The sequence below is a fragment of the Phalacrocorax aristotelis genome, chromosome 7 (genome assembly GCF_949628215.1).
Source record: "Phalacrocorax aristotelis chromosome 7, bGulAri2.1, whole genome shotgun sequence".
In the NCBI taxonomy this organism is placed as follows: Eukaryota; Metazoa; Chordata; class Aves; order Suliformes; family Phalacrocoracidae; genus Phalacrocorax; species Phalacrocorax aristotelis.
In genome coordinates this window covers 21,234,254-21,377,600 of record NC_134282.1, presented here as the reverse complement: position 1 = coordinate 21,377,600, position 143,347 = coordinate 21,234,254, and the positions used below count along the sequence as shown (strand labels likewise).

The 143,347-nt window shown below is 43.1% G+C and overlaps 4 protein-coding genes across 5 annotated transcripts in view; 2 read left to right on the top strand and 2 right to left on the bottom strand.

Moving 5' to 3' along the window:
* Window positions 1-1,016, bottom strand: part of RNF228 (ring finger protein 228) — a 1,071-nt gene extending 55 nt beyond the window's left edge. Inside the window, exon 1 of the mRNA XM_075098328.1 lies at window positions 1-1,016. This exon is cut by the window's left edge and continues 55 nt beyond it. Within this exon, the coding sequence (XP_074954429.1) occupies window positions 25-873 (849 nt within the window). The 5' untranslated portion in view covers window positions 874-1,016 and the 3' untranslated portion in view covers window positions 1-24.
* A 20,794-nt stretch (window positions 1,017-21,810) lies between these two features.
* SGPP2 (sphingosine-1-phosphate phosphatase 2) lies at window positions 21,811-60,969 on the top strand. Of its 2 annotated transcripts, none has more exons than XM_075099235.1 (5): window positions 21,811-22,138; window positions 36,377-36,535; window positions 48,784-48,963; window positions 51,497-51,586; window positions 58,140-60,969. In XM_075099235.1, exons 1-5 carry the CDS (start codon window positions 21,917-21,919, stop codon window positions 58,683-58,685), a joined length of 1,197 nt encoding a protein of 398 aa, XP_074955336.1. In that variant the 5' UTR covers window positions 21,811-21,916; the 3' UTR covers window positions 58,686-60,969. The 2 variants fall into 2 exon arrangements, with proteins under 2 accessions (XP_074955336.1, XP_074955337.1); XM_075099236.1 differs by lacking the exon at window positions 21,811-22,138 and adding an exon at window positions 25,321-25,389.
* Window positions 60,970-65,895: 4,926 nt separating this feature from the next.
* FARSB (phenylalanyl-tRNA synthetase subunit beta) lies at window positions 65,896-105,278 on the bottom strand. Its single transcript, XM_075099232.1, has 17 exons — window positions 105,166-105,278; window positions 103,836-103,891; window positions 102,499-102,653; window positions 101,903-101,975; window positions 101,298-101,413; window positions 100,699-100,849; window positions 99,322-99,430; window positions 97,871-97,941; window positions 96,485-96,546; window positions 96,347-96,398; window positions 94,763-94,824; window positions 94,131-94,338; window positions 93,624-93,704; window positions 90,597-90,689; window positions 88,445-88,562; window positions 81,254-81,406; window positions 65,896-66,169 (listed from the first exon to the last, which is right to left on the bottom strand). The coding sequence occupies exons 1-17, from the start codon at window positions 105,221-105,223 to the stop codon at window positions 66,018-66,020; spliced, it is 1,770 nt and encodes a 589-aa protein (XP_074955333.1). The 5' UTR covers window positions 105,224-105,278; the 3' UTR covers window positions 65,896-66,017.
* Window positions 105,279-106,302: 1,024 nt separating this feature from the next.
* On the top strand, window positions 106,303-128,845 carry MOGAT1 (monoacylglycerol O-acyltransferase 1). Its single transcript, XM_075099233.1, has 6 exons — window positions 106,303-106,540; window positions 116,851-117,029; window positions 117,457-117,658; window positions 120,391-120,565; window positions 124,095-124,294; window positions 127,360-128,845. The coding sequence occupies exons 1-6, from the start codon at window positions 106,447-106,449 to the stop codon at window positions 127,512-127,514; spliced, it is 1,005 nt and encodes a 334-aa protein (XP_074955334.1). The 5' UTR covers window positions 106,303-106,446; the 3' UTR covers window positions 127,515-128,845.
* Window positions 128,846-143,347: the final 14,502 nt, after the last annotated feature.

The window sequence follows — 143,347 nt, the reverse complement described above, 5'->3', positions numbered from 1 at the left end:
CGGCCCCGCTCCCCTCCGCCGGCGCTACGTGTCGCTCCTGCGGGCGGCCGCCGCCCGGCCACGCGGGGTGCCGTTGCCGCTCGCCGCCGCCTCGGGCCGGTACTTGAGCCAGCAGATGAGCCATGTGACGACGACGGAGAAGAGGGCGAGGATGCTGGCCACCGACAGGCAGATGGGCCCCACCGGCGACGGCGAGGCCGAGGCGCCGGACCCGGCGTCGCCGCCGTATTGGTTGACGAAGATGAGGCCGGTGAAGAGCAGCACCACCATGGAGAGGAAGGAGACGACGACGCACACGCAGCCGGCGCTCAGCGCCGCCCGCTTGCAGCTCTGGCAGCTCTCGTAGCCGCCGCCCGAGGAGCGCGGCCCGGCCCGGCCGGCGGGGGCGTGGGGCGGTGGCGGCGGGGCGAGGGCGGCCGCCGCCTCCCGAGCGCGGGGCGGGCGGCGCGGCGGCAGCGGCGGCAGGCTGTCCTGGGGCAGCGGGTCGCGGGCCCGCAGTTGCGGCGGGCAGGCGGCGGCCAGCTTGGTGTTAACGGGGAGGCCGTGGACGCGGTGGTCGGGCAGCGCCGTGCGGTGGCGGCAGAGCGGACAGGCCAGGGAGCCGCCGGCCGCCCGCCCCGGCCCCGGCCCCGGCCCCGGCTCGGCGGCGGCGAGCTGCTGGGCGGCCCGCAGGTGCAGCTGGCTCAGGCACTCCTGGCAGAAGGTGTGCAGGCACTCCAGCAGCTTGGGCGCCCGCCGCTCCAGGTCGAAGTAATTGTAGCAGATCTTGCACTCGTAGTCCTCGTAGCTGGGGGCGGCGGCCACCGCCGCCGCGTCCTCATCCTCCCGCCGCCCGCTCTGCCCTACGCCGCCCTTCTGCGCCGGCTCGGCCATAACATCTCGCCGGAGGGGAGATGGAGCGCCGCGGAAAGGCGGAGAGCCCCGGGCCGCGCCGCGCCGCGCCTGGCAGGCGGGCGGGAAGCCGGGGAGCCGCAGCCCCGCAGCCTCCTGGCCGCGCCCGCGGGCTGCGGCGCGGCCCGGCGGGGAGGGAGGGAGGGAGGGAGGCGGGGAGGGAAGGGGGGACGGCCGCCCGCCTGCGCCGGCGGCTAGCGGCGGCTGCCGCGGGCGGGGGGCGGGATCGGCGCCGCCCGCCCCTTGGAGCGGCGGCGGGGAGCGCGGCGGGGCCCGTCTCCCAGCCCGCCTCACCTCCCCTGCGGCGCTTGCCCTGCCCGGCCCCCGCGCCCCGGGGCCGCCGGAGCGGTGTGCGGTCCCGCGGTCGGTGCCGCATCCGCGGGGCCCGGCGACGTGCCCGCCTCGGTAACGGCAGGACTGCCGCCGGGGCCGGGCTCCCCCAGCAGCCCTGCCGGGGGGATGCGCTGGCTCTGGGGAACACTCTGGGTGGAAAGTGCCGGTGTCTTTCTAGCCCGGAATTGCATTTTTTTAAAATCGTTCCATTGATTTTAACAGTTTATGAGGCTTCCCCAATGCGATTGTGCATTGGGACCAGCAGCTGTGATTACAAAACCTTCGTTAGGCAATGAACACTGCTAATCCAGGGTTGATACGGGAAGGCCGGAATGGTGGCAGGTTAACATCTCCTCAATGCGTTGCAGCTTACAGGCTAACAAGTGTTTCGTCTTTGGGAAGAACCTTTGCAGCACTGTGATTGCCTTTCATTATGCACAGTGAAAATAAAAGCTATTTTGTTCTGGAAACCAGAGGCGGAAGGAACTACTAGTGTTTTTGTTTACATCCTGACCTTGTGTTTTTAAGATCGAGAGCTTTTGCCCAGTTTAATTAAAAGCAATCCAAACAATAAAGCATTCATAGCCTCCGATGTCACACTGATAAACAATCCCATAGGTTTCACTAAATTAAATTCATCTCTGTCACATCAGGGAAATCTGGAGTAACTCCATATTCCTCAGGTCTAGCCCAGGCCATAAAATAATTACTTCTCTTTGTAGTTCTGAAAACGCATTTACAGACGGGGGTAGCTCTAGGCAGGTAAGGCTGGTGTTTCAGGCACACCGCCTTGCCCTGCCATGTTGCTAAAGCTGCATCTTGGGATCGTCAGCTCTGAACTGAGAGCTGCCTCGGCTCAGATATCTTCCCCTCTCCTCTGCTGTGTGACATGCTGTATCAGGCATGCTTCACTGCAAGTGCTAGGGGAAGCTCCCTGTCCTCCTCTGCATTGGATCTCCTCTTTTAGCTGTCTGTGCTAGGACTTACATTGTTCTTTAGTCCTGAGCATTCCTGAAGAACCAAAGAAAATGCTAGTTGTTTAGAAAGAATGGCTTTTTGGAAAGATGAAAAAGCACATACTGCTAAATTGTGGTGGCAGGTCTGAAGATTGTTCGCGAGTCCTTGAACAATGAGCAAAAGAGGAAACTTACTTAAAATTTTTCAGCTTAGCATAAACTGAAATAATGGGATAAAGTCAAACAGAGAAAAATAGGAATATTTTCTGTACAGGGAGCTGGATCCTTTTTGTAATTTATCCTAGGAGATGTTTTAAAGTCTGTTAAAAATCTAGGCTTAGTCTCTTGAAAAGAAGAAAGGAAATGACTTTTGCTGTCACTGTCCATAGTGCACAGCTACTTTGGCATATGGAGTCAAAAATCAACCTTTTTAAACGCCCACGCTGGTTTGCAACCTCAGAGCTCATCTGCCCCTGTCCCCTGGAGGACTTTTTCAGTGTTACTGTTTTCCTGGTGCTGCGTATCACCCTGGATGGATTTGGACTGTTTTAATCTAACTCTGGTATCTTCTGGTTTTCACACTAAGTCTCATCTTACTTACTTAGGTATTCCTTGAATTAATGTTTCTGGTGGTTTGTTTTGTTTTGCCCTTTTTATTTTTGCTTGCTACCGTTTCCTGGTTTAGCGTTGTCTTCCCATTTAATTAGTTCATTTTTAAAAGACGTATGTCAAATTATCCCAGGCACCGCCCTTCCACTTAATATTATTGCCACTTTCATAACCTTACAACTTTCAATTCATTTTCAAAACACGTGAAAGTCCTTAAGATCCAAGCAGATCTGAATTAATTTTTCAAGTAAAATTTTCTGAGGCACTGTATCAAATGCTCTAATAAGGTCCAGATACATCGGCTGCATTTCTGGTTCAAACTGCTTTGCTTTTGTCTTTTGTGTTCTGAGTTTTCTTATCTGATGTGTATCTGCCTTGAGGTCAAGTGAAACTCCACCTAATAAGTATATGAAAGTCAGCATTGGAAAAGCTTCCTGTAATTCTGGCATGAAAACTACACAGAATAGATGGCAAAGCTGAGCACAACTGAAAAATAAAAATGCTAAATATGAAATTAGGATGAAATTTGCATTTTTTGATAAAACTAAGAATGAGGAAAACTGGTGTGGGGTCACAGAAACTTCTTTGCTCATAATTACCCCTGTAAACACAATGACGGATAACTAGATCCTGCACAAGCGAGGTTATCTTGTGCCGTGACGTCCCTGGAGAACATTGTTTAACAGAACATGTAAGCTGCGTGGTCCCCACGCCTGCTGAGATGCTGCTTTTCACTATGGAAGGGTGCAGCTCCTATTTACCTCTTTGAGTATCTAGAGGCACTCACAGGCTCTCACCCTTTCGCTAGCACAGGAACTCGCGTGGTGACACAGCAAGTCAGTTCGCGGAGATGACCCAGCTGAACACTGTTAACTTTTTAATTAGTTTTTCTGCTGGAACAACTCAGCGAAGCAGGTTGCTGCCTGGGTGCATGAGGTCCGCAGCCAGTGCAAGGAAAAATGCTGGTGGCTGTGTGGTCAGGAGAGGAAATGAGGCTGGGACCACAGCAACAGTGATTTATGTACACTTACCTTACTATGGAACAAAGCCATTAATGATTTCAGCCCTTTTGTCTTAGTCCAGCATCACACCATGTGTATAACGGGATATTATAGTCCAGAGCAAGGCTTGAAAGCCTGCTGTGACAACCTGAAGCATAAGCTGCATTCTTGTATCCCCTGTCAGCCTTAGCTGTGTAGGATAGTATTCAGCTGTAGCTCTTCGAGGGGGCACAGATTCACTGGGCAGGGTGTGTGTCTGTGCAACACACACTCCTACTCCCCGCAACGTGGTGCTACCCTGGCTCCCCAGTCACTTGGACTGGCAGAGCGACTGGCCTGGAGTTGAAGGTGGCTTCTTGGCTGGATTCCTCTGGTGACTGGATCCGTGATTCTTCACAAGTGGAGGAGTTGGCCCACAAGTACTGGAAAATGTCTTAATGTTGAATTTAAAGGCTTCCTAGCTGGCATTGAAGAGAAGAGGAATTTCTTCAGATTTTTGGAAAAGTTACTGTATTTCTTAAGATCCAGGCGTATTCTCTCCTTTAGTCACTTTAATTACAATGAGCATTTGTTCTTTGGTTTGTCAGCTTGTAGGGACTGTTCTTTAGTGGGGAAGATGTATTAGTTATTGTAAAAAAAAACCCTGAAATGCAACTGAGCCAATTCTGAGGGCTGACTTTTGGCTGAACCACTATTGGAGACTTTGGATGTTATTCAGCAGAAGTTGTGTTATGAATTCTGAGGAAAAGTGGCAAACAACCCTTACGAGATACACATTTTTCCACTTAAAATAATCATCCTGCGGCTGGTAAGAATTGCTTTTTAGCATTTTAAATATTGGGCCTGATTTACCCAGTGCAGCATGCCAGTTTTATGCTGGTGTAAGACTGGACCTAAGAAGAGCTGTAACAGCGCAAAATGAACTCACTGATGAGCCAAGACCAAAATATTGTAGAAGAATCCTCACATTTTTTCATGAGGGGCATACACCCCTGTAGCAATAATGTCTTGTTTAGCTGGTTTAATTCTTCAGAATTTCTGTGGTGCTGTACAGTAGGTATGTTTAACGAAATCTGACATCTTGCTTTTTATTTACAGGTAGGAAAAACGTTCTCTGTGATGGATGCACAGGACAGGAATGGATCAGATGCCAGCCCATTCATGGTAAAAAAGTTAACTCCCCTCTTTTTATGCTTTTGTTTTCTATACATTTCAATGATTAAGTAGCTTGCTGAGGACTGATGCAAAGGTTGTTGAAGTCAGACAGCTCTTCAGGTAAGGTCTTGTGGTTTAATGTATTATTATGGTTAACATCAGAAGCTTCTGACAATCCTTTATTATTGGGAGTTTTTTACTTTTATAGAAGTCTGCTTATTATATGACTTTCTAGAGTGCATTAAGTAACTAAGCCTAGAGCTCATTTGGTAAATATTTAGAAAAAGAGAACTGTCTTGCTTTTCATCCTTCCACTCACATTCATTTACACAAGTTTCCTCCTCCAACCCCATTTCTACTCACTTTTGAGAGGTGGCAAAAGCTGTGTATTATTTTTATGCCCTATCATTATATTGTAGGATGCTGCAAGATCGTCTGCTTTCTTCACTTTAACATTTTATTTCATATAATGTATTTCTGAATAATTTAAGTGCTTTTTAACCTTTTCTGTCTTGGAACTACTGTAAAAACTATTGCATGTGTGGTCTATTGCATTCAGTACAGAAAAGAATGTTAATTTTCCGTAATATTTGCAGGCCATTTCAGGGAGCCAAAAAAGGAGAGGACGACTACGTTTATGAGCAATTCCACATCAGTCGCAGCCATATACTAAATGTGTTGTTCTCTTAATGCATGTCATAGGAAAGATGCAGAGGTAAATAGATGCAGAGGTACCATATTTGACACCCCTCTCCCCCCAAAATACACTTTATTGTGTTGTAGCTGCTAAATACGGTGGTCCTACTTCAGTTGCCTCAGGCAATGGGGAATGTGTGAAAGGCAGTGCTTTCACTGGCCACTCATCTCTGCTAGTGAGGTCTCTGCTTTCTCTTTCCTTCTAGGTTAAGCTTTAAGCTTCTTCCCCACCCAGCGTTGACCTGAAGTCCCAAGCACAGACACACCCTCGTTAGCATCAGGCTGATGCCAAATTGTGCAACAGGTTTATTGGCAATAAAAGGGTGAGGGATGTGGGCTTAAAGCTGTGGATGACTACATCACTCCTGGTAGGAATAATTCCTGATTATCCCCATCCATTTGTTCTCCATAATCCTGTGTTTTCAGCACATCCCCAACAGGTAACTGCATTACAAGCTTTGGTTAAGAAAAGTTGAAGAACCACTTAAAATTGTGAGGTTATGTCCCTTAGTGCAATATTCCTCTCAAATAACCGAAGTTTAACAGCAACAGGGAGCATCACCACAGACTTGCTATCCAGACCAAACCCATCTCGGAAATATTATTTAAGCTGATGGCAGATGTGGGCTAACTGCAGTTCAGGCAGAGGTGACTCCAGCGTTACCTGTGTAGACCTACATTTAATCTAGCTAACAGGAGTATCAAGATCAATTGCTTGGGCTCCAGAGACATGTGCCCCTTGGGTCCCTCGGGCTGTGCGGTGCAGCAAAGCACAGCCAAAGGAGCCTGCATCTCTCTAGTGTGTGGCACTTTATTAGCAGCTCCCTGAAGCAGGAACTATGTTTTTGTGTTGGGGCAGATCTGCCCTGGGTGTTTGCAGGGATTTAATTAATCTCATAGAAAACAGTATTTAAATTGGGGGTCTTCCAGGTTGGTGGCAGCTTTAGGAACAAATGCATTTTTATAAAATTTACCTTCTGCTAAGCAAACTGCACTTCTTCAAATCCTTTGCTGATGATAAAATCTCGAAGAGAATCCAGGAGTTTTGCGCTGATTTAAGTGTTTTTTTCAAAAAGGACCAAGCTAAAAAGAGAAAAAGAAAAACCCAGCTAGGTCCTTTGTTTTGGCAAGCACTGTTTTCTGCACGTCACAGTTATAGTGAAAATTGAATTTGACACTGGATGTTGATTTAGGTGCCAGCGTGGGGCTGGCAGAGCCTGCTTGGGCTTGCTTGGTGCAGCATGCTGTGTCAGCAGCCTCGTCAAGGAGGCAGATCTATGCAGAGCAGGGCAGATGCGGGACTGCTGTGTCTCATGTAGCAACTTGGGGCTTAAAATTAGCTAAGTGTTATGGCTATGCTGGCCACATTAAAGCAGCTCTGTGGGAAAATATAGTCAAAATCAATAATTACTAATAGTGGTGATTAAAGAAATTAGTGAATACCAGGATGGCTACTTGCTCTTGGGCAATTACTTTCTGTCACCCAAACTGTCCTTGCATTGCACTGAGAAAGAAAAGCTATTCCTATATGAAATACCCAATACTTTTCAGTTGCTGCTTTTATTACAACATATCATTGGTAATGTTGAGATAAAATAGGGAGGTTATCTCTGAAGAAAAGTCCTGATCCAGTGAAGTTCGTAAGCTTCAAAGGGGACAAGTTTTTATCCTTGATAATGACAGGGACTTTTTTTTTTAAGACAGGTTGGAAACAGCTACTATTGCTCAGACCGCAATATTATGTATATGTGCTTAAATCAATTTTATTCAGAATGAGAAACAGATGAAGGGTTTGGGGATTTTTGCATTCATACTATTGTGTATATTCAGCTCTTAAACTTGTAAATTTTTTTTGTTTTGAGCTGAAGTGAGCACATGGGAGTTTGGGGTTTTTTTAAGATAAACTTTAACATCTTCTCACAAGAAATTACAAATTGAAAAATCACTTGATGTGAACCTAAAACCTGATCTATAGCTAGCTGAAGCCTAAGGGACCATTTCTATCAATCTCCCTGGGCTCAAGGTTAGTTTCAAATAGTTTTACTTTCTATGGTAGATTTACTTCAGCTTTGTGCTCAAGAAGTGCCTACGTAGGGGAGAAGAAATTTCACAGGCTTCACCTGAGCTCACGTAGCTTGTAAGGGGATACAGACATTGGGTTACCTCTGGAGTGGCAGGGGCTGCATGCTACCCTCGTCACCCTCTGCTCTCCCCACCTCTTGAAAGCCTCTGCATTCCCTACTTGGGTCTCTGCAACCATGGAGGAACTCAGCCTTTGCTTTTAAAAGAGGTATCAGTCAGAAAAGCAAACCAAGTGTTAGGGGTAAATTAGGAACAATTATAGACTAAAAGAGAAAATGTACTGAGCACTGTGTGCGCTTCTGGTGCCTCTTCTCTAGGGAGGAAAATGTTCAGGGAAGAGCAAGAAAGACCAGGCATTGGGAAGAGCTTCCTTACAAAGGAAACCCAATGGACCAGGGCTCCACAACCTCCGGAAGAGGCAGTTTAGAGGGGATACAATAGTGGTCTAATTGACTCTGCTGAATAAGCCAAGCTACTCAGACACGGCAAACGGATCTCCGGCATTACAAGGGGACGGAGACTGCCAGAAGGGATGCTGCCAACTTCTAAACTCGCCCCACCAACGGTGACTGTAACTCTAGAAGGAAAAGGATATCTGATATGTCACTTGGCATACTCCTGCTGTATAGTCTGTTCTGCTGGCCCGCTCATTTTCATAATATGGGAAAGGAAGATGAGAAGCTTGTTTCTAATGGGTTGATTAGATATTAAATATTTTGGAACAAAACCGACTAACAGCTGGGATGTCTTTCTGATGGGGGTGAGAACTCAGGATGTTACATCTGGAGAGAAAACTCTCCAATTAGCTAAAAATGTGGTTCTAGCTGAGTCAAGAAAGAGATTCCTTCACCCTAATTTGAAATCTAAATTACTTTAATTGAAGAGTATATGGTTCCTGATTTTTATGAGTAAGAATAATTGAAAATTGATTAAATTGACTTTTTTTTTTTTCACAGTTGTTTTCCCCACAAAAATGTGGACTAAATTTGTACTCCCACTAGTGAATGCCAATTTGGAAGAATTCCACTGGTTTCATTGTTGTCCCCTAGTTGCGCCTTCCTTAGCAAGTACAGAATCAGGCCCTGCATGCATAATTTTTCTACTTTTAGACCTGAGGGAATATAATTGGGAGACAGGCTGAGGCCCCATTCCAGATCAAGTCTTTCATATGCAGATTATAAAATCAGTGAAAAATAAGCTTGGTTTGGCAGTTACTTTAAAAGAGACCTTTGGATGATTTTATCAACAGCAGAAGAGGCAATTCATTCTTCATGCTAGAAATCATCATATATCTCCTTATGGGAGATGTGATATATACTGACTGTATTTGTGTAAAGGGAAGAATACCACATTTGGGAGAAATTTTCTTAGGGCCACTTCAGGTCTCTGGAAACAATTCTGCCCTCAAAAACCTCATCCCATGATCTCAGAGAAATATTTTTACCTAGTGTATTTAGATCAATATTTTTGTTTTATTTCCTTTGTCTTGTCTCTTTGACTGTCTGAGGCTTCAAATAAGATTTCAGAAGCTCATCCAAAGCTTCTGTATTAATTCTACTAGAAGCATGGACATTGAGTTGTAGTTGTGGTTCTGATTTGTAGATGCTAATACAAGAAAGCACCCAATGAATGTAACCTCTTTCAACTCTTGCACTGCTAGAGACCTCATAACTCCTAAGAATGGGAGTTGACATGATTTTCTCTGTAGCCAATGGCAGGAAAGCTGCCAACTAGATGGATGATCCATGATGGATGGTGAACAATCCTAGGTAAAAGCTCTGTAGGTGCTGCCGTTGTCTTTCAAACGAATGCATATTCCCCAAATGAGCACAAATAAATAGAGATAACAGAGTGGGCATGGATCTCTTCTCTAAAACAATCAATGGATGTCTCAAGTCTTGTTGACTTGCACAGTGTCCATGCAAGGGCCACAGGTCTGGCTGTAGCACTGTAAATGCTGCCGTAACAGCCACCCTCCCAGTCAGAGGGTGCAGCAGCTCCTGCTGGGTGTGATTGGTCACCTCTCGGACGACATCTGGTATTCATCAATATGATGCAGAGGAAATATTTTTGCTAAAATGGTTAAAAATAAGGATTATTAAAATAGCTATAGAGACAGTTGATAGAGTTTGCATTAAAGGGAGATGACAGAGTGTGGCCATGTTTCTCTCCTGAAAAAAATATTCAAAATGCCTGCCATTTGGTGATATTTAAATACATTTCAACAGCAAAATGTTTGCTCTGAGTGAGGCATAGTAGAAAAACACTCCTATTATGAGTTATTAGACGTGAAGGGTCAATGATGACTCCATTCTGAAGAGGGATGAGGCATCCGCCTGGGCAAGCCATCCCCTCAGGCTGTCTGTGTCTGAACTCAGTGATGCCTCCACAAAGAGGTCCATAAGAGCAGGGTAGCCCTGTATTTCTGTCTTGCTTACAGATCCCTTTTCCTTCCTTCCTTACCCCAGTCTGAAGATGGTTACATTTTTACAGGGTTGCAAACTGCTTCAGAAAGCCAGGGCAGGACAGCCTGAGGCTCTAGAAATATGCTGGTCACACCTGGAATGAATGGTAATCTCAACTTTTCTTACACATATGTAAGAACAGCGGTTCTCTTGCTTCATCAGTAGCTGAGTATTAACTGCTAGAATCAGGGCAAATTCCCAGAATATAAAAGATTTTCTTCCTACTGCCCTGTCCAGTTAATCTCATGGCTTCCAGTATTTGAAGTGTATGACTTGTATTATTTCTAATGAACCAAGGCAAATGCTGTCAGACCTCCTAATGATTGTTTCTATCTACTATACCATAAAAAAAAATAATGTATCCTTCTTGGTTTACTGCCAGTCTATCAATGTTAAAACGTTGACATATGGGTGTGGGATTTTTTGCTGTCTTTAAAACAGGATCAATGACATTAAGGTTTGTCATGCAAATAGTAGAAATAAAGCAAAAAATGCAAGAGCTATTTACGGTTTTAGGATGACATCTGTAGTGTGGGTGGCAGTAGAATGAAAAGTAGAGAATTTCAAAGCTCTTCATAGTTGAATGAATTGACTGAGCATATATTTTTTAGTGGTTTAAAAACCATTAGTAACCCAAAGTTCATATATACAAACAATGAATCTGTGAACTAAAGATAAAATAAATCTATGAACTGGCTGTATTAGCCTCAATCCATTTCATTACTCATTTTTTACTCCCACCCTTCTTCCTTCTCTGAACTGTTAAAACCTGAACAGACTTCTTGTTTAAACTCATCAATTACCTGCAAAAATTTTTTTTGCAAGTCACAGCTCCCAATAAAAGCCACTGTTACCACTGTTGCCTTTCTCAGGATGCTTTGCGTCTGCTGAGTCTCTTGCAGGGACTGAACAATCCTGATGGCCAAGTTAACCTGCACTGGCAATGCCCAGCTCCATACCACAAATAAACAGAGTTTAGAGGAAAGAAAAATACCCTCAGCTGTTGCATTCCTAAAAAGTGTTTGACAGCAGTGACTCATGCTGTCATAATGCAGCAATAAACATTTAGAAAACATAATGCTGCAGCTTCAAAAATGGGGGCAGAAGTTTCATGCATGCAAGGTGTCACTAAGGAGAAGCTCTCAAGGGGCAGGATGGAGAGCTATAGGGCTTTCAAGTCCATCCTCTGCTCTGAACAGAATGAAGAATCATGGAAAAATGCCCAGTGCACAGAGGGCGTTTGGAGGTGGTCTCTTCCAAGGCAAGATAAACTGCTGCTAGTGAGTATGAATGGGTTTTCCTCCAGGAAAGGTACGTGATGAGAACCAGCAGCTCCTTCCCTACAGTCTTTGCTCGGTTTTGTATGTGCAGGGTGTGAGGATGCCTGTTAGCAGCTGACTGCTTAAAGATAACACACTGTGTTCAGGCTTCCTTCTGTGTACATGGGCTCAGAGCAAAACCGACTTTTCCTAGAATAATAGTTTGCTTGAAAGACAAGGAAGTTGTAAAAAGAAGGGTATTCTGCTGTATTCAGTAATAGTTACCTGAGAACTGTCATGTTGTCACCATTTTTTCATATGCTGAACAAAGGTTTATTCAAGAGAGCATGCCATGCGATGTCTCAGAATAAAACAAGCAAAGAGAAGAATGTTTGTTCAGCTGAGCCCTTCCAGCAATGCCCACAACTCTGTGGCAAAGGTGTACTACCAGACTGACCATTTCCAGGGGAGCTCATTCTAACCATCTAGGAGCTGGTCACAGCTAGCAAAGACTCTCCCAGATGCTTTTACAGGGCTGATATACTGATGCTTCTGAATTTCCTTGCCTTTGTGTCACCCCTCCAGTCCAGGCACTCACTGCTATACGCAGAGATACACCAGGCAGCAGCATGGGAGCTGCTGTAAAAAGTGCTAGAAACACTTTCTGTGGTTTCAAGTGCATCAAGGCAAAAATCAACCCAGAGGAAGAGAGGTTTTCACCATTTTAGGCCTAAACTGCTGTTGAAAAATCAGACATTTTTTCCAGAGGGCTGAGGTATAGTATTGTAAATAAAATCAAACAGGTCAACTCTTACGGTAGTCAAGCTTTTAAAAATTCTTAGTAAGTAAATTTGATTTTTGAACACAGCGTTATTAATTTCTCTTCTGCTGTTATTTCCCAAAACACTTAAACAGCCAAGGTATGGTATAGCCTACAAATAACTCGAAATGTTGAGAACACCTCTAGGAATTTCACACTAGATGTGCATGCAATTGAAGTGTCCAAATGATATGGTGCAGAATAATTATTTAAATGACATGCTAATCATCACTGGAAATTAGCAATACCATTTCAAGCAATGCAAATCATAAGCAATTACATAGCATTATCTGGTTACTTACACTGCAAACAGAAAAGTTAATTATTCCTACCCAAGACGGCAGCCGCAGCTTCAGCACATTCTCTTTCTTGCAGTTTTTGTATATGTTTTCATCTTTCCAAGTTCCAAAATTCACTTTGCTTTTGTACTTACATTCTCTAAAACTGGAAATATGACCATGTATATATAAAATAAGGATTTTACAATTAAATTATATGAGAATTATAAAAGCACGGCTCTACAATTCCATTTTTTCCATGATAAAGTTATGGGAGTTGATGAGCCATTAGGACCATAAAGGACTGATACATTTAGCACATGCTGTGTGCTGGAGCTTTACATTTTTAAAAATTTTTAAAACCATGTGTGCCAAGGCAATCGGTTATGTCTTCAGTGCATTGAAAGCTGCTGAGGTATTACAGAAACATATTCCAATCTTGCTGTACTGCTCGGTTAAACTAAAGAAGGCATTTGCATAGAAAACATTTTCTCATAGTCAGGAAAGGCATACAAAACATGTCGGCTTGAGACCTGTTACAGCTGTGTGGGCTCCTGTTGTGCAAAATCAAGCTGGTTTATGTTGTTACATCTCAAATGGAGATCAAATCTGGGAGAGATTCAATGACATTGTACCTATTCATGGCTTTACGTTGCAGACACAAGACCATTCCTACTGCTGCAGAGCAAAGCCTGGTGAAACTTTGTGAATCGTTCTTCATTCACCTATGTTGCAAAGGATTTTTTTCTCAGAAAATGTAATCAAAATGAATTTTATTTGAACTTTGATATGCATTAGATCAAAAGCAAAAGATTCAAGTGCTGTGAAAACTGTAGTCTCTCATGCATTGGTTTCTAAGGGCATCTTCTACAGAACTTTGCCATCTTTTCACCTGACTTCAAAATCTTCAGTTCTTCCAGCTAAGCTGAGAAAACTCCTTTTTGTTCCCTGTAAGCTTAGTGGGTGGTTGGGTCTGACATTCAGTACAAAAGTCTCAGATCCAAAATAATGTGTTCAGTTAATGCGTCAACTAAATAAAACAAAAATGCAAGAATCTTATAAAGAGTATTCAGAACTTTTGGTATTAAAAACATACAAATTTTAATAGTTTCTTTCACAATATAAACAGTGAAAAACTCAAATTGCAAAAAAAATGGTGGAAGAAGATGAATTGGGCTCTAAATAAAATATGTTGAGAAAATGACAGAGTATAGAAACGAAGAACATAGGGAATGAAGCTGGGAAAGAAAATTTGTCCAAAGCCTGTTTAAATATAGTGTGCCATAATACTGATGAGTTGGTGGGATTTCTGTCTTCACTGCATGGCCAAAGGATTTCTGCATCTAGCCCTAAGTGTCTTCAAATGGTAAAGAAGAGGGATCACACCAAACCATTAAGTCCCACTCCGCCCCCTGGCACAGCCCACATCCCACTATCACGGTCTGCGGTCCCAGGCCACACCATGCTGCTGTTTGTAGCTCTACCTTGTTAAATTTTCATCATCCCTCCACGGATTAAAGATATTAGTAAGTCCTTTTCCCCTGGTACCAGAGAAGTCTCATAATACAGTGGCTCTGTGTCCACTCTGCGGCGGTTTCAGCAGAGGCTTCAGTTTGTTCGTGGTCACGTCATCTCAGTGTTTTTTTGTTTGGAAAACTGCAGTTCTGACATTTCTGTGTATAGTTAATAACCCACTGCTGACTGAAAGGGCTATGAGCTGAAGTAACTCTAAGTACTATCCTCCACAGTGATACATGGTTGTTGTCGGTAGAGCGACTGTAAAAGTTATGTTTGTATTTGCTCCTTCAGACCCTTTCCCTCAGCTTACGAGTCAAAACAAGACTTGTCTGGCTGTCAGGATTGCAAACTCATACTGGCATCCAAAAACTGAGTTGTGTTCTTCTAGCATCGTTATCCACCCCCAGTCGTGGAATTTGTACTTCACTCTTAGCTGTGTTGATGCTGGAAGAAAAATTATCCACCATCATGACAGTGACACCCATTGTTAAAGAAAAGGCTTAGCACAAGGCACTATTTTCATCTTTCTCAAAAGTTATCCTTTGTATTTTCATCTTTCACACTTGTCCTCAGCCCAGAGGTGATTTTCTTCCCTTGCAAGAATGTAGCTGAATGCTGACCTGCTATTAGTGAGATATTTTGGCTCTAGATGAGGTAGTTTCACTGGTTAAAGCTTTATATAACCGCTTTGTTGACTAACACTAGGGGATCTGCCAATCAAGCTGGCCCTGCCCAGTCAGAACTCTTATGTACTGTGGAAGGGGACAAAGTCCCTGTAGAAAGATGTAAGAAATATGCTGGGGAATATGGTCTGGGTTATTCCTGTCTCAGGCAAAGGCAAACCCATTTGTGGAACTCCTTTTGCTCGAGGACCTCTGTGCACTTGGTGGGTGATGTGGGAGGATGGAGAAGTCCGACGTGTACCTCAAGGGGATTTGATTTTGGGTGAAGATAGCCAATGACCTGAATGGTACGCTGTTCATTGCTATATAATATTGTATGTCACCACTACTGTGGTTACTATATGCCATATCAATGGTATGTATCATAGTAGGAATCTCCCAAATTAATGAAGAATGAATTTTGATGAAAGCAAACAAAGTGCAGTGGTGATTGAACAAGGACTGACTTCAGCATGCAACAATCCAACACCACACACCCCTTCTCTCCAGCCCTGAAAGACAGTTATGATAGATGGAGCCCAAATGAACTCAATGGATATTTTGTGGACATTCTACAGACATTTCACAGGGGTGGTCAATAGACTAAGGGAATGATATCTGTGTATTATATCAAAGGATGGGAAGGGTGGTGGTGGTTAATGATGTATTGGATAGTGTGAGTCCAGAGCATGACATAAATGGTATGGAATAAGGGGTGGATACTGTCATGTTTTGGCTGGGATAGAGCTAATTTTCTTTATAGTAGCTAGTATGGGGCTGTGTTTTGGATTTGTACTAAAAACAGTGTTGATAATGCAGGGATGTTTTAGGTGTTGCCAAGTAGTGCTTACACTAGTTGAGGACTTTTCCAGCTTTCCATGCTCTGCTGGGTGCACAAGAAGCCATGAGGGAAGGTGCACAGCTAAGACAGCTGATTCAAACTGGCCAAAGAGATATTCCATACAGTATGACATCATGTCCAGTATACTAACTGGGGGGAGTTGGCCAGGGGAAGCAGCAATGGTGGCTGGGAGACTGGCAGCATTGGTCAGTGGGTGGTGAGCAGTTGCATAATATTTTTTTCTTCCCTGGGATTCATTTCTCTGTCTCTCTCATTATTTTCCTTTTCCTTATATTCTTCTTCTTTTCTTCTTCTTCTTCTTCTTCTTCTTCTTCTTCTTCTTCTTCTTCTTCTTCTTCTTCTTCTTCTTCTTCTTTCTACTGCTGCTACTATTACTACTAGTAGTACCGTTATTACTATTACTATTTTATTTTAATTATTGAACTATTCTTATCTAAACCCATGAGTTTTCTTGCTTTTGCTCTTCTGATTGCCTCCCCCATCCCACTGGGGTGGCGGGAGTAAGTGAGAGGCTGCATGGGGCTTAGTTGCTGACTGGGGGTAAACTATGACAGAGCTTTAACAATGTTTTTTGCAGCTGGACAGTTTATAAACAGCTTCTTTTAAACAGTCTCAGAATGCTACTCATCTAGTCCTTTGCAGTGATGTTTCTGCCACTGGTTTTACAGAAAACCGCCTTTCTAAATGTCAGGAAATGTGTACGGGGCATACAAAGTGTGGGACAGTTCTTGATTTATTTTTTTTTTCCTAAAGCAAATCTCCCAAGGAGCCAAATCCTGAGTATTTTTCTTGGCCATCAGAGATAATGTGAGGTAGGTCTCAAGGAAAAGGCAATTAAGGCATTGGTCTACAAGAAGAATAGAAAGAGAAATGATTCATACTCTTGCTTTGAACAGGAATAAACAAGTTGTTCCATGAACAGTGCAAATGATGAAACAAGCTTCCTACAGATTTTTATTCCATGCTACTAGGCACTTCCCACTGCAATAGTCAGTCTTCTGCCCTTAGTTCTCTCCTCAAACCCTCCATCCTCTTTGTGGCCCAAACACCTCCCACTGATGTGTTACGGTCCTTCCTACGATCCTCTGTTCCATCCTGGAAGTATCTCTATTTCCCTCTTCTGGGTCGCCCAAACCCACTGTATACTGCAGCCATGCCCATATCTGTTAGGTACCAGGTAGTCGAGAGGTGGAATCTCCAGCAGCAGGCCTGGAAATAAGCGTGTCCTGAGTGGAGCCATCCGGCAGCCCAAATTGTCTCTGTCCGCTAATCCATTACATTTCTCCCTAAAACTGCAGGAGTTCAAGACTGTGGAAACCTCTGCTCCCATGATGAACGTGGTTTGAATTTGTTGGATGTCAAAAAACTGGTTGAGGGGAGGTGGCAGAGGCAGACTGATCAGATTGATTATTATCTTCCTAAGAAAATGTTGACAAGCCACCAATGAGTTTTCTTTCATTAAAACTTTGTGCCTTCATCCCAAACTGAAATGTTTCTTTCATTCCAGATATCAGTCAATGTTAGGAACGTAACTTTCAGAAATCCCTTCACTTTCCTTAGAAAAAAAGGGCTCACAGACTTCTGTCATCAGCTTACTTACCACTTATAACTGCTCATGTTGATTCAGTGAGTGTTGGGCATCTGGCCTCTCCAGGCATTCCCACAAATCCCTTTTGCTGGATATTTGCAACTCTGGGCCCCCAAGCACCTTTGTAAAATGTCCCCACACCACAAACCTAAGTCAAGTCAGCTCCTTTCTAAGCTAGGAATGACAGGCAGCATCCTTTCCACATGCAGCCTTATTTTGCAGAAACAAAGGGTCGCTGCAGTCTTGACTGAAGGGATGCTTAAAGTTCCTTCATATCTGGCACGCTTCAAACCCGGGTTGCATTTCTTTTCAATGATGCTGCAATCCTGGCTTTGCTTTTTCTCCTATTCCCCAGCAGTTCATACCTGTGGGCTGATTCCCCTGTAAGTCAAGAGGGCTTGCTTAGTCTGGTGTTCCCCATTGTACGTAGCAGTAGGAAGGTCCCTTAGGCCTGACTTTGTGTAATGCTTTGCTACTCAAGCTAGCATAGGGAAATATGGGGGTAAATCTGCATGCAGTTGTTCTGTGTGAATGCCTCTGCTAAAATAATCTACTAATCCAATTTAAAGTCACAGCTGTATTGAGTTAATGTCAAGAAAATGGTAAATTCTTAAAAGCAGATTCCCTCCATGCCCTCTTTGGCTTTCTTGGAAGCCTTAGTGAATGAAGACAGACTAAGAGCTGGAGTGCTCAAAGACATGGACAAGGCAGATTAAAATTAATAATAGGTAGAAATTCCTCCCTCCCCCTTTTTTTGTTTGTGGGGGGAGGGGGGCTTTATTAGGTTTAGAGTAAGTTTGGCAAAAAAATCTCAGTCATCCTGAATTCTTACCAGCTGGATGCTGATGTCCTGACTGAGGCACCCTCCCACTAACCCAAGTGTTTGCCTGAAGAAGAATTAGGTAGAAGCTGGCTAGGAATTGTTAGTTCTATTTTAATACTTGGGAAGTATTATAAGGACAACAGGGAGACGCAAATATGTAGGCAGATCAGATAAATATTGACTTGTGGTTGACAAAGAGATGTTTTAAAAGACTTATACAGTGCTGGCCCCAGCCATGAACTTTCGTTCCTGCTTTCCTGCTTTATGCCATGTCTCTGGATGAGAACCTATCTCACAGGCACCAGCGGCAAAACTCGCAGCTGCACCGGCAGGGCTGTAATCCTGCTCTTCAAATTAGCATGTTAAAAACTCTCGTACGCATAGTCATGTAGGTGGATAAAATAAGAATGAAATAGTTTTGAAGACTCTTCCTGTAATACAATGAAAATAACCGTGAAGGAACTATGGACCAAACTCATCTCTCATCCAGCTCTGCTAAAGTCAGTCTATGTATAAGGAATTAAGCGATATAAATGAATTTTTAATTGAAATTCCACACTGGTGGGTGCTTCACCTATCCAAGAAACAGGAAGAACAGAAAAGCTTCCCAGATACTTATGAGTGCACCTAATAAATTATACATCCATTAAAAAACAAAACCAGAAGCAAACAATGAATAATTCCTGCAAGTAAACAATACAAACATATAACCAAGCTGGAATGGGCAGCCTCCCTCCTCAGCCTGTGTGAGCTGGTTCAGCCAACAAGTGAGCTGCGACCCTGTCATCATGGCCATGGATGAGTGCGTGCGCACACAAGCGATGAGGAAAGCACTTGAAACATGATGTCACCTGGAGCTGTGGTTGGGCAAACCAAGATTACATTTTGAGAAGGTAAAAGAAAATGAATCACACCGATTAGATGGGATCTGTGCACTCTACCCTAGAGCCTGGACGGGAGTGAGGGAGACCTGTCCCTGTAGCTCCCTGCAGAGGCCGTGCTGCCCAGGGCCGTGGAGCTGGCCTGGCCCGGGCTGGGGCTGGGTGAGGAGGTGACCCTGCCATCTCAAGAGCGCTGGCACTCGCAGAGGCTGGGTGAGCATCTCCCACAATCAGCACAGGCAATAACATAGGAACAAACCGACTTTCTAAAAAGCAAAGATGCATGGCTTGGGTTTCCTGGGGCTCTAGAGGAAAAAAGCCTGGATGCAATCCTGGATAATTTGGACTATTTGAGCAGGGGGAAAAAAGTAACAAATTTGCAATGAGCTGTCACTGAGCGAATGATGATTTTGCAACCTTTGTGCAAAATATATTTCTGGGGATAGAAATGGGCTGTTCTAAACAATCAACAAACAATCAGCACACCAGAGATGGAGAAGTGGAGGATTATCTGCCAAGAACTACAAGGGCATAGCCAGAGTGTGCAGAGATGCAGTTAGAAAAGCAAAAGCCCAATTTGAATTGAAACTGGCCATAGACGTAAAAAATAACAAGAAAGGTTTCTTCAGACATGTCAACCATAAGAAGATAAAGAAGGAAAACATAGGCCCGCTGTTAAATGGAAAAGGAGAATCAATCACCAACGATGCTGAAAAGGCAGAGGTCCTCAACACCTTCTTCACCTCTGTCTTTACCAGCACTGTTGGGTCCCAGGCTTTGGGAATGAAATTGACGATTGATCCAAACACTGACCCACCATCAGTGAAGGAAGAGTTAGTACATGAATTACTACAGGAGCTTGACCCCTACAAATCAATGTGCCCTGATGCCATCCACCCGAGGGTGCTGAGAGAGCCGGCTGACATCATTGCAAGGCCACTCTCCACAATCTTCGAGAAGTTGTGGAGAACGGGGGATGTCCAAGAGGACTGGAGGAAGGCAAATGTTACCCCTATCTACAAGAAGGGCTTGAGGGAGGATCCGGGTAACTATAGGCCCATCAGCCTTACTTCAATCCCTGGGAAAGTCATGGAATGAATCCTTCTGGGGTCCATCACAAGTCAAATGAAGTACGTGATTGGGAAAAGCCAACGTGGCTTCACTAAAGGCAGATCGTGCTTGACAAACCTGGTGGCCTTCTATGACAAAGTGACTTGCCTGGTTGGCATGGGGCGGGCGGTGGACACTGTCTACCTGGACTTCTCCAAGGCCTTTGATACAGTCCCCCACAGTCTCCTCCTGGAGAAATTAATGCATTATGGCCTAGACAAGTCATCTGTGCAGTGGGTGGGGAGCTGGCTGACAGGTCGCACCCAAAGGGTGGTGGTAAATAGCTCCTTTTCCAAGTGCCGACCTGTCACAAGTGGAGTCCCCCAGGGATCGATATTGGGCCCAACGTTATTCAGTATTTTTATAAGTGATCTGGAGAACAGCATCAAGTGTAGCCCAATGAAGTTTGCTGATGACACCAAGTTGAGTGGGGAAGTAGACACTCCAGAAGGGAGAGCTGCTCTGCAGGGAGATATGGATAGGCTGGAAGAGTGGGCCAGCAAGAACCTTATGAAGTTCAACAAGGACAAGTGTAAGGTCATGCACCTGGGAAAACATAATCCAGGAGTGCAGCACAGACTGGGATCCACCTGGCTGGAGAGCAGCTCCGTGGAAAGGGACCTGGGGGTCCTGGTGGACAGGAAGCTCAACATGAGCGAACAGTGTGTTGCTGTGGCCAAGAAGGCCAAGAGGATACTGGGTTGCATCAAAAAGGGCATCGCCGGCAGAGATAAAGAAGTCATTAACCCACTCTACTCAGTGCTTGTCAGGCCACACCTGGAGTACTGTGTACGGTTCCGGTCCCCGCTATACAGAAAGGATGTGGGCAGGCTGGAAGGGGTGCAGAGAAGGGCCACCAAGATGATCAAAGGACTGGGAAGTTGCCATATGAGGATAGGCTGGGAGAACTGGGTTTGTTTAGCCTTGAGAAAAGGAGGCGCAGAGGGGATCTCATCACCGTGTACCAGTACTTAAGGGGCAGCTACAAAGAAGACGGAGACTCCCTTTTTACATGGAGTCACATGGAGAGGACAAGGGGGAACGGGCACAAGTTGCTCTTGGGGAGATTCCGACTGGACACGAGAGGAAAATTTTTCACAGTGAGGCCAGTCAACCATTGGAATAATCTCCCCAGGGAAGTGGTTGACTCGGCCACATTGGACACTTTCAAGAGTTGCCTGGACAGGGTGCTGGGCCATCTTGTCTAGGCTGTGCTCTTCCTAGAAAGGTTGGACTAGATGATCCCTGAGGTCCCTTCCAACCTGTGATTCTGTGATCAAGTACACCAACAGAACCAAGGACCTTAGGGTTTCCTGAGCAGAAATACAATATGTATATGTGTAAATATTCAGGAGGAAAAAAAAAATGCTGGCTCCAAGATGGGATGAAATGGAACTGAGGCCAGTCCAGGATATGTTTTACACCCAAGAGGAGAACTGATGGGGGGTGAGCACAGGTTGCCTTTCCATCCAGAGGAGCTGTAGTGCTAGCATCGGGTGGGGAGGGAGGAGGCTCTCCCCTGCAGTCCTCCTTGCCTGCCTTTTCATGGCACCCACGTTTGGGCATTTTCCAGGGAAATCCTGAAGCTCTTGGTGACAACTGGGGAGGTTTATCTTTAGGTTAGGAAAGTGGGCTGGCTTTATATCCAGGTAGATTATATCAATTTTTTTATCAGGGTTGTCATGGGAGGAAAAATGACAAAAAAGAGGAACTTGCTGAATTTCCTACTGCCGCCGGGTGGGACAACGAGGGGGGCGCACGGCCCGGCCGGCAGGGGACGCTCCGGGGCGGGGGCGTGGCGTGGCGCACCTGGCGGGCGGGGCGTGGCGGGGCGTGGCGCGGCGCACCTGGCGGGACGGGACGCACCTGCCCGCTGCCCCGCAGCCGCCGGGGCGCGGCGCGGAACGGAGCGGAGGCTGTCGGTAGCATGGCCCGCCTGCTGGGCACCCTGCGCAGCTCCCAGCCCGTGGCGCGCTTCCAGCGCTGCTGCGGGCTCTTCCCCGCAGGCGAAGAAGGCGGCGGTGGCGGCGACCCCGCGGAGGGGACCCGGGACCGCGGCGCCTGCAACGGCGTGAGCTCGCAGCGCCGCCCGGCAGCCGCCGGCCGCGGCCCCCCCCGCAACGGGGCGCGGAGCGGCCGCGGCCCGCAGGTGAGTGCGGAGCGGGGGGCGGCCGGGCCCGGCCGTGACTCAGCACAGCCGCCCCCCGCGGCCATGCGCGCCGGGGCTCCCCGTGTGCCCTCCCGCCCCATCCCGCCGCCTGCCCGGGCGCGGGGCCGGGAGGGGGGGGATGGAGGGGCTGGGCTGCGAGGGGCGCCGGTGCGGGGCAGCGCTGCGCGGGGGCCGCCGCCCGGCGCCATCCCGGCCCCGCCGGGGAGGCATTTCTGGGCTTCTCCGCTTACACCCCGCCGTCGCTGGCGCCCCCGAAATGAGATGCTCGGTGCGGGAGCGGCTCTGCCTGCCGCGGTGCCCGCAGGAGCTCTGCAGCAGCGCCGCCTCACCCTGGGACGCACGTTTTCCCGGGGCAGCGGCTGGGAGCAGGAGCCCGTGTCGCGTGGATCCCTCTGCATCCGCGGGCGCTCCTGCCGTGGTGCCCCGCTCACCCGCGGCTCGCTGCCGGCCTCCCGCGGGGTGAGGCCGGGGCAGGCGGGGAGCTCTGCCCGTAGCTCAGCCGCCGCGGCTGCCCGGGCCTGCGCCAGCTCCCTTCTGCGCGTTGCAGCCGCGGCGCCGGTAGCGCTGGGCTCCGCGCTTCCCCGGCCAAGCAGGTCACGGCGTTTTATGGCGCGGTCTGTAATTCGCGTGTGTTTCTGAAGGGAACAGGGAAGGGCATGACGCAACAGCTGTGTACAGGTTGGATGACCTGCTTTTTCTCTGACTGTAATGACTTTAATTCATTAGCACATCACTTCGTAGTGCCTTCTGGAAAGGATGTGTGATAATGGTCTTCCAAATTCTACCTGTAAAGTAAACACGGGCCAGCCATGTATGCCACAACTCTGCCGCTTCTCCCATACTATTTTACCTTTCCCTGACCTACATCTAGTTGCTTGGTTTCCCATTTTAAGCACCTAAAATTCTTCATCTGTTTGACTCTTTCTCAGTTAAAAAAAATCAGGAAAATTGGGGTAGTTCTTCAGTCTATTTGCTTCTGAACTACGGGACACTTTCAGTAAATTATGCAGATAACTCACTAAAAGATTTCTTTTCACTACTTGCTTTTGAAAAGTGACAGGATTAACATAACAGTATTAATACTAAAATCCTATCCAAGTTAGTGCTCCATGAATGGAGCCATTCACTTCACCAGGAGCAACTGGTTTGGGTTTCACAAAATAAGAAACAACTACCTTTACTGAAGGGTGAGTATGTCCTGGGTAGTAATTCATGACACCTGGACATAAAAGTGGAAGAGTTTGTTTCCACATAATTTGGACATTCACTTCTGAAATCTGTGAAAGGTGGGTTCAAATCCAAAGAAAATGGAGACGGGAGTAATGGCTTTGCCGATGTTTCATTTAAGTGCTAGAGTTATAAAGACAGGCTCTTGCTGCCTCTGTGAAAATCCATTTATACAAAGAGGGTCTTCTGCAACCCACCAGGAGATGCTGAAAGTGAATTTGGATCTTCCTTATGCCAAAAAACATACTCACCGCTCTGTTGCGAAGTGAATGGGAGTTGCCTTGATGTACCTGCAAAGAGGTGGAGGAGTCTAATGCAGATAGCAAAGTCTGGCCATAAGCTCCCTATGGGTAGTGGTGTTTTCTTGCTCTCGGCTGCAGGCATTTGCAGAAAGGTGCTGAAGCACTGCCCCTGAAGCTCACTGCTGGTGACCTTGGATGGCTATGTGCTCAGCTCGAGCATCCCTTTCTCAAGTTTGGGGCTTTCAAAGTCTGTTATCAGGATGGAAGTTTTCTATGAGATTATATTACTTTGCCTTTGCTGTCGCAATGCAGTAGTCTTAAAAGCTTTTTGAATGATCAGTAGGTTATACCTGTGAAAACAGAATATATAATTAAGTACTTGAGTGAAGAAGATGTGAATGGTTGGCCAGATGCTGGGGCTGCCGCAGCTCCATCTCCGTAGGACATTCCCCTGTCTTCTGTGCCAGCTCTCAGGCCCCTGCATCTGATGTGGGCTGGATGGTGTGCTGAAATGGCCCAGTTTGAGGGACTCCGGCGAAAGCTGATGGTGATGGACACACCTGGTACGGATAGATGCTGTACTGCCTGGAGAGAAGGGGAGATTCCTCAGGAGGGTAATGAGACAGGACAGCCCATGATCTGGGAGAAGGATGCCTTTAATTAGCTGCATGCATTTATTGCTGTAAGTGCTACTTATGATGCATCAGTGTCTTTTATGTATAACCTGCAGACTATATTTGGGTTGTGTGTGGGTTTTTTTGGTTTTGGGATTTTTTAAAGTCAGAAGGCCTCATGACAGTGGTCAGCAGCACAATGAGGGGCTGTATTTCTGAATCTTTGTAATTCAGTCCTGTCTGCCCCACAGGCGCTGCCCTGAGATGATGAGACAAGGAATGAAATGCTTAGGTGTGACAGCAAGAGCTCTGTGTGTTTCTTAAATATTAAATCAGTTGCTTAGCCCATGTTCTTGATGTTCCCTTGGTTACCAGATAAGTTAGAAAAACTTTTTAATACTTCAGATGAAAACTCAGGTATCTGAGGGTGATACAAAATGGTGCTAGTCCAACACCCTGGCTGGACTTAGGCCCTGGCTCAGACTTCATATTGAACCCATGGGCTTTTAGTAAAAGAACTGTTGGGTTTTATTACTATGGAAGACAAGACAGTAATTTCTTGTAATTATCTTGTCTATAGCTAGTACTTCTTTGTTTTCTGTGCTCCTTTCTAATATCGGTTTGTTTTGCAGGGAATTTCTTTCTGAAACTGCTTGGAAGATATATTTTCCTGATGCTCTGTATGAAGTCCTTAAGTTGCACCCTTAATAATACTGAAGATTTGTTCAGGGTTTTAGTGAGTGGCCAAATAAATGTTACATATATTTAAAAAGTAGAACTCTGCTTATCTGTAACGTCCTGATGGACTTTTGCTCTGAAAATTGGTAGCCTGAATTAGAGGGAACCAAGGGGGGGAAAAGCCCCACAAAATCTCTTATTCAAAGTTCTCTGTAGGGGGTTGTTTTTCTCCACTCTTCCTTTTCCCAGATGCTTTATCATCTCTTCAGATCTATCTTTCTGCCTTTGAAAGAGTACAGTTCTTATTTACTCTGTAGTTATACCTTAACTGTCAGAACTGCTCCAAACTGGTGCAATGTTTACAAACTGGCTGATCACGTTTAGTGATTGTATAGTTCTTACTCGTGCCTTAGGTGAGGAGACTAATAACCAGGATAACAGCAAGGTGATGGTAACAGAAACAGAAAAGGTAAGTAAAAACTGCACATCCATCTCAGATGTATTGCAGTCCCCAAAAATGTAGTTAATTACTGACAAGACATAGATGACAGCACTGCTTTTGCTGTCAAAGGATGTCTGGTAACTTGAAGTAGACTTGCTCTAGAGCGTGAGTCAGTGTCTCTCTTCTGTGGCATTCCCTTTCAATAGATTTTTGCATCAGCCTCAGAGTCTTGCTTTTCCTTTTTAAATCATATTACTATTACTGTCTTACTTGGTTTCATGTTGTGTCCCTTTCCATGGAGCACTAAGTGGACAGTAGCTGTGGTAGGTTCAGCAGGTGAGGCAAACCCTTGTGAGAAAAGCCCACGAGCACCATGAGGAGAGCTGGCAGCAAGGCATTTATGCCTCAAGCGCTAGCAGTTTGTCCTCCTAGAGAATATAACTAAACTTCTGGAAGTTCCTCAGTTTGGAGCTGCAGCTAGAGAAACATGAGATCCAGTTTCTTATTTTGATGGGCTGAGCGTGAGGCTCGCATTCCTCAGCATCACTCCCGGTGCTCTGGTACTTCGTGTTCAGCTCTCCCCTACGTAGTGTGGTGGCCAAGGAAGCTTGCCAGCCCTGTACATGTCCAATTTTCATTTTAAGGTTCCCAAGGAAAGCAGCTGGTAAAGGATGTTGTTAGCATGTATGAATAATACGGTTTCATCAGATGGTTTTTGGCCAGCCCTCTGAGTGATGGTCCTTTGGAAGATGACGATACAATTGTATCCAAGATTCAAGCAGTGTGTGGTAACCCAGTGATGCTAATAAAACTTTGTGAGACTTCACTTGCTGATTGTAATAGGTATCCTGTGGGGTGCTTGCTGCTGAGGAAGCTGCTGCTGGTGGTGCAGGGGGCATGTGAGGGGCTACACCAGGAGACTGAGTCCTTACGCTGATGATTAGGTGCTTTGTGACTCAGCGCTTCCTGGCTCACAGCCTGAGTCATCTTTGGAGGCTACTGGACCTTATAGTGAGGAGCTTTCAGGATCCTAGGATTAATTCCAGTGCTTGGAGGTGAGCCACTTACTGTTTTATAATTCTGCTGAATGTCTTAGGCCATTAGTTCAGGTATCAACCAGAAGAATAAAAGCTCATCTGCTCTCATTTTTCTCGTTTAGATCTCTGGAGAACAGGGGTAGGTTTGATGGGTGAGGAGCCAGAGAAAATCGGTTCTCCCTGCAAAGCCGATTTTTTTACCTCATTTATATACTCTGCAGGAAATATTTATGGGTCATCTGGGCAATGGAAGGTGACTATTGACTGCTATGGCAAATAAATCCAACGTCTAAAATGTACAGGTAGCGTTGGCTAAACCATGAGATTTTTATTTTAAATGGCTATTCTGGTTCCTGCTTTATAGGGCTTCACATCAGTTCAGTACAGTTAGCACCTTTAGCTTATTTTTCCAAGGTAAACTGCCATTGGTCTAGCTTTAGAGGTACATGAATGCTTCAATATAGGGTTATATTGCTAATTTATTACTATTTTATTTTATTACTGTATTTGTTAATATTTATTACTAGATTAAAAAAAAAAAGTTTAATCTTTCCTTTTGAAGACAATTGGCTGTTGCAAACTACTGCTAATAGAGTTCCCTGAGCCTGCCAGTTCTGGCACACATGAAGCTGTGTGGTCCTTCTGTAACAGCAGACCAGGCTGTTGTTATGCCTTAGCTTGACTTGACATAATTGTAACTGCTTACTTATGCTAACCAGTTTAATTAGATGTATTGCCTTAAGTGTTCCCTATTGACATTTCTCTGTGCAAAGGGAGAGCGTTGAGATACTGTCTTTTCCAGAAGAGTGTCAGACACCTCAGTCATGCCACAAAGACTGAATGTTTGCATGGGAAAGAGCTCAGAGGCATTAGCAGTGAGGAACCTGTTCCCTGACAAATATAAGGCCCATGGACCAGGATGTATAGCATGAAGCAGAGGAGAGAATAAGCAAAATACAAGGTGTCTAGGGAGAAAGGGGATATGTATGGCAGGGCTGCTGTGATGCCAATGTCACCCCTACCTGTGAGGTGCCAGGGTGAATAGTGAACTGGCACAGATTGAAGCATTAAACCTTGCAAGCACATGCCGAACTGTACCAGCAGTACTGTGCCAAGCAGTGCTGGTGCATGGAGGCTGCTAGGGTGCCAAGGGAGCTTCAGCCACAGTTACTTCTTCAGTGGCATAAGAGATCCTGGCCATCTGCTTGAACAGTGCTTGTTGGTGATATCAGGTCACCAGTTGGTCTCCTTGTGTGTTTCACCATCAGAAACAGAGCTGACATAGCCATGGCCTGCACTAACTGCAACTGATAATGAGCCAGCAAGTGAATTGAGAACATCTTATGGCTCTCATCACCAGGGGCTGGCTGGCTGCTGAGGTGTCCTCCAGTATGCCTCTCTACAGTCACAGCTGCAATTTGAACACCATGTCCCTTCCTGTTTACAGTGGTCTCCACCTTCCAGGAGCACATCTACCTGGGACTGGCATATTTGCGGTGATAGTTAACTTGAAGCCTTATTTGGCGATACCTTAGAAAACTGCTCTTTGACTTGAATCCTGGAACTATCTGCTGGGGAAACAGTCGTTTCTCCCTGTGCTGTTGCCCAATTATAACAGATTAATAAAAAAAATAATTTAGTTGTCTGAAAATGGGCAGAGTAACACCATACCATTTATCTTCCAGAAGCCTTGCTGCTCTATGCCTCTCAAAATAGACCTCTACTGTGGAAATGATCTTTGTGCAGAAGCGGGCTGACTGGGTTCATGATGCTGCTGGGTAGAAATAAGGGACTATGAATCGAGGCTGTGAGATGTGACTCTATGGTGTCAAATTTCCAGGCTAGAGTTAATTTCTGAAACCAAGTCTTAAGATGAGAAGAAGCTTTTTGCTCTGAAAAGAAACATAATATTGAAGTCCTTGGTCATTTGGCCATTCCTGTATGCTTCTGTTGCATTAGGCTGCTGTCAGCTGAGAGGTCCCCAAACCCAGGAGTGCTGAGGGGAAAGCAAATTGAGGGGCTTCCTACTCTTCTTTCTCCAGATCTCTGGAGAGCAGCCTGGGTATCTAGCAGCCTTACAGGTCCTAGTAATGCTCTGACTCATGTGTTTTGGCAGGAAGTCAAAAATAAGAGGTGGTGGTGTTTGCAGGGAGCTGGTGTGTGGGCAGGGTGGCTGTCTAATGCTGTGCAGTTTGAAAACTGTTGTTGTGTGACGCATCCTTCTCCTATCCAAAAACACTTTTAGTATCACTAAGCCTTTGGAGATATGAAATATGGTTGCATTTCAGAGGAATTTTTTTGATCTCTGTTTCAAAGCAGGAATCTCTGTCCTTCTGAGCCATCTGTAACTTACTTTCTCTGGTTCTTAACTCATGTTTTTTCCTCTCCTCTGTCTACAGACATTGCAGCTACCTAACCCTTAAAATTACTTCCTCAGACACTTTTAGGAGTAGTCACCGGGGTACACTTATAAAATGACAATATAATCCTTGCAAATTAAAATGCAATTAAACAAACCTGTTCTCCTGCTGTAAATCAGGGAAGAAGGAAGCCTTTGCCTTCTGCCCTTCCCTCTCCTGCCTCTCTCTTGCCCTCTTACTTCCTTATTGCACAAATCAGCCAGTTCCTCCTGGAATGTAGGAGGATTCTGAAGTGCATGGGAAGCTCACCCACCACTTTTGTCGGGAGCACCTGAAACAGCTGTGTCCAACCTGCCTAACCTCTGCCTGGCAAAGCAGGGCTGGTCCCTTGCTGAGAGGGTGAAGGAACTGAGCTGCCTTTATAATGCTCATCAAGAAGCAGATGCACGCAGCCCTATTTATGCTGGTGTTGTGCAGCTTTCTTGGCAGGAAACTGCTGTTGACGTTCATCAGTGGTTAAAATCAAAAGCATAAGAACTGGATGTCCAAGGTGTTATTTGGGCAACGGGAACGGCCATGAAAGGGCCAACTTTCCATAAAAAGCGTGCAAGGAAATAAAGACAAAGGCATTACTCTCCGTGTCAGGGATGTGTGTGTAGGTGTTTCCTTACAAGTCTGAAGACTGTGGTGGAAAGTAGACCTCTTTCGGTTTCTTTGAATGATATTGGAAGAAAATGGCTGAAACATCATTCTGATACCATGAGACTACTGTGTGAAGAAGATCACATGATCTTGCCTTCATATTAGCAACTAGCACAAGTTCCAAAGCATATGAGCTGGTAGGAGTCATGGATATCAACGCTCCAGGCATCTGCTAAGCAGGAATACCTGAAATTGAATGGCCTGCAAGTTTGAGTGCCACGAAGAACGCCTTTTGATGGAAAGTGGTGAGTACATGGGCTCTTCAGAATAGGTTTTGTAGCCACATGGAAGTAACTAGATGGAAATGTAGGTGGGAGAGGCACACTGGCTGTGAGATGAATTTAGGAGGAGTTGTGGGGTACGCTGGAGGACAAGAACAGAAATCAAAAGGTCTTGTCATGTTGAAGATATAGTTGAAAACTGACTTTATTTGCTAGGTGCAGATACCTACTGAACAAGCAGGTATAGTAAATACTCAACTACAGAATGGGAAACAATAGGCTTGGTAGTGCTTTCATGGAGAAAAAAATTATTAGAGGAGATCACAGGTTGAGCATGGTTCTATGGTGGTATGCTATTCTGAAAACAGCCTGTGAAATGAATGAAATTGTGCAGGACTGTTCCTTCAGCATTACTGTGTCATGTCTGATCTTTGGGCACCGTAATTCAAGGCAGGCACATTAAGTGCTGTGTCTGGAAAATGCGAAATATTTTCTGTAAGAAATGCCAGGTGATTAAGCAGTGGAAGAGAAGACAGTTATGTCCTTTTTGAACACTTGTAATAAGCTTCTCCTGTGTCAGCCTTCAGAGGAAGAAAACAATTTGTTCCTTGTTTGCAGTAGATAAGAAAATAGTCATAGGTTTAAATTTCAGTGGGAGAGTTTTCAGGCTAGGTGTTAGGGAGAGCAAAGCACACAGAGATTGCCTGGAGCAAGCAGTGGAGCCTCCACCACCAGCTTTGGTAAGGACAAGTTAGACAAACTTCTGTCAGAGTGATGGGAGTGTAAACTGTCCATCCTTGGTGGACAAGCTAGACTTCGGTTAGGCTGTCTTTCAGGAAACACAAGGCTGTCCTTCCAGATGACTGCAGGCATAGTTCTTCACAAACAATCTTAGTCTCATCAGCAGCCATTCCCCTATGTCTCTGAAAGAGACTTAGACTTTATTTTTTCTTTTTTTATTAAGAAGGCTTTCTTTTAGGAAAACTACGTGATCAATTTTTTCCTTCATTGATTCTTCCTATTAATTGCCTAAGCAAGTGCTCTGTCAACTCTAGTCTTATTTTAGTCCACTTTATATTTAAGTGACTTGGCAGATTCTGATGCATCTACCCGTGTTCTTTCAACAGAAGGAAGGATGGCTAATTAGTTACTTCAAGAGCAACGTACAGAAATATAACCTATAATTAAGTCTACCTCCTGAGTACTAATCAGAGTGGAAGGGAAAATCATCTGAAGATTGAAAAAATTAAATCTTCAGGGATAAACTACAGTGTCTTAACTTTGTCCTGGACCTGTCCTAGCTGCAGCGTGCTGAGTGCCTGTTGATTGTGCAGGTGTGTGTATCTGTCTCAGCCGACTGTCTTTTACTGACTGAAGGGGAAACTTCTGGATGAAGATGCAATGATGTACGGTGTGATGAATGGCACAACATCTATTGGGCAAGCATTGTGCCAGGTCTAGTGGGAGTTAGGGCCATACCTTTCCTGTTTCCCACTTGACTGGTCTCAGCCTTTGGTCCTGCAAAGCCTGGCCCATTTCAGCCTGACAGCTTCCAGCTGTCCCTGGTGCTGCTGGCCATGTGGCACTGTTCTGCCGAAGTAACTTGCTGAGAGCTTTATATAATGGTCTTTTTTGGTGCTTTGAATGAATTAAGAAACTACTGAAACGCTACCAGAAATCCACCTGATAGTTAGACTCCCTGCTCGTTCTGTGCCTGAGACTATCAAAAGCTTTATGGTAGTCTGGCTTGAAGCTCACATGTTGTTACTTCTCAAGCAGAGATTGTCTTGCTTCTGCATCAAATGATGACTCAAGGCTGTGTCCCTAATAATTATGCCATTAGTACATGCCACTATAAATGCATGCACAACAGCTGCCAGTTGGATGTTGCCTGTTTGTGTAGTAGTTAACAAGACCTTTCTGCTAACAGCAGAGCTGGTCAGAACTTGATAGCATTGGAGGAGGGTTTTCTCGTGATTTCTGTTTGTCTCCATCCCTGCGTTTCTCAGGTTTTTGTTAGCTCTAGGTGTCTCTCTGACAACAAGGATGCTAAATAAACCCAGACAACTCTTGTTAACTGGCTGCATCACATTCTGGAGGGGGGGGAAAGAAAAAGCGAATAATTACCTGAATGAAAGTGCTTGAACAGAGCTGGAAGCTGCATATATATATATATATGAGCTTGGTTAGGTAAGCTTTTCATGCCTTGGGGCTCCTTATGTGCATTTTGTAGGCTCTGTGTGTCTTCCCCTCTGCTGTCTTTCTGACATCTCTGCAATTTCTTCCATGTGTCTGTACCCATTCTTTGCTGCCTCCTTGCTCACCACTGGTCCTGTGTCCCCAGCCCTGCCCTGCGAGGGGCTCGTGGCCACACCAGGATCTCCCACTGGGGTGTAGCGCCTTTTTCCTGGCCACCCTGTTGACTTGCATCTTGGACTGGTGAGTATCTAGCATTGGTGCTCCCAGGAGAGGTGAATGCATAGGTGCTGGAGATGTTCCTGGCTGCTCTCAGCTGCATGTTACATCTTCAGAAAACTCTGAAATTATTTGACACTTAACTGTGCAGATGGGTGGAAGACCTGAAGCCCTTGATATAATGGAGTTTGTTTATTCTTATTTTCCAAAATCTGATCCTTGTTACCTAATTTTTGGTTATGACATGGTAAGTTGCTTTATTAACTGGGTACAGTTAATAAACATGGAAGTGATGTAAAACTGACTGCGTATACAAAATACTCAATACAGAAGGTTTTTCCCCACTGGTTATACTCCACACAGTACTGCATTGTGGGACTGAATTGTCTGATTTCTATTGTCTCTACATATAGCAACATCTAGACTGGAATCTTTGGCTTCTTATTCTTGTGCCTGGTCTGTGGTGGCTTCTCTAAACTTTGTGCCTTTTCACAGCACAAAAAAACCCCTCCCTTACATGAGAAGTATCACAATGCATTAACTAGGGGCTTTGGGAGGGAAATTCCTGATCTTCTGCAAGGCAATTCTGCTGGAATCAAGGGACCTCAAGAACTTTAATTAAACATGCACATCTTTGGAAAGACCCAAAGTAATTGAGAGCTGAGAACAAAATGTTGGTTAATGGTATCTCTGGGTCAGGCTCTGAGCCTTAGATGTCTGATGCTACAAAGCTTGTCTCTGGAGACAGGGCAGGGAAAGCAGATGCCTGTTTAGCACTTTGACAAAAGAGATCCTATAGGAATTGGGAGGAGAGTATCTTTTTCCTTTTTCCTTTTGCCTTGCAGGTGCTATATCTCTGCCTAAAAATACATTTTCAATCCATTACATTAGTGGTTCAGCTGCTGTTCCTTAAATTCAGCTGTAAAGGATAAATACTTTTAATGTATGTACTGTCTAAATCTACAGATTCCTGCTATACTGTGTCATTGTGTTAGCTTCTCCCTAGAGTCACCACGGTGGTGGTTTGATCTGCTTTGCTTACCCTGTCATTATCACTCCATGGGGAGGCTTTGGGGATGCTCCTGTGCTCCGGGGGAGGCTGGGTGGGTGCTGCAGCAGCGTAGGTGCTGCAACTTGGACTCCTGAGCATGCGTGAGGCAGTACCTGGTGCGGGTGACCACCCACGACCAGTGTGCAAAGACTGTGAAATGTAGGATGACCTACAATAGCCATTTTCTGTGACAATACTTCAGGTGAGTATTTAGTCTATGGAGACACACATGAATATGTGAATGAGTCTCTTGTAATTTGAGGAGTTAAGTTTTTTCCAAAATAGATCTCTTATAGTTGAGAAGGGCCATTTGGTGAGATCACCTGTCTTCTGTGTCTTCAAATGTCGTGGCTTATTACACCTTGCTTCTGAAATGTTCTTAAAATTCTGACTTTCTCTATAGCCTTAATTACTGCCCATCAACACTTCTCTGATCTGGACCAAATAGTAATGGAGATGGATGGAGGGGATGACTCACTGAAAGTGCTTCAGAGGTTGTGGAAAGCGTCGGGTCACTTCTGTACATTAAATATAAACAAGTCTAGAGATCAGAGTTATTTAAAAGTAGAGATTGAATAAATTTCTGAGTGTGTTATAAGACGCTAAACATTCACACAAATAATTGCAATGGCTTTTTCCTGCGCTGGGGTTAGAATGAGAATAAAAAGGGAAGGCACTTCACAAAGCACAGCATACTCTGCTTTCTGCAGAAATAATGGATATAAATAGTAAATGCGAGCTAACTGCTGCAACCAAAGATAGACTTCTCATGGGCCAGGTACAAAGGCGCATGGAGTGGACTTCCTGTATTTGCAATGCTTTAGCATCATAATGAATGAAAGCATTGCCTTTTAAATTATCGTACACTACCTAAAATGAAGTGGAGCAATTCTGTGGTACCGTGCATGCCTAACAAGTGGTTGTTACCCTTGTGTGTCACAGGCGTGATCTGTTTGTGCCCGAATTCACACACTGGGCTGTCCACAACTGCTGGGGTGGTGTTTAAAATAAAAAAAAAGTATTTAAAAAAAAACAAACAAAAACCGGAAACAAGTAGGGAATGATTTCTCATAGAAAAAGAATAGAAGAAAATGAAAGTTTCTTAAAGTCATGTGGAAAGACTTGGGCCTGCTTTCTGCCTAGAAATATTTTTAACTCCAGATTTATTTTAGAACCTGGAAAATTATCTTTTTTTGCCCCCACAAAATAGATAATTGGAATTAGAAAGTTTGGTCCCTCATCCCATGTGTCCAAGTATAAAAGAGTTACCTTAGGGATATGTCTGATCATCTTTGATCTAAAGCACACAATTCCTAATACATTGGAGATTGATGCTTAATTGAGGAATTAGTGATGCCAGAAGAGAGCCTTCTCTGGGGCAATGTAAGTATGGCCAAATATGGTTTCAGGATCTCAGACAGAATCATCAGAGTTGCTAATTGCACTGGGAGTGTTTTCTAAGTGGCATATGAGACTCAGGAGGCTTAGACTGATTGCTCTGTCATTTGGCCAGCCATAGCATACTGCTGAATTATCTTAGAGGGATGCTAGCAACTCAGCTGTCACCCCTATTACTAATACATGGGGTAACACTCCTGTGACCCCCGTGTTTTGAAAGCATTGACTCATCTTTTCTATTTATTGATGCAAAAATCACTAAGTTGTTGGCATTTTTTCTGTGATAGGTGAATGGATGCAACTTCTTTCCATCTTGATTTTGTTGTCTTCATGCAGTTTGCCTCATCCTCCATATTGAAAGCATATTAAGGGCCCGGAACTTCTAATGGCTTTTACAATGAGTCACAGTTGCATGTCTAGACTCCTTAGGTGATTTTTACATTTTCTCACTAGCAGGTAGGATGAGAATTTTTCTCTGCTAGAGTAGTTACACAGTCAAGTTCAAGCATAATAGTTTTCCTCTTAAAAGAGTTTTAGGAGTTTGTCAAAGCTGTATCTTAACTTAGTGTGTCTATGCTGAAACCTTCGTGATCTCTTCTCAGCTCTCACCTTCAGGAAGTTCTTTCATCTCATATTTACAGAGCCAACTTCCATATTTTATTTTTTTTTCTCTTTGGGGAGATGGAGAGAGACTGATGGTTCCCTTGCTCCTGCTCCTAAATCAAAAATCCTCTTCATATATCTCCTTTTTTATGAAGTGTACAGGTGTTTATATAAAATGTGATTCACTTGCATGTTGCTCCTGTGAACAGGGTGGGAAGCTTCGTAGTGGTATACTATCCCAAATGGCGGCAACAGCAAACCCCACCACAAGTGACCAAAGTCATGGCCTTAATAATATATGCTGCCGCCTGGCTTCCCAGCTCTGGCTGGCTGGGTGCAGCCTTTTAGAAGAGAGAAAACGAGTATGTTAGGTGGGGTGCATCTAATGAAATCATCTAGCCACCAAATCCAGACAGCAGTGGAATGTCTAGCTTAATAAAATGAATGAAGTCTTAAACAGTGTCACCTGATAATGTTGGCAATATATCGGCTGGTAATGTTTAAAGTTGGTTGCTGTTACTTAAAGAGGTTGGAGGCGTCAGGGGCAGCTCTTCTCTCTGCCCACTCACAGCCTTGTTTCCCCCCGGATTAGCTCATGCAGCTGCAGTTACTGAGCCAACTCACCTGTAAGGGCCGTAGCTTCCAGCCGCAGCATTTCAGCGCAGGGCAGTCTGCTGAGCATCCTGCCATGGGGGAGCACAGGGTCGGAAGCGCGTGGAAGAGCCCGACGTTGAGGGCAATGCAGGGGATGCTGTTACCAGCCGTGCCTGATGATAAACTTTAGGGACTAGCAGGGTAAACTTTGCCTGCTATAATGAGGCGAATATTAAATGAAATGGTTCAGTAATTGTAGTTTACTTTTTTACTCTCAAAACACAGTTCCAGCGGAAGCAGTGGTGCCTCTTTTTATCTACAGATCTAGAAACTTCAAAATTAATGAGTCGGTAGCCTTTCTTAAATATACTCGATTTCCTTGGAGGAAAGACTGATCTGATATCTTGAAAATCTTTGCCAAGATTAGTTTGGAGAGATTTCTGATCTGCAGGAAATGTAATGGAGCTATCACTATAGTCTTAATTTTATTATAAAAATTGAAATTCACTTCTTGACACTTGTTCCGACAAATTATTTGGTTTAAGGGCTGGGAACTGTAACAGTTAAAATATCTTAAATGTTTGATATAGTTTCCTAATGCACTAAAACTTTCTAAAATCCTCTAATTTCCAGGGTTGCACGCAGAAGTATATTGTGAAGAACTACTTCTACTACTACTTGTTCAAGTTTTCAGCTGCTTTGGGTGAAGAGATTTTTTATATCACTTTCCTTCCATTTATCTACTGGAACATAGATCACTCTGTGTCTAGAAGGATGATAATCATTTGGTCTGTAAGTATTTCTGTGACTTACTTAAGTGTGTGCTTGTTAATTCTGCAACTGTAGCAAATGAATATTTAAGAGTAAGAATACTCCTTCAAACAACAAAAAAAAGCCAACGTTATTTGTGTAACTTGTGTGTTCATGAAGCAGCAGCATTGCAACACTGGGAGGAGGTGAGAGGCATTAGCTGACGCAGGGTACCTGTTCACCTCCATTATGTCTTGCACTGACTTATTTTTTTCAGCCCAATAACCGATTGAGCTGCTTTTGATAGGGTTTGCATAGAATAGTTGGGAAAACAGTTCCTTCCCAATGTATCATGGTATTTTAAGGATCCCTCCATATAATTTTAGGAAATCTTTTACCCAAATTTCCTCTGCATAACCTGTTCATATAGTTCTGGCTCAGTTGAAATCAGTGTAAATCTAATAGGAGGGGGATTGCAGGCTGCAGCAGAATAAACAGGGTGCTCCTGCAGTCACTTGGGGGGGGATAAATCAGATTCTCTGTTGAAGGCTAAGACTTAAAAGCATTGATTTTTGTTAACACCAGAGCATTCGCAAATTAACTGCCTTCAGCATTGCTTCAGCATTCACAAATGTGGTTTGGGGTATCCAGAATAACGTCTTTCCATTCTGGCCCTGAAAACCAGGCACTTCAGTCTGGGAATGGCTGTTGTTTTGTCACTGCCATTGCTCATCTTTGTATTGATCAGATCTTTGCTGCTCAAATAAGACCATTTTAGAACAAAGAAGGGAGGTAGGAAGCATCTCTGGCAGATGGCAGACCCTGGAGGTTTATCTGTCAATCTACATTGATTTAAGAAATTGAAGCTTGGTGAAAACTTGGATGTGATATCTAGCTTTGTTTCTTTACAGTAAGCTTCTTCTTGACTTAGTCAATGCTAGTTAATAATATTCTGTCTTTTGTCCAAATAATATGATGAGAAATAATAAAACCAATCTGAATTGGGTCACCCGCTTCAAATGCACCCGGTCTTGGACAGAAGGCATCAGTTGTTCTGTGCCAGCAACCCTAGTCAATACAACATTTATAAAGAGAACATGAAAAATAACTTGCAGATGAAATTTAGAAGTAGGTGGACACTGTATAATTAGAGTTGGGTTTTGGCCAGGAGTACACCTACTGCTTCTGGAAATGTGCCACAGAAGATGATAATTGGTAGTCACTGCCTTCTGGGTTTGCATATTGCTCAAAAAGTGATTCTTTAGAGCTCCTCGCACGCCTTTCTGCAGACTTGCCTTGCCTTTACCTTGCAAGGAGTCTGTATGAGTACTAGCCAGATCTAGGCTGGTTTAATTAGAGTATTAAAGCATGTAATATTATGATTATTAATATTATTCTTTGACTTAGGGAGTTCTGGAGTTGCATTTCTTACTGCAAAGGAGAAGCTGGTTTAAATACACAGACTTTTGACAATCTGTAGTTGGAAACATTTTAATTAGATGTAATTGTGAAATGGCTAAAAATGTCTGTGCATGCTATGTGTTAATGTTATGGCAAGCTCAGTTGGGTGGCTCATTTGCTGGCGAGCAGGCTGTGAACCCGAATCAGCATTCATGGCGCTGTAAGTGGTGTGGGTCTGTCTTAGACACCTTGGTCATGTATGCAACAGCAGAAGCAGCTTAGCTGCTTGGGAGATGCCAAAGTGTTCAATGTGACAAAGCTGTGCTTTTAACTTATGGAAGGTTTTTGGTGATAGCACTGGAAGGATATCTGACTGGTGACACCGTGGTGACCAAGAGAGCAGATGTGCAGGCTATCTGCAATTCAGAGTTTTAAAGAAATGCTCTGTTTCTGCATGGATGACAATGTGGGGCTGAGTGCAGCCATGTTAGATAAAAGTAAAAGCCCAGGTAGCCCAATAGTCTCTATGCCAGTAGAAGGCTCAAAGAGCACTAAGGGGCAAGGGCAGCACCCAGGCACTGTCTAGCAGAAGGCTCTTATCCGGCTAGGGGACAGGAGTTGGTATCAGACGGAGAGCCCTAAAAGGGAGCTCCTGCTACCGTCCTCTTAACACTGTTCAGGATGAGGAGAGGTTGTTAGTGAAGCTCTTCAGCAGGGAGAGAGGCAGTGGACCAGCAATGACCTTCCCGTGAGCCTGGTGCAAAGCAGGCAACACGGGCTGGTAAAACATGGTTGGCAGGAATGGTTATGATGGGGCTCGACCACCGCAGGGGAGAATTTGGAAATTAAAAAGTCAGGGTCCCAAGATGAATCAGGGGAGTTTCTTCCCTTAAAAATTAAAGCAGTATTAATGATGTTTACAAGGCCTTCCTGCCATCTTATCTGTCATACTTTATGCAGAGCCAGTCCCCCACATTTGAAAGAGATAAATTCGAACTGGAGCAGGGCCAGGGATGATTAGGGAACAGGCTATTTTCTGAGCAGAGACTGAAAGCTTAGATAAGTCTGCATCAAAATGAAGTCAGAGGGAGAATGGGGCTGGCTGTAAACACCAAGGGAAGGAGCTTCTTAAAATAAAAGTACAGTCATGAGGAGAAACTTGCATAAGACAGTTGTAAATAAGCTAAGTTGAAGCCAAGAGGTGTGAAATAGCTCTAGAAGGGTGAAGGGCAGTTAAGAAAAATTACAAACAATTTATTTCAGCAACAGCAGATGAGTGCACTTGGTGCCCTGGGATGTCTTTTCCAGTCCTGGGTCCCCAAAAAGTGCTGCTCATGGATTTCTGTTTAGCTGGACAGCTCTGGGAAATGCTGGCTGTGGCCACATCCAGGTGCTTTGGGAGATTAAGGCAGCACATTGTGCATCCACGGTGCCTTTCCTCCCAGGATTCACAGTGTATATGTAGGCTTTACCTTTCCCTTTACGGATAGATAAGTGAAATAACAGCCTGAAACATCCAATCAAGATGCCAAAGGTACCCTGGTGTCTTTGTTTCCCTTCTTCAGCTCTTTGAAGTAAAAAATTTTGAATGTGCACAGATGAGGCTTTGATGCCTGTGACTCTTGCTACTTCAACCAGGAAGTGAAAAGATGAAAAATAACTTCACATGAACCAGCCCCTAAATGTGCTTTAAATTTACTGCACACCTCGGATCGAGAGGTGGAAGTTCAGTTTGGTTTTTTTAATCTCTGCACCTCTCAAGGTTGAAAGTTGTCTATTGGTGTGGAATTTCAGCCTGGAAAAAATAGTTAACAGTTTCTGCTTGCCATTAAAAATTTATTTTATTTTTTCAGGGTGCGTGGTTGTAAAATGTACCCACACCTCTTCTAAGCCTAAAAAACTTTAATTTTGTACACTATAAATCAGGGCTGCCCAGTGCAGGCTTTGTTGGGACAGGTGTGGAAGCTGTTGGCGTACGACAGTGATAAGCTGCTGACTCAGGTGAAAGTGGTATTTCTGAAGGAAGGCAGAATTTGGGTGGCTGGCAGTGCCAGGTGGGTGCCCACTGGGCTCCCCCAGCTGGGGCCCAAGTGGTGCTGGGCGCAGCACGGGCAGGTCTGAAAAGGTCCTGGGTCTGAATCCATGGCAATTTAGTTTCCCGTCTTGCTTTTCAGAGGAGCAGTTTTCCAAAGGCTGTCAGCATTTATTTACTTGGGAGTGATGAGCCCTCAACTCTGGATCTCGGAGTAACCAGGAGTTTAATAGCCAGCAGGAATTTACCTGCAGTCATTATGTGTGGCAACTGAATCCCTGGATGCTGCTTTGAAAACGCACTTTGCAGCAAACTCTGGGTTTAGTGATTCTTGTGTGTTTGGTAGTTGTTGTGCTTTTGCAATGCTTTGCCAAAACATTTTTGTGCTTTAGCAACATTTCACTAAACAAGCTTGGAAGAGCTGATAAACATAGTCACTGGAAAGTCAAAACTTTTAAAGTGCCATATACTACACTGCTCAAGAACATGTAAGACTGTGTTCAGGCACGTAAGTAACTACAAAATGTCAGAATACAAAAATAAATGGTCCCTAAAAGCAAATGCCATGTGCAAGATGATAAAGTGTGTGTTGAGAGAGAATTTTGTACATGCTGGTACCTGTACTCTACCCTGGAAGAAAAGGCGCTAGTGAAGCTTTTATAACTGAAATGCTGAATTAAGGTGAATGCTGCATATCTGCTGTCAGTTCAGTGCTGCTAAATTTCACTCAGAGTAACTTAAGGTGAAGTTTAAATTGGAAACCTTTTGTGTTTCACTAGAACTACAAGGTGTAACAGTTTCTCTGTTTTGAGTGTTAGATGGTAAACCATATCAATGTGACAGTAGTTTTTTCTGCTACCAGGAGACTGGGCACAAATTTCTCTCACTTAGTTTTTAGCTGACTATCTTGTGATGGGTCTATCCTACAGTTTTTGTCCGAAGACTTCTTTTAAAGACAGAGAACATCCCAGGACATCGGTTGGTTAGACTTCTGGAGGCATGAGGCTCTCTTTATCTTCTTGTCCTGGTTTTGTTTTTCTGAAGTCTGACTTGAGAGCGCCAAAGTCCTCCCTCATACATATATATCTATATGTATTGTTTTTAAGAAGCTGTCTGTGCTGTCTGTTTCCTCCTCCTGTCCCCTGCTGCCCCTGGCCATGACATGCTTGCTGCTGAGCATGGTACTGCTTGTGGCAGGCTGGAGACCTGCTTCGTGGATGTGCTGCTCACCTCCTAGCTGGGACAACTTGAATAAGTGTTGGAGCATCCCAGCAGCTTGATGCAACCTTGACAAATGTTGTGTAAAGTTCCTGTGCAGCTAGCATAAGATTGATGTGTTTTCTGGAAAACAATAACCATGCTGGAGATGGGAGATCCTCAAGCTCCCCTAACCAGCTGCCCTGTCCCATAAGATGCATGTGCCTCAAGGAGGCGCCCAGCTTTGTGTTCGCTGTTGGCATCTCTGTATGTGGGCAGTGTCCAGGTGGCTTTGGGAGGGGATGGGGAGCTGGATGCTGTCAGAGGGTGGCTTAGGGCCCTCCAGGCTGAGGGTGCCTGGGGCTCTGTGGGGCTTCTTCCACCTGGGCTGCCACCAGGGCAAAAGGCCAGAAGTGCTTCTCAGTGACTTCCATGGTTATTTCCCTGAAGTCAAACCTTAGTTCTTGGCATTGACTTGGGGGGTAGGAGTAGCATCTCCAGAACAACATACTCTTCCTTTCTCTACTCCTCTTTCACTGTGAACCAAGGGATGCTTCAGGGGCACAGCCACAGCTATTAACTGTTGCAGTGTTATTTGTTCACTTAAGCCTTAATTGGGGGATGCTGAGAATAGAAGCTGTGAACAGTACAGACTGGATTCTACCTTTGATTTCTGTATGGTGAATCAAAGTCACACCTGCCTTGACAACCACAAAAAATAGCTGGCACTTTCAGGTTACGGTCTCTGCTGCTTGACTAATCTCCTGCAAATGCCAGTTTATTAATAGTGCATCCTTATTTTTTTTTTCCCCCTCTTCCCAGTGTTCACGATGTGCTCTGTCACTCCTATTGGCACACAGACTGTAAAAAAAAAAAAAAAAAAAAAAACAAACCAAAAAAAACAAAAGCAGCATCATTTTCAAACTGTAAATTTCCTTTCTGGGAAGATGACAAATACTTTTGCAGGGCAGAGTTTCTACAGCCAGGTTATAGAGTTTCTGTTCTGGAGCCAGAAGAGCAGATTCAAAGTCAAGCTGCCACAGCGTGAGTCTTGGAAGAAGTAGCCAATGCTATTCGACCCAACATCTTCTCTAGAATTTCATCTTGTTCTTTTCGTAGATCAATAGTGCAGATGGGAGAGCTGCAAAATCAGAAGTTGAAAATAAGTATGTTCTGTTTCACCTTTGTTAGCTGAAATATTACCAAGTGCAAAAAGAATTGTTCCTCCCGACCCTTGCGTGCCTGTGGGACAGCTGGGTGTGTCCATCCCCGTGCAGAGGTTGTGGCAGAGGAGGGACGACTGGCGTGTGAGGAGGGCGTTACACACACAGAGCACACCTGCAGTACTGGGCCTGTTTTCTAAAACCTGTCAGATTCAGGGTCTGGGCAGCTGCCATGTAAACGTTCTGAAGGGGAAATTGCACCTTGAAGCACCAGTCCCATGCCCCTGCATAAGGAGCTGGCTTGGCTGTGTTTGTCTATGTGCCTTCAATACATGTCTGCGCTGCAGTGGTAAATATGCACAGCTCTCTTTCTTCCTGCCACAGAAGGGCTGCAGACAGTGGTTGCAAAAGTGGTGAGGGAAAACCATTGAAAATGCCAGCCAACACCTGCAGGTGAGCAAAACCACTTCTTAAATTATTGAAGCAATACCAGCATTATGCAAATGTTAAGGATCCAGGTTACTTTGTGGGACTCTGATGCCCACAGGGAAGAGAACAGCCCCTCACCCCAGAGGGGACCCCTGCAGATGTTGGGACAAATGTGTGGGCACCTTTGGCCAACACCTTGAGTTTGATTTGTCATCGTTCACTAAAGCAAGATTTGTTAAAGCACAAAGATAGATTCCTCTTGTTTACCCCAGTACAAAGCCCCAGGTGAGGATGTATTTGTGGAGATGGACCATATATATGACTCAGAGCAAAGTCAGAGGAAACCTCAGAAAAAGGCTGTTGTGCTGCTAGCAATTGCTGATTACATTTGTGTTGTAAAATGTAATGCTGTTGACCCGTAGTGGCAATAAAGCTTTGCCTTTCCTTCACCTGATGTGTTCGCTCTGAAGGATTGCTGTTCTCCTCGCACAGCCCAGGCTACCCCAGCAGTATGGCAGGCAGCAGAGTTTGAGGAAAGTCTTGATTTTAAGTTAGTTACAGAATTAGGGGAAAACCCTCTGAGAAGGGAACAAGTGTCTCCAACAAGAAAGAAGTATTTACCCAAGTAATTTTTAAATGCTACTTGCATTTGTTGGAAGGATTTAATTCTGGAGGCTTCAGAGTCATCTGCATAGCACTGGAAACTTAGATAATCTCAAACCAAATAATGGTGGTGTGGGCTGGGGGCTAGAAAAATGCCCTCATGTGTCAGTCTTGCTGTCTTGGCCCACGTGTTCAGCCTGTGTGATTGTAAATACAGGACCCCAGGGAGCGATGGCAGCCTTGGTGCAGCCTGTGTCGCATTGCCTTCGCAGCACAGCTGTAGCACGCTGAGCTGATGCGGTAGCACCTGGCAGTGCAGAAACAGTACAGACTAGTTCAACTCTGAACAGATTTAAGGTAGTTGTACTCTAGATTTCAAGTGTGACTCAGTAAGCCAGGCTTTGCTTATTGCTTTGCTGTGGAGCAGAACAAGGTGTGGGTAATATACTCTTTTGTAGTGGAGGGGCAGGAACGCCTAGGAGGAAAAGCCTGCCTTGCCTAGCCCTGGGGTCTCCTCTGCCTGTTAACGCAGCTCATGGATTCAGCCACATAAATGAAGCGCCCGGTTTGTGTTTCACTGAGGCAGAGCAGCAGGAGGGGATGCGGGAGCTGTGCAGCCTGCAGCGGAGCAGCATACAGCCAGGGAGCTCCCGGAGCAGGGAGGAGCGGCAGCGACAGCCTCACAGCGATGGGCCGTGCCTGTGCGGCTTGGGAAGAAGGGGCTGGGAGGATGTTTTATTTCCTACATCTCCAGCTGGTGCTGCTGAGTCACTGTCAAGTGATGTTGGAGATATTATGGAGCTGGCATGACTTCCTGAGGGTCCCCACCATGTCAGTGGTATGTGAGCAACTTTTGTGTGCGTGTGTGTGTGCACACCTCAGTAAAGAAAGGAAAGCAGCATTTCCATGTGTTACGTGTGTGTGTGTGTGGTTGTTGCTAGTGACCCCTCCACCACGTGACTGCTCCTCTGCCATGGTCCACCTTGCTTTTGCCATCATTTCTTTAGTAAGGACCAATATCATGGCATTTGTCACAAATGCTTGTAGGACTTGCAAACACAGAGGTAGAGCAGAGTCCCTTTGCCTCCCCCAACAGGGTGTTCCTGTGGGAAACTGTGGTGAAGGTCCAGGGGTGAGGGCTTCCTCTATGGGCCTGTCTGCCCAAGAGGAATGCTTTGCTTCTGCCCAGGTTTGGGCACCGCTTCTGGGTGTCCAGTGACACGGGAAGGCTGCAGTGCTGCCCTGTGGTGCTTTTCCCTTTCCCATCCTTGAACTCCAGCTCCCTTCCCTACCTGCCAGCCTGAGCAACCCCCTTGTTTGACAACACATCTTTGTAACTCAGGTGTGGAACGGTTAAGTTTCATTTTGGAAAGTTTTAACAGTCTGAGGTATGTGGTAGTTAGAATTGCTGCTGTCAGCTTTCAGAGTAAAGGGAATTAGGCATGCCTATCAACTTTTCTGAAATCTCAACTAAATTCCTGTGCATTCCTGTGTAGTTATCTTCTCCAGCTAATTGTGTTCTACACAATCCATCACGGCTTTGATTTCAGTAATAGAGAAGTCTCCAGGTTCAGACAAATTCCCCATGCAGAGACAGAGGTACTTATTAATGAGCAAATTAAAAATATTTATGCTGAAGTTGTCTGCAGACTGTTTTCCACGAGAACTGCAGAAGACTTGGTTTATCTATGTCACGTGAATGGAGTGGAAGAGAGCCTGTGCTAGAAATACACAGAAAAATAGCATCAAGAGCCATAATACAGCATTCTATGTTGCTGATGTGTTTTGCCTACCTAGGAAGAAACAAACAGAACAATAAAGCATGAAAAAACTATTTGCTTCAAGGTTTCTGTTCTTTGCCATGCCTGCAAGGCAGCAAATGCTGTCTGCTCACTTAGTGTTCAAGGCCTGCTCCCTCCTCTCCAATGTTCAGCTTTGGGCCTTGACAGTCATTGGGTGGAAAAGCCCATGAACATGTAAAGGCTTTTGGAATGGGTTTTATTGAAATGTTAGGTGAGTATGGTTTGAGCCTGGCCCCTGTTTCCTCCCTAATCTTCCCAGCCTGTGTGAAGAAAGGGGAGCTGGGTGAAGCCTCACACCACAGGCTTGAGGGATCACCCAGCTTTAGAATTTGAAATGCATAAACTTGCTGCCAATCAGCTGCTACAAGGTGACGTGCTCCTGGGTCAAACCTTAACCTACCCTTCCCTCTTTGTCTGTCTGAAGCTGTCATGAACATGCTGTTTGGCTTACCTAGGGTAGGCTAGAAATCACAGCAAAGCTACTGAGTCCTGTGGACCTAAGCAATCCCAAGTTATTTGCTGGTCTGGACTTGTGGTAATTTTTGCTCAGGCTAAGTTTTTTCCAGGGCCGTCAAAGATTTTTAGTATCGCACAAATAGGTAATTCAAGTCGAATGTAGGTGAAGCTTAGCTCTGTGTTGATCTTTAGCCTGTACCCCATGCTCACCTCTCCATCTCTCTTCTCCTTTCCAGTGCTTCAGTGCTTATGGTTCATGATGATGATTATTACTGGGGTCTTTTCATCTGCTAGGTTGAAAAAAGCTGATGACAGGCCAAAACTTTTAGACTGCTTGCTTTCTTTCTGGGGACTGTTAGAGAGTAAATCCAAAATGACAGAGAAATAAGGTCAGGAAATAATGAAAGGTCGCTTAAGAGACAATATATCACTTAACCAAGACAGATACCTACCACCCACAGATGCTGCAAGCCACAGTAGAGTGCAATTCATATACTGCTCTAAGTATGTTTCTGCAAAACATACTTGTAATGACCGCATCTGCAGTGGCCTGCTTTTTTTGAAATCGATTTGTGGCTGAGCTCTGAGAGTTCGTGCCTGGTACGGTCACACTTGCAGGGGTATTTCCCTCAGTTGCCAGTTGTGTGATGGTCCCCAGCAGGACTGGCGGCTGGGCTGGGTGGGATGCACAGGTCCGAGTGGGTGCTCTGCCTGCCCCGCTCTGTGCTGCGGGGCCATCTCTCCAGGGAGGGCACCCCTTTGCCCACCACAGGCAGATCTGGCACGAGCACTGGGCTGCTTGCTTTTCTGTGCTGTGCGCTGAAGAGCCCACACAGAGCCTGGGTAGTCCTGTGCTCCTCCAGCCACTTGTGAGCAGCATATGGGGAGGCAGGCGAGACAGAGCAACACCTTTGCTGGGTGGCTTTTAGCAATGTTACACTTGTCAACTTTCACCTTCTCAGGGAAGCCAGCCAGTTTGGCTGATGGGGGTATTTTACTGCACCCACAACTGCCACTTCTGCCAAATAATCCAGGACATTGCATGTAGAACCACATGTACAGCACCCCGATAAGCTAAAGACAAAGGTTGTTGCTTCAGAGGGCAGTGCTTAATCTGAATGTATTCTGCACTCCCCTTCATATTTTATGGAGGTTGTCTCACTTCTCATTTCTGTATGTGTCTATATAATATCTGTTTTTAACAAATATAAGGGTTGGCGTTTAATCTGGAATGCCAGGAAGGAAGGTGGCATGAGGATGCCTATTACTTTTGCTTACCTATACCACCTCCAGCATTCAGCCTGTTTTTCACCATCAGAGAACTCCTAGCATAGCCTTCATTTCAAAGATGAGTCATTTCCCTTTCTGTAATGCTTTTACGTACTAGTGCTAATAATACTTCTACAAGTGGAAGTCATTATTATAAAGGACTGCTGATAAACTGGCTTATTCTACCTTACCTCTCAGATGGTATCACAAATGGTAGCCTCAATGCTTTATGTTCTATTGGAGAGTAATTTTGCTTTCAACCCTGGAATTTAATTAACTTTCAAAGATGTGCCTGCATCCATTTGGAAACTGGTGGCATTAACCAAATAAACCCATGCAGCGGTTTCTTTAAGCCTCTTGTTCCTTGAGCCTTTGTTTACTGTGAACAGTGTGGGCAGGGTATTTACTTACTGTCTTATGCCCCATATATCAGGGTGAATTAGGAGCAGCCAGGTGTGCCACAGGTGGTGCTGATAATAAGGCAGTGATGTGATTCATGTGATGAAGGATAAAGGATGCAAAGGCAGTAGCAGTCACTTTTTCAGGCTCTGGTGCTGGCAGCATGTCTTTTGCTGTAGAGAGGCAGATGAAGGGATGTGACATTTTGACTTTTTCCTGGTCCTGATTTGTGAATCCTGATGTCTGTCGTTTAATGTGAAGCCATTTTTTAAATGGCTGGTGGGAGAGAGAGGGATGCAATGTGGCTGGTGAAACTGTGGCAGCGGATGATCGTGTTGCTGTTCTGGCATATGGCTAACACCAGCATGGGAAGGGTGTTATTTTAAGACCCCTCCTTTGCTAGTGGAAGTGTGAGAAGCAGAACAGCAAGCTGTCTCACACAGCAACTGAGCTTTCATGGCAGATGTCAGATAATTTGATTTTTGTATTTAAAAAAAAAAAAAGAAAAAAGGTTTGCTTTGTTTTGTAGAGCTTGCTTTGCATATGTCTCACTGCATTATCCAAAGAAGGATGGGGGTAATAGAAAGCAAATACATCCTCCAGGGACAGCCTGAGTGACTTGTTCATATCCTTCTCACTGTGGATGCTGAGAGCCTGTTGCCTTTGGGAAGGGGGTGCTGAGGAGCAGAGGATGTCAGCATGGTGGGTACCCTGGGCACTGCTGAATGGGCTGTACCTCCTGGGGATGCTGGCCAGCCTTGCCTCTTCCTTCTGCCTCCCATTGCTACTGCTTGCAGCAACCTGAGAATGCGATGTTTCTCCCAAAGATCACTGCATTGCAGTGCTCAGTGGCTAATTAATGGAGCCCTTGCTTAAACCTCTGGTGTCCCAAGCAGGGCACAAAAGCCCTTCGTTGTTAGGGAGTTAGGCAGGAGAACTGGTACTTTATGTTACTCATCCAGTTTCCTCTCTGCTGCCTCCCCAAGGATGCCAAGGTTATTATTTAATAACCACACTGGTAGTGCATCCCAGCAGGGTTCCTGCAGCACCTTGTGTGGTGGGTGGAGTGGGAGCTGCTGGGAACGGGAGAGCTGGTGCTTCTCTCGGACAGCTGCTATATGGAGCTGGGAGGGACGTGGCTGGGCAAGGTGGCGATTTGAAGGTGGTGGCAGAAAAAATTCTCTTATATCTGTTTGATTTGTAGAAGAGGGGTTGTAAGGGATAGGGAGGAAACTTAAACTTCTCTAGTGTCGGGTAGGAGCCAGCTGTCCATCTTATGCCATCCTGTATTGCTGCACCTCATCAGCGAACCCTCCTTTTGGTCCCACTTCTGATCAGGTTACAAGCTGGTGCAGTAAAACAGTTGCTCCCTTTGCTGGCCAGGATAATGGAAACCCCTTTAATAATTCAGGGGATATGTTCTGCACTTGGGGTGGTGGATTTTGCAGGAAGGAGTGCAGAAATAGAGGTGGTTCTCAGGTGGGCTGAGTGGGGGTTGCTCAGGCTGACTGACAGCCCTGTGGCCTTTTCTCTCCCCAGATAGTGATGTACATAGGCCAGGTCTCCAAGGACATCCTGAAGTGGCCTCGGCCCCTCTCGCCACCTGTCGTCAAGCTGGAAATGAGGACGGATGCAGAGTACGGGATGCCTTCCACCCACGCCATGGCAGCCACTGCCATCTCCTTCTCCTTTCTCATTGCAACCATGAACCTGTACAAGGTAGGGGGTACAAAAACAAAAAAGAAAATAAAAAGAAAATAAAAAAACACCCATGTGTCTCCTTCCAGCGAGCTACAGAAAACTAGCAAATCCAAAGCTGCTGCCACTTCCAGAGGAGCTCTGTATTTCTTTCCAGAGACATGTGTTTTTCCCTGTTGTTACCCATAGCTGGCCAGTAATAGACACAAGAAGAAATTTAGCAGAAGTCTCCTTTCTTTAGCATGCACCCTGCCCAGAGCCACAGGTGGGCTGTGCTGCCCTGCAGTGGTTTGGTAGGTTTGCTGTGTTTTTGCATGTGGGGTGACCGTGGAGGGGACCTGTGGTGCTGCTGCGGAAGATGCCTGGCGTCAGCGTTTTGCGCTCACCCCGTGCCTGCCAAGCCAACGCTAAATGTTGGGAAACACCAGATCCCAAGGGAAACCAAAAGAGCTCCGTTTTGCCTGTTTTTTGTATGATGCAGGAAAAGCGTCCACGGAAGTCCCCTGGCTCTAAGCTGTGTTAGACTAATAGCATACAGCATGATTTGAGAGCCTGCTCATCAGAGAGGTAACAGCAGTTTCACTGCACTGGAGCTGTAGGCTGCTTGGGAAGATCTCATCATTATTTTCTGCAAACATTCAGCCTTTTGTCTTTCTGAAAGGTTTATTTCCTGGAAACTCATTTCTCCATGATGATTATTTTTGTCTCATTTTATGAATCCAAACATGCGTTTCCTGTACTCTAGCAATAATAACTTCCTGGCTGCATCAGATTTAAGCATGTTTCTCAGCCCTCTCAAGTGCATTTCAAAGATAAACCCATAAAACCAAGAGGGCTTGCAGTACTGCCAGGGGTCTCGCTGTTGCAGTGTCCCTGGGTGTCCTCCCCACAGTGCCAGTGTGTGCAGGGACAAAAGGTGGCCACCCATTTGATGAAAGATGCGGAGTCCTGGGGCCATATCTCATGGAAACTGACATCTCTGAATTACACTGAGATCTCTGAATTAATTTGATTTCCAGACTCATCTGGTCCCAGCTGTGAAGCAGTGGGCTTTGCTACTTCCCACAGTGCAGGGATGAGTGAGCAGGTGCCCAAAGCTATGCTGCCAGCCCCCTGCTCCCTGGTAATTGTACGGTAACTGGTTGGAGCAGCTTGGCAGTGGGGTGGGAATGGGGAGGAGAAGCTGTAAGATGGGATATTTGTCAGCCCTGGAAGGCCAGATCCATCCCATGTGTTGGATCTGACAAAAAAACCAGGTCAGCAGCACTTTCTCCTCCTCCTCAATCGATAAACTACCAGTGGGACACGCAGCTCTTCATGGGCTGTCTCATACTTCTTGGAAACTGCCATGAAACAATAAAGCTGCTGTAAATTAATTAAATGATTTAATTGCCTCTATTAAGAAGGAAAAATCTACTAGTACATTATGCTGCTATCTTTTAAAGCTGCCCTTAGTCATCAATTACCGACCTGGACTAGCTCCCAGGCTGCCTGCTGAGAGGGGAATAAAGAGGGCGTAAATCCTCTGAAGAGTTAGAGAAGTGAGGAAAAAATAGCATTTTATGAACTCAGAGTGACATCTGCAGCCGGGTCTGAGCTCTCTATTCCAGGGGCTAGAGTATGCCTGGGGGAAAGGGTCAGAAGACGGTTGTTATGCTTAAAATTTCCACACAAGCATTTTTGCACTGACCTGTGGCCACCCTGGTCAGTCATCAGCCTCTTGGCAGTAGATGGAGACGTCGTGTCATATTGCGTGAATTAGTTTCATTTATTTATATTTTGGGTTGGTTTATTTTTTTCAGAAAATGAACTGAAAGGAGCCAACCAGCCTACTCATTTTCAGGATCTGAGTGAGCGCATTAAGGGCTAATATGTTAAGCTTATTCTTTACCAAATGCATGGGTTTTTTTCCTTTTTAATTGATTTATTTCAACACTTCTTTCCATGTTCATAGGCAACTCAGAGAGGGAATTAAGCAAGACCAGCTTCATAAGAAGGCGATTAAACTTTAAGTGTCACAGGGAAGAGTGGTCCTGACTACTCTGGTAGCCAGACTGTGGTTTCAGACCAGACATTGATTTTCCCCTCCCAGCCCACTGCTTGAGGACTATTGATCATGCTTCTGGTCAGGGTCTGCGGCTATCATGTTTCCCTTGGGTGATCTGAGGCTGCAGTTCAACCTCGGGCATCGCTTTTACAATGTGCTGTGCCTTTTTTCCTTAAGGTCTTCAGTGCTAACGTGGATTTGCAGGTGGATATCGTGGGGAAAAACTCTACAAATGCCATCTATTTCCCAGGTTTCCCCATGCTAAGACTAGACCTTTGCAAAAGTGGGTACCACAGGTAATGAAATAACCGTCTGTCAGGATTGCATGTTGGCTGATATGAGGTCTCATCTTGGGTGATGTTAATGTCTCTGGGAAAGTACAGCTCAGGAGCCACTTCCCAACACAAGATCCTTACGTCAGTTCGGCTGTTTTATTTCAAATATATACTGAGGTTAAAGCGGATAACGGTGTAATGTGTGTGTTTATTTTTTTTCCCTTTTTCACAGTATCCATTTGAACTAGGCCTGGTAGCAGCGTTTGTGTTTTCAACGCTGGTGTGTCTCAGCAGGCTCTACACGGGGATGCACACGGTCCTGGTAAGGATGCGCTGCGCTGGTTGTGCCTCCAGCTCTGCTTACCTACAGCAATTCCCATCTCCCACTCTTCCAGTGATGCACGTCCTGCCTTGGCCATGCCACTGCAGGAATATAGGAGTCATGCCACTAAATTTCAGGCTGTACATTCAAAGGCAGCTCTGAGGAAACCCTCAGGCTATTGCTATTTGTATCCGCAGGAGACTTATTTATACCATTAGGGAAGTAGCAGTGTGCGTAGGTTGGGGAGCCGGGTGAGGTCAGTGTGGCATCTGAATTGTAGTACTCTATTCTGAGATTTTAATTGTGAGGAATGCACTTGGGCAACTGACACTGCTCCTTAGCTAAGCCTTTTGTGCAATAGTATCATTGTTGTCAGCAAGAAATACTCCAGGCTGGTTTAGCCTGGGAGTGTCAGGGAAGGAATAGCATGTGGGTGAGTCACGCCGGCAACCAGTGGAGAGAGGAGGAGAGCATAAAACATGACAAGTGAGCTGCCGTTGGGGGACTGGGGGACACCGTGTCTCGTGTTACCACACAAAGGCATGGCACTTAAAAAAATATTATGACAAGCTTCTCATTTTCAGTGGGTAGGAAGTTCATTCTTGAAGGATTGAGATGCACAAATACTACGTTCAAAAATAATCATAAAATAACTGTGGCTTTATATGGCAAACTTGTTGGACACAGCTGTTTAGAGACGTCAGCCCTGCCTTAAGAAGAGATTTCAGAGTAACTTGGATTTGGCAGTAGCTGGTTCCTTCCTGACAAGAGGGAACATTTATTGATCTGTTATATAAATGGTCAGAGGGGTGGTCCAGCTTCCTAACTATGCATAAAAACTTGTGGCTACTTCCATGCAGGAGTCTGATATATATTTTGTTTGTTGGCTGCATATGCATAAATAGTTGCCTTTTTTTACTGAGTAATAATTATGTTTGTAGTAAAGAGACTTGATGACTGTAAAAAAGGGAACCGTTATGAGATTAACGTTATATGTAAAATATAGCTTGACCTTCCCTTCCAGGCCTAGTGAATCAAAACAATATCTTAAACTGAAGCTAGGAGAAATCCTTTCTTGACTAGTGACCTTCAGTCAATCAGTAAAAATTCTTCGCATACTTCCGTTGCTGGTCCATCGTAATGAAAGACTCCTCTAAATTTAGGGGATTTTAGGGTAAAGAAGAAAAAATCCTTTGTGCCTTTGACATGATATAAAGGACTTTAAAATCAAAAAAGCTCCTTAGCTGAACTGTGAGCAATGCTGCCTTTCAAAAGGGAAAATGTACTTCTCTGGGGTCTTCAACCCATGCGTGCCATGGTGGAGATGGAGCTGGGGAAACGACTTAATGATCACAGCTGCCCAAATGCAGCCCCTCTCCCTCTGTGGCGCCGTCTGTCCCACCTGCAATGACAGGTTCTTTCAGGAGAAAAGTTAGGTTCACAGACATTACCACGGTCTGAGGGATGGCTCCCACCCTGAGCTGTCCGAGACACTATGGGGCTGAGTCATGGTGGCCACTCGGCCAAACCACCAGCTGCAACAGCCTCTATCTAATGAATTCTTAACTGAGGTCTTAATAGAAAATGAATACTGACAGGACATAATTATGTATTAAGCAATCATAATATTTTAGTAAAGCAAATGAATGGGTAAAATATACCCACAGACTTAGTGTAACTGAATTTTTCCCATTTGAGGAATCAGAAAAGGAGTGGTAAGGTGGTTGCACTGTGCTTTGCTACAGCGGTGGCTGATGCTCTGGTGTGGGGGCCTGTCTTCTGTAGCCTCAGCTCTATAAATTGGTCTGTATTTCAGCATTGCTGGTGTTGCTTTTGGATCAGGAGTGGCCTCAAAAAGCACGGTAACGTCAGTAGAAGAGATACTACCATTAAAGACCTTCTGGAGAGGCAGTAAACTGGTATGAGAGCTATCTGCATCATTATAGCCATATCAGAATGAATACTATGCTTCAGGAAAAGGGGATAAACACCCATTGCCTGGGCTGTTACCAGGAGAGCATCACCCAGCTAGAGAATGGGGTGGAAGCAATACACTTGCACTGCTGAGAGATAATTTAATTACAACAATCCACCTTCACCACCTCAACGCAAGAATATCCCATGTGCGTGGAGAAGCGGGGGAAAGGCAGGGTCCTTCCTTTTAGGTCTTAAATGATGAAGTCTGAGGAGCTGGGGAAGTGGGAATCTGGAGTTGCCTGGAAAGGGCAAAGTGAAAATCTGACACATTTTGAAGCAGAGAATCTGTAATTTTATAGAGGTTATTTTTAAGGAACAAAATGCAATTGGAGACAATTGGACTGGTGTTTTTTGTTGTTGTTTGCTTTTCTCCCCAGACAGTTGTATTTTAGAAAATATCCCTTTACTCCTTATCTTAAAGCTTTGGCCCAATTTTTGATCCCTGTTTCAGTGAGGTGAACAAGTTTTTCTGTCTCAGCATTGCTGGAGCACATCTGAGTAATTTCCTGCTTGAAACGATGAGCGATGGTGCTCATGTGAGTGCACAGTATTCCAAAAAGATGCCAGCAAGATCACTGCAAATCTTATTAGGAAGAACTTCATCAGCCAAGGGCAGCCCCCAAACCACGGGGGAGGAGGAGGGGAGGCTTTTAGCCTTCTTTTAACCCTTCAGGGCCAGCCGTAGCAATTTCTTAATGTACCGAGCTAATGGGTCTGGCATTTGCTGCAGAGGCAGAGCTGGTTCTCCTCCTGGTGTAATGCATACTCCCCTGTCTCCAGCCGCTCACGGAGGCTTGGAGAAACAGAGAATCACTGAAGAGCCACAGCTGATGTTGTGACAACCTTACTGGTACTGCAGCTTCCCACTTGTGCTCCCCTGAGTTAAATGCCCTATGCGGGCCGGTGTGGGGGATAGGATGCAGGAAGAAGTCAAGAGGTCACTTTTTCTGACCAAAAAGAAACCTGAAAGTTGCTTCTGTAAACAAAGTAATTTTTTTTTCCCCTGAGATATACCGATTCAGTGTTGATGCGTTTACTGCTGATTACGTCACCCTCAGGAGAGAGTACTCTGTAGCCCACACCTTCTCCTTTGCTGTGCTGTCTCTCAGGTTTTTTAATACCACCATTAATCCTGAAATTATCATACATACTTTAAAGCTGACAAACAAACAATGTATTGACATCACTTTGCGCACTGTGGCACTACAGTCCTTGTGGGATGAAACAGAGTAACCTAGGGGAGTAGAAAGCAAATAAGATATTTCTGTTTAGGAGAGTGGATAGCATCTCACACTGTAAATTAAAACGTGAAGGGAATTCAGGCAATACAAGGCAGAATAGAAAAATGTTATTTCTGCTTTGCTTGGAAACATCAGGGGAAGATTCTTGAGTGCCACTGTGTTCGGGGTGCTGGTTCGATGTTCTGGGGGCCTTTTTTGAGTGATTACATCTCCAATTGTAGTTTCAATAGGAAGATCATAGATCAGTCTTGTCTTCAGAAAGCCAGACCACACACTTTTGCAATCCCAAAACAAATTGTGCTCTAAGACCTTGTGAAACAAAAAAACCAGGCCAGTGCAAGAATGGCAGCAGTGGTGCCGGTATCCACAGACTGCACCGCCGCCATGCTTCCTCGGTGATGGGCAGAAAGCATTTTGGAGCGCCCCAGTCCTGCATCCCAGGCATCGCATGCAACTGGATTTTACCTCAGTTTGTTTTTTTTATGTACCTGTAGCACAGGAAAATAACTTGAAGCGCTTGCAGCATTAGAAACCTGATATTGGCCTATTCTTTAGGTAGCAAAGCAAAATGACAGCTTTCTAGTTAAAATTAACTGGAGTGAGGCCTCCCTTGTGTCAAACCCTGGCAGATACTCATCACTGGGGGGGAGGCAGGGCGTTGCTGTGGGGGAGCAAGGCTGAGCTGCATGGCAGCGGGGGGCTTTTTGGGAGGGATGGAGCCTGTGGAGGACTGCTGTGGCCCTTGTTAGTGTTGAGGGAGCTGGAGCATCCCAGCAGGGAAACGGGAGGTTTTAAGCTTTGCTGGTAGTGCTGCACCTTGAGCGAAATCCGTGCCTGCCCTAATTTAAAAATGCCTGTATAATTGTGGGTTTGGCAAGAGGCTAATCTGTTTACTCAGGCAGACAGGCAAGAATGTGCTTCCTGGGAGTGCTAACAGCAGTTCCACTGCCAGGAAAAGCCGAGGTTCTGCTCCTGGGAGCACCGTAGTTCAGAAAAACAGTTTTTCTCACAGATGTTAGAGCCATCCCTCCTCTTCCCATCTTCTTATTATTTTAACAGGTGAGGGGGGAGATCATTAATTCTGCATTGCTAAATGTTTTCATAAAGTGTTGGTCTTGAACTCGCCCGCCTCTTCTGAGTGCACAGAAAATCAAACGTCTGCCCGTGTGTACCAGAACCAAAGGGAGTCGCTGCTGACGGGCTGCGGCTGTGTATGTCCTGCGCTCTCCAGCAGCTTCTAGTAAGGAGACTCCAAAATGAGAAGCCCGTATATTGGTGGATGGGGGGAAAAACAATATAAACCTCTAGACTCCAAATTTTTTTAATCATGCATCCTTATCAGTAAAAAACTTTTTAGATTGCATGTCCAATATATGTATATTTATGAATTATATACATGTATTACTATACTGATAAATACATTATAAAACATACAGAAAAATAGAAATTAAAAAAAGGTTAAGGATGAAAAAAACAGTACTTTTAAAATAAATAGATATTTTTTATTTTACTTTGTGGTGCAAAAAGTCTTTTCTTCCCACAGCCCAATGGGTTTCCTTGCATGCCCACTTTGGAGACCATTGGCATAAGCTGCTGGTTGGGAGCAGAGCTGGTTATCTGGGTCCTGCCTGAAAACTACAGGCGCCATGTTGCTGCATTGGGGCTGAGCGGGAGGCTGATAAAATTCAGAAAACTTTAATCAGGTGTGTAAATAGAGGGTGTCTGCACCCTGGCCAGGAACTGCTGGAGCCAGCTGGGTAAATCTGAGCAAAGCATTTGTTAGGGGAATGTTAATGTTTGGTTAAATGTCTTCAGTTGGAACAGAAAGGCACCTGAACAGCTTTTGAATTTCACTCCTAATCACACGTGGAGGGGGTATGGAGATGTCAGGACTTTTTTCTTCTAATATGAAGTGTGAAAATAGTAAGGTGGGAAGTGGAGTGGTACAGCAGTGATGGGAGCAACCCCCAGGTCTTAGTTGATGCAGTCACTTACTGTTAGGCCAAAACATGCCTTTGTGTGTAAGGTTATCATCTAAAAATCTTGATGTTGTGAAATATTGACACCTAATAGTATTTTTACATACTAGACATCTATGAACAACCTTGTGCGTGTCCATGGATGAGGGAATAAATGTAAGTGGAAATTTGTATTAGGAAGATGCAAAATGGCTCTGGGAGTTGCTTAAAACCAAATGTGCTGTGAATCTATTGCCTGGAAGTTATAAACAGCTAGAGTTCAGCCGTACTGGAGTAATGCATTTACCAGAAAGTCATTAAATATTTCTGTTGTGAAAAAGTCCCCTCATTCCTGCCTAACTATAAATGAAGTTCTTATAAATAATTCATTTTTGACTGTGACCAAGCATGGTAGTAGTCAATGGTCATGACTTGGTGAAAAAGATACAATCTTGAGAGGAGGACATTTCTGCCTCTGATTAACTCTAGCTTTTGCAGGGCATTTCATGATCAGAATACAAATACTGCTACCTCCTGAGTGATGCCAGGAGAGCAATATGGGGAAACTTGTTATATTGCTTTTTATCTGGCTGCTGTCATACAGACAGCTTTTGTTAAGGGTTAGCTCTTGTCTCCTTTCCCAGCCTTGTGGTCGACAACAATCAAGTTCTCAAAACACCTTATTTGCCTCTGTTAATAAATTAGGTTTTAACTATGCGCTTGCCTCGGGCGCTTAACTACGAACTGGATTTCAGAGGCTTGGGCAACAAATTTCTCCTTGATGTATTCTTGCCCAGTGGTGCCTACCTCTCACCGAGGTTGGCAGAAATCATGGCACCAAGTCCCACAGCTTTGTGCTTTTCTCCCCTGGATCCTGTGTTCCTGGACTGGCTGCTTGTCTCTGACAAAAGACAGCATCTTCCAATTTATGTAAAACAAGCAAGCGATAATCCTACTGATATGATGGAATTACTTGTAGGATTATGGGAGACACTGTAGGATTGTATGAAGGCAGCTTACTGTGATATCCCTGAGATGGGGTTGTGCATATGCCTTTTCCAGTGAGCTTGTAGGTGGAGAATGCCCTTAAAACATGAAAGCAGGTGAGGGGAAGAATCTCACTTGTTCAGGGGAAAAATATGAGTCAATAGATATATTCACATGGACAAGGCTAAGGATGGGTTCACAGATTGTCACGTTTTGTTTAGCACAAGCTTTGGTTGTCACTGTGCATGCGCAGTGCCATTGCTGTGAATTCAGGGCGTTCCTCTGCTGCTGTGCACTCACGAATGCATATATTGGTCTTTCATCATCACCCAGGAATATCTGTTTTACCTTCCAGGTCTCACAAAGCTTTTGAACATGATCTCTTTGCAGGACGTGATTGGCGGAGCGCTGATTTCGGCTGTGCTGCTCGTGCTCTTGTATCCTGCATGGGACACGATAGATCACTTGCTGTTAACTAGTCCCTTCTGTCCACTGCTTTCCGTAGTTGTGCCTCTTGTCTTATGTTACAACTACCCCAAACTAGACTACTACAGCCCTACCAGGGGAGACACCACTACTATCTTAGGAGCAGGAGCTGGAGCAACTGTGGGATTTTGGTTAAATAACCAGTATGCTGTGCCAGCCTACACCAGCAAAAATCTTCAGCTTGGATTTCCTCTGATTACCAGTAAAATAGCAGTGGTTGTGCTAGCCAGGTTCTTCATAGGGATCTTTGTTGTTCTACTGACACGCCAGCTCATGAAGCGTGTGGTCCTTGGCATGCTGCGTTATCGGTACAAGTTTCCCATTGGTGACCTGGAAGCCCGAAGACGACTGGAAGTCGAAGTGCCATATAAATTTATAACGTACTCCTCAGTTGGCTTCAGTGCTACTGTGATTGTGCCGCTGCTGCACGAGCTGTTAGGATTGATGTGAGTGCTGCGCCTTCCTTACAAAGTAACGTATGGCATCACCATTTCAGAGATGTGATGAGTCGATCAAGGCTGGTAACTTGACCAAAAAGTGTTTTGTGCCTTTCTGCACTGGCCTAAAATACCTGATTTGGAAGAGTCATGGGAATCACTGTACCCAAACAACTTCGGGTTAGAAATCGCTGACCCCGCTGTGTCCCATACTTAGAGGCCCCTGGCCCAGACGACTAAAGATGACAAGCACAGAGTACAAAGCCAAAATCCCTGCTGGAGCAGCAGCAGTGGCTGGTTTGCCGTGGGGCCGGGGGTGCTGGGAAGTGTGGCTATGCCTGTGGGATGCCAGCCTCATGGGCTGTGAAAATGCCTGCCTGGCCATGGGGGGTTGCTCCTGCTGAAGAAGGAGAGCAAGCCAAGGAACGGCTTGTGTTTGGGCCATGGAGGAGCGAGTGACTGGCGGGGTGGGGGGAAGAGGCAACCAACCAAGAGCAAAGCGCTATCCTTGGGGTGTGCAGAGCTCTGTCTGCACCCTGCTTTTCCCTGAGGACTGAGGGTGAAGGAAGAGTGGCCGAAGATGGGAAGGTGATGTGAAGATGGAGGGAGGTGGAGGCTTTTCAAGCACTGGCACCTTCCCCCGCTCAGGCTTCAGTGGGAGCATCCAGCTGGCCAAGATGGCAGGTTTCTTCAGCAGCCAGCATTGGCAGAGATCAGAGATGGCCACACCCGGGTATGGCTCTGCATTTCCCTAAAGAAATCTGATGATTATTGTACTTGTTGCTTGTCATAGTGTCTTCTGACGGCACTGCCAGACATGGCTAGTTCTGTGTGTGTGGTTTTACCCACTGCAATCCTTTAAAAAACAAACAAACAAAGAAGTTAAACAGTGGAAAGAAAAATCCAACACAAAACATTTTAAGTGATTTCTAACAAATTCATCTTGAATAGTAATATGAAAGCCTCCACTAAAAGATCCTTTACCTAGCTACAACCGAGCAGAGTTGTTACCACAATGTTGAGGCTTGTGTTCAAACTGTGTAACTCTGATTTAGTTTCCCTGTCTAGGAGATGGGACAAAGCCCTTCCATCATGCAGGGGCTTGGTGACAAGTAGTGTCCTTAAACTGCATTGTGGAAGGAGCTGAGTGGTGACTCCGGTGACTACAATGTGTGCTGATGATAAGATGCCATAATTTTCTGGTGCTGTACAGCATTACGGTTGGTCTTCCATGCATCTTGCACTACCGTGTATACACTTGTAGAATAGCAGTTGAGGAGTGTTTGTAGGAGGGTGGTCTTATTTTAAGGCTGCTTATTTTAAAAAAATGAAATCTGTATCTGCTGTTGGACCAATGAGCTGTTGGGAAATATAGCGGTGAATGTGGTCTGCTTGGCTGGAAAAATGTAACACGCTATGACCGCGGAGCTTCAAGCATAGCCTTTCCCTAGCAGAATGTACATAAAAGCCAGCTTTTTAACCATGTACGCTTGTCTTCCTGGGTGCAAGAAAAGTTAACCTGAAGAGTGTAAAGGAGGTGCTTTGCCATCAGTTTGCTTGGATAAATATAATCAAGGTAAAAAAACATAGCTGGGTGTTTTGTATGAGGAGCGGGAGGTGTGCACATGAAAGAGCGGTGCAATTCTAAAACCAGGTTGATAGTCTCCTTAAGAAACGCAGGCAGAAATGTTTACCATTTTCAGATTTGCCCAGGCTGTGGATAAACTGTTTTAAATCAGGCTGCGTGGACTTTACAAGTGCACACAAGCAGCTTCAATGAGTCTTTCAGCAGGGCGTGGGCCCTTTGGTGAGTGCTAGACTTGGGCCACCAAAGCCACGGGGTCCTGTCCTCAGTTCCCCTCCCTCCCACACAGCAGAGAAGCACTGCCATCAGGCCTTAAAACACCTTTAAACACCTTCTGTTAAGGGTGCTTATATGAAGTAGGGCTGCAGGGCAGAGCTGAAGCCCCATGGAGTGAGCACATCACACCAGATGGGACCAAATTGGGAAAAAACTTGACAGCAAGCTGAGTGTTGAACCCGTGGGGTAAAATCAGTTGGTCCCAAGAAAGGCACGGTTTGATTGGGACATTCATGCAGTTTTTATCTGTAAAATTTCTGTTCTGAATCACAGCTATTTTATGCTATGAAAATTTTATAAATTATATATAGATGCTTGAATTTATAAAGTAGGTGCACAGGTATTTTTATCTTTTATAGCATTCACCTGCATGTGATTCATGCAATACATGCAAACTGTACTTGGTTCAAATTTTAAAATATACTTATTTTGCAAAATCTGGTGTTTCTCTGTTCATTTTGCGTCCTCTGTTGCTATTTGTAAATGATTGATGTAATGGGAATGAGTTGCAGTTTAAAAAGCCTCCCAAATGCAACCACCCACCTCCCTTTCCAAGCTGGCCTGCTTGTATCCCTTCGTCCCCTGCTCAGCGTAGCTGCGAGGTTCGGCTCCTCCAGGCACAGCAGCAACATCCTGCTGTTTTTTTAAAAACATGAAAAAAGGCTACTGATGTACTCGCAACTATTTGTTAGGTCCTGTACAAATCAAAATGTGTGAGTTGCCATGGTATCAGTGATGGGGGACACTTGGGCATCTGGAATCTTCATCACCTGCAATATCTACCTCTAATAGACTAAACAGTTAATTGGAAGCCAAATTTGATTTTAAATGAATGTGTGCAATTATAGCTTGAGATTTCATAAACTGCAGAATATTTTCTGTTCATTGAGGAGCCTAACAATGTTTTGTTGTCAAGGATGTGTATCTCAAACCGAGTAGGGCAATGTCCTCCCCTCAGCCTTAGGTCCTGGCTGGAAGTGGTGTGCCCATGGACACCCAAGTGCCTACAGCTTATTGGGGCAAGCCCCAGTTGCTGCAGCATCTCTGGGCTGGCTGGGACGAGGCAAGCCTTTCAGCTGGGCTTTGTGCTGAGGCTGTGCTCGTGGGATGCTCACGGGACTTCAGCCATTCCCGCAGGGCCAGGCATAAAGAGGCAAGTCCTCTGACAAGGTAAGACACACCCTTTCTGTGTTTTACTAACCTGAAGTGCCAGGTCCTCGCTACAATCCAGTGTGTGTCTTTGCTGTCTCTGGAAATGTTCCCCACCTCTTCATCCCTGCAGTTTGGGCGCCTTGGCATTTCCAGTGCGATGGTAGAAAATGAGGTTTTGTGACCAGTTTGCTGGTCATGTTTTGTACTCAGCACTGCAAAGGCATCAGCTGAATCCTCTTGAGTAGGCATGCTTGGTTTTGAGAGTGAAATAGTGCCTTTGATGTGAACAGGGTAGGAGATAACTTCCAGATGCAGAGCATCAGCCTTGGAGCCTGGGCTGTTGACTTCTCCCCAGTACTGTCCTGTACATCCTGTTCCAGTGCTACAGTTCTCCATCCTGCCGCCTTCTTCAGCTGGAGTGGTGGTGCTGAGACAATCTTTTTCTAAATTTCCTGTATTATGCTGTCAAGAGGGATGTAGCAGGCATCTTACCCTTAGCTTAGTCCACTCTGTCCTGCCTTGAGGCTGCCTCCTCCTGATGTGCTCGCATTGCAAACTGCTTTCTAGGCACATGGTGCTGATCCAGGCTTCCTCCTGTTGCAGGGCATCTCTGTGTGCCAGTTCCCCAGTGCAGAACTAGCTACTCGAGGCAGAGGTCAAATATTATTGCAGCCCTCAGCAGGGGTTAGAAACCAAACCAGCAAGCATTGAATTTGCCTGGTTTAATTCCCCAGCAGTAATTTTGTTGTGACCCCAGGCTCCTCATCCTTCCAAGCTTCTGTGTAAAACTGCAAACAGGCTTGCAGGTTGCTTTTCTGGATACAGGTGATTTGATTTAGGGGATGGAAAAAAAAGGAAATAGCCTTGGTTTCAGTTTTAACCTTTATACTGCCTGCTGCAAGTAGAAGTCAGGAAATACGGGTACATCTCTGAACAGAGTGGAAGTGTGGCTCTAGCAGTGGGTGGGATCTTCCACATTTGCTAAAACATGCGTGAAGCATGACCCTCCTTTTCTGCCATTGAGTTCCTGCTCTTTTTGGAGCGCACCACTTGCCTGGCTGTCCGTGTGGGACCACGCTCACTGCTCAGCCCACGGCCATGGCCTGCCTGCTGTCCCCCTGCCACCCCGCTCACCCTCCCTCCCACCTCAGCCCGTGGCCATGGCCTGCCTGCTGTCCTCCACCTCCCCGTCCTCCCCCATGCCGGGCTTGGTTTCAAGGTCGCTGGGTGGTCAGAGGTGTCGTGTGCGCCTGAGGCGTGATTTCTGTGGCAGCATCCTGGCAGCACCCATTGTTTTTGCTCAGCTTATTTCATATTCACCTGCCAAACTGAGAATGATTTAAAGTGCAAGCAAGTACGCTACCAGCCCGGAGATGGAAACAGTCCCAAGCACTTCCTTTACGTTAACACTGACAGGCAATAGCAACAGTGACCTGCAAGCATGGAGACCTGTGGCTGGGAGCTGGAGCCACGCTGCCTCAGGGGTTGTGCTGTTTGGAAAAGCACCTTTGCAGGACCAACGCACAGCAAAGACAAACCCAAGAGTCAGTATTCCTGTCCAGCTGAAATGAACCCAGCAGTCGCCCAGACAGCACATTAAAATGGGCTTTGACCTCGCCACCACCAGTTCCTCAGCCTTTTGTGTTGGCGTTCAGATCCCGAGCGATGACCCAGTACCCACAGCCAGCAGGAACAGGCCAACAGTAATCAGTAATTGGGGATCACTAGTGAAAAAGCCAACCTCTGATTCTTCCTTAAAGGAATACTCAAAGTTCAAAAGATGTTAAAAAATTGCTTGAACGTGATCACCATCAGCAGACAGTTTCCTTTGCCGGAGACCATAGCTACACCAAAGGGTAAAAGCAAAATTGTAATGCTCACGGTGGCGCTCTCTAGCGCAAAGCTGTGTGCTATAGACCTTGATTAGTGAACACAGCTATGAGCAAGCTGTAAATATCAGATAACTGGTTTGGGGCTACAAAAGACAACGCACTGCAATAAATATGCTAAATTTGTATGAAGAGTTCTGCTCATCAGGATTCACAGCTAATCTTGAGCACAGCACTACAGCAAAGCTTGAATGTCAGAGCTACAGCAGCCTCTGCGAGGCTGCTGGCACCATGTCTTAGCTGTGGGAGGGGTTGGTGGCGCTGAAGAGGCTTTTTGCCCTTTCTCTCCATTCTCTTCCTCTACTTCTAGCAAGTAATGCCACTTGCCCGGGACAGAGCTAATGCCCTGCTTGTGGAGCACTTAGCTGCCGACACACAGGCAAATGGTATGAAAAAGAAGAACTGATCCCTAAAAGCCTCACAACACATACCACTGCAGCTCAAGCCCTTAGTCCCAGCCTAATCTGGTCTTTACACTCAAACGACAGTAAATTCACAAGAGAATTGGGACACCCAAAGAGTAGAAAAAATCTTGTGTAGAGAAATATAGTTAGTGCATGCAAACATGCCCGTCCTCTGCTGAAATGCAAATCTGTCTTATTGGCGTCCTAATCCCCATGCATGACACACTAATAAACAGGGGGTTTTAATACTTACCATCTGCGTTACAGATTGCTTCCCACACTGTGAGCTTGCTTGGTTACAGTTGTGTAAGCATCACGGGGAGATATATCCTGAAAACAACAAGCTGGCTAATCCCTTGGGAGACTTTAAAATGTGAGCTGCAGTTTTCTCACTCTCCGTGGGCACTGGAGTCAGTCGTGCAACGTATGGCAATAGCTATATTCTCATTTCACATCTGTCATGCAGAGATAATTAAAATCTACACTTCCATCTGAGGGGAACCGTAGGGTTTCCAGATGGGTAACTGTAGTGCATTTTTCATACTGGATTAACACTTGCACCAAAAAGCCTTGCCTGTTGCCCTCCCACCTGTTAAGATTACCAACAGGGCTACCATTGAAAAGCCATCGTGGGTTCAGCGACATGGTACTGTGCAGGCATGCAGCTCATAAAACTATGAGCTTACCTTACCCTCACCTTTGCATCTCTCTTTTTGCTGAGCCAGTAATTGTAACACCCTTCTCCAGCATCACCCAGATGTCCACCCTTGGAAAGTCCCCTCCTGGGATCAGGGGAGGTCTGGCTCTCACAACAGAAATAAGCCACAGTGTATCGGCCTAATGCAAAATACTCGCTATTGTTAGCCTGCAACATTAGCAATGGTTATAATATTGCAACTGAGGGATAGCCAGCTTCACTAGCAAGCCAGTGAAGAGTCTGCTTCAGTGTACGGAGCTGGCCACCCACTCAGTGACATTACAGCAGGAGGGATGTATTGGGCATCACCGTGCTGGATGGAGCGTCTCAGTTTACCAGATAGCAGAGGCACAATGCGCCAGGCTGTAGCAGAACTGCTGATGGAAAGCCACCTAGAGGAAAAGCCTGACTTGTGAGAGGTTTTCAGAAATAGTCAGGGGCAAAACTGCAAGAAAATTAGACCTGTCTGAAAGCTGCATGGTCGCTGCTGTGCAGCTGATTCAGAAAGCCACTGGTGGGGCTGTGCGAGTGCAGCAGGACCACGCTAACTTCTGCAGACAATCTGCCAGCCTCAGTCAGACACAGGCTTTGCTATTTTTCAGCTCTTCATGCAAAAGACCACTGGCATATGCTCTTAAATGCATTTCCCCAATTTGGTTTGGAGCTTCAAAACCCACTAGGCTTACATCAACCATGAAAAAATTTAATTCCGCCCCCTCCCTTTTCTGAATTTAGAATGATAGAGGTTCAACAGTTATGTCTGGAGTAGGGAAGCAGATATTACACATAGCTTGCTTACAAAATAGCTCTGGTTTTCATGAAACGAGTTTATTTTCCTCCCCCAGCCATTGATGAGCACATGACAACCGTACAGAATAAAAGCTCAACTCCTTAGTTCTGCTCACATTCACTCAACATTTGCTCTAATCAATTATCTTATTTCATGCAATAAGAAAAGAATGAGATTCCTGTTACGCAGCCATAATCAGTTACAGTATGAAGCTGTGTCTGTGGAACATTTCTGATTTTGAAAACTAATCATGTGCTCTGCCATTACATTTCTCTTGTAAAACACTGGGCTTTTACCCAACTTCTTTCTCTACCCCTCCCCCCCCGCCCAAAATATCGACGGCATAGTCTAGTCCGAGATGCCACATTCTTACCCTGCAGAAGCTAGCCAAATTGCACTGTAAAGAACATATTTATCCAGGGAGCCAGACTCTGTTTTTCTAGTTTATTGGAATATAAAAGTGTAACCAGATGCCCATCACAGAGAAAGACAGAAGAGCAGAGGGTGCTGCATGTGACAGTGGATGGCTGCAGGAGGATAACAGGCCTGTCTTCACATGAAGGGTTCAATATTGATCTCTAGGGCAGAGCATGGCATGGTGAGCTCAAACTTGGTGATAACATCGGGGTGTAGGACTCCAAGTTTCCCAACACTTTGACCTTTGGCAAAGATCTCAGCACAGCGACCAGGAAAGAAAGCAGAGCCTGTAAAGAAAGTGAGAGAAAAATCAATATTTCTCCAGGCCAAAGAAGTCAATAGGCATTTAACATGGAGAACAAAGCTCTCAGTATTAAACCCTTCTCTGTGCTGAGATGCTAAGAAGGGGCTCTCGCTTTTTTGCATTAACAGTTGTCATGATTGATAGAGAATGAGGAAACACTCTGAGTTAAAAATAAAATGTGAAGCCCTAAGCATGGGCATTTTTCACACTCCAGTTGTTTTGACTAAGTTATTCCCGTAATAGAAATTAGCACAGATAGGTCGAGTCAGAGGGCTACTGAAATGAAGAACTTTTGCAGGCTTTAGGTGATTTAACACCTGAATGCTTCCCACCTTATTCTGTTTAAGGAAATAAAGCTCGCTGTCATCTAAGGGGTAAGTAGGCATGTCACGCTTGATTACATGTCACATAATTAGAAACAACCTACATTCCTCATCTGGAGAAGAGATTTTAAGCATTTTCATATACACTGTAAAACTGTGGAACAATGAACAACTCAAAGGAAGTTGAAGATCATCTTCCTCTTACCTCAAATGAAGCCCCAAGTTTTAGATGTTATTTGGCAGGTTAGAAAAAAAAAAAACAAACAGTAGTCGAATTGCCCATGAAGAACTTGGAGGAGCTGTGCAGTCTTTTTCATGGAAAGCTTTTCCTCCTTTCCTACCCGGGAACCTACCTGTGGGTGGTGGCTACACCAGCAATATATTCAAGCTTGTCTATAGCAGCTACACTTGCATTTTTTTGTCTCTGTCCTGAGGTGAGTGGCATTTTGACCTGATAGCCCTTTAAAAGACAAAACCAAACCAAACCAGCAAGCTGCTCCTTCTGAAGCCACCTCTTTCATAACAAGTGTGTGGAAGCAAGGCACAGTGCGGAGGACCTCCAGTGGGTAGTGCTGCAGACAATGCTGTGGACTCAAAGGAGGAAAGGGGAGAGGATGAAACAAGGCCACTGAACCCTACAGATCCTCCTGTTGAAAGCTGCCTCCGCCAGGTTTTTAAAGCTACTGCCCTTGCAGAAAGGGAAGGGCTCTTTACTAGATTTCTGCTCAGAAGTTAAACACGTCATCAGGGACAATGTCGGGGACCAGTCAGCTTCCCTGCCCTCATTCCTTGCTCTGCATCTTTATCTCAATAGGCTGACCTCCAACAAAGCACCTTCTACAAGAAGAGCTGGTTGTTGGGTATGTGTGAGGTTGCATCGGTGCAGATGAGAAAAATCCCTGCTCTACTTGCTTCTGTGCTCATATGAAGACAACAGCTGAGGAGCTGCTTCCAGTCCTGCTCCCTGCATGCTCCCGACGTGGCACTCAGCCCTTCAGCATCCTCCGCATCCTGAAAGGAGCGCAAGAATCTCCTAATGGCAACTTACTCTTTGGTTGCTCCAAATGCTATTCAAGGTTCAAGATCAGCCCAGGACATTTTACTGTGTTTACAAGTAGCTATTTAAAAAAGGCAATAAAGGGCCAAATTAACCTCAAATCTCAGGAACATTTTCATGACACACTGATCACTAGTGGTCAAGCCCAGAGATACATTCTTTGCCAGCTCCCCAGTGGAAATAGTTTAAGAAGTGTCTCCTGTGAGGTCTGTAGCCATAACTTGTGGCTACAAGAATAAGAACAGCAATTAGTTCTTTTTCTTGACCAACTTGTTGCAAGTGCAAATTAACTTAAATGTGTATTTCAATTCTGGCTGCCTTGTGAAATCTGATGGCGGCAGTAAATGACCACAGTAACATTACCTAAAGGCTGTTTTTAAAAATATTCAGAACCAGTATCTTTTAAATCCTCCAGTTCCAGTCTTAGCTACGAGCGCAAACCAACTACTTATGGGGGACATACAAAAGTGAAATTATGTTACTGGCACATGACTCTAGCCAAACAGGCACTTGCCACTGCCAAGCTGCACTCTTCAAAACAAGAGTTAAAATAGAACTTGACGAAACAAATTTAGAAAAGAAACAAATGCCACACATATAGATCACTCTGCAGATTGTGGGTGAAAACATACCCTAAAAATAAAGTACCCTTGTAGTTAGTGGTAAAGACTTTCCTATCTGTGAATAAAGATGGTATTGTACCAAGGATGTGAGCAGCACACAGTGACATTCTTTTAGAAACTTGACTGTGAACTTAAACTGGCACAAGAGCAAGAACCAAGCAGGAGTTAATAATGTTGGCATGGTACCCCACTATAAAATATAGGGAAAAAAGAGCTTTGACAATATGGTTAGTTAGAAAGCTGTGAGTCTGACTTGCCTCTTCTGAGCTGCCTTGTGTGTAACCTTGGGAAAGTTACTTTATCTTCTTGCACATCTAGCCCCAATTATATCATGGGACTTAACTGTTTTTAAACTTCTTGTAGACATCTGCACGGGGTCTAAAATAACACTGCACTCATTCAATCTACCAAAGGCAGTTTCCAGGATCCATGCCACTTCCCATTGTGTGAACAGTTTTGTGTTTTCAGGCACAAGAAATGCTCTGCTATCCAGGCATCACCAGTTGTTGGTCTCCCAGTCAGAAGTTAGGCAGAGGTTGACAGGCGCAGAGGAACTTGAAGCCTTACCCGACCCTCACATCTACCACTACTGACCCTCACTACAAGGCTAACTTCAGTAGAAGTTCCTTTGCATTTAACTAAATAATACGCATTTGTGATAAATTTTGAAAACTGATGGCAATTCATGACACTATATCGGAAACTATGAAATGGCTTACTGATTATGGCATAAAGCAAAGAGTTATGTTAGCTAGAATCTTAACACTGCTAAAATTTATCCCTTCTTAGCGTGAGCTTCCAGCACAGCTTCATAACACAAGTGAACTGAATCAGTGAATCACCTCTGCGAAAAGGGAGGTGGTGGCTTTCCACCTGGAGAGGGGAGGAGAGTGGGACATGCTGTTGTTTTGGCTGAAGCCCTTACCACGAAACCATACATTCAGTGTGGCTCTGAATACGCTGTGCTAGGCCACAGATTAGGCATTCAGCCACATTCTCCAGGTCATATGCAGCAACTGATGCTGGACCATGATGTTATTTATTTTACTTTGCGCTGCCTTGCAGTGAAGAGGTACGTATATAATTAATATTAAGTGGGAACATTTAACTCCCCAAAGTGCAGAAAGCAGGACCTTCACATCACCCCTCCATTACAGTTAAGCTAACCCTGAAATGTTTGTTACTTCACAGCGCAACCGCCAGCGTGCCTGGTGCTTTGCAGACATGGCACTTTCAGGGTGTAATTCTGTGACTGGAGAGATCAGACAATAAGCAAATAAAAATGAAAGAAGCTGTCAAAAGCTTCAGAGTCCCCATCTGTCCAGCTAACACTTGGCTCTTGCACCAAAGAAACATGAGCTGAGGAATAGATTTACAGAGAGTTTATGAACTCTGGTTAATAATGAAACTATTATTATGATAATCAGCTGCACTACAGAATGCATTGAAGTATATTCCTGCCTGCCAAAGGGGCCTCCAGACTGCATCCCACAGATGGGGGGCGATCTAAGGTCTTCCTCATCTTAGTGACTCTCCCTTTGACCACACATGTGGTATGGGAAGGAAGTTGCCTCATGCCTGATACTGGGTGCTGTTGGTCCATGTATCTCTGCCAGGGCATCAGAATTTGGAGCAATTGTAAATTTCAGATCAAAAAATTCAGACATTGGAAGGGAAGCACATAAAGGAAAAAAAAACTCAGACAAAACATTAAAAACCTGAGCAGAAAGGGGGGAAAACCGAAAGGAGCATTTTGCAGCCGGGAGGAGTGCTTTTACTGAGGGACTAACCACAACGAGAAAAGGAGACCTGAGCTGGAGGAAACTCACTGTGCTGAAGACAAGCCATGAGTTGCAGGAGGGCCTGAGCAACCTACAGAGCAGGACAGCTAAACTAATGATTTCATTAAAAGAACCAGGAAACAAAAGCAAGGATTTTTTTCCCCCTGATTTGTGTGTTTCTTATATTATTAAATAGATAGCAATGGTGTTTTGGATTTGTAGCAAAGGTTGTGTTACGGACTGGACTATCACGTCAACTCGAAATAAAGCACAAAAATTTAGAGTGTGAATCAAGGCTGTATGAAAGACATGTCTATGCTCCTTGTACATATGGGGAATCAGCAAAAAATGCACCCGTCTTGTTTGAATATATAACACCATAAGCTGAAGCCCAGTGCTCTTAAGCTTCAGTAAAGTCTTGATGCCAAAAGGAGTCCAAAGGGTGCCTTCCTGGAAAAGTTAGTAGCTGTGACCTGCAGATTTTGAGCGGGAGTTCAAAGTTGACAACAGAGATTGTCCTACCTGTGTGTAATATCATCAAGAATGCTATGGTTGTGAAAAGCATGGTCTTCTTGAAGAAAGCTTTAACTAGTCAAGAAGCAGTCACCAAAGCACACCTGGAGGCACCATTATCAGTGGGTGTGCCAGGAAGGGACTGTGTTTGCTGATAGTGCAATTATATTGAAAGGCTGCTCTTGTAGGTCTGGTTCGTTGGACCATCAAGTATATTGAGCGCCAAAATTAATTTTAAAAATGTAGTTTACTGTATCATACCTTTTAAGGATAACAGATTTATCACTCTTGATAAAGTTAATCCTTTCTGCTCTGCACACAAATAGTACTTCATAAAATTCACCTTGAAATCTAGTCAGAGATTGTGTTGTCCTTGCTGATAGAGACCTATACAGTGCCAGAGGAAGCCAGAAGGTCTAGCAATGGAAATCTACCTCTTAATATGTCAACATTGTAACTGGTAGTTATGAGAAGGGGTGGGGTGAAACACAATATGCATTCCTAAAGAAGAGATACCAAAGCCAGCCATGTCTTATGCTGACATACGACACGCAAGCAAAAGACAAAAGCTACTTCTCGTGGCTGCAAGTAAGAATTTCCAATGTTCAGTGATGTAGAAATAATACCTTTAATTAAAGCTTCTGTAGCATGTCCTCAAAAATCTGTAATTGCCTCTGTGTATTCAGGCAACAGGGCCACTTTGATTGCTTTGGGGTAATTCTTTGGCCAATAATCCAGTGGAGCATGTAGTCTTTAGCGCATTTTCTGGCTAATTGACCCTCAAAGAGCTCTGAGTTCCCTGCACTCTTTGTTGTCAAACACCTTGCACAGTTTCTTTTCTCTACCTTACTCTCCCTCCTTTTCAAAAAGAAATAGATTAAAGCAGTATTATAGGCCTACAGTTGCACTAAGCCTTCAAACCCACTCATTTGTTCCTATAATTTGAAGGAACATCGGAAGCTGAAGCTTAAGAAGGTGATAAAGCAGAGCTCATCTGGCCTCCGAAGTCTTTCATCTTAATTCTCTATTCCCTTAGTCACTCCAGCTGCCCTTTCACTACTTCATCCCGACTCACCTGGTGAAGTATTTTACCTGTGCTACATTGGATGGAATTTAGTTTTGTGAGGCTAGGTATTGTTTTTCTTTTTAGGATCAGGTTCTTCACAATTTTGATGAATTCCTTCTTTTAGCAGATACGCCCAAATGCAAAGTCACAGGACACTATCAGACCAGTCAGTATTTTAAAAGGCAACTAACTGCCTTTTCTTGCCCATGTATGCAGTGCAGTCAGGCTCCCAGAACCTTCTGCAAAGCAACAGCACCCTCAAAATCCAGTCTCGTCATGGGATGATTTACCTTCAGCTAATTTTTAAAACCACAGACATCTCAAAACTTGCATGATTTTTAGAACATATTAAGAGACCAGTTGCTCTTTTAAGTTGCACGTTGTCAGCAGTTTTCCCGCCTATACTCTCATGCCCAGAAAAACCATATGTTGGGATCAGTGGGATATTTATTAACGTCAGTTTCCTGGTTTGTGCCAGAACAACATCCACTCCCCAGATCACACCTAACTGTATTAACACATCAGGAAATTCAAATCAGTACAATCAAATTTAAGGTAAGTGCCTTAGATTTATTCCCCCCAAGAAAATAATTAGTGCTTGAAAAGATGACAAAAGAAATATCTGTATTATATGAATGAATATGTCCTCTGTCTAAAAGACATATTTAATTTTGGTTTCTTCCTCAGTTTTTTGAAAAGCCTCCACATACAGGGCATAGCAGAAGAGGGTGAAGGGACAATCAAATTATTTACTTGGACTAGTACACTGGATATCCAAAACCAGAGCTGTATATTAAGAGTCCCTGTGCAGGCAATGAGGCTAGGGAATACAGAGAATCATCCACAAATTTGCAGTGGCCAGTCAACTAATCATCTTCTCGTGTTACAGCTAAGTCAATGGCTGCATTTTAATTAACTTGTATCCTAGGGAGGGTGTGAGGAAAAACTAACTCTTCTATATTATAAGAACCTTCATATACAGCTCTAGAACTGAATATATTCTCTTCTGTATTTGACCATATTAAAGACTATTTAGGGATCAATGATATTGTTTTACAAACACAAATTTTCAATACATTGTAACCAGTGTGGAAATAATAGTAACACTGCTTGGGTCCAGAGTCAGCTGTTGCTGGCCACGTTGAAGTGTATTGCAGTGATGACTGGGGGATTGGTATAGCTAGCAATCTCTTTCCTTCATTTGCCTTGAGAACAGAGACCAATGCAGACTTTTAGGCTAGGTTTATTTTTCATTCTTGCTGTAGAGTGTCCCAGGAGCTTTAAGAGAGAATGTTTGGTGTTGCTGGATGTCAGGAAGTTGTTCAAGAATGTAATAGGTTTGGAGCTTCTCTCTATTTCCCTGTGTTATTCTCAGGATTACAGCAGTGTCAGACACTTAAGGTTATTTGGGTAAAAGCTCTGTGTTCCTGCCTTTCCTAATGGAAGGCAATATTTGGGTGGATGCTGAGGCTAAGGCATTTTGGGTCACTGATCTGGGTAACAGGATTTCGTGTATTCAGTGCTGGAATATCAGGGTGGTCACTTAAATAATGTGTACAGAAAACTTAAGTAGGAAACCTTGAAAGAAATCTATCAAATTCCGTGTATTTTTCTAGAAATCCGTATTTGTGTATAAAGCTCAATAAATTTGCATTTATGTGAAACAGCAATTATACACTGAACTTTACTTATGTAACGGTAACTCTACAGTGCAGCTAATCTTTGCTTTTAGTCCAGTTTTATCTGATTTATCCAGACTATTCTGAAATGTTATACTTCATCCTGTCTAAAGGTCACAAACCTAAGCCGATACTGTCGCAGCTCTTTATAAAATTACAGAATTCCTAATCCCAAATAAAGCTTTAAGATGTCTTGCTACTTCACTTGAGTTAGAGAACACAAAGCTTTGAATATTAAAAAACTTCATTTCTTACTGTTCTATGACTGTTTTTACCCCTCTTTAGATATCTAAAGGAATAATTAATCCTTGCAAACATCAGAATCTGTCTGAAACTAGGAAACAATAAACCATATTCTTCATGGTAGTGGGTATAACACACTCTGTGTACGCACAGTAAGGCAGCAGGTTTTAGCTTTTAGGCTCTGCTTTCATACAAGCGTTAGAGAATAACAAAAACCAGCACTAAGTCAGTCTGAGAGTCTACTTTAGTATGTCGTATTTAGTTTACATGTTGTTTATTCACTTCACCTCCTAGACCAAGCTGTCCTCCCCTCCCAATGACTTGACATTACTTGCTGAGACAAATAACAGCCACCTGATGTTATGTTTTCACAGCTACCACATTTCATGCCTTTTAGAACATGACTCGACAAACTAGCATGGAATAATACATAATTAAACGATGAATCTCAGCAGTCACTGGAACCGTTAATCACTTTAGCAACTAAGATTTCTGTTGCAAACCAACGCCCTGTGGCCAAAGCACATGGCTGCACCACTAGGAACATAAATGCTTGAACTGGCCGAATGTGAGCCAGCCCAGCCCAGAACAAAGCTGGGTCTACAACAGATATGGCTATATGTCTTCTGGACCCAAAGAAGGAAGATCTGTGCCCGGCACATGTACTGGGTTCATTCTGCACTAGCTCACCATTTCTTTGCTATCTACTGCTTTCTAATACATACTACTTCTTGAGGCATCCCTAATCTGTCAGAATAAAATGTAATGGGAAGAAAAACATTGTAATCTTCATTAGTTTGTACTTGCAAGAAGAGGAATATGAGAAGTTAGCTTGTGTGTCTTTACAAGTTGATTTGATGCCCCTCCCTAAAATATTTTTGCAGTTACCATAGATTTTTCCTCCCACTATTATACGATAGGAAACATACTTCTAAATGAGTCAATTCAAAGGAGTTTCTCTTCTGAAATAATACTCTGAATTTGAGAAACAAATATGGTCTTTGTTCTTTTATTGAACTTCTTAATTTCATATGTGGGCAAAAAGCGTGTCAAACATAATTTGGTGATGAAAGTTTAAAAGACATGGAAGTCTAAGCCTGTCAAACCTTTTATTATCCTGTGCAGTGCTAAAATAATGTACTTTTCCACTACCTGATATATCTTTTTTGTTTTTTTGGATGAGGTTTGTGAAAACAGATTATATTTGAAGGGTGTTGGGAAGGAACATAAAAAAAAACCTTTCGGAGGAGGAACTGAAATGACCACAGGAATGGAAAAAGCCCTCCTCAGACTCACTTCTGATAGCCTCTTTTTTCATAATAAAGATCAACTGTATAACAGAGAGCTAATGAAATGAGACTTACTTCCAGAAACAAACTATGGGTTTTGCCACAAACTGTTTCAGTGTTGCTTGGCATAACTGCATCACTTGTAACAGCAAGACACCTCTGAGATGTCCTGTGGTACACTGTGCTGTCAAATTTTGATAAATCAGGTGTATCTGGAGAAACTCCAGACACTGTAGACTCCGTCTTTGGCCAATTAAATAATGTAAGTGACTTGCCTGGTTCATATCTTTGCCAGGCACCTCCTTGGATGTTAAAATGGTTACAACCAAATTTGAGGCATCACCATTGGTGTGGGAAGATACTTGATAAGACAGAAATAAACTTGGCCTAAGTTTGTAGGGATTTAGTTCCTATAAATCTGAAGTCCTGTATTTACAGGAAGGAAGTAAAGAGCAGACATAATAGTCAATTAAAGGGACATTACGTGAGCAGCCACACCCATTTTATTAGATAAGTGAGGAACTACAGTTCTAACAACTCAAAATGAAATTAACTAAGCTCCCTTGATGCTGCAGGGGAAATTGCTCAATAGAAAAACATGAGAAATTAATTAGTAATTCACTAGATCTCAAAGCAGTGGCCAATGCTGGAAAAGCCACAAGCACTAGTGACAAACATGCAGTTTTGCAAGACGTCTTATAATTAAGCCATTGTAATGATAAGCACTGGAACTCCTGAAACCCCTTGCAGAATTAGGGTAATACATTTAAAAGTACTAAAATCAGTCAGATTTTTTTAAAAAATCCTTACTTCTTAGTGTTGTTAATTCACGAAGCTGACTGGGGTGGTGGTGGGGAGGGAAAATAAACAGAAAAATAGGAGTGATAGGAGTGGGAGATCTTCAAGAACGACAAATGAGTAGTACTAGTTTCACAACAAAAACTGGCAACATTTTCGGCTAAAACGCTGCCCATATTTAGTGCTGAAGTGGAAGTGGTCAAAATCAGAAAAGCTACTTACAGACAAAAATGAGAAATGAATTGCACTTCATAAAATGTAATTAATAACAGTGGCTCAAAATTAATCATGGAAACCGATTAAATTAGGAAAGATTAATGACTGGCAGCAGTAAAGACAGCATTAGACAGATTTTTGAGAATATTGGAAACCAATTGTAGGTAGAGTACTTTCACCTGCTAACAAGACTGGTTAACTTTTTAATGTTAGAAATGTGGAACTTTTTAATAAATATTTCTTTTCACCCAGGGGAAAAAGGGTATTCTTGAATATAATAAGGTGTCTTCCAGTTCACTAAAAAAATGAAGAATATATTCAGTTACATCTACCGGGACTAGGATGTTTCTGAGATGGTAGGAGTCTCAGGCACCAAAATTCTGGTGTAGCTCTCAAAGCAAATATCCTGCCTGCCACTGTTAACTGACAGTAACAATACAGGGAATTCTATAGTACTAGAAAAATGTTAATGTGGTGCCGGTACTCCAAGGTGGATGGGTGATCTAGACTGATCCCGGGTGAGAAAAAAATTATTTGGGAATTGGCAAATGTGAAATTCAGAGGACCTGAATACAGCTGATTACTAGCTGATATGTTTTTATTGGAAACAGATGTTGTCAAATCTGATTATAGTCTTTCAAATAACAAATTTGGTAGATAAATACAAGTATGCAACTGCACCTATAAAGTATCTGTTTTTGAATACCAAAGAAATGGATTAAGAATTGACATCTTCTAGTATGTCACAAATTATTCTTGGAGGCTTCACAGTAAAATTGGCTCATTTCCTTTAGTTATTTATGAGTAAATAGACAATTATTGACATTCATGAATGATGCAATGGCTGCCAAGTCAGGCAACTGAAAGGCCAGGTTTGCCATTAAGAGGAATCAAGCTCCAGTTCCTTAAAATAAAACAGGTATTAATAATGCCAAGTTCAGCAAGGGTACTAAACATCTATGTATATTACGGTCTCCCAATTTAAACTGATTACCAGAGATAGATGCTGGGGTTCAATTCTATACATGTAATTCGGAATTAGTCCCAGACTTCCCGCCTCGTGTCTTGTGAATTGAGGTTCACAGTCTAAATCTTTTAAAGTTGTTTGTTGTATAATTATCATCATAAAAGCAAATGTTTACTGATGTTCTTAGTTATGGAGGTAACTATTACACCTCTAATTTCACAGCTAAGCCTTACTAAATGAGAAACTATTACTGTGATTTACTGTGGAATTAAAATTTTCTACACTTTACCACACCTTTCATTTAATTAAATAAGGGCAGTAAAAAGAAGGGAGTGCAATTTCCTTTTTTTTTTTTTTTTCCTGGAAGACAACTGTCGGTTACTGAAGGAAACAAGACTTAGTATGCATTTATTAAGTACACATTTATTTTGAACACAAATGGGCTGACTTCCCAGCTTTACTAAGCTGTTGATTACCTTAAAAGAATGAATGGCATGAATACTTACTTTAAAAAAAAAAATAAAAATCAAGAGTTATCTGGAATTCAGAAGAATCAATAATGTACTAAAAAGTAGCTAATTTCACAAGCTCGCACGCTTCAGGGACTGTTTATTTTCACATGAATGAATGCTATTTCTTCAAATATCAATTTTGCCCTGGAAGGCAGTGGGGCAGACAGCAAAGCAATATTGATGCACAGATTTACCATAAAGATTTTCTGTGAACCTGTCAAATTGCTTCATTTTCATAAAATATGGATATTATTTTCCCTTTTAAAACAGTTTGTGCCCAATTAACTTCCATTTGCAAAGTACAGAGACTCTCAGAAGGTACTGCAAAACCAGGGTTTCTTTCCTTAAGTAAGGACCAGTCATCCTAAATGTTATCATGCGAGCGAGGATAATTACACCTTACACCTCACACCACTCCTTTGAAGACTTCAGTATAGAATCCCCTGTCACTATTTACTAAGCCCTTTTTAAAAATTCTTTTTAGCTTACGAAGGACTTTACTATGGACCCAAATCCCATGATTAACATCACCTCCTGTGATCATGGTCCTGATTTCTGGAAGAAAATAGTCATCACAGATGGTCATCTAGAAGCACAAGATGACCAAAATGTTACTGAAAACACACATTCCTACAGAGATTAAAACTTGAAATTAAGAATATCTTCCAATATAATTATCAGAATGCTTCCTAATTTTCAATTCAAGGGAATACAAACCAATGAAAGTGAACTCAAAAATGAATAATTTTATTAAATACAATTACCTGACAATATATGACTAGTTGGGTCTTTTAACCTGTATTTTTATTGTTTAAAAAAATCTGATTTTTATTTTGTTTACCTCCGAATCATATGCATCCATACTGATCTTTAAATTTTACTAATGGTATGGAACTGGCTAAAATTTCAAGAGTTTTATGCAAATGTTTTTATTATGGAGCACACTCAGATTTGAAGATTGATGCAATAATTGCACTCTTTTCAATCTATGTTTGATTACGGATGCCTATGCTATAAAACAAAGAAAAAGCCAAAATGCTTTTCGAGGCCAGTAATTGTAGGGTTCACTGAAATATTTAAAAGAATTCCACTGTATGCATTTTAGATCAGTGGGTAGCATTTCAGAGTTCTGTCTTTAAAACTTTATAATTTTGTATATTTAGTGGTAATAAAAAAATTATTCCATTAGTAACTTTAAGAAAATGAAAGCATTGAGTGCCAAATGTGTGTTGAAATCCTTGAATTCAGTCACTCAAACCCTTCTCTTCCTTAAGGCTGCTCTAAACAGCTCTTCTCCCTTTATTACCCAGCTCAGATTACACCAAAGCGTAGTGCAAAGGCCAGGGGAACATCACAATTTCACCCGTATTTTCTAGCATCTGTACTTTTTTCACAGGTGTTGCTATAAAGGCAAAAAGGCTCTGACCTTAAGGTCAAATCACAGGGCACTTAGGTGTTGGTAGAACAGAAGGAGCTTAAATAACCATGATTTGCACATATGGACCAAAGAGGACTGTAGTACAGGCATTTCATTTTTCAAAGTGATTTTGGAAGAGGCAAATATGTGCCCAATACACGTCTGTTTGTTCGTTGTTGCTCATTTAAAACATTTTTTTTCCTGTATTGTTTTCCAATAATCACTGGAACCATTTTAATCAGTTACACAAGGAATAAACCCCTGCCTTCACACTGTGTTGCTTACTAGTCTCAAGTTTTGCTTAAGATCACATACAGAGAAAGTATCTAGGATCTTTCTAAATCGGAGTCACAGGATAAACCCATTTCTCACTGTACAAATTCTAATTTGGCACAGGCAATAAAAAAGCGTGCTCCATAAAGATACATCTAAAAATCCATGCCACGTGTAATGTCCTGATTTAAAACCTCTGAAGCAACTTGCACTGTTCTTCTGAATTATTTCAGTATGCTGCAGCCTCTGAAGATGTTACAGGATCTTTTTTTTAATTAATCAATTGACCTTTCTCCATCATCTGCTGACATTTTCTCTCTCACACATGCTTAATTGACAGATTGTGAAGCAAGTTAAAACAAAACAAAACAAAACAAAACACCACCCAATACTAAACAAAATCTTCCAACCATTTCTGCAGCCCAGGCCTTATAAGTAAGTTGGTGCAGTGACACAGCATTCACTGTGGCACTAGAGTATCAGCCACCTGCATTGTTACCAAGGTTAAATTCCAATGTCAGGAGAACTGTAAGGAACCTACGTGCCATCCCAGGAGAGTTTCTAAACCACTGGTAAAATTAGTAGATACCTTTTTTTTTTTTTTTTTGTCTACAGCCAAAAGCCACAAACTGCTTGTAATATATTGCATATGACAGGGCATAATCCATCCTTTACACTAAATGCATTGTGGAGTAATGTAATGGGAATGCAGGGATTTTGAATGGGCATTACAAATCCCACAGCATCAGGAATACTAAACAGCACTAGTATATACAAATAACTTCTTCACTGTGTTAGGATTATTCTTGGAGATTTTTTTTCCAGTTTCCTGAAGCCAGCCATACATCACTGAAATGCTACGGTACAGAATATAAAACACTTGCAAGTATTTTCAGTACTAATTACTTATTAACTTACTAAAGCAAACTCTTGATACATCTGCTCAAAAACAAGCTACAGAAGTATTTTGAAAAGGAATCTAACAGTTTGGTTTGACTTCAGTGGCAGCTGAGTAGCCAGCTCCTAGAAGCTCCTCTAACCCCGTCACCCTACCCTCCTTCCAAATAAGAAGCTTTGCTGTTACCTGTTCTGTGCTTGGTAGAACTAGAGCAAGAAGTACAATTGTTTAAATGTTTCTCTGGTCAACCTGGGAATCCTATTAATATTCTAACAAACCCTTTGTAAGTCTGCGTAAATACTGAGCAAAATACTGCTTTGTCAAAAAACAGGAGAGAGGAAAAAAAAAGTGTCAATATATGACACAAACGTGCATTAAAGTGCTAGGAGACCAGCTGAAGTGTCATCTTGGCATCTTGGCAGAACACTGCAAAACAGGGAGACATCTAACAATTTTTCATTAAAGTTTTATGAATAGGTAAGCTCGGTCAGGCTGTCAGGGACTCTGTCAGAGCTGCTTGTTCGAGTTAAGTGCAGAATGGAGGTGCTTCTTCAGGCTGAGTCAAAGTGAGTCAGTGTCTCGTATCTCTGAATACCAACGCATGATGTATAAGTAGAATCGTAGCTGCTAACCCTGCAGTCTTGCTTTTCTATACTCTATTTACTACATTGTTATTTTAGGTAGCAGAATAGATTAGTTGCTGATACTTGCTCTCTTGCATCAGCCTACGCTCTGTCAATGAAGTAATGGGGTCAGCCCGCTTGCTTTCCCTTATGTGCGTATGCACATACACAGAGGAGATCTTGCACTTAAGGATGTTATTTTTAATTCATGTGCAGCTCGCCCTGTATGGAGAAGGAAGAGGGCTGTTATACAAATACATGCCTAAGCAGCAGTCTCAGTCTCAAAGAGAGCAGGTCTTTGAATAAAAGATATATAGGGCATATATGTTCATTAGAAGCTACAGATAAAATAATAAACTAAAAGATCCGGTGTAAAAAGTTGTCTTTTCCAGCTACTGTGAGGCAAAGAGAATGCAGTGGGTACTTGGTGTATTCATCAATTCAGTGAATTCCTACCTACCCTTGCAATCAGCACATTAATTCATTATAAACAGCCCATTAAGTTCATGGCATATGTTTTACTATAAGTCTCCTTAAAAATCTGTCAACTCTGATTTATATAAAACTACTCGGAACAGCTCACAGAAAGACAGCAAGCCCGATTTACTATCTGCGAATGCAGTTTTAATGCCTTTTCACTTATACCACAGTGTCATAGTGTATATACAATAATAATATTATTCATTCTTAGCGCCTACTGCTGAGAACCAAAAATTCATCTCAGATTGTAGGGGAACATTTGAGCTCCAGAACAACCTCTGCTGTACCCTGCAGCTCTGATTTCCTTACCTTCAGTTGCCTTGATTGTGTATCCATTCTCTTCATTTGGTGGTACTTCCAGAAGCTGCATGACCCTGTCCAGCAAACCATGGATAATCTCAAACCCAGGGCTCTTGTTGTAATAAACTGCACAGAAATGCCTGTAGTTTCTTGCACCTACATCTGAGGAAGAAGGAAACAATTACATTATCTGGGAAATTTTATCATGGTTTTAATCTTGCCTTTTGCATCAGTTTTCTTCTGCTGTACTGTGAGGCACTTGTGGCTGAAAGGACAAATAAGTATGTAAAAGGGCTTCTCTGACACACTTGTCATAAAATCTGAGGAAATAACGGGATTTCTTCAACCCACCGGACTTTCACACACAGAACTGTAAAGAAAGATTTAAAGTATTGCATGCCTTGAGCAGGAAAGGCTTGTTAAATACAAGTATCTTCTACAGAGTGACAGGTACCAAGTGTATAGTTAAGTGTTAAAGGAATTAAAAGCAGGCTAGCCAAAATGTAAATACTCAGTAAGCATCAGGAAACTTGTGATGCTGGTGTGAAAGCAAAGTATTTATAGGACTTGGTTGCAGACTAACTACCAGTACAGAACAACTAGCCCATAACTTGAAATGAGTAATAATGTTAGCACAGTGATCTGTGAAAAGAACTAAATTCACACAGGTTTCCAAATCACAACTGACGCTTTTCATGATCACGTTGGACATCCCCAAACCCAAGTGACTGTGAAAAACGTGCTGTGTTTCACAACCTCAAGACTGTGACACGAGTGTCTCCCACTTCGGGCAGTTCTTTAAGTCAAAACCTTGCCTTCTCCCTGCTCTAAGATTTTTCTTACATTATTGATTTCATCAAAATATTTTTTTTTAAACTTTGTAATATGATGTTATACTTGTACCTTTAGGCTACACCGTGGCAATATACACTCTCTAGGACCACTGTTGCCTACTTCAAAGCTTTACTCACTATGGATTTCAACATTTCCACTTTTTGAGAGGAATGATCTAGGAACAGATTAACAAATCTCTTGTCAAAGCTGCCAATTAGTAGCAGTAAAATTCAAAATACTGATTAATGTAGTGAACTTCTTTATTGCTCTCAGGTCTTTACCTTCCTGAGGTTAAAGTGCAAGCATGTGTTCAGCAAGGTTGGCAAAGGGCAAAGTTTGCCGAAACCAGGGAAGGACTCTCTGTGTGACTGTCCTCTTCTTCTGGACATTTATGTGCTTTGAAAGCATGTGAAGTATAGACACTGCATTTCAGTTTGGTCCACACCTGCAGTTCTGAAGGAAATCTCCCGATTACTCTTCCCACTTACCATGCTTCTGTTCACACTGTAAAGCAACCCTGCAGCATATAAACCAGAGCCCTTTCAGTTGCAAGTCGAGTCAGGGCAGGTGTTCCAGAAGGGCGCCTAAATAGCTTCAACCACTCAAGGGCATTCAGCACACATAATCAGACTAGAGCTAGTCAAAAGGACCAACTAAATGCATGTAGCACAGACTGAGAGCCATCAGCTGATCCCTGAGCTGATCTATACTGCACTGCTTTGTGATATTGACATACAGTGCAGTAAGTTACAGCCAGGTGTTCATGCACAGATTTCTTCCCTTTCTAGAGAGTCCTCTAGCGTCTGTGGTCTCCTAGTTGCTCATGCCTAGATGGGCATTCTCATATTTACCTCTTCCACTTAATGATGGTTAGATATGGGGAAGAAAAGCATTTACTGATAACAACTGAATTACCTTCAAAAAGAAAAAGAAAGGAAACCCTTCGGATCTATTAACACTTGCAATGTTTGAGGGGAAAGAGGGAATAAGGACTTCTTCAGCAGTGAAGGAAGGAATTGAGAAGGAAGCATTAAAAAGAACAGCTCTCCCTGGTCTGCAAGTTAAGTTAGGGCAGCACCATGTGACATAAGGTTGCATGTGTATGGCTTTCATATTTCTTTCCTGGAAATTACCCAAAAGAAATGTACATGAAATCCAGCATATGCCAGGGTAAATTGTGTTCTTTATACAGTCAAATTGTGTGCACAGTGGGCTTTTGTCAGGATCTCTGATCATGAAAAATCTCATCTGGACTTAGTCCCAGAAAAAAAGGCATTGTGCTGCATGCTGCCCAGAGGAAGTGTTTGGTTAAAGATCCCTATAGAGTTAGTGACTTCATGGGATTCAGACTGCACCTACAGTCTGAATTTACTTCCACATAGTTCTGGATGTAAGTATCAGAACTGAGCACCTCAGATATGAAAGAGAAGGTTCTTTTCTATAGGCATCAATCGTTCACTGCTGCATTCAATACAAGAAATATGGGGCATCAAAATAAACAGGGGCCAAGCTCCAAACAAGGAAAGGAGTGGGTTCTTCAGGAAGCCTAGAGTTAAGCAGTGAAACTTCTTCCGTATGGGATTTTGTGGAAGCTGGAAGTTTACACAACTCTGAGGAGGCAGTGGAATCTCATAGGAGATAAATCTATTTGTTACTAGAGACAAAGAACCATGTTCGAGTCAGGAAGTCCCTGAGCTACTGGTGGTCAGAGAATAGGGGAGGACTCCAAAAGCATTATATACACTTACCTGCTCTCATGCTTTTCCCTTGACAAACACTTTTTTAGCTAGTGTTACAGACAGGTTATTGGGTTGAACGAGCCTTTGGTCTGACCCGCCATAGCCAATCTTTGTGCTTGATGTACAGTAAGATTAAATGCAAGCAGAAGCTCTAGTGCTCATTGGGTGTTCCCTGAACTGCTAATATCTACCATATAAGAAATTAGACTTTTTTTTGTTAAATTAAATTTGGTCCAACTAACCATTTAGTAACAAAAAAAAAAATCTATCAAAAACTAAACAAGAAAACATTTACCAAGCAGCTAGAAATACAAGGATTAAGGAGGTCTGCAAAATCCAGGAGCAAGAGCCTACACAAAGGAGGGAAGCACAACCTTTTTGAGCCAAAAGTAATTCAAAACTTCCAGATCAGCAATTTGGCAATAGAGCTGCAAGTTTTCTTGACGGTCACTGAAAGCTGAACTAACTGTGGCAGTAAGTCTGTACTTTGTCACTCAGGAACTTCTCCTGTCATTACAATAATTTGCAGTATTACGTAATGCTGGAGAATCCAATTCTGAAATGGCAACACAAGAAAGTAAAGGCTACAGAGAAAATATCAATAAATGCAACATCTGATTTCTGGTCTGAGTACACTGGTTGTTCGGTCCCATCACTCTCTATTTCTGTTTCCTAGCTCTTCTAAGATACCAAAAAGTAATGCACAGTCATGGATGGCGGATCATCTATCTTCCTGTTGTACTGAGCAATGGAAAAGAAGAAAATGTTTTCCCTTCCCCAAGTTTTTGTTCCTAAGACGGCATGTTCTTTGGGCTAGATGTTCAGTAGACTGATTTTCTTTTTTTCTGTGATTCATTATGCTGGCAGAATTTGTGACAACTATCTGAATTTCATTTCATTATTATTCAGGTAGTCAATGCTGTCTTCAGATCACTATTCTTAACTAACAATTTTTATACCTCATCTTTTCAAGCCAACTGTAAAAATCCTTGGTAAAGGAAATTATACGTTTTCATGCATTTTAAAAAAACTGTTACAAAATGTACTCCTTTACAGAGTTATATTACAGCACAAGAATCACAGAATGGCAGGGGTCGGAAGGGACCTCTGGGGATCATCTCTTCCAACCCCCCTGCTTGAGCAGGCACACCCAGAGCAGGGGGCACAGGAATGCGTTCAGGTGGGTTTTGAATATTTCCAGGGGAGGAGACTCCACAGCCTCTCTGGGCAGCCTGTTCCACTGCTCTGGCACCCTCACAGGAAAGAAGATTTTCCTCATATTCAGGTTGAACTTCCTGAATTCCAATTTATGCCATTGCCCCTTGTCCTGTTGTTGGGCACCACTGAAAAGACTCTGGCCTCATCCTCTTGATACCCACCCTTCAGATATTTATAAGCATTGATAAGAACCTCCCGCAGTCTTCACAGTTCATTCACAACAGACAATAGGAAGAAAAAAAGAAAGTATTAGGAACTGTATGCAAAAGCTGGCAGATGTTCGAAATGCTTCAGTTCTTTATAACTCACTTAAAGAGATCTCTCGTGTCATGCCATGAAACAATTCTATTTTTTAAATGAGCCTGCCAAGTGTGTCAACATAATTTGTGTGTGTGTGTGTGTGTGTGTGTGTGTGTGTATGTATCTATATGTATTTCTGAGACTTCAAAGCACTTCCTGGGGATGCTGCTGAAAAACAGTCCAAAGGGTGGGCAGCTGGTTAGGAATACATGTGCCAAAAGGGTGCAGAGGAAGATAAAGCAGTGTTGTACGCTGCCCCCTTCCAAATTAGAGATGCTTCAGAAAAATGACTGTGTGATCTGAAAAGAGGCACCTGCTCATTTAAACTTGCTTCACAGCGTCACAGAAATCCCAAACTATTTTCTGCATATAACTAACATTTCCAGACAGTTTGGAAAAAATGCTTCAAAATATGGCAGCAGCTGTAATCACAAATGATGTAAATTATGCTAAATGTGTGCTACCATAAGCTTGCCAGATTCTCAAAGATCACTGGTCAGAGGTGATTTTCTAATGGATTAATTCCTTTCGTCACAGTAAGGGACAGAAAGGTTATTCTCTGTTAGGACTCATGGTGTAAGGTGATGATTTATATGCCGAACTAGTGTAACTATCCTACCAGAAGTGACTAGCTAGTGTTACAAGCTACCCATACAAATGCTGTGTAACATATTCAAAATCAGCACATTTCCTCCTGCCTTGAGAAGAAACATTTCTGCTCAGATTTGGTTCCATTTAGTAATATTAAATCTAGCACACGTTTTGCTAATTTAGTATGTCAAACCTTTCTGCCAGATATGTCTGAAATGTGTTCAGTTCACTTTGGTCCTGTGTAAGAAGGTATTTTATTAAAAACCAGTGTGTTTAAAAGAGCTAGGTTCATTCACACATGAATGACTACAAGATGCCATTTCAAATACGGTTAGTGTCAGTACTTTTTTGACCCATACTTTTTAAATTATTAATTGGTAATTCTGCATGCCAAAATCATGAAATAATAAAATTAAATTACTCAATCTGATGACATAAGCCTTCTGCAGGAAATCTCATTCCATATGTGACAGGACAACCCCACATTTTTCGGTGTTTGCAGAGTTACCAGTTATTTCTTTCTTCTGTCCCCTTTCGAACTGTTTATTAGGCAAGTTTAATTTTGGAAGTAAGTCTGGGAAAGACAGTCATTATTCTAAACATAACATTAAAAACAATTTCAGATACTGTTCACAGTCTGCAAGTGCTCAACCCATGAGAAGGCTGCCCAGCAGCAGAGGGTACATAGCTGCTGCCTCAGAAGTCTTTATCTTTCATCTGTTGCAATGATTCCCATCAAAATGAAGCACACTACAAAATCAGTCTTTATAAAACTGTTAAGCAGCCATCCACATAAATGAAAGATTTCAAGAGCTACAGTTAACACCCACAAAATGAAAGTAATCAATTTAACTTGCAAATTTTATAACGCCAGAATATTTTATACGTTTTATAAAGCCTTATTCTAAGATAAATAGTCCCACTCCTGGTCCTGAAGAATGCTGATGCTATTCTGCCATCTGTACCATGTTTTTTGCATTCGAGCTAACTCCATGCCCAACAAGGAACGAGCTGCTCCACCAAACTGTCTGTATTTAATAAAAAAAAGGTCTACGTGGTTTGCTAAAACTGCTTATGTTGCACTGCAAGGCTTTTTTTTCCTTTTAAAAAAAAAGTAACCTACAAATTAAATTCATCACCAAAGGAATTTACTTGCCATTTTGTTTATCCCTTCTATAAACCTTTGTTTTGCAGATCTCAGATACCTTAAACACAACCACTAAAATCTGAAACCAGATAATGAAACAACAGAACCATTTCTGCTGCTGAATTTAAAGTAACATCAGCCTTTTGCACTGAGAGGCAAAACTTCATTCAGAGTTGTAACTCAGTGTAAAAGCACTTCCTCACAAAAGTTGTAGCTTGTGTGCTCCTTTTCCCCCAATATACCATATAGATGAAAACTAATCAGTAAATTTTAGACAAAGTTTTAAGATTTTAAAAATCCATTTTACAGTTCATTATGCTTTGATACATTCTTGCAGATAAAAAAGATAATCTGAAATTTTATTCCTATACAGTGAAATCAGTGCAAAGAGGCCCCATCACACAGGAAGGATTTCACTGAAGGTTTTGAACTAGCTGATTTGGCTATTTCATGTAAAACAACTAAGGTTATAGAACAATTCAAAGGCAGCCACACTTTTTTAGCATAGTTGGATGAAGTGGAAAGGTAAGGAAAATCTTTTTATAGATGAGAGGGGAAATTCTATACTGTCGAGCTTTTTATTTATTTATACATTTTTATATACAGACATGGTCCATTCTTTACCCTGTATCTGTGCTACAAATCTAATTCTTCATATTGGTTGTCAGTTTTCCAGAAGATAATTTTAGAGAACAACTACAAGCAATCCTGTTTGAAGAGGATGGAAAGATGGAAGAGATTCATGCTGAGACACACTGACCCCAATATTTTCTTCTGAGTTGCAGCTCTCCAGAATACAATCAGTCTGAAAGTACAACCTGCTATTCCAGACTCAAGACATACTGCTTCTCAGCCGGCACAGCACTGCACATCTTTGAGACACGGTACTGTAATAGCAGCATGCCTCCAATATTTACTACTATCCAAGGTTTGTGTCACTTGAAAACATTACCAGCAAAGAGTTTCTCTCAAGAGTTACAGCCCTCATAAGAATGCAAAGGAGCACTAGATTAGGAGCAAGTAAAAATGGGTGCATCAACATAAGCAATTTAGAGCAGGTTCTTTTTTTGGTGCAAAACTGTCTTGCAGTCCTTGGAGTCCTGCAGTATTCTTGACAGATTTTAATGGGTATTTTGATGGCTAAAAATATTTACAAGGTACCCATTTGCACTTCCAAGAGTCCTATCTCTAGCCACTCTAAAATCTAGCCTGTTACACGAATCTCTTAACTCTTGCATGTAAATTAAAAACCACAGTGTAGTATGTAGTGATTATTATATTTCTAAAGAAATATAGATCTACTTACTATTTACCGTTTAGTATGTAAACATGTAACTCCATTATCAAAGATTTTGAGAAGCCTTCTCTTACCTGTATTAGGATCTTTTACTACAACGTCAGAGATCTCAAAGAGTTTGAGAGGCAAGGGCATCTTTCGGTTAGCCGCGATGGTTTTCAGCAGCCCAGGAAGGAGGGTTGTACGTGCCACCTGTAGGACAAACATGGTTACTGCAAGTGAAATACCTTCCAAAACAGCTGATGTTAGATTTCTTAATTTTTTGTTTTGCTCACTTGTAATAAGAGTTTAAAAGTAGTCAGGTGCAAATACTGCACTAATCTCTTACATTTGAGCATCTTTGTTTTAGAATTATTAAATCCAGAAAAGTACATTCTCTGCACGTTCTTTATACTGCATTTTCTGAAAAAGCATGTATGTGGAGCTTAAGAATAGGTATCATTTCACAAATGCTTGAGCTGCAGCCCAAGGTAGTAGTAAAAAAACAAAATACAGAAAGAAGTGCAAAAATATTCCCATAAATTTAATCGCACTTATGCAAAGGGTAAATACTGAATGTTATTTTGGAAATATTAAATGCTATCTGAAATATTATCTTGATACCTCCTGATATCAATCAATGATACAGGCAGAACCTGAGTAACAGAAATGGATATATTAAGATTGCAGTTGTGGACAAACTGAAATACATAGAAACGTATGCAAAGAACCAAGGCAGGATGCAATCATATTGGTGTTCTGACAGATACTTTCACACATATTTCCTGTGTTCTCCATTCAAATACTTCCTTAGAAGTGCACCATTTTATTTTTTTTTCAAACTGGAAGAATCTGATTCAAAAAATCTAATGGAAAAGAGATGGGAGTGACAGTCCTCTCCTTGACTGCAGGTAAAAAGTTACTATGTGCTCAGCCACAGTTACTTCTTATCATTGGACATGCAACGTTTCTGTCTATTCATCCTACTTTTCCTAACCAATGAAGAGTTTCAACTGCACACTCAGCTGGAAGAAGGTGCTGGTATCATGCTGCCCTTGCCTTGCTGGCAGAGCTCGAAGTTTATAGTGCATCACAGAGAGTAATCCTTCCCAATTTTCAGGGAAGCCTACAGATTTTAAAAGATTGAGGCTGTTTTTGCCACAAGGAATATTCAGCCAATAATATAAGTGCTTAGCAGCATTGCCACTGCAAAGGCCTGCACTTTGAAGAACAGGAATCTGAAATTGTACCTGGCTACAGGAGCTGCCACTTTCTCTCTTTTTGTTCACATTCAGTATTGTTTGTTTGTGGCATGTTCTACATTGCTCCACTCTAATTACCATGCCAAAACATATATATGAAAGGTGATACTAGTCTAAAGAGGTAACAACGGTGTCTTGCATGACTGCTTATTTGTGATACCAAATAGAAGAGCAGCAGAACACTGTTTTTAGTATTACATGAAGATACCCAAAAATTCTGTTCCTGAATCTCAGAGCAGCAGAACACTGTTTTTAGTATTAGATATAAGGTCTGGAAAAGTATTTTAGACACTCAGAGAAACCAGACTTACTGAAGATCTTGAAGAAAAAAACCAAAAATCACAAAACATTAATACCCACAGGCTGCTGAAACTTTTCTAAACCTTCCTAAGGAGTGTTTACCTTTGTATTTCTTATGTTAGAAGTAAAAAAAGCCTCTAAATTTACCTTCCCTGTAAACTAAAGAAAGCATCTTTTTTAAAAAAACAACACTCTCTAAAAGAAACACAAAAACTAGGGGTACGCTTCTAGGTATTTTCAGAATTGTTGAGAATACTGTACTTGAGCTCTCTCTGTTCTAGCAAAGATCAGATTATCTTGAAATGGGTATTAAAATACAGCAATACATAATAATAATAATAATAAAAGACTAATAATGGTTAATAATTTTTTAAAAAACATTTCCTATCCAGAGCTCAGGAAGCTTAGAGATTGCCAGGTCTAGTAGTTCCATATATACTGAGTGGCTTTTCTAAACGTGGGAGCTGATCAATCACCTGGGATTTTCTGTAATAAGACAGCTCAATTTTGTCACATGCTGTCATACAGAGCATGGTATTTTACTTTAAAACTGCACATCCTCTTTAATGCAGAATAAGTAGCTCTACAGTTTATAAATTTTATTTCCTTTTGGTTCCTTTCTTTCCTCTTTAAATATAGAATCTGTGACAAAGTTGCTCTCAAAATTTGACCTGAATTCTCTCACCTGAAATTCTGCAGTTTTGGGGTTTGCTATGCGCACTGCTTTTGTTGCAGAGATATCCGTGCCAAGTTTATCTGCAATGTCTTCTTGAGAACACTGAGAGGAAGAGACAAAAAACCACCAAGGTCAAGTAGTTAAAACAGACAGTAAGCCAATGAAGAAATTTGATATCAAGAATGAATGATGCAATTGTAGGAGTTGCTCTGAGGCCCCATAAGATACGCTCTCATGTGCAACACCCACTCAGAATAAAAAATTAAGCCTCAGCCTTAAGACTAAGTAGGGAAACTGATTTATGTACAAATATTAATTACTAACCAAAATAAAGCTAGTTAAAAAAAAAAAAGGCAAGTACTTATTGAGGCTTCTGTCATGGATTGCTGTCATCTGTTTTAAAAACAGAGGCTCAGATTCTGCCCCTGACTTTCAGTGGGTATTTTATTCTGAAAATAGCACTTGTAAAGGGAATGGTACCTGAGCTTTCTCACAAAGAAAACAATCCCTTGGAGGCTACTTACAGGAAGTGAAGCCCTGTCTATCAAAAATCGGGTCATATGGCCAAACCTTCAATTTTCACAGCTGCACAGGATTCTCATAGTTCATTGTTGTTGTTTTCATTTTTTTTTGAGTTGGAGTATTTTTAAAACCCTTCTTCTCAAGGTGTATTTTTAAGCAATCAGTAAAGCAGTAAACATGTACTTTGTCAGGCTCAGACGATGCCTGTGCACATACAGTGACTGATGCTGCTGATAAGATCCACACTACATATTTCCAGAACTTATACCTTTATTAATGTATTAAAGAAACCAATGCAGACTAGGCATGTAACTGAGGATTTGCTAGTATACTGCAGTCTCCCAGTAGTGTTTCCTTTGCACTGGCACACTCTGAAAAGTGTGTTGATAGACCAAATATGAGGAAAACGAGCAGATGATCCCCTCTGAAAAAGTAGATTATTGATACAAAAAAATAAAATCTTAACTGAATACTGACGTTAGGAGGAGAAAACTGTGTTAAACAGTTTTCAGATGTGTATCTAAACTACGTATGTTACCGCGATTTAACTAAATGCATTTTGGCTAAATTGGAGCTCCTCACAGAAAGCGATGTTATTATGTACAAGTATAATTCGGGGCTTAAACCAAGAAACAGATTGTATGCACAAACACATAAACAGTGTTTGTCATATAACACTGGGCTACAGAATGTTGTAGCATAAATGATATTTCTCGTAGTCATAGGCCTCACTCTGGTGCTTTAATAAAATGTTGGTGACACAGCAGACTGTGGGTTTCCTCATGTCACAGCAGAAATACAAATGCATAATGTGCTAACATGATACACTGTGTGATCTTACAAAATTCTGACATTGCAGTTCATAAAGGTCCTCAGTTGTAGTGATGTAATACATTCAGTGTTTTTAAGCATATTACCTATTCAGTGCTGAAAAAATGGAATTATATTTATTAATTAGAAAGCACCATGTCACACATATTATTTCCCCAACTGGTACTACCACAGTCTGTAGTCTAAATATCTTTGTCAAATACTAGCACTGCAGGAAATAATACTAGTTATTATCCTGGTTACTTAAATGAGTTAATAATAAAATACTAAAACTGGAGTATGTTTTTCAGACTTTAGAATTAGTCCAAATTTTGCTTTTGAGGCTCCATGAAATCTGAAACTGTTAAAAATTCATTCAATCCATTTGGATTCCCAACTTTAGTCACAATACCTGAACTTTTCAAATGTGTGGAAGTGTATTAGGAGCCTGCATCATTGTATCTTAAAATCTTTGAGTAAGCTATCAAAAAATAACCTGTGATCGGATAACTATCTCTTAAAAGGTTGTGTACTTTTAGGGATGTATACTTCAGGCCACCTAGTAAGTTTTGAGTTCAGGAAAAGGTTGAGAAATACCACAGATGTTTTAATAGAAAATGTGACGGTAGCTCCCCATATGCTAAAATGTCCACAAATTGCACTTTAAGGCAAAGGCTTTGAGCAGATCTTGCAACAGAAAGGATTTTCTAAAATGTGTACTGTAATTTCAATAGCTGACTATGCCAATCTCCATGTATGGTCAGTTACTACATACATTTGAAGGGCATGGGCGTGTACTTAACTTTTTTTTTTTTTAAATAGTAGATCAGGTTCTCTGATCCACTTCACAACTATGGCAAAGGGGTATGAACAAGTGGCCATGCCAAAGATGGTGTTTTCTACTGAACATTTTATTTCAACAAAACAATCCTGCTGCAAAATTTCAGTGTTAGAAAGTATGCCAGCTGTTAGTTCCGGAGCGGCACATGCTGCTGCAGAGTCCTATTCTTGGTAAAAGCCTACTTGCATGGCTGTAACAAATAATATGAACAATACTGGCAACCACTGGTAACAACAATTACTATATTTTTATTTGTTCTTCCATGAAAAAACCCCACCTGCGGTGAAATTTACAGAGGAATTTGTGTTCCCTTAGTGTGCGTTATAATTTTTACAGGTATTCTTAAAATAAACTCTTTGCTGACTGAAAAACTACATATCAGCTTGGTATCTAATGCAAGGAATCATGGGCAAGTAACAATACTAAAAAGAGACAAATAGAAACAGGGTAGTCTCGAAACTGTAGTAATATCCACCAGAAACTATTAAGTTTTTATGTATGTTTTCCAGATTATCAAACTATGATGAACTTTGCATCTGGTGATCAAAGTCTCAAGAGACTTGCTGTCTTACAATTTCATCCTATCAAGTTAAAGTAAAAACAGTACTTCAGCATCTATTTTCGCCTCTGTACTTAGAGCTACATGCCACATTAACAGTGACTCATTCAATTTCTTTGACCTACAATCTTGTAAAATATTATACTATAATTCCAAAGCACTATCAAACAATCACCTGCCAAAACAGTAACGGATAATACTGGTACATTTATAAACAACATATCCTCAGACCATCCTCTGCAGTTTTGGCTGCACCGCTTTTCCAACACACAACTAAGAAAAATATGAAATCAATATAATATACCAGGGCAAAAGTGAGTGCTTCGGTGAATCCAGCAGCTGCCACGTCCAGTCTCAGAAGTTCTGTGAGCTTATTGAGGGGGAGCTAGAATGAAACAAGACAGTTTTCAAATTCCATCTAAAAACATTCTTCTATTTTTAGCCCGAGGTGATTCTCTGCCTGTTACATTACAGTAAATTCACTAGGGAGGTACTATGCTGGTGTGCTCAAAATCTTTGAAAGCATCAGCCAGCTGCCTTTAGGCTTGCCTGAGGAAATGAATCTCCCAATTAGAGATTTAATATGGGCTCCCTACTTAAACCCTGTCTTTTTTCAAGAACCAGCAACCACTGGTCTTGGACTTATTCAGATCAGTAGGGCATCTGTTTTGTATCCTATCCATGGTAAATACTTCTCAAGGCAAAGCATGTCAAAATATTTAATTCCTAGGTTCTGTTTTCCCCAAAGCCCTTCTGGCATGCACTAGTCATTTACTGACAACAGAGCGTTTATTTGAAGGGGCAATCTTACTTGATTAGCTATGGTGTACGTTTTCGGAATAGTCATCTGAATGTTGTTATAACCATAAGCTATTGCTGCATCTTCTACGATATCACATGCATGGATAATGTCCGCTCTGGTAGGAGGGATTTCAATCTCTATATTGTTCCCATTCCCTATGACGTGTGACTTCAAACACATCCTAGTCAGCAGCTTTGCAAGGCTTGATGGAGTTTCACTGAAACAAAACAAAAGAGTAGTAATTTATGGATCTTGCACTATATTGACTGGCTTTTTAAAGTAATCAATGTTTCTGCTGCATTGCCTTATATCCTAAAGAATTTCCAAGGGCTTTATATATGGTACATGGACTGAGCATTCCATCAGAACCAGCTCAGATTCTGACTCTAGAGATGGTAATTTTATTTTACTTCGTAACTGTTGTTTGAGGCCATAAAGAATCATTAATTTTACTTGAAAACAGGGGAAGAAGTCTTACAGAGTTGATCTAATTATGCAAGATAACCCTGAATTTTTGATAAATTAAAAAAACCCCACGGTGTAAATGTTTTTAAAACAATGCACTAATCAATGTTTTCTAGTACCTTTTTCATGATTAATGTTTATGAGTAAAAACTATGTTTTCATTTGCAATAACTCACCTGATTCCTATTTTCTTGTTAATGAGTTCAGGTTTCACCTTCTCTTTTCGGTAAGCCAGTTCCTAAAAAGAAAGACAAAGCTTTTCAGCATACACAATGCCTGCTGTTTCTACATAAGAGGACAGAATTTTGACATCTTAGTAATCTAGCTTCTTCTAATTATGATACTAAAATGACATCCACAGAAGACAAGTGTGGAATACTAGGCTAAGCTTAATATTTTAAGACAGCAGGATTTTTGAAAACATATTATAGTACGTGATGCAAAAGCTGTTCTCAATTAAGCTAGAGAGTTGAATGCAGCATGAAATCCCTGTTATTGAAACTTCCGATAATTTCTGATATATCCAAGTAACAGAGTTTCTGAAAGTTTCTAGTCACCAGTTCATCTCAAGTCACAGCCCTAAAGCAGTGAATGCTCATTCATGAGACCTCATGGTCTAGCACAGATCAAATGACTTTTAGGAAAAAAAAGGAAAGAAAACTTTCTATTTCTGTATTGGCACAGAAATATCTATTTTAGTATTTTACTTAGAAAGTTTGCGACATGTTTAAGGAAGTTATTTTCTTAAAAACCTTAGCATCTAAAACTTTGGGGATTTTCTGCTCTATTTTAGCTAGGGAAGCTACTTTGGTTACTGCAGACATTTCTGTTTTGTTGGCTATCTCTTCAGGATTCTAGGTCTTTCCTTCGTTGATTAAAGCTGACACTGGTAAAAGAAAAAGCTGAAAAACTCCTAGTAAACATACGTTTCTTTCCCTCTAAATAGTTTGTACTTGCTTGATATATCTGATTTTATGAATTCAACCAGATCTCTGTTTTTCTTCAGTTACTTTCAGGAAGCAGGAGGAATTGCTTGCTTTATACTTACTAAGATGACAAAAAAGTAAAACTCCATTACTGCAAAGAGGTCTGCCTGGGATGCTGAATGCAGGCAAACCTGCACTTGAAGTCAACGTCCTGCCTTATAGACCTTTATATAGTTGGAGTCTGCAAAGTGGAAGACTGAAAAATCCAATGTTACAAGCTTATTTTAACTGAAGAGCATTAAAGCTTCCAGGTCTGGTAAATTATGCTGAGGCTGATTTCAGTTGTCCACTGGTTTAGGCCTGAAGGACCTCTTCCTACATTCATTTTTCCTCATTTGGAACAAGTAGGTTTTAAAGGCTTTAGACACAGATTTTGACCTTTGATTGCAGATTTACTTATTCCTGAAAAAGTTCATATCACAGGAACTCCAAACCACAATAGTGGTCACCACTCATAACTTTAAACCCTACCCTTATTTTTTAAAGTATCAGGCTATGTCAGTGAGACTGTACTTTTAGCCTTATCATCAATTAGTGGAGCTTCAGAATGTGTTTCCTAGATAAGGGGAAGCTGGAGCTGGAATTATTTTTTCATGGGGCTACAGAAGGTCCTGATTCACTAATACATAGACAGTGCCAAGATGAGCTTTTATAGTATACTTCAGAACCAGCATATACTGCCTCTGCAGAAAAAGAAGACACAGTCACTTTTACCAGACTTTGTGTAAATAAAATCCTTTCCCCCGGGATACTGAGATACATCACTGTGCTTACCGGATATATGTGGGTCTTCCCATTAGGATAAACGACTTCTGCTGCTTCAACACTGATAGAGATAGAAAAACAGAAGTAAAAATGTTTTTAACACATGGCCCAAATGTAATGTCTCTCCGACTGGAGATTTATACTCACCTGAATGGCTTCTCGCAATATTCACTAAACATCGTGACTATAATATCAAGAACAATTTTTGCCTACAAAATAAAAATAATAGTCACATTGAAATCTGTCATCTACTTTTGTTGAAGTAGACAGAATACCTTAACAAAAAATGGGGAAAAAAATCTTCTCTTATACTGTCTTCATTCTGTTCTATTTGGTAACATAACAACCACAATCCTAGCAGTCTAGAACACCAGACTGAATTTCAAAAAATGTTTTTCTTCTGCTGCAAAGATATTTATGCAAAACCTTGAAATCTTTGGTTTGCATGGTTCTGAAGCATTTGTATATCTTTGCAAAACTCTGTTCTGAAGATACACCGGGTCTTTATTACCAGTTGGAACTGAGACTTCCCAATCTTTAGCCTAATTAGTCATTTCAATGAAGTTCCAAGTGAGAATGGAGGGACCATGCACTGTTTAGAAATATATTATCAAATAACCTCATCTGCAAAATCTTTTGTTTTACAGTTAGTGTTTTAAGAGGATAGTATAACAGAACATAATAATGAGATTCAGATCAACTTTCAATCTACAATCTACAGGTTTTTGATGCCTCACAGTGTAATTTCCTTCACATGAACAGAACAGCACTATTTTTACTTTTACTATCAAGGCAAGCAGCAACAAGAAGCAATTATTTATTAGTTTGCTTAGAAGCCACTCCCCAACATGCAAACTGATTTGTGCTGATAATATATCACTGTGTAGTAGGGCAAGTTAAAAGCGTCTTTGCTCTTAAGCGTCAAGATACACACTTTAGAGAAACTATGCAATGAATGCACAACCTATATTCAAGAACAGGCAATTATAACTGCTAGGCTTTCATGCTTTGAGTCACGGAATTTCCATATGGAAAGACTTCGATATGACAATTATTTGCACAGCATGCCTGCTTGAAAAAGATAAGTAAGAAGAAAAAGGTGTTGTCTTCCTTCCCTCAGCCCAAGTTTTAAGTAGGAGACAAAACAATTCTCTACAAAGAGTATTCTGGCAAAACAGGCAGCCTTAGTGAATTTTACTCTTTCGAAGCCTTTCAGATTTAGAAAAAGTGCTCAGACCAAAAAAAGCCCCTAATTTGCTTAAATTACTTTCTCATACAAACTGAACACTTAGAGTCAATGTAAAGACACGGTAAAAGCAAAATCCAATGAAAATACAACATTCTGTAGAGCAAGCCTAAAACTTTGCTGAGGGAACTCTACATAGTCCTACAACTTATCCTGCCCTTTTGAAATGGGAGATTGGCTCCGTAAAGTAAATGCCTGACTATCGTAGGTCTTTGTACTGGAGCCCTACCACACAAAGGGAAAATAATGATATTACAGCATATCAAAAGCAGGGAAGATTAATTTACCTTTGTAATATCTGTGCCTGTACATTCAACAAACACATTTCTGGTGTTTACACTTATTTTTGTATGATCTCCTAAAGCATGTGAAGACAAAAACATGTTAAGAAATGTTATTACTTTTCTTGCAATGACACTGATACAGACTCCTTTTGTGATTCAGAAAGAGCATTGTCACCTTCCACAGCTTAAAAAGCCACTGTCTACTGCACCAACATTCACAATTCTTACCAGAATAGCAGCTCTTCTTGTTTTTAAATTTATGAATCAAAAAGAGGAAAAAGACAGACCGGACTCACTGACTGGTTATGCTTTACATTGAAAGCAACGGATCTACAGCTATCTAAGTATCCATTTGAAAAAGCAAACTAGCAGAATAGTGGCCATCTGCTGGTTGTAAAGTGATTCTGCAATTCCAGAGCATCTAATTTTTCCTGGCTTTAGTAACATATTTGCATTTGATGAGTGATATGTTTAAGAAAGCAGCCTTGGACCGGAATGAATTAAATGGTTTTTTAAAAAGTGATTTAGACTGATGAATACCCATAGCTACTTCTGTGAATAACCAAGACCTCTTGATGCTGTCTGCTGATACGCTATGGGTTTGTCTACATTAGTGATTCAGGTCCTAGTGTGGGTTCCTTCTGGGCATGAATTTGCCTTGTGTCTGTACTGGAAGTCACGAGGTGTGCACTGAAGTACAGCACTGATGCTCTCAAAACTGTTTCTCAGCCAGAAGAAGCAAGGTAGAACACACACTTAGGGACACCACCTAAAGCACCTCTCTTGCAAATTGGATGCAAAGTCCCCCAGTAGTTGGTTCCCTACAAAAGCAGGGTTCTGTCAGTAAGCCACAAGCAATCCAGAGCAGCTGTACAGAAATCTGCCTCGTATTGCCTGTTAGGTATATATGTGCAGTGCATACCTTGAATGAATTTCACTGCCGGTAACCACGCAGCATCGACATAGACAGTCCTAGAATTGTACGGGATCATGCCAAATCCAACCTCTTTGTCCTTCTCACCTTTCATTGCACCATTCACTCTAATGCAGATGCACCCCGCAGGAGGCAAAGGGAAGGAAACACTTGGATATACATGGGCATTCTTCCTTCCCTTGTTTATGTATCCACACAAAATGCTTTCCTAACATAGTATCCTGTCACAAGGAACCTTTCCCGAGTTCTAGAAGGGCATGAGAAGCTAAATGCAGAGGTTTGCAGTGGGACTTTTACATCCTCTTGATGAGGATGAGAAATGAGGAACACTAGCAACCTAGGGAGGGAGCAAAAAATCTGGCTATTGAAACTGAAAGAAGCAAAGACGACTATGAAATTGTAAGTGAAACAATTTTAAGAAAACAGAATAATCCTTATTACACATCAGTGTTTCTGTTAGATACTCTGACCTGCACACAAAATAGCAGTGACAGTATAAACTACTTATAAGTAATCTTACCGTTGATGATTGGTGGCATGGACAGAACAACACCCTTGCTGTCATAAATGACAGGATAAAGTGGCTTGTTTTCGATTAGGTGTAAATAGTGCCGAAGGTGGCTGTCAGTCTGGAGAAACAAAGCACAACCTAAATTTCACATCAGCTCACTTGTGAACTTCCATAATGTCACAATCCCTTGCTGACAGATTAATGGGAATTTTGAAAGAGGGAAGGATTGGGCTGAGGGCCAGGTACTTCACTAACAAAAGCTGTTTGCTCTCAGAAGCAGGAAAACTTTGAAATGAGGGAACTGGATTTTTTTTTCTTCAGAAGTATTAAAAAACACTTCTTGAAGGATTATCTCAAAAACGCATAGGCCATGCTGTCCGAACGATGCCCTTTCTCAGCACAGCAGAACTTTCATTGCCAAACCCATGGGCACACACCCTTAGTATTTACAGGAACTTTCCTTAGAAGTTATAAAAATTAGCACTACAATACTTCTAGTTATAAATTGCTGAATACTGACACATTTATGCTTAAATTTGGTTCAAAATTTACATCTGTTCCAATGACATAGGTATATGCCATACCAAAAACATAATTTACTTTTAGTGTCTCTGATATCCCTTTGTTTCCTAGCTCTCTTACTCCTCTTTAGTCAGAGATCTTTGAGAATATATTTATCTCCATGATAATGTATGAGAATGATAACCTCTATATGTACTTATCTGTATGTGTGCTCCAGCAGCGCTGTATATTGTAATGATGCTGATAATACTACCGTTTTCAAATGCTGACATTTAAAGTGGCCCACATAAACACTGTAAAATTAGACCTGATAGAATATTTTCCTAGCATCTAACCTGGCCTCATCAAGATGCTGGGCCAAGAGCAGTGACAGATTTGAGCTTTTTACACAACTATACTTGCCTGATACGTAGTTGGGTAAATAATTCAACATCTTCCTCAAGTATATTGGCCCAATTAAAGCAACATTAAAAAATCTGACACTATTTACCCCGAGCTTTTCTCAGCTTTGTACGCTGAGTATCTTACCAGTGTAGATAGATAAATATACAACCCTTTTACAGTATTTTTAAAAGCATAATGAAAAACAGTCTTTGTGTTGATAAATCAGAGGGCTAATATCAAACCCGCTATTCTAAGAGTTATGCTTAGCCACAAAACACCATGATGTATCTTTCATGGACAATAAAAATAAAGTATTACCATGCATTTCTCATGAATATGCAAAATGTGGAACGTTCACTGGCTGAAGCTACAGAAGACAGCTGTAAGAACAACTCTTAATAACAAGGATATGAGAGATGTTAAGCCTTAGAAATTTATCTTCCTGCATTTAGTGCAACAAGTCTGAAAAATCCCACTTACCCTATAGAGATCCATAATTTGTGAAGCTGTGTACTCCTGGGATTGATTCAAGGGCTTGAATTTAATTTCAGAAGGTGCTTTAGCTGTAAAAGTAAATGGACCAGAGATGGTGTCCAAGTCATGCGTGCCTATAGCTACTAACGCTCTTCTCCTAGAAAGGAAGAAGGCAAAATAATGTTTTTACTAGTAATATTTGGAGTTCCTCTGAGATATTACCTCAAGATACTCTATACTCCTTTGCATTCATAGAACTTAGTTAAAAAGTCAAAGGGCAATTTTGAGAAGCCTAGAAATTATTTTCATGAACAACATTTTAATGAATGTTAACACCACACCTAACAGTCACAGGCAAATCCAATGGGACTGTTGCAAAACACCTCTTTCTCACTGTGGTAGAAGCTGTAACAGCTATTTATGTTGGAAAATATTGAGGCAGAAAGAGGCAAAGAAATGGGAAGGATCAAGACAGCTGCTATAAAAGGTTTTTCCTTAGCATAAACATTAACATAATGCCTCTCTGCAATAGGGATGTGCAGTCTCACCATGAGACAAAATCATACACATAGACACTATACCGTACTTGACATTTACACACTAACCTGCAAATATTTTGGTGTAGTTTTTCCTGGAGGTCAATGAAACTATCATAACGTTCCTTGGTAAAAGTTATATTACGAAGGACTGCAGCTACAGCATGAGGACGGACTTGGACAGTCTGCAATTTACAACAGCAACACATTATAAATTTCAAGTACAAGGAATATACAAACCCAAAACTGATTAAATGTGCACTTCTCTTCACAAAATCCTCTTTTGGAAAGAGTAGTAATCAAAAGAAAAATTCATGGAAAGACATCAGAATCCCAAAGGGGAAAAAAAACCCAAACAAACCCACTCCAGGTCTGGTCGAGACAAGGAAGTTTCCAGTATACTGTGTAATGGCCCAGAAGTTTAATGCAATGTCAGCATCTGAGACTTTGATTTCATCTGCTCCTAGGTTCACGCAGAATAATTTGTCTACTGTTCCTCCCCCTTCCCTTCGCTAAAAATAAATCACAATGAGTAGAGATATTTCAATTTCTTCAGCTCTTGTTCTGCAAATAAGATTTCCAGTCTCACTGCTCTTCTAAAATTTGTACTGATACCCATCTTGCTGGTTCAGAAACTCTCAATAAATTTTCAAAGGTGCAGTAAACACTTTTACCTCTTCAGTGATAATCAGCCTCTGACCTTCACCCTGAGCTGGTATTATCTTTTCATACCTAGGGAGATTTATCCTAGAATAAAACCAGAAATAAGTCTGTAAGTGAAAGAAAGAAAGTTCCCCAAATGCATGAAACTTCAGAAATGTAGCAACAATTATAGGTAGAAAATTTTCTTTGTAACATTTCTTGGCATGTAAATTAGCTAACTGTTTAAAACTTATTTCCTATGGGACGGTAAATAGATTACTAAACTAGAAAGGAAAGACTGAAGAATATCAATAAAGCCATAGCAGAAAAGTGCAATAAATTATTTTTGGTGAGAATCACAAGGGAGTTCCTCTGCAGGAGTTCTTTACAGAGGCTAAGTCTCAAATGGAACAGCAGTTGAAAAATTTTCAGAACAGATCCGAAACCCAGTCACATTCTAGTCTAGTCTTTTAAAAATATACAATAGAACCTCTCCAGGGGAACATCTGATGAATCTTATCTACACACCCGAGATCGTACTCAAAATCCAAACAAGTGGCAAGTTTGTTTATTGACCAGAAGTGCACTCGTATCCAAACAAATAACAAATCTCACAACTTGGCCTCACCTTTCTTTAAAGACCTGTAGTCCTCGGACCAACCCTTCAAGGCAAAGAAGATCATAACGGTTGGCAGGAACATCAATTTTATACAGTACAGTATCAGATGCACCCTTTGCCTTTTCTTCCCCTTTTTCTTTACTTATGATGTCTTTCTCAGATGTCTGAAATTAAGCAAAATTATGTTTTTAACCTGTAATATCTTTCCATTGACAGGAGTATGATAGTGAGATAATATAATAGGAAAAATTACATTAAATAAAAGTTCAAAGGTGTAATTTGCATTTATACAGCAAATGGACACAGCAAATACCAGAAATAATGTAAAAATTGAAACCTTCTCCGATTCAGAGACTGTAATGCAGTATACCAAAAGAAAAAGTCACTATTGGAATGCGAATTCTTAAAAAAGGGATTATAAAAGCAAGAGTCTCCAGGCTAGCAGATCCCAGTAGAGAGCTAAGACCTTAGTTTTGGCAACAGATTGGCAAATGACTTGTCATATCAAGTCTGTTCTGATAAAAAGCATAACGTATGATATTGAGATGTCTTGACAAACATCATTAAAAAATCAATTAATTCAAAATAAAAAGCAAAACCAAAACAGGTCTACCTGAACAAGATTTACATGGATAGAGTTAACAGGGCCAGCAAATTTTCATGAGTACAGAATCTTAAATCAAAACTTTAAATGTAATTAGTTACAACCTAGGTAACAATGTCCAGGACAAACACATTTTTGTGGATATTGCACAGAAGAACGCATACAAACCAAAGTCAAACAGATCTTGTAAAATATGTTCAATACATGGTCTGTGGTGGCCTTATTTATGCTACTAAATAAAACAGGGCCAGAGACTGAAAAGCAAGTGGCGCAGGCTGCCAACCTCCATGAAGTATAGCAATATGCCATCTTGGGGTCTCTTGCTTTCCAAGATGGTGATTTTTGTATATCTGTTTTTCTTTTCAGATTCAAAACACCTGAGTTAATACAGTCTATTACAACAGTATTTTATCGCAAGAACCTAAAGGTATGTGTCACATATTCTGCCCTGTGGTACGGAGATGTATGAGGATGTTTCAGAACGAAAAGCCTGCTGCAGTACTGCTGAAAGATTTTATAGATCAAGGGGACCTTCAAGTCTTGTTCACACTGGTTTTTGAGGATACCTGATGCACAGTATCCTCCAAACCTTGCCTAGATAATTTCTTGGTACATGCTAGAGGGCACTGGCCAACACTACCAGAGAATATTCTGGAAATAATGCAGTACAAACTCCTACCAAATATAAATGCTGTCAGTACGCTACATCTACTGAAAACATAACAAATAAAACGTTACTTACGACTTCATCAAGCTCCAAACCAAACTCAAAGCAAAGCTCATTAAATTCTTCATCAGCTGTGATGAAAGAAGGTGAATTACGGTTAATAAACAGACTTCAAACTTGTAATTTCTTTTGGTGTGTTTTGAGTGTTTTCAAACAAGATAAAAAATGTTATTTTGAAAAAAAGGGTACTTAAAATAATTTTGCTTATATTTCCATGAGTAGCAGTTTCTTTAGTACATATTGCATTTATTAACATGTTATTCTTACAAGTACAGCAGGGCTTCTGAGCCTTGGATCCTAGGTTCAATACCAGCTCCTCAGCCAAGTTTGTCAGACCTGACCTGACCTGTTCTGACCTGAACAGATAATGAAAACGGGAGGGAATGATTGGACAGCATCTGCGAACAGCTACTTTTTTATTCAGCTCGTCATAGAGAGCTTGCATCAACTCTGTTGTGACATCTCAGTAACACAACTCTGATCTGAACACGGAGATTTGCACCCATGTGACTTAAGAGCCTACCTACCCCAGCACGGACTAGGTAAACTACTGTCACGTCCCTAAACGCTCTTTCAGCCAAACAAACAGTTCTTGAGTCACATTTCTAAAGAGCCGGGGAAGAAGGACTGAACAGAAACACGGTATTGATTGTTTGCTTTGCCTGCTCCCACCTCTTCTCTCTCCTTTTTGACTTAACCAGTTCCTAAAACAGGCAGTGAAGCTCCATCCAGAAACCGCGGTTTGGAACTACATGGTTCTGATTTCCTGAGTGATTCGGACTCAAGCAGCACGTATCCGGCCCGAAGGCTCAAGGGCCCAGGGAGTGGTTTTCATCACTGAAATTCATCAGTGGCCCCAAATCGTGGCTTTGCCTGGCACGCCGCGGGCTTGTGACGAGCAGAGGCCGCGGAATGCCCCAGATACAGACACCGCCCTTGAGCCGAAGCCTGGCCTTCCCCCGACGGTCAGCTCAGCTCCGTGGGCGGGAGCTAAGCCACGAGCGAAGGGGCGCTTTGGGTGGGCGGCTGGAACGCCCCGTCTCCACCGCTCGTCGGGGCTTTGCCCGGACCGGGCCGGGCCGGGCCGGGCCGGGCGACCGGCGGAAGGCACTGCTGACCGGAGGGAGCCGCGGACACCTCCTGAAGCACAACCGGAGGATCCCCGGGACGCTTCGGCCAGGAGGCGCCGCGTGCAGCTGCACCGCGCCGCAACGCGCCGCCACCCCTCGGGACGCGGGCATGGCACAGCCCGCTCCGGCCCGGCCCGGCCCGGCCCGGCTACCCGGGAGGCGGCGTGAGGCGAGCCGCGGCCCCGCGCAGCCCCCGGCCCGGCCGCGCCACTCACTGTAGGTCCTGCCCAGCGCCTGGAAGAGCAGGTCCCGTTTCACGCTGACAGTCGGCATGGCGGAACCCGGCTCGCCCGCACCGCGCCTGCGCCGCCGCCCGCCAGGCCCCGCGCCGCGTCTCCTGCCGCACTGCCTGAAGGGCCGCCCGCCCTCCCTCCGGCGCGCTCCCGCCGCCCGTCTCGCTCCCCGGCGCGGCGGTGCGGTGGCAGCTCGGCCGAACGCCCCGGGAGCCGGTCCGCCTGTTCCCTGCGCCCAGGGAGGAGGCGGGCAGCGCGCCGAGCACCGGCAGCGCGGCGGGCAGCTGTGGCGGTGACATCCGCCCCTTGGCCGGCAGCCGCGTCCGTTGGGGTGCAGCGGCAGGTGCTGGCGGCGTGAGGGGCCGCCCGCCGCGGCGGCATCAGCCCGCCCTGGGCGGCGAGCCGCGGCGCGCTTCGGCTGCCCCGGCGGGGAAACGGGGGAACCGGAGGAGCGCTTTTGCAAGTCTTGGGGTGGGGGCTTTTTTCATATTGGATTTTTTTGTTTTTTGACGATCCCCGTTACTGCCAGCCCGGGCCGAATGCTGGGGGTGGGAGGAGGCTGTGCATGGACAGCTTTAGTTAGAAACGAAAGAGTTTAAACCCAAATGCCACATGAATTTTAAGTTCTTGGTCAACTTCCCTAAGCTCTTTAATTATAAGAACGTTAAGCGGGAGGGTATGTGGGGGGTGCTGAGTGTGAGGCAGACGTGGCGCCGGCCGCCCCGAGGGGAAGCAAAGGGCCGAGCCCCTCCGGTGCCAGCGCCGGTACCGCCCCATGAGAAGCGCTCCCGCCGCGCGGCGGGGCTCCCCGGGCTGATAAAGCCGCGGGTGCCCCCGCCCCTGCTGCCCAGTGCCGTTTATCTGGGGCGGGGGCAGGCGCGGCGCGCTGCTGGGGCAGCGCTGAGAAGCCGCCTCGGACCCTTCCGTGGTGAGGGCGGTTGTGGCGGTGACTGGCCGCAGCCTCGCCCGGGCTCGGCCCGCTCCTGCTTCGGGATCAGGTTTCCTGCGACCGCGGTGGGCTGTGCCGCGCCGTGCCGGCCGCCTCCCTGTCCCCGTCCCCGCCTGCGGGGGCCGCGCCCGGGCCCCGCTGCCGCCCCGCGGCCGTGGGCAGCGCCGGCGGCGGGAGGGGCGCGTCCCTGCCCACAAGCCCGGGGCCGCGGCGGCAGAGCGGCGCGGCGGCGGGCAGGTGCGGCGGGCTGGGACCGGGGCCGGAGCCGGAGCTGGCGGGGCCGTGCCTCCCCGCGTTGCTCTCCCGCCGCCAGCATGAAGGTCGAGTTTGCCCCTATCAACATCCCCCTAAAGAGAAGGATCCAGACAGTCGCCGTGCTGCAGTGGATCTTCTCCTTTCTCCTGCTGGGTAACAGCATTCCTCCTTCCTGCCCTTGCCCTAGAGAGAAAAGGGAAAGAATCGGCTTTTTCCTTAACTGGTGTCACCTGTGGGCATCGGTCTGTGTCACCCTGTGGCTCCTCGCAGGAGGGTGGCAAGCAGCTCCCTGGCTATCCCTGGGCGGGCGAGAGCGGCGCACTTCTGGGCTTGGGCCTTCTCTTCCCTGAAAGCTTTTGGTGGCTTTTTCTCTTTTTTTGGGGGGTCTGTTTCTTTCGATAGGTTCTTTTTTAAAAGCTAGTGACTGTGTTTTTTCATTGAGATGCCCACTAGATTTCTGACAACCAACAACTTTTTATTGAACATGAACATAAAGGCTGAGTGAGGCTGTTTTCCTTCCTGATTTTGTAAAATAGCTGTATGTACTGCAGTTCAATAAACTTCTCGTTTATCTAGGTGATGAAAATTAAGGATTGACAGTGAACTGGCCTAAATGCAGCCAGTTCTGTAAACTTATAAAAAATGTTCTCACTTGCTTTTAGAAAGTGATCCTAACAACTTTACTGCGTAAACTTTTTCTACCGATTATTTCTCTAAGGTGAATTTTCCTATTATCTTAATAGACTCCTATCACTAATCATCTATTCACAGCAGCAGATCTTACCCTCATGGGTAAGAACTTCATAAAAGTTTATACATCTTTAACTTTATAAAATGAGTCACTTCATAAGGTAAGTAAGCCTTAACTCTCAGGGACCTGACCCATGGATTGTGTAAATTGGCAAGCAGTTATTGAATAGTCTGTGTGGGACAAAACTTTCTGAGGTGTAGTGTTGGCTGACTACCTTTGTGTTACTGGAAATGGTGTTACAACCTTCTATGCTTTAAGACTTAGAAGGAGAAAAGGAATGTGTACATGTCTTCCTTGTATGTCTTGCAAATGTAGTGTCATTCAGGTGGTGGTCTGATGTCTTTCAGATGATTTTTTTTTTAGGTTGTTAGCCCACACATAAAAGATTTGCGTTATGTGGGGGAAGCATGGAGAGGGTGTGAAGCACCTTCACAGATACAACGTTAGCACTTGGCTGTTTTATTTTACTTCTAAACTATATGATTGGAGTATAAACAATTCATGTTTGTGGTTACATTGTAAATAGGCTGTGCTTTTACTTTTCAGTTATTGAATTAGATCTTGGAATATCCCATTATTTCACTCAATGATAACTCAATGGAAGTTCAGTGGCAGTGGAAGGAAACAATTTATCCTAGCCTAGTTGGTAATAATGCTACTGCAGAAATCACATTGTTCTGTGCTTACCAGAAGCGATCAGGCTGCAGAAAATCTACTCTTGCTGCAGTTCAGTGGGAGAAGTAGGCAGCTGTCTTCTGCAGCTGGCACTGCCAGGGGATAAACATCAAGGAAAATCAACAAGGAAGTGCTCTTATAGCTTGTTGAACATAGTGACTGCACATGAACATGAAAAACTCTGCAAGAATGCTCAAATTTTGGCGATCAAATTGATTCTAATAATAATAATCTGCTTGTGCTTTCATGGGAGTGTTTATCTTTAGAGCTAACCAAGGTGACCTTGTTATTTTGTGGGTGTACCCTTTCAGTCATAGGACAGTTGGAGTGATCTGGCCAAAAAGTTTCACTTAGCTCCGGGAAAATTCAGATGGCTGAATCCTAAACGGCTTAAAGAAGTGAAAAATGGGTTGGTTTCTGACATTCTGGATTGCTGTTATATCTGGATTTTTCAGCCTTTTTTTTTTTTTGTCTACTGAGCAGATGAAGTATGGAAACATTGTTTGTAAGCCTTTGAATTCGAAAGTGACACTTTCAAATCGCACAAGGGATGCCCCAGTAGAAGTAAAATACTGTGTGAATTCATCACAGGATAGGTTGGAGGGGTAGGTGTTGTTTGGGTGTTGGCATATGGCTGGAACTAGTTTATACCAAGCAAGATCTTTTGTAGATTCAGTCTTTCTTATGTAAAAATACCTGCATGTGAAAACATGAACAGATAATGCCATATGATAACTAATGATTCATATTATAGATGTAGGGATTCTGTTTAGAGCAGCGAATAAACAGGGTAACTGGCTTAGTTCATAAAGTTGTCCATCTAGGTATGTGGTGAGGTGCCATAGCTTACTAAAATGGACTGATAGGAATAACAGGCAAAGTAAGATAGCTCTAAAAATTAGTGCCCTGAAAGACAAAAGCTGAGTTGGGTAATGATATCCTTTAAATCTGGGAAGTGACATGTGAAAATATGATTTGGCACACAGAGTAAGCCGTAAGTGGAATGCAAGTCTATTACAACTTAGAATCTGTAACGTGCCTTAGAGAGAAGACTCTGAAAATCGGGCATTGGTTTTATCTTCCTGGCTGAGGCCCTGAAGAGTAGCTGAATTTAATGTAAAAAGCATGTTGTGTTTGTCCGTCTTTGCCCCTTGCTCTCCAGGCTTACGTTGTTGCAATGCTGCATGGGTTTATGAGACCGTGGAATTAATGATTGAAAATGCTCACTTGCTTGTGTGACTAAAGGCTACTCACAAGCTGGCCTGAAATACACATATGCAATAGTTGTTGAGGACTCTGAATCTCATCCCCACTTGCAGAAAGAGCGAATCAATCAACCGATAAGTAGTTGCAGTAGCACCGTACAAAAAAGAAAGTTCTGCTTCTTCGCACAGCATTCTGGCTTGGGCTGGGTCTCCACGACAGATACGTTACTTCTGCTCTAGAGCCTAGGCAGAATAAACATGCCTCTACCTCAAAAAAGCTGTACAGATGTGCACAGAATTTCATTACATACAAAAGGAACCTCTTTAAAATTCTGGGTGTAAGTTCCTGTGCTTCCTTGCTCTGTACTGCAAGCTGCCAAAGTTCGGCCTCAAGCAGAAAAGACAAGCTTTCATTGGGGCAGTGGTTCTTCTGTTAGTTATCCAGGGGTGTGACAGCATAAAATTCTGAAGTACCATGATCTGTGTTGAAGAGCTTCTGGATTAGATGAGAGAAATGCCCATCTAACAGTTTCCCACCGTGTACCAGCTGAAATTGCCATATGGTTTTCTATCTTAAATGCTCTAAGAGCAGCAGGCTAAAACAGTTCAGGTAAAGTTCCATGAAAAAGAAAAGTGTTTTAAATGGGCTTCCTTCTTTTAAAAGAAGAGAGGTGTCAGCCTGGAGTCTAGAAAACTGAAGCTATGAAAACTGAAAACTAGGAAATACTAAAATGATGCTGTTTCTTGCCATATGAAGCAGAAATCCAAAACGGCTTCAGGCAAAAGCATAAGTTCAAGTCATTAGTGTTTCACTGCTGAAACAAGAAAATGTATGAAGTTTTGCAATTTCAGAGCCCTACTTTGGGAAAAAAAGCTGAAACAGACAGTTTTGATAGATGTAGTTTTATGCCTGTAATTACTGTTAATTAGAGGTTCATCGGCTTGGCCAGGGACTGACAGTCCCTGGGCAGATCTGGCCCCATTCCAAGCTCATGCAGCACCTGCTTTGCATCCACCTCTGAAGCTGTGTGCTGATATCTGCTTATGATCTCCCTGTGCCATTGTCCAGCCAAGCCCCAGGGAGAAAGTCACCTGGAGAAATGAAATCTCCAAGCCTGTAAGTGCTGCTGAACTACTGGGGTCAAGAGCAAAGAGATCACATCGCTGCCATTTCTGTGCTGTAGGTTGCACAGTACATGCGCACAAAAGAGATTGTCACCGTCATTGAATGCAACGGATGTCCCTGGTGTTTGGCAGGAAATCTTTGCTTTTAAGTTTGAGAATATTTTTCTTAAAAACTTTGAATTAATTTTGCTGCAGTTAATGGTATGTTTGATATCCTCCTGTTAGGAACCAGTGGAGGTTTCCTGTTTCTTGCACAGTAATTGAGCAGTTATTTACCCTGGGTATGCAAGCCTGCTGCAGGGGTGAGCTGTCTGCCTCAGTGCTGCACATCTTATATCAGGAGGTGGTCAGTACCTAGGCAGGAGGTAGATCAAAGGGTTCATTCAAAGGCAAAACAATTTAAACAAAGAAAAATCAACGAGACTTGGTTTAAGTGCTGCTTTGCAGGTGCTTTAGCTTTTTGTTTTGATTTTTCTTCCTCTAATGTATACAACTCAAATGACAGTGTTTTGGAGAAAATAAAGCTAGAAGGTGAGTCGGTGAGTTTCTCCTCTGCCAGCTTCTGTGCATGTGATGTGAGAAGGGACAGTGGAATTTGAGCATTTACAAAATCAAATGCAGAACTAGGTAACTTGGGTGGAGTGGTGGTGTCTTGGTCCAAATAATGAGAGGTGGAAATGAGAGTTTAACCACGTGACAAGGATACCAGCATTTTGTTTTGAGACAAGGTGGTGGTAGGTGAGAATGGTGCATCTTCTATGGCTCACTTTCTAGGTGCAGTGTGCCATGTTGGTTGTTCTCCTTACTGGGAACCTAGGAAGTGACTGCTGTGCATCCGCCTGTGTTTATTTGCAAAATACTTAATCACACAAAATCAGTACATTACAAAAGGTATACTTTAATATGCATGAAGCCACAAAACAATATGCTAAAGACATTGGTGTATATTAAAGTACATCCTGTTCTCTAGTGATTAAACTCCTGTGCATGTAGCACGTGGGATGAAGCACTTTGTTAATTGAACTTGGCTGGAGACAGTTTTGAGTTGTGGATCTGGCTTCCCCAAAGGAACAGAAATGATGAAACATTTGCTACAGAGTGCGATATTGCTGCTGGTATAAGTGACTTATGTGTTGAGAAAGCAGGTGTCAGTGTAATGTGCTAAAGCAAAAAATAACCTTTTCCCCAAACATGTCATGATGTTTTGTTATCTGGTGCTCAGTTAATTCATCAGCTGTACGTGGCTAACTAAAATGGTCTCATTCGTCCCCAAAGCCTTTTTAAAAAAATCTCCTTTTGATATCCAAGAAAACTCAGCTAAGCTCTGTGAGCCTTTCTTAGCAAGCTGGCTGGCATTGCTCCTTGTTTTTGTCAGTCTGTATTCATCTATCCCTGAAGCTTATTGCTCGCCCATGGGCAGGGACTGATGTGTGATCACAGAGAATAACATGGTACTTACTGATGCTTCACTGACTAGTATTTCTAGGAATGCTACCTCTGTTACCTACATCTTAGGGAGGTAATTTAACCATGCCTCTGTATTTGTTTGTATCCCTCAAGAATAAGAAGAGAAAAACGATAGTGCTGCATCAGGCCAGAGGCCCTGTCTTGGCAACCTGTGTGTGACCATAACTGATAGTGGGTGCCTAAGGAGAAATGAAAGAAATGGGAAATATGTAGACTAATTTGGCATGCTGTCTCAGGATTTGGTAATTAGTAATTTGAGGATTACTGTGTACAGACCACTTTATCTACAAGTCAATAGTGCCTAATAGTCTGTATCACTAGTTTATCAGTATTTGGCAATGGAAGGTCTGTTTGCTTGGGAACTGGAACCAAATTCCAGAGTAAACAAGCCTCCAAACCTTGGCATCTGAGGGTTTGTATTTGTTATCATAGTAGTGTTGAAATACAGCTCCCTTGGTAGGAATGCTCAAATATTCTTTGACTGAGGCTCCCAGTTGTGACCAACAAACTGACAAAGGACCTCCACTACAGGAAACTGGTACATATTCAACAAATGCTGACCTCCTTACCACCTCAGTTTTGGAGATGGCTACCAAATTCCTGTGGACTTCCAACAATTTTCCAGTGCAGTTAGTTTAAATGAATTCCCAGCTTGTTCTTTGCTGGGAATCCCATATCTGCCATAGGTGAAAAGTGGCAGCAAGTCCCTGTGCTTCTGGTGGAAATATGTGTATTGACAGAATTGCACAGACTAGTAAGCTGTAAACAGGATAGTACTGACATTATATCTCCATTTTTAAAAAAGACTTTCTATGTAAAAGCTGCAGAGCAGTACTCTGCAGAGGCATGAACTGGCTTGCTGTTGCCTTGGCAGGTTGCCTCCTCTCAGGTGTCGCCTGTTGTTTCAGGTCTTCCTTTGGTGGGACTGTTGGAGTCCCATTTGCTCTGTGTTACATCATTTAAATTTCTGTCCCTGTCTTCACAATTTATAAATAATTTAGAAAGTATTTCCAGAAATTAAGGCTGATTTAAATTTTTTTTTCTTTTCCCCTAATGAAAGAATCCACTAAGCAGGGAAAATAATTTTTTTAATACCAAAAACAACTTACAGTGGTATACTGAGGGATAATAGAGAGGAGCAAATGTTCATTAGGGAGAAAAACATCACTGTGCAATTCTTGCATGTTCCATCCAATGCTCTCTTCCTCAGGCACCCAGCTCAGAGGCATTGCTGCTCTGAAGACCAAAGGTAAGGAAAGGACTGTTCTGTGTTAGGTACATCAACATGGTTGTAAAGAATATGCCATCTTTCAGGTTTTTTTCCCTTGTGGCCGTAGATGTAAAAATGAGCTTTTCACCTTGCATTGTGTATTGGTATGCACATGTACTCATAAAGCCTGGTGAAGTAGAATATTGAAAATCACATCGCTACCTGTGTATTCACTAGAATGCCAGTGGGATAAAGATGTCCTGTTTATCCCATCCTTTGTGGGATGAGGTTAAAATGACTGAACTCTGCAAGTGTCCAGCTCATTTAAGACATAGCAGCACAATATGTTTAGAGAAAGCTTTGCTAAGGGCATGTGGGAAACAGCAGGAACTGGCTTGTAGTTCAGACCTGTCTGAGTTGTGGAGCAGTCTGGAGGTCTTGGTGTGAGCTGCTTTGCATGGCTTTGTGGGGTACTACGGAGAGCCTATAGAGCTGGTTGCATTTAGATGAGCGCCCTGGCCACCTAGGATATACCTGAACTGGCCAGACATGGTCTGTGACTGCTCTGAGAGTAATGGGAGGCTTTTCTTCTAGTGGATGATTTTAGATTTGGTGGCCCTCACAATAGATATTACTCAAACATTTTTGACTCCTTAGTAACTGCAAATGCATTCAGAGCTTCCAGTTGCTGGGATGACCTGTATTTCCCCACCCAATGTGCTGGTTTCCTACTTCCTATCTCTGTGGTATTTGACTATTTTATGAATTTGGTGCCCACAGCTGCAAACTTAGAGCCTATTTAATGAGTGAAGTATCAAGTTTTCAAACATCATTGAGCAGGATGGCTGCCAGTACTGCTAGCTAACACTATATATAATATTTTTCATCTGTTTCCTGCAGCCAATGAGTATCCACATGTTGTTAATGTGGAAATGGGGGAAAAGGGATGTAAAGTCTTGCCAATGTTGGCTGGCAAACTGGATGTTCAGAGTCCCATGGCATCAATTTTTCTTTTGATCCATATTGTTTCCCTTTTCCCCCGCTGTTCCAATACACCACAGGGATATTTTCAAAGCTTTAAATAAAGTTTAAGCAAAAAATTATGCTTACAGTGTACACTGGAACTACATCCAGGGAGGCAATGATATAGTAAAGTGCCAAATTCCAAGTTATTCACCTTTTGCCTGGAATTTGTTTATGAATTTAGGTAAAGTGGTTGCCATTTATTTACTCACTGCCTTCTCTGAAGGAGAAGACACTGATTTTGTGTTTATAGGCTCATTGGTTTTGAGTCATCACTGTTTAATTCATCTTGCGGGCTGTTAATGGATTGAAATAATAAGGAGGTACAGTAAAAGGAATTTGCTTTGCGTGTCTCATTGCGAATGCAATAATAAATTGGCTTTGTCCTGTAAGATGCTGAGGTCCCCTTAGGAAGTGCTGACAGCATACTTACCTCCCCACACCTTATATGCACGCAGGAATGCATTCTAGCTGAAGAAAGCAGTGAGCTTGCTGATCTTGTGTATGTTTGTCTGCATAATACTGAATAGTGGTATCTCACACTTACTGCTGCTGATTTAATTAGCTCTCACAGAAAGGATGCTTTGATGCAAAGCACCTTTCAGCTATTTGGCTAGGAAACCCATAGTAAAAAGCCACGTGATTCTGCACTGAGCCAAAAGTCCTTCTGAAAAGAAGGGTAGGAAATTTAAATACTTAACAATTTTTGCATAACAACTTTAATTTATGGCCATTAAAAAACCTTCTTATACTTATTCAAGCTTAGACCGTGAACCTTGGCATTCTGTGCAGATTAACAATCCTAGAAATTTCTATGGTTTCAGGATCCCTTCAAAGAACAGGTAATGACTTTTCCTCAAAATATTTCTGCGCTCAATTTTGAAGTATTGCTGGGGTGGGATTCCCAGTGAGTTCTCCCTCTGGAGCAGTGGAATTGAGTGTCATCTTTCACCTGTGTTGCTTGTCCTGCATTAACAATATTCCCTAGAACTCGTTGCAGTTTTGGGGAGTTTGCCACATCAACTTTGGAGGTCTGTGGCCTGCAGTTAGCTGTGCTATTTTTCTAGAGCTCTTACTGAGCTGCTTCTCTCTGCAAGACCAGGGTTGCCTGTTTAGACTTCCAAGTAGTGATGGTACTGAAGAATGGAGTACCTTCAAAATAGTAGATCTGATCCTGCTTCTGGTTTTGTTTATGGTTGTTCCCTTCCCCCTTCCTTGGAGCAAATGCAATTCCTTATTTTTCTGCTCATTCCCTGCCAGAAATGGGAATGTTCATCCCTTTCTTTCCTACCCAATCTAACAAGCAGCTTTGCTTGCTCTGTCTGCTTCTGGATTCTGCAGTAGTTCTTAGTTACCCCAAGACAATATATCCATTTCCACTCTGAAGGCGCAGTCAAACTAGGCACAAAGGAAAGTTGGCTGAAGTCCAGAAAAAATAAATGTTCAGGTTGGAGGAAACACAAGAGTGCCTGAAGGCCAAGTTAAGCTCTGAATTTCAGCAGCTTGAAACCTGCTTGGTATAGGGAAGCTGCTGTGAGTTTTCAATGGCCACATAGTCTCTTGAATGAAGTTGATCTTAATCAGGATGAGTGGTTTTTACTGTTGGTCATTCTGCTTATTTCAAAGTTTTCAGTTCTGGTAATATTTACATTGTGTTAGCCAAACTATTGCCGGATGTACTTCTGTTGTTTTTTTACTCCACTCTATTTACTAATGCATTTAGCTCAATATGTTTCACTGGTGTAACTCCTTTTAGGACAGAACAGGATATTGTCCTCATGAAAGCCAGTCAATTGTGGGACACACAAAGTACTACTACTGCTTTGTAAAATATCACAGCACCTGTTTCATACAACTCTGCCTGTTGTCCAGTGAGGACCAGGTCCTGCTTTGCTTGCCATTGTATAAATACATGATGCTAAAACCCTGGCTCCCTTGCAAACCTGGAATTCAGCATCTGCTGGATTACTCTGATCCATGAGCCTGATGCATTTTGTTCACAAAACTTCAGAGCGAGCAGGCCTCTGCGGGGTGTCCTACAGGGCAGAGATCAGCAGGTACTGCTGTACTGCGCTTCAGCCGAGTCCATAGCTGCTTGAGTTGCTGCAAGAGTACAAAATTCTGCAAGTTCTACAAAGGTAGTGTTTCCACAGGGGGTTTCCCTGAATAATTGTTTCAGGGTTGAGCCCCAAAGTAACACGTTCTGTTTAATCAAGCAACTTTTTCTGGCTCTTTGAATTTTGTATAATACGCTTCCTATGTATCATTATTGTGGAAGGATGTTACATTCTTACTGGCTTGGGTCTGAAAGTACCAGGACTTAAAACTGCTGTTGCATTCCCTTAGCAATGGTGATTTTCCACTTACAGTGACATGTTTAGAGGCTGAAATGGAACCTCTTAATGTTTTGGTCTTGTCTAGTGCGTCTCCTTGGCCACTCACAGAGCACTTTTCACAGGGAGTAGAACTACATCCCTATTTTATAGGTAGAGAAATCAAGAAACAGAAAGGGAAAACGATTGCACGACACCACTCCCATTAGAAAAGAGATCTTGCTGTGGCCCCTTTCTCCCTCTTTCCTTCCCTAGCTCTCCTCCCTTCTTGCTCACTGGAGCATCACATCTTTGTTAGCTCTTGCTGTCTTCTTTTATTCTGCCTTAGGTAAACCAGATGCTCCCTACCAAACATTAGTGTTCACCCTCTCCATGGAGAAAAGTGTGTTCGTTCTCAGCTTATGCTTTTGTTTTATTAAAGTAAACCAGCATCATCTTAGGCTTATTTGTCCAGTTGTGCAGTAGAGTAAGAAATATAGACTGAGGTGATACACCCTTTTAGGTGTTTCACCCTCAGTCTAACAACATTTATACAATGTGTAATAAGCTAACTTCAATTTGTATGCATTTTGAGTAGCATCTGTAATAAAAATGTCAGGGCTGGGAATTCAAGGTCTTAAAAGGAGACAGGTGTGAGTAATGCTCGCTATGGTTTCCTTTTTTGTCTCTTATAGCTGAGTTTTGCTGTGGATTCTTTGTGATCCTGATCCTGGGCAACTTCTGGTTCCTCGCTGTTCTGTACCTGCTGTGGCTCTACTTCGACTGGGAAACGCCATGCACAGGGGGCAGACGGTCCCAATGGGTCAGAAGCTGGACTGTTTGGAAATACTTTAGGGAATACTTTCCCATTCATGTGAGTAAAAGGTTTCTCACAGAGCTGTAAACATTGGAACAGAGACAGCTTGAATAGCCATGAGCATGGACAAACATTTAACACTCAGCTTTGGTAAAATTCTAATACTTGATCCAGAGTGAATTTAACTCCTTTTTAAACCATGGGAAGCCTGAGATTTAGTTACAAAAAGGGGCAGGGACTGATTTTCTACTTGGACTTTGGGTCACAAGGTAGTGCCTCAGCACAGTAAATGCAAGACATGATATCTTGAGACACATCTATTTAAACTTTGTTCAGCTGTAAGATGGGACAATAGTTTAAAATGCTCAGAAGGTAATGAATTGTCATCAGTTCTGTGTCCTGTCAATGTTCAATCTCCATACTTGTTTTTGAGAATCCTTCTGCGGTAAGTATTGTAATGTTCTCTGCTGTCACTATTTTTCAGCTTATAAAAACTTCAGATCTGAATCCAAATCACAACTACTTACTTGGCTTTCACCCTCATGGAGTCCTGGTAGCTGGAGCCTTTGGAAACTTTTGCACTGGTCCAAGTTTCAAAAATTTGTTTCCTGGGCTTACTCCGTATCTTCATATCATGCCCATCTGGTTCGGCTGTCCCTTCTTCAGAGAGTACATAATGAGTGCTGGTAGGTAAAAGCAGAATGTCTCAATTGTTGCTCCATATTATAGCTTCTGCTTCAAATGTAAGGTCTAGTCTTGTACCTATAAATGGTAAGTAATTTTGCTTCAGAAGGATTAACGTAGCTGCTAAATTAAACCTCTGTTTAATGTTTAATATGAACTGTTATGGCAAAACAATTTGAAAGGTTTTGTTAATAGTTTTGTTAAACTATATCACTGAGCTTTTATTCCTTCTGAAAAAAAATATTGCTGTTTTCCCCTTGAACTGTGAGACAGCAGTATTGAGTACCAGTTATTTACAAGAAGAGAAAGGCATATTTATAATATTATTTAGTCATTGCGTAGACACTTGTAAAACAAATTGAGGGTATTCTCTTACCTGAAAGGCTTAAAGTCCTACTCGTTACAAGTGTCTTTCTAGTCCAAAGTTAACTACCTACTTCTGAGTGAGGTCCCATCTTGCAAATTTGTGTAATTTTAATGGAGATGCAAACTTTAAAGACAGGAACTTTTTTTTCACTGTTGCGAGCAGCACTTGTCATAAAGGGGGTGGTATTCATGAGTGGTACTTAGTAAAAAAGATAAAAATAACAAGCAATAAGGTTTGGGGAACAGGTAAATGTATAGTGAAATCAGGACTAGTGTTCTCCCACAGTGGTTTAATACGGGAGTTATTTTACTTAAATTCATTAAACTAGAACATTTGAGTAAGTATAGTCTGGTGCACAAGACTAGTTTTGGGAGCCAAAGATCTAGCTCTTATTCCTGACTGCAACACAGATGCTGTGATTTCAGATAAGCTCTGCAACAGCTCCATTTGTAGAAACATGGCTAATACCAGAATTGCCTATCCATGTATACTTCAGCATACTAGAGAATGTCCTTCCATGCACATGTTTTTTGTGAGGAGATTCTTTCAGGCTTTAAAGTTAAGGGATTGGCAGCGGTGGAAGATGACAATTTTAAACATTGCCGAGCCTGGAAGTCAGCTTTATGCATTTTTGGCATCTTGACTCACAGGAACAAATATTTACCTGCCAGATGAGAAACAACTTGAGTAAAAAGCATGCTAAAGAGTAGTCAACATTCTGCCTTGTTTTTAACGGGTATGTAGCTGATAAACCAGAGGGGGCCTTCAGTATAATGCAGGTTATCAGTCAAATCCTAAAATACTTGCAAAATCTTCCATGTACTGAAAGCCATGCTCCTAGCACATTGTTTCATCTCCTGGTCTTTTGTTCCCTGTCTCTGAAGCCTACCAGGCTGCAGCTGTCGTCATTGGGAAGAGCAGTTGCAAGCACTACTGAACCCTGCATGCAGGCTGACACCTCTGTTTCAGCAGGGAGATAAACTTGTCCTCAGAAAAGACAGTGGCTCTTGCTTTCTCTTCCAGAGAAAATGCATGCCAACTGGTGAACAAGCATCACTCAAATTATTTGTGAGTCTCAGGTCAGCTGGATTTTTCAGAGCAACAGTGACTGTGAAGACACATGTGGCAAATGGAAATAGCTTTTTACTGAGATCTATAAACTTGCTCCAGAAGCTGACTATTTGTCTTGGTGGTCAGCTCTCAAAACTACATCACAGAATGGCAGGGGTTGGAAGGGACCTCTGGAGATCATCTTGTCCAACGCCCCCGCTTGAGCAGGTACACCTACAGCAGGGGGCATAGAAATGCATCCAGGCGGGTTTTGAATGTCTCCAGGGACGACCACGATGACTATCATCTTGCTTTTCTTGTGAGATTTTTATAATCCATGTTGTAATGTCCCTAATGCGGAAAAAAAGAAAATGGGTAACAGGAGATTAAGTATTTGCTTGGCATCCAAAAGATCATGCTTTGATACTAGCTCTGTTTGTGTGGGTTTTTTTGGGGTTGTTTTTTTTTTTTTAACCCCAACAACAAAACCAAAACCCAAAACAAAACCAAAACAAAACCTAACCAAAAAACGACTATGAGCCTCTGAAATAAAACCTAGTGCACAAAGAAACTCTGGAGGGGTCAGATGCATATCTGTTAGAAAGGGGATTTTCCAAAGCACCAAGTTCAGAGCAAGGTCTAAGTCACTCATAAAGGCTTGAACAGCAGTGTGCCTTTCATTGGAAGTATTAGAATCAGGAAAGCTTCATATATTCTGCTATTTTAGCCTAAACAGATGAGTTCCACGTTCTGGTTACTAGAGAATGAGCTGATGCAGTCATTGGGAATGGTACAAGTGAGCCTTTTCTGCTTCTTCTGACACTGTTGTGCTATTGCCTTAGATGGAGCTGCTGCTTTATAGCTTTGAAAAGAATGGAGGGGATCAGCCTGGCACTGTAGATCCATATTTGAGTTAACAAGTCTTCTATTCATTCTGTTAAACCCTCTGTGTCTGTGTTTATGTGCACCTGCTCTATGGCTTTAGCTGCTGCCTCTCAACAGTATCTGCTGCCATTCAGCTCTCCTGCTCTCAGGCACAGAATCTCTCTGAGGTGGAGTTAAGTTGGCAGAAAAGCACACTCTTCCCTGAAGATATCACAACTCCACTGGCAGGCAAACAGCATTTAGCTCATCAGTGTCAAATGAAAGGACTTACCTAAGACCAAACCTGTTGCAGAGTGAGGGGGCTGAACCCAAGTCTTTGAACCCTGACCTATGCTGTAATCATTCTGAAACATCATATAGATATTTTAAAAATATTTCTTAAATTCCACTTTATTTGTACATGAAGAACTCTTAAAATGTTTGCTCCTGAAGGAATGGTTTCTGCATCCAAGGAGAGCGTCTCATATGTGCTGAACAATGAAGGAGGTGGCCACGCATCCATCATTGTGATCGGAGGAGCAGAGGAATCTCTGAATGCACATCCTGGAAGTTTAACTTTGAATATCCTCAAGAGGAAGGGTTTTATTAAAATGGCCTTGAAGCACGGGTAGGTTTCCCATCTGGACTGCCGTAGTAAGCAAGCTTTGAATATAGATCGATTCTTAAATATAGTTCACATTATATGTAGTAAACTCATAGAATTAGAATTTGAAAGAGTTACTTGTCTAAGAACATGCAGATGTCTGGCATAGGAGCCAGTCTGCCTATCTAGATCCAATCTGGGAGTGTTAAAAACTCCCTTTGACTTTCATAATTTGTAAGCAATAGGTGTTATTAGCATATCTTGGTGCTTTGTTTCAGTTGTTTTTTGCACTAGCAAAGAGTAAGAATTATGAAACAATATTAGTAAACCGTGGCTGTTATTGCGAAGTAGAGCAGACATTCTATTTCCTGTTCCAGAAATTTAAGTTCTATTAAAATAGAATTTTATTATCATTTTAAGCAAACAAAAAAGATTAGGTCCTGTCTTATTAAATCACTTAAAACTGTGCTCTAGGAAGATTTATTTTCACCTTTAATCCAAAGACTTTCTTTTGAATATTTTTATTTGCAAAAGTAAGTTTCTGCAAATTCTTGGTGAAAATCTCAAGAAAAACTAGGTTACCGTTTACTGTAAAATAGCCATCAGTGTGTAACTAAAGAGAGACGGTATTAATGTCTTTTGAGTGATTTACACAGTACCAGCTATTGTGTTTGTGCTGGACTGGTCTAGAAGTCTTGTATGCTAGAAATATTGAAACCAATGACTTGTTCCTGCTAAGCTTTCTGAACACCTCCCAGGATTATATATTGACATGGAAAGCAATAAGAAAAAAAATATTAGTCTTGAGAAGTCTGTAACAGTTTTTTAAGCTATTAACTGGAAAAAAGGTGGTCTCTGAGAAGAGCTCTGTTTTCACACAGGATGCTAAAGTCCATTTTTTCTAGAAGCTATTTTGTGTCAAAACAATCCAAGGGGATTTCTTATACATACTGCTAGAAGTCTCATAAAGGACCTGTTGACCGATAGAAAATAACATTTTAGTCTAATTTGTACCCAGAAACAACACTTGTGTATTTAAATTAGGACTTCAGTTGCTAAGTGAGTCTTCACTGAATTTCTGTTCAGCTGCTGATTAATCCAGTGGGATCCTAAACACTATCAGTAGCTTTTATTTTTTTTAACCATAAAGTTTATAAGACTAGGTGCTTTTTTTTTTAATCATGTCCATAAATGTCTGATCTGTCAGATCACCAAGGTTGGTGTTTATCTCTTATCTAAACTGATTTGGATTGAGAAACTAGAGACACCTGTGCCTTTCTTGGCCTTGATTTCAAAAGCATCCCCAACACACAACAACAAGATCAGGACACTTACAAAAGACAGGAATGGCCACTTCTTTCCTTATGAAGTCCTTTGTTTCAACTGATGGTCCTCCTCTTTAAGAAAGAGGCTTAGCTGTCTAGAGCCCTCCACTAGGGTGATAACGCCTGTCTCTGTCCAAGTGACTTGGGAGCTACACCTCACACATGGTCACCTTAACCACCAGGCTACAAGTCATTCTGGATCTGAGCACTGGCAAGAAAAACCACTTTTACGTGAAGCATAGGAATCCTGACTTCATTTCTGTACAGCAGGGCTGTGGGACAGTAGGACAACATGACTCGAGCTGTTACAGCTCTTGCAGCACTGTTGGCAGTCCTGAGCTCTTGTCCAAAGACTCAACATCCAGTAATTGTTTCTGGTTTTAACATTTTCTAACAAATAACAAAATGTGAAACAAGCTTCAGAGTCACGCAGAAATGAAAGGGCAAGGTGGGTTTGCAGGAAGCAGATGAGAAGAACCACCTGCTATCAGTGCCTGCATATGTTCCTGGTGCTTTTGATCTGCAGGAGGAGGGGACAATGCAGAGACCTGTGCGCTCTGGCCCTGGCTCCTGTACTGCCAGCACAGCGAAGCTGTGGTTCCTCAGCTAGACGCTTTTCAAATGTGGTCTGAATATGTCAGCAAAAGTCCTCTGTGCTTCTGGAAAAGACACTGTGGTCCAAGGTAGTACAGATACCTGATATGAAGTGAAGAAATCATAAAGACATGAAACAAACGATGAATCAGCCACCTTAGCTTTAGTTTTGCAATCGTAAGTTACTTATTTCTCTGTCTCAACCTCCTACAGAGCATCTTGCAAAAGCCTTTACCAGATTAAAACAAATCCCACAGTCTCAGGGTGCTGTTGCACCACAAGATGTTCCTGTTTGTCTTAGTGTTGTAGTAAAAAGTGGAGTATTTACACATCCACAGTGTGTACCAGGCTTTCCGATATTTCCTTTACAGGTGGCTAGATGACATATGCTCTATTTGAGAAAGAACCTTTGAGCAGACACCAGTCAGAATAGTGAGTGGGAATGATAGTCTTTGGGAGTCCTCAGGCTTGGGAAGCTGTAGAAGCAGTTGTTTTTTCCATACAGGTGGGTTTTGATTGCCCACAGTACTTTCCAGCCAGCTCTGTCCTCAGTGCGTCCTCCTCAGGCATTCAGAGCTCTGCAGTAATTCATCCTGACAATATTATAGCAATGCTGCTATTATTTTACAGAAAAGTTTTTCTCAAAGATAGTGTGGGTTGAATGGAGCTAAGATATAGAAGGTAAGACTTAAAGGAAATAAAACAGCTCTGTATCCATCAGAGACTGCTTAGGATTACTCTGCTCTTTTTCTTTAAACTGTGTAGAGTACTGTTTAATGAAACTAAGTATTAATCAAAAAGCGTACTGCAGTGAAGGTTTTAAATATAGTGGTGTTTTTGTCTGTTGGAGACAACTGCGCTGATTCTATCAGCCTTAGTAGTTTTTCCAGGCGCTCGTCAGTGCCTTTCCTCCCAAGCCAATTTATGAACTGAATGAGAATTCATCAGGCTGTTTAGGAGCCAGAGTGAGTTAGTATGATTTCTGTGGGTAGGATCTGACCTCCAGTAATAATGTATTGAGGCTAGCATTTTTGAAGAAGTCTGGAGGAAGCAGGATTTCACTGGGAATTGGACAGCAGAGGAATTTGGCATTGCACTCATGACTGTAAGGATGTCTGGTTTTTATCACGGTTTTTGTGCTGAAATCAAGTGCATGCATTACTCCAGTCAAAAGGCAGCGGAAAGCCAAGATCTGGTTTTGACGCCACCCAGCTGGGAGCATTGTAAGGTTAGCAATGAGGCTTCTTTGCTTGCCAAGGGAGAAAATGCAGTGGAACAAGGGTGGACTTGCTGAAATAATGGTGGGTAAGATCATAATAATAATAATTATGATATATACAATTATTCATTTTTATGATTATGAACAGTCATAATAAGTTGTGACGGGGAGCAACCAGCTAAATACTGCCCAAAAGTTAGTTGCTAGTTATATATTAATCACTTTGGTTTTTTTAAAAACCCCCAAAACCAAAGCATCTGCATATCAGAAGAGTTGAATGTGTGTTGCTGATGAAGTCTAGAGCTGCCAAAGCTTTCTGTGCTAGTTATTGTGAAACAACTTCCATGCTGCTGATGCGAACTGCAGTGCAAGTATAGGCTGAAGTGGGATTCTCAGTGTGCTCGTTGTTTTACAGGGCTCATCTGGTCCCAGTGTTTTCCTTTGGTGAAAATGAACTATTCAAGCAAGTTGCAAACCCTAAAGGTTCATGGCTCAGAAATGTACAGGAGAAGCTGCAAAAGATAATGGGCTTTGCTTTACCACTGTTTCATGCTAGAGGAGTATTTCAATACAGTTTTGGCTTAATACCTTACAGACAACCTATTCATACTGTTGGTAAGTTCCCTGTGCCTTTTCTAATGCTTCTGCAGATGTTTAAAAATGCATTTGTGCTACTAATATGTGTGTAAATTTATACATCTGTTCTAACAGAAACAACTGGTTACTATGCATCTAAAGTGAGTATGTGAGGATTAAAATAAATATTTCCTTTTTTAAATTTGTCTCCTCCCCCAGTTAAAAGAGGGGATTCTTTTTTCCCTTTCCCTTTCTGTTTCAGGCCAAATCTTATTCTTCATTTGCAGTTATTCACAGGCTTCTATCCTCAGCAGTCCGCAAGGGGTAGTCCAGCCCATACCAGAGGGCTGCCACAGCTCTGTAGCTGTGGCTGTGGATTGTGGATGCTGCAGTTTTGTAAGATGTCCAGCACCTTCATTTCTTAGCCCTGCAGAGAAGCAGCAGTTGGGTGTTTCAGCTGATGCACAGCTGCCACATCGGTGCTCTAAAGTAAGGCTACTGGAAGGAGCTGGTGCAGTCCTGACCCGGCGCTCACTGGGACAGGGGAGAGACAGAGGAGGGAACGCAGAGGGCACCTTGTGGCAGCTCTGCTGCATCCCTGCATCTGCTGCTTAGATGGCATTGCTCCCTAAAATGTTTCTTTCCCTTTTGTTTTCTTTTGCCCATGGAAAGTATGTTCATATTTGATTAAGGGCATGCATGCCATGTTGACAGGCAGTTTGGAAGAGAGGGTTTTTTCCCCAAAAGCTTTCTTCCCTGGTTATCTGCTCTCACTGGAGTGTAGGACTAAACGTCTTGATTTTTTAATTATTTTTTTAAATGGCTTTAACTAGTGCTGTTGACAACCACACCTTTAAAAAAAAGTTGTGCTGGGCATCGTGCTAAGGGAGTAGCTGGCTGTTTTGGATAAATCATTTTTAGATAGGTTCTGAGCTGAGTGAACTAATGAAGCTTATTTCTACAGACAAGTAAATTGAGCTTTTTCTAGTATTCCACAGAGGACATTTAAGAAGGCCCTCCCTTTAATGGAGGGTTGATTTTATTTTGTATTGGATCGAAGTGTTTAAGACAAAAATGTAGCTCTTCTGTTACATTTCATGCCACTCTGTATCTTATCAGTGCATATAGTTAAATGTTTTACAAAATATTTAATTTTTAAAGCCCACTTTGTGCACAGGCAGGCTAAAAAAGTCAATTATTTTAGAGCCAAAAAGTTTTCAAAGTATTGGAAGGAGAGCAACACATTTACTGCAGTTTTTCCTTGGGCTGATGACATCAAGCCTGTTCTGAAGCATAAAATGTCTTTCACTTAGAGGCAAATCTTCATCATTTTAATATTTACTGCAAGGACAGAGGTGGTCCATGGCTAAAGCACAGGAATACTTCAAATCAGCAAGACCAGTATCTTGCAACAGAATTTGTTGTATGATCTCAAGAAATCCCTTACCTTTGGTGCCTCTATTTGGTCATGTTTGAAAACTATCACCATGTCCCTGCATTGCTTGGACGGGGGAGGGGGTGGTCTCAGTATGGCTCAACATGGCTTTGAAAGTGTTAGCTCAGCTCCTGAAAGCTGCAGAGTCACGTTGAGCTCCACCCAGGCTGGTTAGCTGTGGTGACAATGTGGCCTGGTATCCATGAGTTTCCTCCTAGTTCAGAAGCCATAGTTCCTAAAGCGAGGAGATGCAATTCAGCAAAACCAGGGTCTGTGGAGTCCGAGTGTTTTGATCCTGACAAGTGAAGTACTTTTGGTTTTTTCCTGAAAATTATTACTGTTTTTCAGAAATAGAATCAAATCTGAAATACCAAGTTAAGCAGGCTGCTTAAAGCTGCACAGAAAATTAGAGTTGAGTGTAGTTTCCAGTTCCACAAGAAATCTCCATTCTTAGGAGAAGAGACTGCTGCAGAAGGGCTTTGGGGTTGTTTAGTGTTTCCAGTCATGCTTCTGGAAATCCTGTATTGGATGTCTATTGACTTCACACCTCCTTAAGGTATTGCTCAATCCAGGGCTGGGTTCCCACCCCTAGCCACCTAAAGTCTGAATTTCAGCACCGTGTAGGGCCCGAGAACTGTTGGCAGCTTCAGCTGCTGGAGGAAAATGCAGAATCAGCCCCTTTGTGGTTCTGGCTAGACTTCCCTTCCCTTTAGTCAACACCATTCAATTTGAAGTGGCAACATCTGTTGAAAGGGATCTTCATGTGCCTTTGTAAAAGCTCCTGGGGGGTGCTTTTAACTCTGCTTTTCTACAGACTTCCTCTGTGATCTCGGTCAGGTCTATTTAAACTCTCAGTGCTTCCAGTGCAAGAACAGCTGTCAAAATCTGCAGCGATTGAACAGCACAGACTGAGATCATGGGAAGCTTCTCCTAGCATATTGCAGGCATTTTAGCTATAGCTTTTTGCGGAGGAGGAGGCTGCCCTCTGGACTTCTATGGAATTGCCTCCCATGTTCCCTCTTGCTCTCTGACAGCAGGTAGCAGGCTTTGCACAGCGCCTGGAGAACGTTTTGATTGGAATGACATTTGTAGATTCAGAGACACCTTACAGGCGCTGGGGGGTTTATGTGCTACTACTACCCATTTTGAATAAGTTGGAAGATACCTGTATTTTCTTCAGTCTTGTTCATGTGGCTGTGTGGCTGAGGGGAACACTGTCCTTTTAAGCATGTCCCTCACATTAAATACCTTCAGTATTCAGATTAGAACAGAAGATGGTGAAAAGGTACTTTTTTTTTTAAACACTATTTTGAACTCATGGAGTACTAACCCAATAGCAAGACAGCACACAGCCCATGGGATTGTATGTTGAAGTGTAAACTGCTCCTTCAAGTTAGAGCTTAACCCCCTTCTCATTTTCTCTTTCACTGCCAAACTGAAATTATGGGGTTTTAAATTCATTTTATCTGAACTTGAGCAAAGAGAAGAGGAGAACCAGACCCAAGGCTCAGGTTGGTGAAAGGCAAGATCAGGCCTCAGGGCAAGAGAACTGTGCTGTGATTCTGCCACCTCGCTGGGAGCTGTGGGGGAACTGTTACAGGAGGGAGAGCAGTCCTACTTAAAAGGAGACATCAATGAAGCTAATGCTGCTGTTTTGTTTGATTTACAGTGGGAAGCCCCATCCCCGTAAAAAGGAACTTGAACCCCACAACTGAAGAGATTGAACAGCTACATGCATTGTATCTCCAGAAACTAAGAAAATTATTTGAAGAACACAAAGGAAATTATGGGATCCCTGAGCATAAATCTCTCATCTTCGAGTAGCAAATTAAAATATGTAATTCCAAATCTTGTGGAAAAAAAACAGTGTATGGTGAAAGATATCTTTCTTGCAATCTGTATTTTGCAATCTGTAATTATCCTTGTGTAAGGAATAATTTTAAGAAGGGATTATTAGATGATTTATTGATTTTTATCTTATCTGGGGGAAAAAAAATTCCTAGGGTGTGAGCCTCGAAGCCAATGCTGTTTTGAGTTGTCCTTTTAGGTTCATCCGTACCAGAACTGCTAGTGAGAAACTCCACACAGATGTTCTTACCACCATGGTACCTAACCATAGCTTGAGAGAGGAAGTTGCCCTAGCACGAGATGACAAGATGGAAGAATATAAACCTGAGAAGTCTTTGATTACAAGTTGAGAGACTTACCAGCATGTATCAAACATGACATCAGGTTGTTCTCTGAATATCAGAAACCCCTGCTGGTCTTCCATAGAAATGATGTATGTTTTCAGCAGCTGGCTATTACAAGCCATTTACATGTAAATTCAAGAGTAAATAGGAGCTTTCTCCCCTGTGTAGGATATTGGCAAAAATTGTTTGTCCAAGTTACGGAGCAGAGCAAACCCTGTTTGGAGAAGAGTGTGTTGAGTTTTCTCTGCATGTATATGCTGGGTGGTGGGAAGCACTGAATGATGTGATTTTTTTTGGACAAGCTGTGCTTTGGATCATCAGTTTGGAAGATGAAGCAGCTTTGTTTGGTAGTTCTAGCCTCAGAGGAGATGGCAGGCAGAGGACAGAAGTGTACTGAGGAAGCTAGGGGAGAAAATCATGTGACCTTTACATCTTTTGCAAATTAAAAATTATCATATGCCTAGCACTTCCACAGAAGGAAGGGGAGCCCAGTTTGTTCAGCCTAGTTCTGAAATTTCACCAAGGAAAGTGTACTTGATATATGCCTTTTTCTTTCCCACTGATAGGTGTGGGGAAGAATGTGGAAAACTGTGCTGCAGTGTGACACAACTGTAATTGCCGTGTCAGCATGAGCGCAGCTCCAGGGTGCAGCAGGTTAAGAGGATGCTTTATATACAAACCAGCAGCCTAAACTTGAGAGAGCGTTTATCCTAAATGTGGATATCCAGTTAAGAAAATAAAAAAATCATAGCCAAACTCTTTCAGTTAAAATGCCCAGGTCTTGGAGATTATGGTATATGAAGAGAATTATAGTATTTTACTGAATTTTTTACGAGGTATATACTTGTATTTGTAAATGCTTTCTATCTGCATGCGGACTTTGGAGATCTGGTTTTATTGGAAGTGTTTGGTTTGCTTTAAGCAGTTTTGGTGCCTGAATATTACATCAGTTAGGTGCTCTGATAGGACAAGCACAGGCTTGCCAGGCAGCCTGGGGCACCTGCAGCTGGGTCAGTTCAGCACTGCAGTGCTCCAGGAATAGCAGCACTGACTCCAAAAAGGTACTGGACACACTGTGCTTGCTGAGCTGGATTCTCCTTAGAAGAAATACTGTTGGGACTTGGGGAAAAGTTAAAACTCTGCGAAGAAAAGCCCTTAGCAAGATGAAGGTGTTTAAAGAAAAGAGTGGAAATATCTTGACTCCTATGGAGTGGACTCCTAGTGAACCAAAGCCGAAAAAATATTTGCCAGACAGCTGATTGTGCTTCAAAAAAACCTCGAGCAACAAGTTGGTTTCCTTAGGAGGGCTGTTCCTTCCGGTGCCTATCCGTCCTTCTGATGCGACCAGCACTGTGCCAGTGGCTCCTGCTATTTCTCTAGGACAACAGATGTCTTTCTGGGAGCCAGGGCTGGAATTTGTGATGCCTGAAGAAGTAGACCCCTTTTCCCTGACAGACTGCTGTCAATGTGCCCACAATTCACCTCTACTCTACTTGAGCTTTCTTGGTGCCACATGTGCTTGCCCTCCCTTCCCATGCTTTTGCTGCCTGATGATCACTCTGTGTGTGACATCTTACTTCCTCACTCTCTGTCCATCTTCCCCTGGTTAAGATCTCTGAAGGACTATGTATGCACACAAAATAATGAATGGTGGCTTATCATTCAGCAGAAATGGGTTTTAGGAGCAGGGCTTGAGAAGAGGAAGCACTGTGATTGCAAGTTTAACACGAGTTTTAGATCAGGATTGTTTCAGCTCTTGGAAAGGCATGTATCTAGGGGGGTCAAACATGGCAGGTTTGATATCCAGGAAGAGATCCCAAGGACTGTAGTAAGTGATGACCCCTGAGCAGTCATTTTTGCTTAGCCAGCTGTGTGAAATTTCCTTTGGATTTGTTTGGGTTTGGGGTTTGTGTTTTGGTGGTTGTTTTTTTTTTTTTTTGTTATGCTGCCTGCCCTGATGAATAGTGCTGATTATTCATGAAAGAAGAATGTGGAATCTGTGTCAGACTGTTCTCTCCTAGATCATCTGCTCTAATGAGATATTTCCTCTCATTCTCAATCTGCTCTTTCCCCATTACCTTAATGATATAGAAGCTCAGGATGTAAATTTAAAAGCATTAGCATTGGTTTGAGGATGGGAAATAATAATGGATTGTTGTTGATTAAATTAGCTAAAACTTCTAGGGAATATGTGGATACTGATTTTGGGGCAATATTTGGTCCAGAGGGTACCCTACAAACAGGCTTACCTCTGAATTCCCTGAGAAGGTTATTTGTGGGCTCTGAATACCATCCATAACTGACAGTTAGAACAAGTAAGCTGTGTGACTCTACTGAAATTTTCCTTGCTTTGTGACACAGGAAGATGGAGGGGGAAAAAAGAAAACAAAATCTCCAAGGTACTTCATACATATTATTGCTCAGTAACTGCTGCATATTGCTTATGACTGTCCTTCCAAACTACCTTTTATTAACAAATTGTCTAGTGTATCTAGGACTATTTTAAATTAGAATATCAGCCTTATAGGCAGGGTGTCATCTAAAATATTTACCTCTGTGTTAGTATGTGGATTTGTAAAACAGCCCTGCAATACTGAGCTTAAAGGCCAGAGCCCTGGAAGCTGTAGACCTGTTGTAGCTACTGCAGGCACCAATCCTGCCATTGCTGCAGCCACGAGGAGGCTTGCCATGTTTGTTAGAGTAAGTACTGACACAGGCTTCAGTTGCAGCTCATGCTTGACAAAGCAAGAGCAAGCAGCTAGTAGGAATGGTGACACCCCCCTCCCCGGCTGTGATTTAGGGGAATCGGGTAGTGCTCAGCTTTCTGGTGGGATGTCTGCACTTACTGGGGCCTGCTTTGTGCTCTGTTTCTCTGTGCCTTTCAATGACACGGGTAATCCCAGGGAAGCTAGTCATCTATCAACAGGATAGATACTCTGCCTCTACACCATGCAAACCACTGCCGCCCCAACATGCTCGAGGTGACGATGCCTGCCTGTTCCCTTGTGGGTGAACATCTCTGCCAAATTTTGTTTACAGAAAGTCAATGCTCAAGAATTTTTGCTTTGTGAACTACAAAGCATATTTTACACTTTTAACTTTTTACGGTACCTGTAAAATATGAATGTCAGTTGTTTTAGTGATAGCTGTGGCAAGGAGGTGTGAGTTAATAAAGGTTTGTACGAAAGTGTGCTTGTGTTGATTGGAATTCAAATGTGCATCACTGCTGTTGGGTACGGGCTTCATCCCTTGGACCTTAGGAGCCTGACTGAACTCAGGAGATCATATTAGACTAGCTATAGGGCTGTGGTCATAGCATGCAGAGAAATCAGGGGGCAAGGAAGATGGATGGATTGCTCACAGCAGTCTCCCAAGGGATCACCTGAAGCCAGGTTCCTGCTGGCAGTTCCAGAGGGTCTGAGGAAGAAGTGATCCACAGCGGGGAGGGGCTGGGCTGCAGCAGCTCACAACCAGGAGTGCAGTGCCAAGGGAAGCTGCAGCACAGGAGGGTGGGCAACTCCTCCAAGGAACTGGTGAAATAATAGGTTTTGGAGTTGAATTCAGCTTCATTTTTAAGGTTATGTTTGAATTTAAATGAAACTTGCACCAAGGAGTCCAAGTCTTAGTATCTGTACCCTAGAAAGAACAAACCCTGCAGAGGATCTGCTTCACTCTAGGAACTAGGGCACTAAATAGCTGCTTGAAGTGTTGCATTTGTCTGTTGGGAAGAGGAAGAACAGCCACCTTAAAACCGTGATGTATTTTAGCATGTTTTAAAAGTATGGCACTGTTTTATACTAACAGCTGCAGTGAAAAGTGTGAATTCCCAAGCCTGGGAAAGGCTAACTGTGTTTTGTTAGTGTTTTAATACTTTATTTATGGAATGATCCCACCTTGCATCTTTATACTATAAAGGGGAAAAATGGGTAACACAGTGGCCTTGGATTGCTTTGAAGTAGTCTCATGATACACCTGCCATTTATGCACACATGGGTATCATGCTTTATCGATGGATCAACACCACATCCTGGTTTTGCTGAAATACTAAAAAGAAGCAGGTTATACCTACAAGGCAAGAAATGGAGAAAAACGAGTAATTGAGAGGAAGTGAATCTTCACGCTTCTCCAAGTGCTGTAGGAACACTAATCCTGATCACAACTGCATGTGATAGGTAAGTGACCTTACCTGCATACCCGAGTAGCTGGCTCCGAAGGGAATCGGGTGGACTGAAGGATGTGGACGGTTTTTCAGCTGATGTTTCTTAAGGTTGGTATCAATTTCATGAGCTGAACTGCTGGAGCACTGCTTGTGCTGCAGAGCCCGTCAGTCCCTTGTCTTTTCTCAGTTCAACAGACTGAATAGAACTGTAGAAAAGGAAGAGGAGGGGAAAAAAAAAAAGAGGACACTTGTTTACTTCATGTGTTCATATGCTGGGGAAGTACATCCACCTAAAAAAGCAACTAAAAGAAGGTGAGGAACCGTATCCTTTATGGTTGCCTTCCATACCCTAACAGTAAGTTTCACAGATAGCAGAAGCTTGGGAAGAACCTTTTGCAGTGCATAGAGGAAGAGCTTCCCTTAAAGTGTGCTTTAAGGATCAAGAAATACTTGTTGCCTTTGTATGGTCGGTTTGGCCAATATCTAACCTGGGTTCTCTTCCACCTTGGGCAGCAGTAACAATTACAACTGTCAGCCAAATGACACCTTCTGTTTGTACAATTTATTTCCAGTTAAATTTCCTGCTGACATGAATGGAGCCCTGTTGCTTTTTGAAAGGCTATGATGAAATTTAACAAACAGAAAAAGAGTAAGCTTACGTTGGCTGTGAGCTTTTTTTGGCTAACATGAATCAACACTGGTCTGATCTTTTCCTTCTACTGTCAGTGAGCAGTATTTTGATTACAGAGGATGGGTTTGTTGACTGGAAAACGGGCATTCTCTCTACCTATTTGTGGGGCAGAGAATGTCCTGTAGGTACATGAATTGTAGTGTTTTCCTGGGGAAATTGCATATGACTAATTCTCAGCCATCATAATATGGACGTATCTGTGCTTTAAAATGCACTGAAGTAAAAGCCCACACTAGAACAGAACCTAGGTGTTTTTATTTGTTGCTATTATATGTGCTGTTTCTCTGCATTTGTTTGCTGCATACGTACAAAGTAAAACCTTTTAAAAAGTTTTTTCATGATTTTCCCCAAATTACTCCTGCCCAGTAGAGGCAGTTCCTGGCTTTGGCTGCGGGCGAGGCCTGGGCCTCGTGCGGTGACCCTCGCCGCGGAGATGCGCGCACGCTTTGGCCGGGGAGCCGGGTTCGTGTGCTTTTGGTAAATGAGGGCCCAAGGCTCTACCGTTTAAAAGTAGCTTTTTCCGTACGTCACAAAGCATCGGCTTTAAAAGCAGTTTCAGGAAAGGTGTATGAAACCCCTGACAGCCCGCGAAGGAGCTGCCCCGGCGCCTCTGTGAGGGCGCGCGCTCACCGCCGTGTGTGCGCGGCCTCGGGGGGCGCAGGCTGCGGCGCGCGGCCTCGGGGGGCGCAGGCTGCGGCGCGCGGCCTCGGGGGGCGCAGGCTGCGGCGCGCGGCCTCGGGGGGCGCAGGCTGCGGCGCGCGGCCTCGGGGGCGGCGAGGAACCGGAGCCAGCGGCTGCCGGGGGGCTGCGCGGGCGTGGCCCGACCGCGCCGCCAGGTGGCGCCACCGCGCCGCGGCTGGGGGCGGGATGGGGGAGCTGCGGGAAGGGGTGCTCGCACCCCCTGGGGGGGCTCTTGGGGCGCCGTGGGGGCGGCTGGCTGCTCGCACCCCCTGGGGGGGCTCTTGGGGCGCCGGGGGGGCGGCTGGCTGCTCGCACCTCCCGGGGGGGCTCTTGGGGCGCCGTGGGGGCGGCTGGCTGCTCGCACCCCCTGGGGGGGCTCTTGGGGCGCCGGGGGGGCGGCTGCCTGCTCGCACCTCCCGGGGGGGCTCTTGGGGCGCCGGGGGGGCGGCTGCCTGCTCGCGGGCGCTGTTGGGTCTGAGCCCTCGCACCGGTGAAGGCAGCGCGGAGGCGTGCGGGCAGCGCCAGCCCCGCCCGCAGGCGGCGAGTTCCAGCGAGGAGCCCGAAATCGCGGGGTCACGGATCCCTTCGCCGGGTGCGCCACCGGGACGCTGAACCCTTGCACGCCCATGCCTCCACCGCCTTGCAGCGTGCTCCAAAGCTGTGGATTTTTATAGGCGTATAAACACTTCAGGCAGTCAACTGCGGGCGCGCGTCCCTCTTCGGGCGCTGGGAAGCTCCCTCGGAGGCGGGGGCCCCGCGGGGGGCTCGGGCGCTGCCCCGACCGAGCCTTGCGGAGGGGTCTGCTGCTCGCCTGTCTTCCGCTGGCACGTACTTTTAGAGGTGTGTGCGGGGCAGATTTTCAGCAGAGATCACTGCAAAAAACTCCAGGTGAAGCCAATATAAATCGTCACTCCTCAGCATCTGTGAAAATTAAGACCTGGAACTCAGGCTTTTCTTAAGGGCCCAGCTTTGTGGTTTTTCCAACATCAATGAACACATTTTTAAAATGGTGCTGACTTTTGTTGTTAACCTGGTCACTAGAGGCACAAATAAGTATTTTGAGAATAGCCAGTAACCAGTCCCCAGTACCAAGGGACAGGGGAGAGTGGGAGGTTGTTGAGTATCTGTCCCTGGGTACCACGACTGGGCACGTACTCGCAGTCCTAAAGCAGGACGAACGGTGCCCGCGCAGGGTTCCCCGGCACCCGCATGCCTGTGGTCTGCAGTGCGTGCCTGCGGAGCGGCTCCTCGCTTTCCTCGCGTCCAGAGCGGGAAGTCGAGGCAGGTGGGATGAGAGGGAACAGCGGAGGAGGCGAGTTTGTCTGGCTGTTCCTGCTTGGGGCAACAATGGGGCTGACGCTTGCTCAAGCTTCACGGAGCTTAGTGCCCAGACTCTTCGCCTCCTGAGCGCTCGGGAGTTTGCATGTTTGTGTTCCTTTGCTGAGGAAGGTGCTGCTGCTCGAACGCCTTAATTCCCTGCCACTACCTCATCTTCTTCCATTTTTTTTCTTTCTGGTTTAGTGTTTTGCCTGAAAAATTTCTCTCTATATATATTTGTAGCTTGACTTCTTTTTTTCCTGAGGCTGGGGAGGGGGAAGGAAGGCAAAGAAAAGGTAACACAACTGTTATTGCTCTGGAAGCTATTTGAAATATATCTTCAGCAAAAAGGAAAAAAAATACACTGTGAAAAAATATTTAATAGTCTCAAATTGGAAACTTGTTTGTTATAGCAGGGTATATTTTTCAGTGCATTTACCCTTTTGAGCCTCTCTCCCAAGCCCCACTCTGCTGTGCTGTACTTGCCACATTGCCTCTGCGGGAAGCTTTTGCCTTCCTTGTTTGCAAATTTCTGTTCCAGTGCTGTGTGAAGTGAGTGGCGTGGCTAATGATTGACTGATATGCTTGCCTTCTTTCTCTTACTGCACAGTCGGAGGTAAGTCCCCTCTTTCTCTGGATACACACTGTCCTTGGGGACAAGCAGAGAGAAGTGGAGTGTCTGGTACATGAGCTGCTGCAGGTCTTGCTGTGGTGGTTGAGACGTCACCCCTCTGCTGCCTGCCTCACTTCCCTGACGGACATCAGCACTCCCTTTGCAGAGCTGGTAGGACAAGATGCGAGTCCACATCTCAGCCTGGCAGCTTTCCTCAAGCCATCACTGAAACTCAGGCTGGCAGCAACTGGCAGAGGTGCGAGGAAGAGGCAGGTGTGGGCAGGCAGTCTCTGGCTTCTGCCAAGATGTACGTGTTCACCTGTGAGCATCAGCCCAGGAGAGCATCACTGCGATGCCACACATGGGGTTGTCCCAGTTGTGCGAGGTTAAAAATTTCTAGCCTTGTTCATCTTTAATCTCACATCTCTTGCTTGAAAAACCTCATTTTTTAGACAACAGAAGACTTAGATTTCCAATGTAAAAAAAAATATTGATGTGATTTATATTTAATTATCCTTTCTTTTAAAATATTGATTCAATTTGCATCTGCAAGTCATGTGGAATAAGAAAGGCTTTTAAAAATGTAGAAGTTTAGTATCCCATGCCTTGACTCTCAGCCAGCAGTAGACAGCCGTAGCACATATTCTGTCAATATTACCTCAATCAAACAAAGCTTTGTCAGCTGTGAACCAGAGAGAGAAAAGTCTGTAATTTGACCATAAAATCTGCTGAGCTGGAAAATATTTGCTTAACTGTCATATAATGCATGGGTGGAAGAAATGGGGGTTATTATCGTAGCTCGGTTACCAATGGTGTCATATGAAATGCTGTAGTCCTGGCTACCACTTACAAATCAAGATAACCGGTATTATTTACCCCTCCAGAACAGGAAAGGCATTGTTGGAAATCCTGAAATATGACGTGCCATTAATTTCTAGAATTGCCCATCTGAACACATTGTATTTGCACTCTTTTGGGGAATAAGCAGGCCCTATGTAAACACACGTTGATGCCAAAGGACATTTTACATGAGTGATGACTGTAAATTAATCCAATTAGATTGGACTCAGGTTTGAGAAGCTGAAGTTCCCAGGAAGCCCTTCACCTTCCACCTTCTCCTGCCCATAGGGATGACTGTCTGTTCAAACTGGAAGCTTTCTTTGCCCTATCGGTATTCATTTTGATAGAAACATGTATTAGGATTTTTAGTTTGATATGAAAGTAGTGGGTAGTGTCTCGACTTCATTCTGGCTCATGTCCTGATTTAAGGATGTCTTTTGTCGGACTGTTCTCTGAAACTTAGAAGTTTTTAATCTGAGCATGCAGAAATGGGGCAAGGGGTCAAGGCTGACAATTTTCTCTTGAAACAAGGGGTGTGATACTTTCTTTAAACCTGCCTGTTTGTCATATCTAGCTTTTGCACCTGCCTCCTACATCCTGACAGCAACCAGGGAACAGCATGAGAGGTTTCTGTTCCGAGTGCTGGTTAGTGTTTGCTCACTTGAAGCGACTCCACTGCTCTTGAAGAAAGCGGTTTCCCTGCTGACGGGCCAGCCTGTTACATCACCTGCTCTCCGAACAGTAGCTGACAGCGCTAATCTGCATTACGTGGGATTAAACAGGCACAGTAATTAACTAACATAAGCGCTTTAGTAACTTTTGGCCTTTGAATTACAGTGTGTCCTGTATGTTGTGGTGCAGAGCCTCTGTAAGGTGGGAAGCTGTGGAGGAGCTGGGGAGAAGAAAATGAAGCTGAAATTTCTGCTGCAAGTAACAGTGAGAGGGAGAGAGAAAATGCGCGCAGCCAAGCCCAAATAACCATTGTCATTTTTGAGGAATCAAGGTATGCTGGTTGTCCTACAGGTGTATTGAAAAGGCAGTGTGGCCACTGGTATCCACAGGTCTCACTGAATCCAAAGAACTATGGAAGAAACGGCTCCATTTCCAAACCTATGTTAAGTGTTATTCCGGGGTCAGAAGTGAAGTCGTACCTAGGAATTTACTCCTTCAGTTTTATAGTGTTTACTCATCACAAATCATACCTTTAACTAATTCTTACTGTTATGCTTCAGAGATTCAGCTCAAATGCGCGACCCTAAACTGAACTGAAATGCTAATGCAGACGTCAATAATTTCCCCCAGCTGCTATCCTCAGGTTCTGGACTCTGCTCAGTGACCAAGCATCTTCTAGCCTTTAAGGCATCCATCCCGAGAAGTACTACAGAAAAAAGTGCAGAGCAACATGTCTTTTCACTGGTGTATGGCAACTCTTAAATATATCTGATGCAGCTAATTCAGATTTGCTTTGAATCAGTCAAACAGCAGGGAAGGCTGAAATGCATTTGACTGTAGCATTTTCTCTTTCTTTGAAAACATATGGTGCCAGGGGAAAGGTCTTGAAGTCAGCAGAAAAACTTCAGAGGATTTCACTCTCCCAGTAGATAACCTGTTGTCCTGGGTCTTATGTTTGAAGTTGATTTCAGTTTTACATGAGGTAGAAGTTAGCAGTCATCAGCAGGTCATCAGAAATTTGTAGGGCTCAAGGAAAACGGGCTGATCCAGTCTGTCTCATAGACCATGTGGGTTTCTTGTTTGTTTGACTTTGCAAGCCTCGCAGGAATGTGTTCTCAAGACCTTTTTGCCTTTCAGGAAGTGTTGTCTTCAGAGACTGGATGTTCCAGAGCAAAGCACTTGAAGCTTTCTCATCGCCCAGATAGTCCCATACCACTCCAGATGTCTTAGGAATCATTGAGAAAATGTGTACTGCTGAAGTAAACAGAAACCTTAGGTATGATGGACTTCAGCGCTACGCCACAAACCCTGTGGGAATGAAGCACTTTAGACAGTCTAATTCAATCTTAAAAACTCTTAGTAACCTTGGGAGAAGTTACTTGCATCAATGAATAATCAGCTCAAGAGGATTCCAGTAACAGTTACTGATGGTGCAACAACTTCCTTTATGTGTTTAAAACCAAATTCAAATGGGAAAATTGATCTTCTGTTGGCTTCTCAATCCTTTTAACCAGGTAAAAGTGGGTCTGATCCAGGAGTCTGGACACAGTCCACAAGTCAGGACAGTGGGTTGTCAAACAGGGAACAGGTTCACAAAGGGCTGGCCATTTTCTAATAAACAAATTAGAGTTCATTAATTGATTGCCTTGGGATTCGGACCAGGTCCTTGTCCTCTGTGCCTCGGTTTACCTCTTTGGCCACAGCATCGTTACTGCTTCCCAGGCATCCACTGCTGCAAACTGCAAAAAGTGTAGGTGCCAAAGCCTGCTGGCACTCACGGACACGTACGACCGTGTCACAGGCTGCTCCCCCTGTGGCATCTGGGACCCCCACTTCTAATAACCAGGCTGTACAAACACTGGTGTAACAAGTAGAAGAGAGTAAGGTACTTTAGTAGCCAGATCTCAGAGGACGCTAAGTTTCTTTGCCTCTCTGAATCCAGTGCTGAAAACCTGACCCTCACTGCAAGGTGAGTAGCCCTACCAAGGGTACCTTGAGAAGCTCATCTCTCTCTGAAGCAAACCACTCATGGGTGTGAAAAGCTCTGATTCTTATCTCAGTCTGGGCATACTGTCAGAGGAGGTAAACCTAGTAAGTGATATTGACACCAACTTGGGTCTTCTTTTTTTAAGCATTGAAGTTTACCTTCATAGAATAGAGAGTTCCTGGATTCCTCCTTTAGACAGTAATTTTTGTTTGAAAAGCTGGTGTAAACTCCATGATTGATCTTTTCTATAAGAGATGGGAAAATGAAATGGACGCATTATTTACAGTGAGGCCATTAGTAAAAAACAAAGTATGTAAGAAAATGATCCACACTTGAAAGAACAAAACCAAAAGTATGAATGTAACAACATAAAATGACTTTGAAGTTCAACTAATTGCTTTACAAACTGGAATCCTAAACCCCATGTCTTGTTTCTACAAGAACCTCCTCACCTGATTTTGTATGATGGCAGCCTGGCACTCCAAACCTTTGGGAAAAAGGTTTCTGGTTTGGATACCTGCATGGAAATCCCCAGTTTTAAAAATGTTTATTACACTATTTGTCTACAGTCCTTCATGGCACCAGCTGGATATTAATGTTGCCATGCTTAATATTTATATGGCATTACTACCAATTTTGATAACATTGTATGTGATGTATCCTTTTCAGTATTGGAAAGATATTCTTCTAATATTGCTTGACTATATTGCTATGTTTGCTGTGTAGGATTTCACAGTGCAAGATGGTAAAAGCTGGAAAAAATAGACAAGAGCATGAAACTGGCTCTTTCCATGTAAAATTGCTAATCACGTGCCATTACACTTTTTGCACAGTTGCATTGAACAAAATCTGATTCTGCTTCCAGTAAAGTTTCATGTTGCAGAGCACTTGTGACACCTTCTGACGTAAATGCAACTTCTTTGCTTAACGCAAAGTGGTATTTGTAAAAGGGCATAATTTCAGCTGTGTGCTGAGATTTAAGATGCTCTTCAAAGGTGAGGCTGTTGGGTACGATGTTATTGGCTTCATTCACAATTCCTGCTCAGCTTGATGCCGCTCCTGACACCATCTACGCAATGGGAGGGCTGCTCTGCCCACAGTGGTTGAGAAGCAGCCAGGCACAGCTTCCCCAGCTTGGCCTATCTACAAAGTCATCTAGATTGCACTTGCCATGGTGGTGTCCCACTGGAGTCACCTGCTGCTCACAGTCAATGGGTGGAGTGAGAATGGGGCTGAAGAGGGAACTGACATCAATGGGCAGTGGTCTCAATGGGTTGCAGAGACTCACTGGCTTTATTTAATCTGTGAGAAGGCAAAACCAGCTGTCACTGGGGAGTGCAGGTGGACAGCTTGGTGTTACCTCAAATGTCAGTCCCGGCACATGGAAAATATACCTCTGTACTGTTCATGATCAGAGAACAGATTAAACGATACAGAGGGTCGGCTGGTAGCTTTTTAATAAATTCTGAGAAGAGTTTTCATGTGCAATCAAGGCTGCAGCTGAAAACGGAGGAGGAGTCAAATCCCCTCTGTAGTCAGGACTGGAGAGGGAAAAAGTCAGCAGGTGGTCATGGTGGAGCCCAGGAACATTGACTGGGGATGGTTGTACATTACACTCCAATTCTTTTTCATATTTTTTTAAATGCAAGTGTGTGCATATATGTAATAAAATGGTAGAACTTTCTGTAGCTAATTTCCATTCCTAATAGCTCTTAGAAATTTTGAGTGATGGCTTTTCTTTTAATGAATTTTCTTAGTTCTCTCATAAAGCACTTGAAACGCGCTCACTGGTGTATAATGCAATCTGAGGGTTTCCATTGCTCTACTATATCCCAGATCAAATTGAGTAATACTGAAGGGAAGGGGTTTACGTTTTACACATTAAATAGTTCTATCAACATTCTCATCATCAGTCCTAGGTTTTCATATGAAGTGCATACATGGATTCTCAGAAGTATTGTGCTTAGTACAGCAATATTGACAAAATTAAGTGAAATATTTCAAAATGTATATATACACAAAATTCACCTGGATTTCTGTTCTGGTCAGAGTCCTCAAAAGTCTCCCGATTCATCATCAATTTCAAACAAATCTTTGCAACTAAAGAAATAGGCACAAAGAACTAGAGAGGAGTCTGGATGGAAGTTTTCTGGTTTTAAGTTTGAAGAGTACAAATCTGGAACCTGACTTCAAGGCTGAAGCCCACGTGTAGTTGAATGTGGTGACCCAGTGCTGTGACTTCAGCTGCTTTCAGATCATTCCCCTCCAATAAAAGCAAGTGAATGAGGACTGAACAAATTAATTTGGTGAGGCTAAATCACAGACTTAATTATATGCAATGTAAGGTAATGACAGTCTTAGGCTGTGACAGCAGGTTGCTGGTATTCTTGCTGCTCACCTATTGCTCATGCCTCTCCCCCAGGGAGGAAGCTCCGTTTTGTTTATTTCCTAAACTGAATCATTTCAGAAATCTGGCCAAGACGACGGACATACTTGGAGCAACCTGGAGGAGCTGAGGGGGTTAACCAGGGGTGAGGGCACATCAGCTGAGAAGGCGGCTCTGGGTGAGCACCCTTTGCTGGAGGAGATGCTCAGTGAAGCCACAGCCTTGGATGTGGACTGGTAAAGCTGCAAGGAAGCTGAGGAGCAATATCATGGATGTCAACAAGACATGAGTGACACCCCTGGATTTGCACCCACCTGAACTTCAGAGGTATTTGGATATAGTGTGAAGTCTTTACCCAACTGGTGTTAATAGAAATGCTCTGACTTATGGGAGAAGGAGATTTACTCACTCTTTCTTTAGGTCAGTGGTGAGAAAAGGAAGGCCGAGCTTCACTTGTTGGAGCTGGCTGTCACCATCGGGTGGTATCAGGTTGGGTGAGGCTCTGAGCAACCTGATCTAGTTGAAGATGTCCCTGCTCATTGCAGGGAGGTTGGCCTAGATGACCTTTAAAGGTCTGTTCCAACACAACACGCCCTGGGTGGTGTTTAGCCATTCAGCCCAGCAAGAGGTTTCCTGAGCTGGGCCTGGCAAAAATAAAGATGTTGGGATTTCATTGTTAGCAAATACAGTATGTCTTTTTGTTTTGGTACATAAATCTTTATTTAATGGGCAAAAGTACTGTATAGGTGACCTAGTAATGGATTTAAAAAAAAACACCATAAAATAGGTCCGTAGAAAAAACCCCGATGTGTTAAGACCATTTTTAATTTGTTTTGTTTTCCTTATTGCAAGCCTCTTCATGTTTCTAAGACCTTGGCTGCAATGGGTTTTTAGCCTCTGCTTGGATTATAGCCGTGTAACAGATGTAAACCGCTGGTGCAGATACGCTGCCACTAAATACATGATGCCTGGAGCAGCAAATACCCACTGAAAATGCAGGGTATGGAGAGCAAGGAGGAAAATGAGTGTGTATGGGGCAGGCTGTGAAGTGTAAAGAGTCCGGTGATAGTTTCTGTTGGTATATTTGGTTATTTTTGCTCAGGGGATGAGCTAGAGAGCAGGCAAATAACTACCACCGGAAAGCAATGTGGTGCCAGACGGGTGGTACGAGAAATAGTGCAGAGTCACCTACCCTCCTGCAGGAAGGATGTCAGTAATTAGCACGCAGAGTAGTGTCTGAAATGAGGCTGCTGTGCCTCTGTGGCTGGTATCCAGCTATGCAAACAGGCGCACAAGGCACGTCACCCTCCCAGGTGTTTATCCACATACCTACAGCCAGGCTGTGAATTCTTCAATTCAGCGGGAGCCAACACCCACCGAAGCCAACAGGAGTCCGGCTCAAGCGAGAGGGACACAATTTTGCTTTTCAGTTGCCAAGTGTTGCACCTGCTGCAGGGGAGAAAGGCTGATCTTAATCTGATAATTCCTTGTTTAGATGTGACTTTAAATAACTGGCTTTGGGGAGCAGCAGTGCCTCCACTGATCCCAGTGAGAATTGTCCTCCTGCCAACACTGGGTGCAGGTCCCAGAATTACTACTGAGAATGACATCAAAGGCCCACTATCCGGGCTTTTCTGTCACCTGTTGAAGGACCGAATCAAAACCAACAGCAAGAGCTGTTCTAAGCCACCAAGAGCTGGGGAACCAGACTTGGTTTTAACTCCCCTCCCTGTCTCATTTCAGCACAAGGGGTCAGCCAGCGGTTATCCGAGCTAAGGGGCAGGGAATGCAGCTGTTGACAGCTGATCATTAAACCCATCATGAAGAGGGGCTATTACAAAAATTAGTGCTGACGAGATATGGATGCATGAGCTTCCCATTGTTTTTTCAATATATCCAGCTTTCTGTGGATAACCACTTGTTTGTCAGTTCAGGACATCCATAACTAGCTCTTACTGTCACATTTTGAAATTTTAGCTCATGATGGAAAAATAAAAGCATGTAGGGGGAGGTGTCACTAAAAGCAAGTGATAAATCCTGGCACTGTCAGCATTTCAGATGGCGTGAACACATCTCCATGCGCTCAAGAGCTAGTAATCTGTATCTTTGTTACTCATCA

What these genes read in the sequence shown, in the direction of transcription:
- SGPP2 (XM_075099235.1), top strand. Translation starts at nt 21,917, where the DNA reads ATGGCCCGCCTGCTGGGCACCCTGCGCAGCTCCCAGCCCGTGGCGCGC. An exon ending in GGAGCGGCCGCGGCCCGCAG is followed by an intron (nt 22,139 to 36,376) that starts GTGAGTGCGGAG and finishes TCTAATTTCCAG; the next exon opens with GGTTGCACGCAGAAGTATAT. An exon ending in CAACCATGAACCTGTACAAG is followed by an intron (nt 48,964 to 51,496) that starts GTAGGGGGTACA and finishes CCTTTTTCACAG; the next exon opens with TATCCATTTGAACTAGGCCT.
- FARSB (XM_075099232.1), bottom strand. Translation starts at nt 105,223, where the DNA reads ATGCCGACTGTCAGCGTGAAACGGGACCTGCTCTTCCAGGCGCTGGGC. An exon ending in GGCTGATTATCACTGAAGAG is followed by an intron (nt 101,414 to 101,902) that starts GTAAAAGTGTTT and finishes TGTAAATTGCAG; the next exon opens with ACTGTCCAAGTCCGTCCTCA. An exon ending in CATGCCACCAATCATCAACG is followed by an intron (nt 97,942 to 99,321) that starts GTAAGATTACTT and finishes CACATGCTTTAG; the next exon opens with GAGATCATACAAAAATAAGT.
- MOGAT1 (XM_075099233.1), top strand. Translation starts at nt 106,447, where the DNA reads ATGAAGGTCGAGTTTGCCCCTATCAACATCCCCCTAAAGAGAAGGATC. An exon ending in AGAGTACATAATGAGTGCTG is followed by an intron (nt 117,659 to 120,390) that starts GTAGGTAAAAGC and finishes TTGCTCCTGAAG; the next exon opens with GAATGGTTTCTGCATCCAAG. An exon ending in ACAACCTATTCATACTGTTG is followed by an intron (nt 124,295 to 127,359) that starts GTAAGTTCCCTG and finishes TTTGATTTACAG; the next exon opens with TGGGAAGCCCCATCCCCGTA.